Source organism: Ailuropoda melanoleuca, chromosome 5 (genome assembly GCF_002007445.2).
Source record: "Ailuropoda melanoleuca isolate Jingjing chromosome 5, ASM200744v2, whole genome shotgun sequence".
Classification (NCBI taxonomy): Eukaryota; Metazoa; Chordata; class Mammalia; order Carnivora; family Ursidae; genus Ailuropoda; species Ailuropoda melanoleuca.
In genome coordinates, this window is record NC_048222.1 from 18,118,122 (window position 1) to 18,262,300 (window position 144,179).

Below are 144,179 nucleotides of genomic sequence, written 5' to 3' on the forward strand. Positions count from 1 at the left end.
TAAGATACCTAGGGGCAAAACCTGACAAAGTGTTTTACATGGTGCTACATAACAGATTGAGATTTTTTTTTAATATCATGGTACTCTCCATCTTCACCTACCTGTCAGCTCCACATCATTTGTTATTAATTTAACACCAGAGAGCCTGGAAAGAGCTGCAAGCTAGTGAGGCCACACAAATCAGGAGCAAAGACAGCAAAGCCTCCCTGGTGATTCTTGTTCACAAACTTGAAGAGAATTTGAAAAATGCCTCTCAATTTGGAAAATGCTTGATATGAAATCAAAGAAAGTCTAGCAACACAAGTTTCAGTTGCTTAACCTAAATGCAGCAACTGAGAATAAGGTCCAAGCAGCCGGGTCACCTGTGAAATTCCAAGACCACTGTGGGAACACCTATCTGTCCTGATTTTCTTTAGCATCTCCTTCCTTAATCACATGGACTTATTTCCAGCACCAGCTGACTCTAAGCCAGGGATATCTATGTGCACCCCAGCAGGATGAGCTGGAGGAAAAAGCGTGTCTAGTTTGCAGACTGATCTTTACAGCAGCGCTCCCTTGCTAAGAATCACAGTTGGCCTCACACTGAAAAATTACATGAAACCTGCTTGTCTCATGTCAGCTGGAGTCCAGTATCAAGTGAGCGGCGTTCATTCCAATACATGTCTAAATGTTATCCTACTCTCAAAAATGTTTTAAAGCAAAATGACACTTTAGTGTCAAGTATATGGAAAAGACCCTCCTCTACTAAACTTCCTAATAGAATCCCACCCACTTAGGTTGGCATGCATATATATCCATATATGCTAAAAGTCGAGGATAAAGTTTAAAGGTTGGCACTGACCATCATGTGATAGAAACTGACTAAATGTTCAGCAAACCTGTTTCCTCTTCTGCTGTCAGGATTCTTGCAGGAAACAGAACCCAACTCTGATGATTCAAGAAACTTTAATGAAAGAACTATTTACAGAGGTGTGGAAATGATTAAGAAAATCAATAAGGGATGCTGAGGGACCCAGGGAGTAGCAAGAAGAGAAAGCCATTACCACTGCTAAGTTGCCAACTGCTCTCAGATAGCATAGACTGTCTTCCAGTCATCCCATACACACAGGATGGACTCCTCCTCAAGGCTGGCCATCTTGGCTGATGACACTTCTTCAACCACCATGAGAGTTGGAAGGAGGTCTATTACTCACACCCAAGTGACTTCAGGGGAGAGAAGGGTAGGTGCAAGGCTGTCTGGAATAGCAAGAGCAAAGAGCAGAAAGTGGCTTTGGCTTTCATCATGCCTAGGGCATCAGAGAAAAGAAAGGTTCCCATACCCAAACTAGGACTATGAGGTTCAAACTTCCCAGTGATGTCAAGAGCTCAAGGAGGTATGTGGAATTTCCTTATGTAAAGCTCCAGATGTGTGCTGGCGGGGAAGGGTTTTCTGGAAGCCTAAAAGCTGTCAGCCATCAAACATCAAAAATTGAGTCAAACTCTATCAGACAGCAAATAAATGCAAGAAGGGAGCAAGGCATAGAAGCTCCAAACTCTAGCCCTCCAATCTCCTGCCTGTGCCTCCCACACTGAAACTTTCTGGAAGCCAGAGGGTGAGAAATCTTGGGTCATGTCATCCTAGGAGGATGTCAGTCTTCTGGGGCCCAGAGCAGAGCTAAGGAGAGTGGAGAATGGAACCTGGGGGCAAATGCAGAAGAACCAGCAGATACACAGATACCATTACTCAGCATCTCCTCAGTTAAGTGAAGCTTCATGACAAAGTTCTAGGCCAGTGGCACGTGGGCAGAAGGGATGTGTGACATTTTCAGTCCTAGCCCATAGCACTTGACATGGCTTTCAGTGTTCTTCCAGTGTTCCCATCTATAGTTCAGATTGCAAGCATCCAAAGAAGGATTTTGAGGTCTTCAATGATCATGGAGCCACTAGACCAGCTGAGCCTGAGTTTTTAAATGACCATCGATCAGAGACCCACACTCAACAGTGACATGGGTAAGAAATAAATTTGTATGTGTTAAGCTTCTAAGTCCGTGCAATTGTTTTGTAGACAACTGTAACCAATACATACATGAATATTGTTGGGAAAGAAAAAGTCTAAAACGAGCTCAAGTTTGCAAAAGAGACTAAAAATAACTTTTTAAAAATCCATTCTAAAAATTATTAGCAATAAAGGACCATGAAATAATAGGCTACCTACTTGGGGCCAAAATGAGCAAACCTTTGGTTCATTAGTTTTGCCTCTGTACTTTCTGCCACTACTATAGAAGGTGTGCTCTCTTGTATGGAAGGAAAGGAAGGAAAACAGCTTTAGGGTAGGAATCCAATCATATCTGCCATAAATGGGGACAAGTGAGGCCCTTCAACAACAGTATGTAGACTGCTAGTCCCTACACGTGTGTATAGCTTGGACCACTGTAAAGCCCATCCTCTTTCTTCAATGCTATTCTGTCTCTCTAAGATTTCGTTCCTAAGACTGCTATTGATTTGATCTTCACTTGCTCAATCCAGAAACATTTTTGAATGGCAACTCTGTGCCAGCCACCTTCCCAATGACTTAGTATCTACTTGGAAGAGTCCTAGACGTGAAGTGTAGCCAGTGCTTTGTTGGAAGTACTAATAGGGTTCAGCGGGACCCAAAAGGGGGAGTAACCAGCTCTGCCTTGGTCAAGAGCAGGGGTACGGATGGATTAGGAAACTCTTCAGGGAAAAGGTGACCCGGAGCAGGCTGAAAGGTAATAGCTATATGGGCACGTGTGCTTCCAATAGCTTGTCCTCCTCTTACAAGAAGGAAGTAGCCTGTCCCAAGAGATGGGTCAGTGTATGTTGGTCACAGGCTAACTTTTCACTTTAAAGGTAGCACAGAGGATACACTTCGCCTTTGGGCCTTCCTCCAGAGACGCTGGGCAGATACTCTGCTGTTATAAATCCTGTGATTATCTGCCATCGTTGCCCCCCGAGCTGAGGTCGAAGCTGTACCAACAGCACTTCCCTCACACATTGTCAGCTCAGCAGCAATGTTGGCACCAGCAGCAGCTGCTGGCAGGCGGCAAGCCACCACTGCATCAGGCCAAGCTCAAGCTGAGTTCCAATGAAGTGCTGTCCCCAAGAAGAGCCTAGACCTTCCTTGAGTTGCCACTGAGTCTGAGAGGTATGAGGCTCCAAGGAACTCAGCAGGCGTGGGTCTCAAAACCTGGGGGAAATTGGATTCTTTCATTTATCTAAGGTCCTTCCCTCTGTAAATGCTCTGAAAATGCATTTTCTTACCCTCATGTGAGCCTCGACGTTCTCATCTGTAAAATGGGCTTCATAATAGTATTTGCTTCAAAGGCTGTTATGAGGATCCACAGTTAATATGAGTAAAGAGCTTAGCATGGTGTCTGGGCCGCAATAGTGAGTGACAAATGTCTGATAGTTCAATGACGAGGATGACAGTGAGATGATGCTGATGAGATGATAAATGGCCACTTCCTGAGCTCAAAGAAGGTGGTTCAGGTGGGGTGCCTGGGTGGCTCCGTCATTAAGCGTCTGCCTTCACCTCAGGTCCTGATCCCAGGGTCCTGGGATCGAGCCCCGCATCGGGCTCCCTGCTCAGTGGGAAGCCTGCTTCTCCCTCTCCCACTCCCCCTGCTGGTGTTCCCTCTCTTGCTGTCTCTCTCTGTCAAATGAATAAATAAAATTAAAAAAAAAAAAGAGGTGGTTCAGGTGATCAGTAAGCCAGTGATTGGAGGTCATTGAAGGAAATGATTTTTCCTTGAGGAAACTGTTTGCAAACTTCCAATTTGTAGTTTTCTGAATCATCTTATTTGCACTGGCCTACTGATCACATACGGATCTCTTGCTTTTGGGTTTTTAACACTTAGTTAAAGGCAGAACTCTACCATATCCTCACAATTTACATGTTAATCATTTTGACCCATCGGCCTAGCTTTCCACATCATTCTGTATCTTTGCACCTCCATTTTTTTTTATTCAACAAATGAATTTATCAGAGTCCCCACTGCTGTCCTGAGCCTTGTGTCAGGTGTTGATGACTCAGCAATAAACAGGACACATTCTGTGCCCTTGGAAAGTTTCCTGGTGGCAGACAGAGAGACAAGAAAGCGGTTTCAGCGCAGCAGGGTACTTCTTGTGGTGGGAGCATTCCCAAGGCTGCTGTGAGAGCTCAGAGCCCCAGCCCTACATGAGGGCAAGAGCGGAAGGGTGTGAGCATTCCAGGTGGGGACAACCACAGATGCAAAGGCCCAAAGGCAAGAGGGCACAGGGGGACAGGCAGGGCTGGGGAAGACAGCATCAGGCAGCAAGCGTCAAAAGGTGAGTCTGAAGAAGTCAGTGGTGGTCAGGACCTTAGTAGCTGGGCCAAGGAGTCTGGACTAAACTCTCAGTCCTTAGCGGGGGGCTGACAAAATAGACTGGTAGTTTAGATAGATGTCTAGAGCTGCAGGGTGGATGACAGAAGGGAAGAGGACAAAATGGATAATGGGACCCCAGGCAGGAAAAAAGCTCCCCAGGTAGGTAGGAGCTACTCTAGGTAGCTGAAAAATCTCAAATGGCTGATGATGGTGTTCATGATAAAGCATAAGCAAAAACAATGGGGAACAGCAGACACAAAGAGCAGGATTCATGGGACCAGAGGCGACCTGGGCCCAAACACATATCCAGTGTAGACCCTCTTAACCAGGGTGCCTGTGCTGGGAAGGCAGGAGAAGAAAGATTGTCTTGGGTCTTGAATCCAGCCTCTGTTGCCCACATTGGAACATGAAAGAGAGGTAAGAGTCAGCGATGGCACCTGGACTTCCGACTTGGACAAATGTTTTCATGTCATTTAGTGAGACAGAGATAGGAGAGAAGGGGTAGCCCTGGGGAAAGGGCAGGAGAAGTACAGCGAGTTCAGTTAAGACATGCTGAGTTTGAGGCACCTAAGAGACTTTGGAGTAAAGGCTTCTGGGGTGCCTGGGTTGCTCAGTCAATTAAGTGTCTGCCTTCAGCTCAGGTCATGATCCCAGGGTCTTAGGATTGAGTCTTGCATCAGGCTCCTTGCTCAGTAGGGAGCCTGCCTCTCCCTCTCCCTCTGCCTGCCACTCCCCCTGCTTGTGCACTTTCTCTCTGTCAAATAAATAAATAAAATCTTAAAAAAAAAAAAGACTTCTGAATGCAGCTTACAAGTCCCTTCTTTTTTTTTTTTAAGATTTTATTTATTTATTTGACAGAGAGAGACAACAAGAGAGGGAACACAAGCAAGGGGAGTGGAAGAGGGAGAAGCAGGCTTCCTGCTGAGCAGGGAGCCCAATGCAGGGCTCGATCCCAGGACCCTGGGATCATGACGAGAGCTGAAGGCAGACGCTTAATGGCTGAGCCACCCAGTTGCCCCAATTACAAGGCCCTTCTGATCCAGCGTCTCTTACCTGTCCAGCCTCCCTTCCCAGTACTCATACTGGGCAGTTCCTACAAAGAATCATGTTCTCCTCACATAATACAGCCTTTGCACATGCAATTACTACCACCCAGAACTCTCCCCCAAAATGACGCCACCCTACCTCTCTCCCAACCAACCCGTTCATCCTTCAAATCTTGGTTTGGGTACCAGGACCTCCTGGAAACTTCCCTGACCTCCCCCAGTTCCACGTTAAGTGTCCCTCTGTGTGTTCTTGCCATTCTCTCTACATCCCAATCATCATCTACCATAGGGTTGCAATTATCTGTTTTCCAGTCTCTTCCCTCAAGATGACCTAAGCTTGGGGGAGGGGAGGTAGGTGCTCACCAATGTGTCCCTAGTGCTTGGTTCAGTGCCTGGAACATAGTAATGGCTTAACAAACACAGGGGACATCCGTAGATGTGAGAGGTCTCTGTGGCAAAGAGAAACCACCACATGTGGCACACAGATCACCTATTTACCTCACAGTTTATGTCACTTAAACATGTGTTCAAAACTCCAACATGTTCTGAAATAGAACATTACACTCTTCTAAAACTGAAAATTGTCTGATAGGCACCGCTAAGAGCAATCTGATACAGTAACAGTTTCTGGCATATGCAGCTCATTTTAACAGATGCCAATATGACATACTGTAAGTTGTCAGGTCTGCTCCAAAAAGGAAAGTCAGCCAGTTCATGTTCCACTTGCAAATTAATTTCATTTGACGTTCAATTTGTATCCTAAGGTACTGTGGATTTAAAACAGCAGGTTAGAGAAGTGTTCCATATGACAAAATCAAATTCTCAAGTTATTTTTATTGTAAGGCTGTCCTGACAGTGATATCTCCAATCAAATATGTGAATTATCTAAGAAATAAATTCATAGATTATTTTAAATAAAATACTTTTCTCCTCTTTCTTATCCTAGCGCTGAGTGAAGAGCATGCATCAGCTCACCATAATCACAGAGAAAGGAGATAGCAGGAAGTTAGAACTCTGCGGGCTTGAGAACAGAAAGGTGAGTTGAGGGCGCCTGGGTTGCTCAGTCGGTTGAATGTCTGTCTTCTGCTCAAGTCATGATTCCAGGATCCTGGAATCAAGCCCCACTTTGGGCTCCCTGCTCACACATAGTCTGCTTCTCCCTCTTCCTCTGTCCCTCCACCCTGGCAGTTCTAGTTCTCTCTCTCAAATAAATAAATACAATCTTTTAAACAGAAAAAAAAAAAAGAAAGCTGAGTTGAAATCTCAGATCCTCTGTCTATTAAAGGGAGTCTCAACCCCCATTGCACATCAAAATCACCTGGACTTAGGGGCATCTGGGTGGCTCGGATGGTTGTGTCTGACTCTTGACTTCGGTTCAGGTCATGATCTCACAGTTGTGGGGTCGAGCCCCGAGTTGGGCTCTGTGCTCAGTGTGGAGTCTGCTTGAGGTTCTCTCTCTCCCTCTCCCTTTGCCCCTCTCCCTGCTCAAGTGCTCTCTCTCACTCTCTCTCTCTCTCCATCTCTCAAAATAAATAAATAAAATCTTTTTTAAAAATCACCTGGGGTTTGTTTTTCATTTTGTTTTCTTTCAATACCAATACCTGGTCCCAACCCAGACAAAACAAATCAGAATCTCCTGAAGTATGGCATGACATTTGCATTTTCTTAAACTCTAGGTGACTCATGCATGTGTTTTTTAGCTATGTGAATTTGGGCAAGTAATTTAATATCCCTGGTATACAAAATGGACTATAGTAGACATCCACCACTGTCACGGCTGACCACCCAACTTTTTCTTTTAATTTAACTGTTTTTTGCTAGAATTAGGCTTAAGAAAATATCCATACATTGCAGGTAAGGAGTTAAGATGGCAGAGTAGTAGAGGGACCCTATGTTTTCCTTGTCACTTGAACACAGCTAGATAAATATCAAATCATCTGAACACTCAGGAAATCAATCTGAGGACTAAAAGAACAAACTGCATAACAAGAGGGACAAAAGAGGCCACACTGTGGAAGGTAAGATGTGTGAAGAGGTGAATTGGAGGAGAAAAGAATTGCAGGTGCTGTGGTGGGGTGGGAACCCTGATCACAGACAGAAGAGAAAGAGAGAAAGAAAGCAGCATTTGGGGGGATTGCACAAGAAAAACACTCCCCCAAAATCATCGACTGGGAAAATGAGAGGGGCTGATTATCACAAAATTTTACAAGCAACAGAGCTCAAAGTCTGAAGTTTTAGAAATCCATGCTGCTGCCAGGGTAGAGCCTGGTGGGAGTAGTGGCGCTTCTCTGGAGGAAGGCAGAGGCCTGCGAGTGGACAGCCTGGTCTGAGGATTCCCTGGGTTGAACTGGGAGAGATATTTCCCCTTCTTGGCATGCATTTGGGAGAGGTGGCACTGCCTCTCACAGGACAAAAGACCCAGCAGGCGTAACTGAGTTGCTTCATACACCAGCATAGCAGCAGAGGCACCTGCTGAGGAGAGCTAACCTGGAAGGCACCTTTTGGCTGAGCCCCTCCACGGTCATGTGACTGCTTTTCTGGGACAAACCAGCACCAGCCACAGCATGGCAAGACCCTCCCCCAGAGGATCAACGCAGATCCACCCTGTGCCATGTCCCTAAAATATGGAGTTTTGAAACACAGCTACATGTCTGAGATAAAACACAGGAGCACTGTGCCACCAAGTGGGCAGAGGGCTTGAACATACAGAGGGTGAAAACAGGAATCTGACAGAAGCCTGGGACACAAGAGGGGAGACTGTTCACTCTTCTGTGAGGGCTTCCTAAACAGCGGCAGGCACAAACTTCCCTCTCCAGGGAAGAGAGCAGGCCCATGGCATTTTCACCCCTCCCATCACCATGGATGGACTTCAACGAGTGGCACAGCACCCACTGTGGAGGCTCGAGCTGCTTGCACCAAGCCCCACCCCCCTGCATTCTGGAGGTGATTTTTACTAGAGCAAGTATGATGAGAGCCAGAGCTGCAGCAGACCCCTCCCCCAAAAGACCAGCACAACCCCCCCACACACACATACACACACCAGGTCTAGGATCAGAGTGCTGCAAAGCTTCAGCCCTAGTGAAAATAAACCAGGCATAGGCTTTCCTAACACACAAGAGCCAGAGACCTAAGCAAAACGCCAAGACAGAGAAATTCATCCATCCCAAAGGAAAGAACAAGAAGAGGTCATGGCCAGGTAGTGAATCAAAACAGATATAAGCAATATGCCTGTACCAGAATTTAAAACAACAATGATAAGGACACTATCTGGGCTTGAGAAAAGCAATGAAGAAACCAGAAAGACCCTAACTGGAGAGATTAAAGAACTAAAAACGAGTTATGTCAAAATAAAAAAATGCTATAACTGAGATGCAAAACTGACTGGATGTAATGACTACAAGGATGGAAGAAGCAGAGGCACAAATAAGTGATATAGAAAATAAAATTATGGAAAATAATGAAGCTGAAAAGGAGAGGGAAAGAAAAATATTGGCGCACGAATGTAGACTTAGAGAACTCAGCAACTGCGTAAAGTGTAATGACATTCATATCATAGGAGTCCCAGAAAAAGAGAGGGAAAGGGGGCAGGTTTATTTGAGCAAATTATAGCTGAAAACTTCCCTAATCTGGGGAAAGAAACAGACATCCAAATCCAGGAGGCACAGATCAAAATCAACAAAAGCCAACCAACACCAAGACATATCATCACAATATTTGCATAATACAGAGATAAGGAAAACATCCTGAGAGCAGCAAGGGAAAATAAATCCCTATCTTACAAGGGAAGACCCATAAGACAGCTGCAGACTTATCAACAGAAACTGGGCAGGCCAGAAAGAAGTGGCATGATATATTCAATGTGCGGAATGGGGGGAAAATGTGAAGCCAAGAACACTTTATCCAACAAGGCTATCATTCAGAATAGGATAGATAAAAGTTTCCCAGACAAACAAAAACCAAAGGAGTTCATGAACACTAAACCCGCCCTGCAAGAACTATTAAAGGGGACCCTTTGAGTGGGAAAGAAGATCAAAAGCAACAAAGACTAGAAGGAACAGAGAAAATCTCCAGAAACAGTGACTTTACAGGTAATACAATGGCACTAAATTCTTATCTATCAATAATTACTCTGAATGTAAATGAACTAAATGCTCCCATAAAAAGACACAGGGTATCAGAATGGATAAAAAACAAGACTAATATATATGCTGCTTACAAGAAACTCATTTTAGACCTAAGACCACCTTCGGATTGAAAGTGAGGGAATGGAGAACCATCTATCATGCCAGTGGATGTCAAAAGAAAGCTGGGGTAGCCAGCTTATATCAGCCAGCTTATATCAGACAAACTAAATTTTAAACCCAAGACTATAACAAGAGATGAAGTAGGGCACTATATTGTAACAAAGGGGTCTATCCAGCATGAAGATCTAATAATGTAAATATTTATGCCCCCAACTTGGGAGCACCCAAATATATAAAACAATTAATAACAAACATAAGGGAACTCATTGGCAATAATACAATACTAGTAGGGGACTTTAACACCCACTTACAGCAATGAACAGATCATCTAAGCAGAAAGTCAACAAGGAAACAATGGCTTTGAATGACATACAGGACCAAAAGGACTTAACAGATATATTCATAACATTTCATCCTAAAGCAAGAAAATATACATTCTTTTCGAGTGCACATGGGACATTCTCCAGAATAGATTACATACTGGGTTACAAATCAGGTCTCAACCAGTATCAAAAGACTGGGATTATTCGTTGGGTATTTTCAGACCACAATGCTTTGAAACTTGAAGTCAACCACAAGAAAAAAATTGGAAAGACCACAAATACATGGAGGTAAAAGAATATCCTACAAAAGAATGAATGGTTCAACCAGGAAATTAAATTAAATTAAGAAGAAATTAAAAAATACATGGCAACAAATTACAATGAAACCATGATGATCCAAAACCTTTGGGATGCAGTAGGGCAGTCATAAAAGGGAAGTATATAGCAATACAGGCCTATCTCAAGAAGCAAGAAAAATCTCAAATACACAACCTAACCTTATACCTAAAGGAGCTAGAAAAGGAGCAAATAAAGCCTAAAGCCAGCATTAGAGGGGAAATAATAAAGATTAGAGCAGAAATAAATGATAGAGAAACAAACAAACAAAAAACCCAGAAGAATAGATCAATGAAACTAAAAGCCAGTTCTCTGAAAGAATTAATAAAATTGATTAACCCCTAGCCAGACTTATCAAAAAGAAAAGAGAAATAACTCAGGTAAATAAAATCATGAATGAAAGAAAAGTGATAACAACCAACACCAGAGAAATACGAATAATTATAAGAGAATATTATGAAAAATTATATGCCAATAAATTGGGCAATCTGGAAGAAATGTATAAATTCCTAGAAATATACAAACTACTAAAACCGAAACAAGGAGAAATAGAAAATTTGAATAGACCCATAACCAGCAAAGAAATAGAAACAGTAATCAAAAATCTCCCAACAAACAGAAGTCCAGGGCCAGACGTCTTCCCAGGCAAATCCTACCAGACATTTAAAGAAGACTCAATACCTTTTCTTCTCAAACTGTTTCAAATAATAGAAATGGAAGAGAAACTTCCCAACTCATTCTACAAAGCCAGCATGACCTTGATTCCAAAACCGGACAAAGACCCCCCTAGAAAGGAGAATTACAAGTCAATATCCCTGATGAACATGGACGCAAAAATTCTCAACAAGATATTACCAAACCATATCCAAGAGTACATTAAAAGAATTATTCACCACCATCAAGTGGGATTTATTCCTGGGCTGCAGGGGTGGTTCAATATTTGCAATTCAATCAATGTGATTCACCACATTAATAAAAGAAAGGATAAGAACTGTAATGCAGAAATGCATTATGCATTAATGCATTTCTCAATAAATGCAGAAAAAGCATGTGACAGAATACAGTATCCATTCTTGATAAAAATCCTCAACAAGGTAGGGATAGTCGGAACATACTTCCATACCATAAAGGCCACATACAAAAGATCCACAGTTCATATCATCCTCAATGGGGAAAAACTGAGAGCTTTTCCTCTAAAGTCAGGAGCACAACAGCAATGTCCACTCTCACCATTGTTATTTAACATAGTACTAGAAGTCCCAGCCTTGGCAATCAGACAATGAAAAGAAATAAAATGCATTCAAATTGGCAAGGAAAAAGTCATATTTTCATTATGCACAGGCTACATGATACTCCATGTAGAAAACTGGGGCACCTGGGTGGCTCAGTCATCAAGCGTCTGCCTTCGGCTCAGGGTGTGGTCCCGGTGTTCTGGGATCGAGCCCCACATCAGGCTCCTCTGCTGGGAGACTGCTTCTTCCTCTCCCACTCCCCCAGCTTGTGTTACCTTTCTGGCTGTCTCTCTCTGTCAAATAAATAAATAAAATCTTAAAAAAAAAAAAAAGAAAGAAAGAAAATATGAAAGACTCCACCAAAAGAGTGCCAGAACTGATACACGAATTCAGCAAAGTCACAGGATATAAAATCAACATTCAGAAATCTGTTGCATTTCTATATACCAACAAAGAAGAAGCAGAGAGAGAAATCAAAGAATCTATTTCATTTACAATTGCACTGAAAACCATAAGATACCTAGGAATAAACCCAACCAAAGAGGTAAAAGATCTGTGCTCTGAAAACTATAAAACGCTTATGAAAGAAATTGAGGATGACATGAAGAAATGGAAAAACATTCCATGCTCATGGGTTGGAAGAACAAATATTGTTGAAATGTCTATACTACCCAAAGCAATCTGCACTTTGATGCAATCCCTATCAAAATACCACCAGCATTTTTCACACAATCCTAAAATTTGTATGGATCCACAAAAGACCCTGAATAGCCAAAACAACCCTGGAAAAGAAAAGCAAAGCTGGAGGCTTCACAATTCCAAACTTCAAGTTATATCACAAAGCTGTAGTCATCAAGACAGTATGGTACTGGCACAAGAACAGACACATAGATCAATGGAACAGAATAGAGAACCCAGAAATGGACCCACAACTCTGTGATCAACTAACATTCAATAAAGCAGGAAATAATAACCAGTGGAAAAAAGACAGTCTTCAACAAATGGTGCTGGGAAAACTGGACAGCCACATGCAGAAGAATGAAACTGGACTACTTTCTTACATTGTACACAAAAATAAATTTGATAAGGATGAAAGACCTAATTGTGAGACAGGAAACCATCAAAATCCCTAGGGGAACACAGGCAGCAACCTCTTTGACCTTGGCCATAGCAACTTCTTACTAGACACATTTCCCAGAGGCAAGGGAAAGAAAGCAAAAATGAACTACTGGGACTTCATCAAGATAAAAAGCTTCTGCACAGTGAAGGAAACAACGAAACTAAAAGGCAGCCTACGGAATGGGAGAAGTTATTTGCAAATCACATAACTAGTAAAGGGTCAGTATCCAAAATCTATAAAGAACTTATCAAACTCAACACCCCCAAAAAACAAATAATCCAGTTAAGAAACGGGCAGAAGACATGAATAGACATTTATCCAAAGAAGATATTCGAATGGCTAATAGACGTATGAAAAAATGCCCAACATCACTCAGCATCAAGAAAATACAAATCAAAACCATGATGAGATACCATATCACCCCTGTCAGGATGATAAAGATTAACAACACAAGAAACAGCAGGTATTGGCAAGGATACGGAAAAAGAGGAACCCTCTTAACACTGTTGGTGGGAATGCAAACTGGCACAGCCACTATGGAAAACAGTATGAAGTTTCCTCAAAAAGTTAAAAATAGAACTACCCTACAATTCAGCAATTGCGCTACTAGGTATTTACCCAAAGGATACAAAAATATTTGTTCAAAGGGGCATATGGACCCCAATGTTTATCACAGCATTTCAACAATAGCTAAATTGTGGAAAGAGCCTATATGCCCATCAACTGATGAATAGATAAAGAAGATGTGGTATATATGTGTGTACACACACACACACACACACACACACACACACACACACAGGAATATTACTCAGCCTTCAAAAAGAATGAACTCTTGCCATTTGCAATGACATGGATAGAGTTAGAGTGTATAATCCTTCATTAGATGAATGGTAGCATGCTATTAACACTTTTCTCCACCTTGCTTTTTTCACTTAACCATATATTCTGGAGATCATTCTGTACCATTATATAAAGATGGTCTTTATTCCTTTATTCTGTACCCTACTTCTTCAACCTGTCCCCTATTTAAGGACATTTGGGTGTTTATAATTTTTGTTATCATAAAGAGGATGGCATTCAATAGCCTTATACACACATATCTTTTTGTTGCCATGTTTTTGTCAGTATCCCATGGAATCAATCCTAGAGTTGGAATTTCTGGGCCAAAGGCTAAACATGTTTGTAATTTTGCTAGACACCACCCAATTCCCCACATGGGGATTATATCATCATGCTGTAACCTGAAATGTATGAGTTCCCATTTCTTCATATAGCCTACCATAGAGTGTGTTCTCACCCCTTTGGATTATCACAAATATGGTAGACAAGAAATGGTATCAGTGCGGTTATGATTTTCATTCCCCTTATTATAAGTACATTTTTTTGTTATTATGACAACATAGTGTAAGGACAAATTACCCATGTTTTCTTTTGGTACTCATAACCTTTTCTTTTATACATTTAAATGTCTAATATATTTGGAATTCATCTGTGTGTGTGTGGTGGGACCTATTGAACATCATTTATTAAAAAGTCCATCTTTCCCCCATTGATTTGAGATGTTGCCTTTATTGCATATTAACAAATATAGCTGGATCTATATTCTGGATTTTCCATTGGTCTTTCTCTTCAAATGTCAATACCACCTTGTTTTGATTATAAAGGATTTATAATAAAGTTTTAAAGGGCTCTCCCAGCTCCCAACCTCCATTGCTCTTTTTTCACCCACAGAATTTTTTATGTTCTTTCTTGTCTTTCTTCTGAATGAACTCTTTACTTATCCAGTTCCATATTAAAAAAAACACACACACACAACTACCTGTTATTTTTTATTGGAATTTAGGAATTTATAAATTAATGTGGCATGTCTGTCCATTTGTTCAACTGTACTTTTGCAGCTTTGTGTTTTTATATTGCTAGTCATATGACCTTTTATACTTCCATTTTTTAATATTTAATATAAATGGGATCTTCTCTTTAAGTTCTAACTATTGATTTTTATGTTGCTATTCTAATCTGCTGCTTTGATAAATTCTCTTATTATTTGTAGCTTCTCCACTGATTATCTTGAGTTTGCCAGATATAAAATCAAATTCTCTACAGTTTGACCTCTCATTTCCATTTGAATGCCTCTAATTACTTTTTCTTATCTAAGAGCATTGGCTAAAACTCTCTCATACAAGGTTATGAAAAAGTGGAGATGGTGAGGTCTCTTGCTTTTTCCCTGACTTCAACAAGAAAACTTCTAATGTTTTCCCATCAAATAAAAAGTAAACTCTACCTTTGGGATTTTGGCACACACATGTGCATGCACACACACACTCACATACATGTATATATTAATTCCTATTTTATTGAGTGTTCTTAATGTGAATGAGTATTGAATAATGTCAAATGACTTTTCTGAGCCTATAGTGATGAGTATATGATTTTTCTCCTTAGCCACATTAATATGATGCATTATATTAATAGATTTCCTAATGCTGGGCCACTCTAGCATATTTGGAATGAATTCCACATATTTATGATGTATTTTTTATATGTAATTGGATTCTATTTGCTAATATTTTATTTATGATTTTTACACGTATATTTATAACTGAGATTGTTCTGTAGTTTTCCTGTTTAGAGATATCGTTGACAAGTTTAGGGATCAATGCTTTAGTCTCTTCGTAAAATAAATTTCCAAGTTTTTCTTCTTTGCTCTGGCGTAGTTTAACCAGCAATGAGATGATCTGATCTTTAACTTTGGTAGAATCCCACTGTGAACACATCTGGAACTGATACTTTTTTGCAAGGCAGCTCTTTTACTACTTCCTCTCCTCCTTCCATAGTAATTACTATGGAATCTTTAGGATATCTTTCTCACTGGTGTCACTTTTATTACATTGCATTTTTCTAAAAAAATAATTCAAATAATTTTTCTAGGAAACTTCATCTAAGTTTACATTTATTTGCAGAGACTTATACAAAATAAATCTCTTACGATTTTTAAAATTCTGTTATGGTTACTGCCCTTGTCACTTTTAATGTTGTGTATTTATGCTTTCTTCTTTTTATATTTTTCAATACATACTAGCTATTGGTTTGTTAATTTTGTGAATTTTTCAATTTTTGCAATTTCAATTTATTCATAAGTTTTGTTGTTATTGTTGCTTTCTTTTGTTGTTTTCTTTTGTTGTTATTGTCTCTCTTTTGTTGTTATTGTTATTTTCTTACACATTTCTTTTATATTTATCACTTCTTTCCTGGTGCTTTCTTCTGGCTTATTTTTAAATTATTTACATTTCAATTTTATTTTAATTTATTTTTCATTTTTATTCATGTAAATATTTCATAGTATAAATTTTCCTCCATAGCTTCATTCATAGATCCATAGGATTCTGCTATTTTACCCTGTGCTTTCTCATTGACCCAAGAGTTGCTTATTAAAATGTTTTTACATTTCTAAAAGAAGTCTTTTTAAATTTTTTTTTATTAGTTTCTGATTCTACTGCATTGTGGTCAAAAAATCATGTTTTCATTACTTTTATTCTTTAGAATTTATTACTTTTCAAATTTATGTATTTTTTTGTGATCTAAGATGTAATCAATTTTCATGAATATTCATGTGCACTCAAAATGGAGGTATGGGAGGCTGACGATGAACCTCCAAATTTATCAGGTTCTATCCCTAGAACCTGGAAATATATTACTCTGTAAAGGAATATGAAAAAGGGTCTTTGCAGATATGATTAAGTTAAGGATTTACAGACGGGGAAATTATCCTGGATTATCCCATTGGGCCCTCTACGAAACAACAAATGTCTTTACGAGAGAGGGACAGAGGGAAACTTGACAAACACAAAGGAGAAGGGTGTGTGAAAATGGAACAGAAAGAAATCTGAAGATGCTGACCTTGATTGGAATGACGCAGCGTGCCAACACCTTGATTTTGGTGCAATGAAACTAATTTTGGACTTCTAGCATCCAGAATGTGACAAAATGAATTTCTGTTGCTTTAATCCACCAAGATGGTAGGAATTTGTCACAGCAGCCATAGGAAAACTAATATATAAGCTGTTTCCTTTATTTATCAGGTTTCAGAGATTTGTACATATGTATATGTTCTAGATTATTGCTTATCTTTCTGGATTTTCTATATTCTTTTTGATTTTTTTTTTCCCACTTGCTCTGTCTCAGATTGAGAGAGATACACTAAAGGCTCCTATTATTCCTGAGTTTCTACTTCTCCTGCCATCTCCTGTTGTATCTGCTTGGGTGAAAATTTTGTCATGTTTTTGGGCACATAATATTAATCACTATTTTATCTTTATCCCATCTTGTAGCCTTTAGCATTATAAAGTGCCCTTTGTGCTGTTCTGGGTGTGCTCTTATAAACAACATAATGTGAATTTTGCTTTGTTAGCAAATTCTAAAATCCTTTTTGGGGCACCTGGGTGGCTCGGTCAGTTACACGTCTGTCTTTGGCTCAGGTTATGATCTCAGGATCCTGGGATGGAGCCCTGTGTCAGGGGTCAGATTCCTCAGCAGGAAATCTGCTTCTCCCTTTCCCTTTGTCTCCCCTCCTTGCTCATGCACACATTCTCTCCTCTAATAAAGAAATGAAATCTTAAAAAAAATAATTTTCTTTTATAGGTGAATTAAACCTACATATTTATTAATATAATCCATACACTTGGCCTCAGTTCTGTCATATGGGTACAGGCAGACATACAGTCATCCACATACATGGTCTGGTTTATTTGCTTGCATTCTCTCTTTCTTTTGGTGTTTAGGAAAGTTTATGTTTTTGCTCTAAGGTTACCTTTAGAATAATACCTTTACATAATAACCAAATCCTCTCTTTGGGATACTGCCTATCGCTTACCTATTATAAACAATATTGGAATTTGCTAGAAATCTTTTCCTTCTCCTTCCCTCCTGCTCCTTCAGCACCTAATGTGAAATAACAGCTTTTTTCTTCTAATCAACACCAATAGGGCAATCAGCAAGCTAGTGTCATTTCCATATGTTCTTCATCTTATTTCCCCACTTTTGATAGTTATACAAATAGTTCTAGTTTTTGATAATTATACATTTTTACAGTTGTATTGTTCCTACAATGCAGAGCAGATAAGCGTTGTATAATGACCACCTCCTAAGTTAATTCGATCATTTAGTCATGGTACTAGAGATAAAGATATAATCAATTCCCCTTGAATATGGAAGTCAAAATTCAATTTCCAGGATTAATTTACAGGCTGGACACAAGCAAGTGACTAAGTTCTGCCAATCAGAACTTTGAACCAGAAGTAAGGAATGTTAGGAAGCCACTGTGCAAGGACCTGCTGCTTCTGGGGGAAAAGCCGATAGCCCAGGCATCCAGCTTCCACAGGTAATGATGAAAGATAAGTTTCCCAATGATTTGAAGGTCACGTTCCTGAGGCAGAAGTGGCATTGGCGCTGGTAGCAGTAGTAGCTGCAAGAACATCTAATTTCTGGTGTTTATACTTTGTAGCCATGAAACGTAAGTTTGCTAACAGGCCAATTTTCCAACTTGCTTTTGGAACCCTAGGTTTGAGATTATTTCTCTAGCCTCCAGCCTAACATTATTGTGAACTTCCTAAAATCCTTTCCTGTATTTCCTGCCTCTTCTTAAATTAATCAGAGTAGATACTGTTGTTTGCATCCAAATGTCCTGACTCGAATCATACCTGGAGGGTCACACATCTCCTATCATTGTTGTAGAGATTAAATGATATAAATTATGCTAACACACTGAACACACACAATAGTGCTCAGCAAGGATTAGTTTCCCTCTGGGTTCCCTGAGGAAGCAAATAAGGAGGGCATACAGGCAGCTATGCTAGATCATGTCGAAGTTTCTGAAACAGATCTGCATTTATTAAAGATATATTCGAGCACTGGATACGGAATGTCCAAACCTCAAATGCTTCTTGGAACCTTCTTAGTCTATTAAACTCAAAAGCAAAGGTAACAAGCTTTACATGCATGACTGACTATATAAGTCATGGGGCCCACTGCAAAATCAAAATGCTGGGTCCTTTAAAAAAAAGAAAAAACTATACTGGGGGGCGCCTGGGTGGCTCAGTTGGTTAACTATCTGACTCCTGATTTCTGCTCAGGTCATGATCTCAGGGTCGTGAGATCAAATCCTGCATGGAGCTCTGGGCTCATCATGGAGCCTGCTTGGGATTCCCTCTCTCCCTCTCCCTCTGCTCCCGCACCCTGCTTACACAGGCATGCACACGTGCATGCATGCACGCTCTTTCTCTTAAAAAAAAAAAAAGGTGTTATTCACGGGGATTTTTATCGTATGAAATAACTCTCCTCCGCTGGGAGCCTGCTTCTTCCTCTCCCACTCCCCCTGCCTGTGTTCCCTCTCTCGCTGGCTGTCTCTCTCTCTCTGTCAAATAAATAAAATAAAATCTTTTAAAAAAAAATAAAATAAAATAAAACAAGCAAGTCGTGGTATTTATATATCACAATTGGCCACAACAAAAGGCTTTCCAGCCAACCATACAAAATTACTTCAGTGGTGCAGTTACATTTCAAAATTACAAATACAAAATTACATTAGTTGTACAAAAACACATTCACTTTAAGGCAAAAGTATACAAAAATGCATGTTCACTTTAAGGCAAAAAGTGAAATATGTGTGCTCATCTTAAACACTGGAAGATATAATGTCAACACCAAAAGGAACCAGATAGAATCCAAGCCCCATGGGGTTATAGTTGGGAAAACTGAGTCTTAATGGGGCTAATTGCCTGCCTACAGTGACACAACCAGTTAGTGCTGAATAGAATATAGAAACTCTGGTTCCTGGACTCCAGTTTAAATTTGTCTCTCTTTTTTTTTATGATTTTATTTTATTTGACAGAGAGAGAGACAGAGAGGGAACACAAGCAAAAGGAGTGGGAGAGGGAGAAGCAGGCGTCCCGCTGAACAGGGAGTCCAATGCGGGGCTCGATCAGATCCCAGGACCCTGCCTGGGATCATGACCTGAGTGGAAGGCAGACATTTAACAACTGAGCCACCCAGGCGCCCCATAAATTTGCCTCTTTTATGTGGCACCACTTCCCTTCCCTTTCACTTCAGAAGCACTGCAGTGGCTAACCAATTTTCTCCCCCCTCATTTGTGAACATCCACAACAAAAGTAGGAATACCAGAAAATAAAAAGAAATTCAGCATAAAAAAACTTCAAGGCTTGAAAGGAAGAAGCTTCTATCTACATTAAGACAAATTTTCTTTTTTTTTTTTTTAAGATTTTATTTATTTATTTGACAGAGATAGAGACAGCCAGCGAGAGAGGGAACACAAGCAGGGGGAGTGGGAGAGGAAGAAGCAGGCTCATAGCAGAGGAGCCTGATGTGGGGCTCGATCCCATAACGCTGGGATCACGCCCTGAGCCAAAGGCAGACGCTCAACTGCTGTGCCACCCAGGTGCCCCAAGACAAATTTTCTTTTTAATTACAAAAATCTATCTGCAGTAACTTAAACTGCATAAGTTAGAAGGTGATATTCTATCCATTTATCCAATCTTACTCCCCCAAACTATCACTTCTATCATTTAGGGGAACATCCATCCAGTTATTTTTTTTATCCTGGAACTCAAGTCACAGTTTAGGTCAAGTCTTATTTTAAATATACCATCCACTGGAATTACAGAACTATGGAATTTTTAAAAATGTTTTATTATAAGCAGAAATTGAACCTAAACACTGAAAATAGATAGGTGAGTTTTCTCAGGGAACTGGCCTTTTTGAAAGCCAATGAAATAGTGATTCAAGTCTCTATATGGAAAATAGAATATCAATGTGCAACAATCCACTTACACTGGAATTTCCTTTGTATTTTGTTTATGTTGATTTGGCCAAATTTCCTTTTCCTTACATTTAATTCTGCTGCCAGTGTTAACTCTTTATTTGGGAGTAAGGAAGGGACAGTATTTCCCTATGAAACTTCCATATTTCTGAATTAGTGATCAACTACCTTGTAGTACTTCTTTTCCATTTCTCTAAGACTAATACACATTTTGTTTATTTACTTTTTAATGTGGAAAACATTTTTTCCAGAAATCTTCTTGAAGTAGTCCAGGCTTCAACACACACACTACCCATTTTCTACTTTAAAGATGTAAGCATGTAACAGCTCAGAGGAAAAATGTTATGTGCATTGCTTATTTACATGACAAATCTACATAATTTACATCACTACTTTGTGGTATTGCAAATAAAGATCATTAAAACTATTAATGGCCGATTTTCGTGCGGCACAGGAATTGCTTGATGGTATCTAACATACCCAGTGCCCTAAAAATAATCTTTAAATTTTAATGCTACTGCTACTATTGAGCTGTAGATTGAATGAAGAAAAATTTGTTTTTCCAATACGATAAAAAATCCCCATGAATAACACCGTTAGAAATTCCTAATAGATTGTGAATTCTTTGCTATTCAGTTTGATTGTTCAAATTCACAGATTCCCAAGCCAAGCTAAGGTAAATCGCAATTCCAATTATGCATAAAGTCTCTTAGCATGTCAAATCAGCTAACCAGTTAATTCTGCCAGCCAGGAAAACAGCCTGCTGTCTATAAGTTGGCAGACTCCCTCTACTGCAACATCAAAGCCCGTTATGGCAATACGCCCTCAGGAGCTCCAAGAACTCAGAGCCCTTTGCCACCACCTCTCCACCAGTGTCACACCCATCTTTCCGCCTCTTCCCTTACCTTGACCCCGCCTCCTGAGCGCAGGCTCGTTTTCCACGCCCCCTTGAGTTCAGCCAATAGCTGGGGACGCTTGTGGGCGTGGGCCTTCCCTCCCAGCCAATGCAGAAGATCCTTGCTGTCCTGGTCCTTCCCCTGCCAGGATCTACTGCCGGAAGATGGCGGCGGCTGCGGAGTTGACTCTGTTGGAGAAATCCCTGGGGCTGAGTAAAGGGAACAAATACAGCGCTCAGGGCGAGCGCCAGGTGAGAAACGGGGTGACGTGGAGGGGAAGAGGTGGGCAGGAGCGGGCCCTGCTAAGCCCAGGTAAGACGGACTGGTCGGCAGAGGCGGAGGTTGCGGCTCTTCTCCCCACGTGTCTGCGCCGCAGGGCGGGCTGGCTGGCGTCTGTCGGTCTCCTCCTGCGGCCCTGGCTCCTGGAGGATGGACGGGAATCTGCCCGGTTCCGGCTTGGCCTGAACTTTTTCTCCTGGGAAATTGTCATCCTGTTTTGGGAAAGTGAGGAGGGCCTTCAAATAGCCCTTAGACCAATCTGGTGGCCCCGTATTTGCGTTCAGTGACAGCACTTCCTATAACACAACCTTTCATTCAATGTCATGCAGCTACTCTAGAGAGCTAACGGGGTGCCAAGTAGCACTGTGCAGGGACTGGGGAATGCAGCAGTGGTTGAGAAGACGGACACACTCCTTCCTCCTCAGGAAGCTTTAACCTCGGTGGACAAATATTGCTGCTATTTTAATTACAATAAGTGAAAAGAGCTACTTTGAAGCCGAGATGGCTGAGAGCGCACATAAGTGGTCTTGGTCCAATCTGGAATTGAAGGAAGGTTTTTCTGGTTGTTCAAGTTCAGAGACGTGCAGACAATGAAGGGGAAGATTAATACAGTATGAAATTGGTAAGGTATAAGGACTCAGATTTATCAGGGCGATGAAGAACATGTGTGTTTCATTCATAAACATCGTTTGACGTGGATGGAATTCATTAGGAAAGGAGAATGATTGTAGGGAGACCACTTTGAATAGATAACATATTTTGCCCCCTTGAGATTTTTTTCCATGTGACGTTTATTTTTTGTTCTTTCTTTTTCTGTTCTTCATTTGGTTTATGTTAAAACTAGTCCTGGTGTGGTTTTTACACATAAGTTCAACTGAAGCCTAGAAAGGTCTTCGGGCTTGCCTAAGATGAACCCACTGATTGGAGCCAAAGCCCACTGCTTTTGCTTTTTCCTCTGGCCTCATGCTGATTCCTTCCCTTCACCCACTGCTCCCTGGTTTGGTTTCTGTTTTTTAGAGAACATTGCCAAGACACAAGTCTTGCCTTCAGGAAGCTTACGTAGTATGAGAAACAGTCACTGGCAATTAATTTAAGGCAAGACAATATATCCTAAACAGAGGAGATGTTGAGGAATGTGGAGGAGAAAGTTAATTTTGACTGTGCGAATGGATTTGTAAACTTCACAGAAAAGCTGGTGTTAAAACGTATAAGATCAAAATTATGAAAGATTGGGGGAAGTTTGGGGCAAGAAGTAGGCCAATATGAAAAGTGCTGCAATGCAAAGTAAGCCCAAAATTATAGTTTGAGGGCAGTTGTGACGGCTTTTGAGTTCAGAGTGTGGTTTCTTATTTTAATTAAAACTTTCTTTCTTTCTTTCTTTTTTTTTTTTTTTTTTTTTTTTTTTTTTTTTTTTTTTTTTGGTCTTAGCAGAGGGCAGCTATTGAAAATTTCTATTTATATGCTTGGGGAAAGAGATGGGAATATATGAAAAGATTCGGTGTTTTTTTTGGTGGGGCAGGGAGACAACTGACAGCAGTAAGCCAGCAGTGATGTGAAAATGTTGGGGTTCAGGAGCGAATGGTCAAGAAAGAATTCTTGAAGCGTCTTTGGTGCAAAAGGGGTGGTTTTATTAAAGCACAGGGACAGGACCCATGGGCAGAAAGAGCTGCACGGGGGTAGTGAGGAGTGACTGATTATACACGTTCAAGTTGGGAGAGGGTTAAAGATAGCATAAGTCTCTAAGGAATTTGGAAGCAAGGTTTCCAGGACCTTGAAGGGCTAGCTATTGTTAGGAAAAGATCATTTATTACTGTCTAATAAAGCCTGAGTCATGAGACCCTTCAGGTGTATTATCAGGGAGCCATATGCTTGGAGGATGAGTGCTAACATGTATCTTGGGGGGGGGTAGAGATAAAGGCAGTTTCTAAAGGGATTTTTGTACATTAAAGAAGATTTACAGGATCCTGGGGGTCGGGCTGCTGTTAAGCTAAGGTTGCCTTTAGCAAAGTATTAACATCGATGTAGGCAGTTGAGTTCCTAGAGGAGTGTCACTCTACCTGTCTCGAGGACTTGTCATTGGGCTGTAGGTTGTAAGAAAATTTAATTTTTTTCTTTTGCCTTTGTTCTCCACATCAAGCAATAAGATATTCTCTGCAGCATTACCAATTATACAGAGTCACCCGTCTGTGTACCTCCTCCCCATCTATGGTTTTGGTATCTGCGGTTTCAGTTGCCCATGTTTAGCCACGTCCAGAAACAGATAGTGTCAGAAGGTCACGAGTAGCCTAGCACTATGTCACAACGCCTGTGAAATCTTGCATCATCACAAGAAGGGTGAGTACGGTAGAATAGGACGTTTGGAGAGAGACCAACACATTCACATAACTTTTATTTCAGTATATTGGTATAATTTTTCTACTTTATTATTAGTTATTGCTGTTAATCTCATACTACTGTGCCTAATTTATTTCTTCAACTTTATCATAGGTATTTATGTATAGGAAAAGCATAGTATATATAGGGTTTGGTACTATCCATGGTTTCAGACATCCACTGGGGGTATTGGAACATAGTGCCCACAGATAAGGGAAGATTATGTAAGTGAAAACAATCCAGGGTCACCTGACTGGTTCAGTCAGTAGGGGATGCGACTCTTGATCTCTTGGGGTCATGAGTTAAAGCCCCGTTTTGGGTGTAGAGATTATTTAAGGAAATTAAAAAAAAAAATGAAAACAATGCAGAGATCCAGCTTTCAGAGAATGGTGCTTTAAATTATGGTACATCAGCATATTATAATATTACTTACTAGCCGTCAACGGTGATTACTTAGAAAACCATGGCGTCCTAAGATGAATGTGGAAAAGGTATGTGTCCTATAATTGCAACTACATAAGATTTGTGTGCTTTAGGCTGTCTGAAGGGAAGAGAAAGGACTTTCAAGTCAGTCTTGCTTTATCCAAACCCTGATTTTGCCATGACAAAGTGGGTGACCTTGGTTCTTTGTAAGATGATGATGAAATTACTCACCAACTTAGAAGGTGTAATGAGAAGGTAACTGGGAAGTTTTTGAGTTAGCAATGTAGGATTGTAGGTAATTCGTTTTTACAAATAATTCTCTTTAGAATTAAATGTCATTTCCCCCCACATGCTCATTGATTGCAAGTTTTTTCTGTTTTTATTTTGTTTTGTTTTTTAAGTATAATACACCTTCAGAAAAGCGAATAAACCTCAGTGAGTTGGGGCGCCTGGGTGGCTCAGTGGTTAAGCATCTGCCTTCGGCTCAGGGCGTGATCCCAGCATTCTGGGATCAAGCCCCACATCAGGCTCCTCCGCTGGGAGCCTGCTTCTTTCTCTCCCACTCCCCCTGCCTATGTTCCCTCTCTCACTGGCTGTCTCTCTGTCAAATAAATAAATAAAATCTTAAAAAAAAAAAACAAAACACCTCAGTGAGTTACCACAAAGTGAACACAGGTAAGTAAGCACACAAGGAACCAACTAACAAGGAATAAAACAATAGAATCAGCACCGCCAGAGGGTCCTTATTGTTTTCTTTCAGTGCATTTTTTTAAAGGATATTATTGGTGATCTTAGAGGTGTGAAGGCAAAAGTGAAAATTTCAAGGAGCTAAGTAGTGAATGGGAAGTAGATGAGAAGTGGAAAACCAGAGAGTACCTTTTGTTACTTCCTTTGACTTGTGAGCTAACCTTTGAATCTGTACCTGTAAAATGTTAATCTCTCTGTATACTTCAGTGAGTCCTGTTGACCTAGATGTGAGCATGAAAGTGTCCTGCAAAGTGTAAATCACTTTACAGGTACAAGATACTATTTAGTGACTGCAAAAAGTAGCCCTCTTTCCAAGAAAATACTCTTTTTTGGTTTGTTTGGGTCATTTAGACTGTATATTGTTATTTGTAATTGGTCAGTCTCCCCATCATGTGATACCTTCCATTTTCTTTTAAATTTCTCATAGTGCTTTGCTTGGTTGTGCATCAAGAACATTTAAATTAATTGTCAATTTCTTACAGCCTGAACCTTTGTATTGCTGTTTTAATAATGGAAACAGAAACAGGATTATTTTTCAAATGATTACCTGAAGCCCGGAGTATTGTCAGTGGTCCAATTATATTTTGGAATGTTTTTTAAATATGAAATATTGGCCAACAGTGACTTCACTCTAAATGATTCGAAAATTGTATTAGATCACATATCACTAAAACCAGCCCAGATCCCATCTGGTGGTTCTAACTACATCAACATTAAGTCAGTGTTACTTTAACCATATCCTTTTATTTTTACAGAAGTCAGCTTTATTTGAGTATGTTCGTCTTGCTAAAATAGGGTATTGGTAAACTTAAAACTAATGCAGTATTAGTAGGATTTCCATTTTTTCCTCTTGGATACGCACAGTTATGAATTATGTAGAAACATCGACTTCGGCAGTGTTACTACCGGTTTCACTTCAAGTATGTGTTCTCAAATTGTAAATAACATCTTTACTATTTTCCTGGTTTTCATTTGAATATAGTTTAGTATCTTAGAGTAGAATCCTTGGGTGTTTGAAAAAACAGTGAGGGATTTAGCGATTCCTTAGAACTTAAGGTCATGTTGGTATTTGTTTTTAAAATTTATCAGAACTTTTTTTTTCTTTTTAAGATTCCAGTTCTTCAAACAAACAATGGTCCAAGTCTGACAGGACTAACTACCATAGCAGCTCATCTTGTCAAGCAGGCCAACAAAGAATATTTGCTTGGGAGCACTGCAGAAGAAAAAGCAATCGTTCAGCAGTGGTTGGAATACAGGGTAACTCGAGTAGATGGACACTCCAATAAGGACGATATCCGCACTCTGTTGAAGGTATTGTGACTTCTCTTTAGAAGCTAAAAACGCATCAACTATTAGTAGCAGGAAGCGCTCTCCCCTGAGGTTCACTAGCCGAAGCCATTGGCCTTCTTGTTTCCTTCTGCCTCTGGGTAATTTGTACCTGTTATTACCTGTGCTGGACACAGACTCTGCGCGCCCTTCCCCTTCACATCTCAGCTCAGATGCCCCTTCCCCAGAAATGTTCTTGACCACTTCTCTCTAACACATTTAGGTCTTTGTTCTATATGCTTTTTCTTCTTTTATGTTTTTTTTTTTAATGTAAGATTTTAATACTTAGTTTCTCCACTTAGCAGTAAAGTACTTTCTTGAAAACAAGAAGGGAATCAGAATCTTTGGGAACTACTGAAAAAAATGGTTACATTGATCTGAAAAAACCCACATTTTTTTCCTTGAGACTTACTGCTTTAAGATTTGTATTTTCTTTCCAAAGAAGCAAAATCAAAATAAAAGAATCTGTTGGTACAGGGTATATGCTGAATATGGCTCCAGAGTCACCAGCAGTGAAAAACATTCTAAATGATATTTTTTATTAATTATTTACATAAAAATAAAGCAGATCAAAAAAACTTTTGTAGAAGCTTAGAATTTGAAGGAACCTTTGAGATCATATAGGCAACCACATATCACCGCAGGAATACCTTCTGTTTTCTAATTTTATTCCCATTATCATATAAGTTGGTAGTGTAAGTTGTGCAAGAAGGTCTCAGAACTGAAAGCTTTTCATTGATCACTCTGGGAGAGATGGTTTAAACTATATTTTTAATAGATATCATCAAGAGAACTGGTAAAAAGTAAATTTCAGGCCTTGTTCCTTTATAGGTTTATTCTGATCAACTGTTCCTGCTTAATATCCATACTGACCACTCCCACTGGCTTCTGTCACGCGCAGCACCCTTTCCAGAGGGAAGCAAGCATGTCTTTCCTTTAAGTGAATGTGGGATTTCAGGCAAATAAAATATAAATATAACTATGTCTTATAATTTTCCAGAAGAAAGGATAGTAATAAAATACTTCATTCTGAAAGATACGAACAGGATTTCACTGAATTGGGTTTATAAGTTCAAAGTTATATTTAGAGATTGGGTATTAAGAACATGAAAGTAATTCCACCAAAACGTTGTATCTGGGATATGTAAATATTATTTGAAATTCCAATCAAGAGAATCTGACTGGAGCTGTTACCATTTTTGAGTGTACAGGGAACAGGTGATTTAGTTGTCATCCTTGCTCTGCCAGCTTCCTTACCTGTACCTGCACTGATGTGCCTGATGCAGTTCTAAGGGCCAGTGAGACAGTGACCCAGTAGACACAGCCCCTGCCTGTACAGAGCGCAGACCAGTGGGGGAGACAGATGTATGTATAATGGACTACAATGTGATTTTTGGCCATATGAGCATAGATGAGAAAGGGTTGTTTTCTGTTTCGCTTTGCTTTTTGGTGTTTTTATCTTAAAGGCAGTAAATATTTATTATAGAAATTTAGGAAATACAAGAAGGGGAAAAAATTTCAAGCATTAGTAGTCCCACCAAGAGAGAAGTGTTAATAACACCTAGGTTTGGTCATCAAATATTTATTGAACTCCCTTCATGTTCTTTCCATGCTTTTCCTTTCTGTATAGACATGTGTGTTTTATTTTAAAAGTGGGCAGCTGTTGGCCATTGTAACTTGCATTTTTTTTGTTCACTGACTGTTTCTTGAACATCTGTCACGTCCACAAAATACTCATTTATGCTGTCTTCTCAATAACCTGTTAGTATAGGTATACCAGGATTTAAATCATTTAAAAAAATTTCCTTGTATGCAATTCTTGCCCATTTTTAATACTGGACTATTTTCTTACTCTTTTAAGTTCCATTTCAGGCTAAAACCACTATTCTAAGTTTAAATGGCTCGTAATTAAGGTAATATACAACTTCAAAATTGCAGGCATTACAAAACGTTGAATCTAGATAGAGAATATATAGCTGTTTATTATACTGCTTTTTCAATGTTAATAGAAAGTTTAATACTAATTAAAAAAAAAAACCTCAGGGGCGCCTGGGTGGCATGGCGGTTAAGGCGCCTGCCTTCGGCTCAGGGCGTGATCCCAGCGTTGCGGGATCGAGCCCCACATCGGGCTCCTCCACTGTGAGCCTGCTTCTTCCTCTCCCACTCCCCCTGCTTGTGTTCCTTCTCTCGCTGGCTGTCTCTATCTCTNAAAAAAAAAAAAAAAAAATTTAAAAAAAAAAAAAAAAAAAAAAAAAAAAAAAAAAAAACCTCAGGTAGAACTCTATGGGGGAAATATTTGATAAACTGGCAGTGGCATGGGAAAGACTTGTTTAAAACAAAGGAAATGAACAGTGAATATTAGTTCTGTGAATATTCTGAATATGTGAAATTCTGTGATATGGCAGGGAAATTTGTGTTATATCGCTAATCAGAAAAATATTAATTATAAGGACATTTTAAAGATGACAACCTTGAGAGTCTATAACAAACTTACACATGGATTCTGTTTTAAGAATATATATACTCTACAAAGCAGTGTTAAATTATTATTTCAGACCTTTTTAAAAAATACTTCTTAAAATTAAATTGAAGATATATTTATTTTATTCTTAAATTTTATCCGAGTTTTTTCATTTGAAGACACTTGGAGAGAAACCCATCTCCATTCACAGATCACTCTAGAATTTAAGTGGTAGCTCATATACCAGCTGTTTCACCCTCCATACCCAAATTTTATTTTGATTCTCCTGCATTTGTCTCATTTTTGTCCATATTCCTTTAGGCCCTCATCTGTATCACCCCTAGCAGTTGCATGTTTATATAGCATTTTGAAAATTACTGTCTTTAGGTGAAGACATGGGCAGACTCAAAGAGATTAAATTCAATTCAGCAAATATTTACTATATACGGAACTACCATGTGCCAGGCATTTGGGATGTGATTTGAGAAAACAAAATGTTTTCTACAGTTTAAGGAATTTTTCTGGAATAAATGCTGTTGACCACTGAGCAGTGTTAGTGTTCTGTAACTAGTTCCATAGAGGAGCCTGTGAGACTATATGATAATAACTATGTAACTGATGTATGAACTTTTGTCTGTGAACCTTTTGTCTCATTTGATTTGAATGTAATGTAATGAATGCAGCATGAATTCCTGTGCTGTTAAATTACATGTTAATTTTGAGAGGAACCTAAAGTATTCATATGACCTTTTTTTTTAATCTACATTTTTTTTCTTTTCTCAGGGAGGTAATTGATTCATTCCTGCTGTTCTGTCAGACTTTTACTTTTAGGATTTCTTAAGGTTTTTATTTCACTTTTTAACATGTACTTTAATAATTTTTTTCCTTCAAAGGTGCTTATTCACCATTGAGGGAACTCAGTACTTACTAGTATTTTGTTGTTATTGTTGTTAAAGATTTAAATGAATTCTTTTGTGTATTTATTTTAACTAACATTGCATTTTGAAAATTGGTGATTGTGGTCTGGAGAACAAATGGCAAAGAACTTTCTGTAGGTTTAAATGGTGATTAAAACTGGAGTCTTTTAGGGGTGGCTCTGTCAGTTAAGTGCCAGACTCTTGGTTTGGCTCAGGTCATGATCTCATGAGTTGTGAGATGGAGCCCTGTGTGGGGCTGCGCGCTCAGCATGGCATCTCCTTGAAGATTCTCTCCCTCTGCCCCTTCCCCCACAACCACGCCTGCATGCTCCCTCTCTCTCTCTAAAATAAATTAAATATTTTTTTAAAAACTGTGGGGTCTTGCAGGTATTGGAAAAACTAGATCTCCAATTGTAAAAGAATGAAGTTGAAATTGGAATGTTACCTTACATGATATGTAGAAATTAACTCAAAATCGAATGAAGTCCTGAATGTAAAACCTAAAACTATAAAACTCTTAGAAGAAAACCTAGGGGAAGAAATACAACGTTATTTGATTTGGCAGTGATTTCTTGAATATGACACCAAAAGCACAGGCAACAAAAGTAAAAATGGATAAATTGGACTACATCAAAATTTTAAACTTCTGTGCATCACCGGACACAATCAACAGAGTGAAAAGGCAATGCATGGAATGGGAGAAAATACTTGCAAATTATATAATTAATAAAGAGTTAATATTCAAAATATATAAAGAACTCCTATAACTCAGCAAAAAAAAAAAAAAACAACTAAGAACCCAGTTAAAAATGTAAAATGGTGCAGTTGCTATTAAAAACAATATGCTGATTCCTCAAGAGATCAAAATAGAATTATCATATACCCAATAATTCCACTTATGGATATATGCCCAGAATAATTCACAGTGGGCTTAAAAGAGATGTATGTACACCCAAATCCATAGCAATATTACTGATGGTAGCCGAGAGAGGCCCATTGGTGGAGACTAGATAAAATGTGGTATATATAAATAATGGAATATTATTTAGTCCCAAAAGGGAAGAAAATTCTGACTCATGTTAACAACATGGCTAAACCTCGAGGGTGTTTTGCTAAGTAAAGCTAGTCACAAAAAGACGAATGCCTTATGGTTTCATTTACGTGTGGTATCTCAAGTCGTCAGTTCATAGCAATGGAAAGAATGGTGGTTGCCAGGGTCTGGGGTGAGGGGGAAATGGGGAGTTGTTTAATAGGATAGAGTTTCAGTTTTGCAAGGTGAAAAAGTTCTGAAGATTGGTTACATAACAGTGTGAATACTCCTGATGTTTACTGAATTATATGCTTAAAAGTGGCTAAGATGGAAACACGATTGTATTACAATTAAAAATTTTTAAATCTGTATAGATAAACATATAGCAAACCAATAAATTGTAATCCTCTTAAGAGAAATTGTTGAAGAGCTTTTTATATTGTAATGGAAAAAGTATATCTAACATGAACATGATTTACAAATTGATCTCTGCCATCCCCCCCAAAATTGGTATCTTTGAAATGGTCATAGATGGCATTTTGAATAGCATTTTTTAATGTTTTCTTATTTCTTTAAAATAAGACTAATAAGGTTTATCCTATTTTTAAAAATGAGGTGATTGGTATATGATCTGTTCCTTTGAATGAATCTGAATCTATTAATGTCAGATTAAATTTGTCAAATTAAAAGTCAGTATTTTGTTTTCTAATAGTCTTCTAAATGTTTGAAGTCCAATGATATGGTAGTTAACTTTATTATTACTGTTTTTTTTCAAAGATTTTATTTATTTGATAGAGCGTGCACACGAGTGCATGAGTGGGGGGAGGGACAGAGGAAGAGGGAGCATCTCAAGCGGACTCTGCACTGAGTATGGAGCCTGATATGGGTGGGGCTCAGTCTCGCAACCCTGAGATCATGACCTGAGCCGAAGCAAGAGTTGGGTGCTTAACAGGCTAAGCCACCCAGAGGCCCCAATTATTACTGTTTTTAAATTAAAATTTTATTATTATTTATTTTTTTTTTTAGGATCTTAATTCCTATCTTGAAGATAAAGTCTACCTTACAGGATATAACTTTACCTTAGCCGACATCCTATTGTACTACGGACTTCATCGCTTTATAGTGAGTATTTGAATAGTTGTTAGCTTTTTTCTCTGTAACGTTCAGAATGATTTATTTATTTTGAATTTAAATCAAATTTGCATGTTCCCCTTCTCAAATAAAAATTATTTTTATAAAAGGTACCTTATGCACATATTCCTTCCACATTTCCATCAAATATAGTAGCTTCCTGTTCCTTGACCTGTTTGCTGCCTGTTGTTGTTTCTGCTCTTATTTGCACCTGCTTCTCTTGCCACCCTTTGGGCTTGATCGTTGTCATCGCCTGGCCCCCATTGTCACCATCCCACTGTCCTTTTAACATCTTAATTGCAGTACCCCATATTCTGTGCATCCTCTAATACTTCGCTCTTAATCTCTATTCACTAATCCTATCATTATTTGAAGCAACTGATTTCCTTCCATTTTCCAAACCTACATTCTTTTTCCCCATCCAACCTAGATCCCCTTTTGTGTAACTTCCAATACTCTTATTAGTATCTGCAGCTTCTTTACTCCACTGTCCATTGACCACCCTTTGCCTGTAAATCCCCACCTCTTGGTCAGTGCTAATAAATGCCTTCAATCCTATGTCGAGGCTGAACTCTGTTGGAGAAATCCCAGAGCTGCAGATTGGTACCTCCATAAATTTATATTATCCAGTTTCAACCAGGCTCTCCTGCAGATCAGCTCTTTCATTCCTCCCAGACATACTTCCAGAGCTTTAGCACTCTCCTTAACCCCATTTTTTCCCGCCCCATTTATCTTCAGTCATTATCACAGAGCAGTCCTCTCTCTTTCAGCTAGAAATTGGAGACTGTTCGTTTGAATGGCTTCATCTTCTAACCCACTCCATGCTCATTCTCATCTGTCTTGTCTCCTTTCTCTACTCTCTTACCTGAACTACCCTCCTGTCCCGTTTCTGGATCGTGTCCCAAATTTTATATCCTTTCTTTCCCATTTGTGCAACTTCTCCCTTTATCTGGCCAGTCTCTTTTTTTTTTTTTAATTTAATTATATATTTGAGAGAGAAGTATGAGTTGGGGGAGGGGCAGAGGCAGCGAGAACATCCTCAAGCAGACTCCCCACCGAGTGTGGAGCCCAACTTGGGGCTTGATCCTAAGACCCTGAGATCAAGACCTGAGGTGAAATCAAGAGTTGAACGCCCAGCCGACCGAGCTGATTAGTCTCTTTATTTNGCCACCCAGGCGCCCCTGATTAGTCTCTTTAAATTGTATCCCATCTTAAATTTATTTACAAACAATTATATGGCACTCACTGTGTTCTTCATGCTTCATAAATGTTAACTCATTTAATCCTTATAATAGCTCTGTAAGGTACGCATTATTATTGTCATCCCATTTTACAGATGAAGTAAGAGAGGCACAGAGAGGTCAGATATCTTCTTTGAGATTACTCAGTTAGTAGCAAAGACAGCTCTGGAAACCAGGCAGTTTGGCTCCAGATTTTTGTGCTTCCTTAAGTCTATCGGCACCTAAAACATCTTCCCAACACCCAGCTTCTCCCCTGTGGAAAAAAATAACCCGTACGTTTTTCTGTATTCTGCACCTCATGCATCCAATTAACCAGGTTCTTTTGTTTCCACCACCTGGATGCCTCTCTCACGTGTCTTCCTGTGATCCTGGGTGACATTGCCCTAGTTCCATTATCTTCTGTCAGGGCTATTGATGGCCTCCTGCCACCAGTCTCATCTCATGCAGTCCATCTTCGTTGCCACGGGAACAATTTCTCTCATGAATGTGTCTTTCTTTCTCAAAATAAGTAGCTCCTCGCTGCCTGGGATGGGAGCCGCTTCTTCATGTCGACCCTGCCTGCCTCCCCTGCCAGCTTCATTGCCCTTGTTCTCCGCACACACCTCTCTCTCAGCCACAGCATACTCCCTGGTCTCTCACCCTGTGCACCCTCTGCTCAAGGGCCTCACCCTGCTCTTCTCTTCGGCTCTCCGAGCCCAGCCCTTATCTTCCTCCCCAAGATTTGTTCACATTTTACCAAGTGTCACTCAACCGCAGCACTATTTCCTGGTGAAGCCCTCTCAGGCTCCTGAAGCATCCTGAAGTGCCCTTTCCTCTGTTTCTGTCCATGCCTCACAGACTCCCTCAGCTCTGGTTTTCACTTTCTACTGTAATTCTTCTTGGAAAATTTCTCTCTCTCTTAAATCGTAAACTGCTTGAGCCAGAGACTGCAGCAACTCATATGTGTAACACTATCATCTGACGTAATTCCTCCCACATGCATATAGTCTGCACTCCCCTCCATAAACATTGAATAACATAATTAACGGATTCCTCTAGATTTTTCAGTTTTATGTATATTTTCCTCTTGTACCTCATAACTCAAAAGGAGATGGGGCTAGTGGTATTATCTTCCTATTATAGAGAAGGAAACTAGGGCTTGGAACATCGTGTGCTTTGTGCAAAGACACAGCCTGGGTTTTGGAGGGGCCAAGACTAACTTTGTCTTCTGCCACAAGTGTCACAGTGTATGGGGATGCCCTTCATGCACCATCAAATACCATAATGTATGATAATTTTTCTTCATCGCCCCTCAAGCTCTAATTCCTCAGTGGATTACTCGACTTATTAAACATTGTTCCTCTCAAATCCCTAAGGGACTGTGCTCAGCTCTATAACATTATCACTGTAACCATCTAGTATGGTCCTTCAGCCACTCAGTCTCTATTATTACAACTATACGTACTGAGTCCATCATATGTGTCCATAATACTATCCTTGAGAAACATAAAAGAAATATAAAACCCTATTTTCAAGCAACTGTTGATCTCTTCAAAGAGATAAGACTGTTTCACATGAAAAAAATTGAATAAGACAAAGTGCTAATTTCTGGTCAGAATATTATGGAAAAATTAAAGAGGCAAATAGAATAAAGTAAAATATAGAATCATGAAATTGTTAGCAAAATAAATGCAGGATTCGGATGCCTTTGGCTATTTAAGGGAATTTATGTTGTTTTCTAGAAAGCTTATGAGAAGTTTGAATATAAATCTTGCATATAAATAGGATGACCATCTGATTTCTCATCCAAAACAATACTTTTGACAGTGAAAGGAGGGTTATTAATAGTTATTGGTACAAGAGGAATAAAGTAGGACACTCCGAACAGATAAGACTCAGTTTTAAGCAAAATAAGGGGACTGAGGAGGCTCATGTCCTGTTTCTTTCTGTACCTCCAGGCTCTTAGCCCAGTGCATCATACAGCTAGATGCTTATTGACGTCAGCAATAGTTAGCAATCTCTTCCTCTTTGTATTTCCTGTTTTAGGTTGTATAGCTTTATAGTGCGGTCTGTAGTTTATGCTTCAATATGATTAACTCTAAAACCTTATTTGAATGTGAAGAGAGTTTAAGTAGAGCTGAAATAATTTGATCACAGCAGCCTCCTTTTATTTCATTCTAGATTCAAAATATTTTAGTAACTTTTTGAACGTAGAATGGTGACGTGGCACGATTTACCTCATTTCAAAATACAAAAGCCTCTAGCTAAAGAGAGTTTGCTGTTACGGTATCTACCGATCTTTATCCCGGTGACAAATCTACAGTCTTTGAATTAAGAGGGTGTCCATAACTTGACTTGAGGGCGAATCCACTATTAAGAGCATGGCTACTTTCTAGAAGAGCATAAGAATGACTTATGTCTAACAACAACAGCACCCTTGTAGACATTTTTAAAACATTTAAATGTGGCATTACTAAATTTTAAAGCTTAAAATTAGGAGAAATGTCATCTCTAATCCTATGTGTGATGCTGTCAGCAGGCTAGTGAAGGTCTGGCTTCTTGTGGCATCGAGCTCTCGTGAAGAAGGACAGCATTTCTCCCATGTAATAAAGTGTAACCCTTGCAAACCAAGTGTGTATTTACGTTTTTCTCTCTTCTGGCTTATGCAGGTCATGTAGTAGGGAAAGGAAATACTCAGGAGGAGGGAGCTTGTCTGGAATTTCTTGGCCAGCAGAGTGAACAAGGTCATAATTCTATAAAGCAAAATAGTCATAGCACGAACTGCAAAGTTATTTAATTATGAGTCCAGGTGCCCTGGCGGGTATTTGATTTTTAGGCAGGTTCGAAGTGTTTTGTTCAATGCAGCATATTAAAACTTGGGTTACATTAACGGTAGTTAATGGTATGTGCCCATTTATATTTCCTGTTTTGGAATGTATGTCCTCTTTACATGTAGTGACTAGGATATTATGATGAAGGATACCATGCTTATCTTTTTCAAAACAAAAGTGAGTAGAATGATATGTAAATCATTCAGCTCGCCATCCCTTTGGGTGTATGAAATGAGTCCAAAACCAAAACATCTCTCCCACCCTGGTCTGTGTGCAGGCAAAGTACATCAGAGAAATAAACACCTTCTCAAGGAACTCCTCGCAGACTCAAACCTCTACTGTGGTAGAATTGCACGGTGGTGTTAAATGACATCCCTCTTGAGTTAGGCGTAAATCTATCCAGATGAGAAAAAGGTGATTATTCAGTATTAAATTCAGGCAGAGTCGACGTGAAGCTCAGATTGGCTACCTGCTCACGTTCATCAGTTTCTTGTGCTCTGTTTGCTTTGGCAATATATTTATTTTTGCCCTCATGCGTTCTTTCATTTATTTGTTCCCATTATTAATGCTTAATATGTAATCAGCACAGTGTACAAAACAGCAGTCAGGGAACCTTCAAGTCATCAGATAATCCCACAGTATTTTGTTTCATTGTGAGCCCAATTTTAGTTGTGGCTAAGTTACTCTAATTATAAGATCTGGTCTATCTTAATTCCCTTTGAGGAATATTACGTTGTTCTTCCTTTGTGAAACTGCCAGTTAGCGTGGCTGTTTATTATCATACCAGTGACTCATTGCTTTCTTAAAGTGATTTCACTTGTAGATAGCAGTCCCTCTGAACAGACTGTTACTCAAGATTATTGAAATCCTTTGTACCGTTATGTGCTGCTTGACTATGAGATTGTTATCAACTAAAATACATTTGTTTTGAAGTTAGGAACACCAGTGGAGGTATGTCGTTCTTTTAGAAAGAAAGGAAAAGTACAAGAAACAGCTGCAGTGCAGTCCAGGAGCACCAGCCGTAAAGAATGTCCCGAAGGTAGCAAACCAGCCTCTCACCCCGATCTGGAATGGGTCACTTCAAGTGGTGCTCACATGTCTCCATGGGAAATTAGTGACTAATATTATCTCTTTGGCTTTGAAAGTTCAGACTAGGTATAGAGAGCCAATATAAATAAAAAGGGATGATTAGGTAAAGCCAAACATCATCGCTGTAGACACAGTGGCATGTGGGCCAGTAAGAAACAGGAAGTGGTGACTGGAAAGTCACATTGTGTTTCCTGTTGTAAGAAAGGAAAAGAAACTAGCCGACTAGAGAGGGATGCTGGAAGATCAACGATGTACATGAAAGGGCCCAGGGGATCCCATCTAAAAAGTTCTAGAAAATTGTAAGGTTTTTAAAAATGTCTGCCAAAAATGTAGCAGAGATAGCAAATTGACATCAGTCATAATTTTCTCAAATTCATGGGACAAGCTCCAAAGTGTAAACTAAAAGGAGGGTAAGTGGTAACCTGAACCTTTTGGAAAAGTTCTTGTGTAGTTCTGGCAAAATTTTCCGAGGGAAAATGAACTGATTTACATTCTCTGAAGTAGGTCATCTAGTTAAAAATTATTGGAATAAATTGGAAATGTTACAAGAAGCTTTAGAAGCTCTTGGAATAAAAATTATTTTGTACCCGGGGTTCCTGGTTGGCTCAGTCAGTTAAGTGTCCAACTCTTGCTTTTGGCTCAGGTCATGATCTCCGGGTCCTGGGAGTGAGCTCTGTATGGGGCTCCGTGCTCAGTGGGGAGTCTGCTGGAGAGTCTCTCTCTTTCCCTCTCCCCCCCTCACTTGCGCTCTCTCCAAAATAAACCTTAAAAAATATTTATTTTGTATCCCCAAAAAAACAAACAAAAAAATAAATTCTTTTGTGCCGTGGCTCTACTCATAGTCATTACAATAGAGACTCAAATGTGAAATTTTTAAGTTGGAGAATATCGATGTTGCTGTATGTTGTATCTTGTTTTTGCCTAGGCTGAGCAGCAGCATTAACAAGCCTTCTGCAGTAGCAAATACTGCTCTGCCCTTTGTGTTTCAGTCTTGAGTGAACAACTTGTGCATAGATCAAACAAGCATTAGTACTGTGTTGTTTGGAAATGTTTTCTTCTCAGTGTATTTTAATTCATTCAGAAAAATAACATCTCACAAAGTGGCTGAGTGGAGACTTTTAAATGGAAGAGTTTTGAAAAGAATAAATTGTAGAAGGTTGTCAGATTTGAATCCTGTATTTGGGCAACTGACATGAAATCAAGTTGGAGTAAAATTTGTTGTTTGCTTTAACTATCGGGAAAGAGGTTTGCTGAAGTTGATTTCGAATGTATGTCTGTATGTACATGTATACGTGTGTATATGTAGGTATGAATGAAGAAAACTCACCCCCCGTTTCCTGTTAGATTTGTTGCTGTGTTTACTAGTGATGGAGCTTTTTAAAAATCTTATGTCTTCCTTTGAAGTCAGTGGTGAAGTTCACATATGGAAAAGGTTTAGGAAAAAATGAAGTGTCAGCTCTTCTACAAAATGTGTTTACCTTTTGAAATGTAAACTGATATTCAGTTTATTCTGTGTGGTGGTTTATTTGCCTCTGTGTACAGACCGGATAGTTAGGAATAAGATAATTCCCCACATGTGAAGCCTTGAATTCTCTTTGTAATAAAAAGTACCTTTTTTATAAAAAATACATTCTTGGCCAATTTTCTTGACTAATGTGTTAAATTTCTATCTCCATGCCATAGATTAACGATATTGTAGGTGAAATAGTTATAGTAACATATTCCTGATAACTAGATGCAGACTCACACTTCCTTAAACAAGATGAGTATATTTTTATAATTTGTGTAGCAGCTTATAAGTAAGGACCTAAACCTGAAGCTTACATTTTTTTTTAATGTAGCAGAAACAAGAGACTCTCACTGCTAATAATTTAAGTAAACTGAGCCAACAGAGTTGGACATCTGAGGCCACCAAAGACAATGTTGAAAGATGAGACACTGATACAGTAGTATCCTCATATCTAAGGTAAAAAGGAAAGCAGGATGATTTGTATCAATTTTTCTTTTTAAATTGCCTTACAGTAAATATGAAATGGGAATGAGTTCAATGAAACATTTATTGAGAAAATACTATGTGTGTACCTTTTAATTTTATTAATACTGTTTTGTATTCTGCAATACATTTTGCATACTGGAGTGATTTGACCTTCAGTGTTGTTGACTCAGTAACATGGCAGAGTATTTGCCTGTACACACGAGTATATGCTAAATTCTGAACAGCCACAGGACATCTGTCTCACTAGACGTGCCTTCCAACAAGCAGACTGCTAATGGGTTTGAACTACAGGAGGGTTTTTTTTTTTCCCTTGCGTAAATATTCCAGTCAGTTTTACAGAGATTTGTAGTATCTGTTGAATAAATGTTGATATAACAACAGGAAAAGGAGCTGGCTATAAACATAGGTCATAGCTGTTAGTTACTGCTACGCTGGTTCTCTCTTTACCTGACAATTCTTCGTGATTCCAGTCCAAGATTTGTCTCAGAGAAAAGTCTCTGAGTCACCTACTCTGAAATTGGAGCCCAGTGAAATGATCGGCACCAACTGTTTTTATCGCGTCTTTCTCTAACCAAATCTCTGGACATTCTTGTAGCTTGACAGGAAATTGTGTGACCTACTACATCCACTGGAGATAGAGTTCAGCTTTGTAGCAAACCGAATTGAGAAGGTCTGTTGTTCATCTGAGGCATATGCCACTGGAAATAGCCTTCCTTCTTGTATTAGGCACTTGCCCAAAGCTTAATAGAAAGGAAGTAATATATATATATATATAGAAGGGAAGTGTGTGTGTGTGTGTGTGTATTCGAGTTCGAAGTGTGTGTGGGTGTATATTTATATTCAAGTTTATGTGGTATTCCCTTGTTAAGCATGTTAGATCCTAATAAACCTTGCTTTTAGATTTGCTAAAGACTATTGTAGAAAGAATCAACGTCTTAGCCTTTTGGAAGCTATTCTCTTCCTTTCTCCTATTTTCCTTTCCAAAAAGTAAAAAACAAGCTCTTTCTGTTAGGAGTTAGATGGTCAGAGCCAGGGTCCCCAACCAGAAAATACGGAGTCAGAACAGCTAAGATAAAACAGCACTAACATCCTGTTTTGCATCTTAGACAGGACTGCACTGACATTCTGCTTTGCAGCCTTTGCAGAAATGACTTCTGCAAAACGTCCTAAAATAAGACGACCACAAAAGCATTTGTCAATATCACAGGCAAGAGGCAGTTAAGACCCAAGCCCCTAGATCTCAGCAAAAGAAAGATCATCGGCACGTGGACATTAACCTAATAGACCGATACGTGACCAAAGCCCTGATTGGCATGACTCAGCACACCTTGATTTCTTAAGAAAGTTCCACAAAAGAGCTCATAAAAACCGCTAAACTTAGAAACTCTGAGGGCAATGCACTTGGGCCCCTGCTCCCTCTCTAGGGACTTTATACTCTTGCTCAATGAACTTTGCTTTGCTGCCCACCATTCTTCGTCTGGTCCACCTCTTCATTCTTCGAAGCAGCGTGACCAATAATGGGGGCCCTAAGGGGACAGAAGTCCTGTAACATTTGGATCTCCGGATGCTGGATTAATGTAATTTTTGCATTTGTTGAAAATTGGAGACTTCCCTAAAAAGCATGTCTGGTGTTAAACTGAACATAAAAGCATGAAACAAATGGCTCTTTTAAGCAGCTGAAACTTTTTACTCCTATCTAAATATATCGGCTTTTGAGAACTGGAGTTTTTCTCCCCAAGTTTTTTATCTTCTACGCAAATGATATTGATAACTGTTCTTATGCAATGTCTGTGTTGTGTGTGTTTTTAATCTCTATTTAGGTTGACCTGACAGTTCAAGAAAAGGAGAAATATCTTAATGTGTCTCGCTGGTTTTGTCACATTCAGCATTATCCAGGGATCAGGCAACATCTGTCCGTTGTTGTCTTCATCAAGAACAGACTATATACTAATTCCCACTAGAAGCTAACCATGACATACAGAAGCGTGGTCACAAATATTTTAAATGGAATTGTATTCTGGACCAGAGATCTAACGTAAATGGATACTCAGTCATTCTTTATTTGCTAAAGTTGGAATAAAGTTATGTCTGAATGTTTTATTTGTTCTTTAGTTGGAATTTTGCAACTTTTATGTAAAAATTCAACTGTCAAAACTTGAGATGAAGTAATGAAATTTATTTTAGTAAAACTTGCAAATCAGTGGCTTAATCTTAGAGAAAAAATAATCCTTTCAGTGGCTGACATATTTAGCTATTTATCGACCTTCCTCTCATATTTTACAATTCATTTTCCCCTTATGGATATTTACAGTAATTTGTTTAATAAGCACTATAATTAATTGTACCAAGGATACAGAAAGGGAAGACAGATGGATTCTTTTTCAAATATTTATGTGAGCCAGTAAATGTGGTTGACAAAAATCTTTTTTGTTTGTTTCTTTCTTTCCTGTAGTCAGTATCCATTGAGGTGAAACTAACTACTGAACTGCCCTGGAGGGAGCTGGAATAAGATACATTCGGTAGAGTTAATGGTTCTTTTGTTGTTGGGTTTATTGGAATATGCAGTTCCTGCTATCCCACTAACTTTAGACTTGATAACTACTAGATTTTTCTAAACTAAAAGCCAACTCAAGGCTGCTGCTGAAGCACTGTAAAGAACAGAGAAGTGTTATTAACAAATCTGTACCTTTTATAACTTGCTGGCTGAGTAAATAATCCATTATTGCGAGCTAAAGAACTTATATTTCCAAATAATAAGAAAAATAGAGCCTTTGAGGGGCTTCTGGGTGGTTGAGTTGGTTGAGCATCTGCTTTCAGCTCAGGTCATGGTCCTGGGGTCCTGGGATGGAGCCCTGTGTCCAGCTCCCTGCTCAGCGGTGGGTCAGCTTCTCTCTCTCCCTTTGCCCCTCCCCCCAGCTCATGCTTGCTGGCTCCCTTGCTCCCTCTCTCTTTCTCACACACTCTCTCAAATAAATAAAATCTTTTAAAAAAACAAAATAGAGCCTTTGAGCACTTTACTCTTTCATACTACCACTTTGATGCTGATGCTGAATCTAAGTATATACTTCAAAGGTCAAGTGAAAAAAAGCATACAGCCTTTCGATTTGCTTTTATCACTTACTAGCTGTATGACCTTGAGCAAATCAGTTAACCATATTTCCTTAATCTATAAAAATAAAGATAACTCTAAGTTATGAGGATTAAATGAGATAATATATATGGAAAGAAGAAAGACGGTCCACAATTGGTACTAGGCATCCAGCTCCCATCTTTCTGCTTCTCCGTACCGAACGAGTGGTTTCCTTTCTCAAGTTCAATTTAATGCCCAAGTCGTCCCCAGACATCAGGTCCAGTGATCAAGACCCATAGGAGGAGGAAGAGAGGAAGGGCAAAAAGACTTCTCCCAACTGAGTCAACCAAAGGGCCTTTCCTGGAAGCCCTATTCAGCAATATCTTTACATCTCTGGCCATCTGAGCTGGGAGGAAGGCCAGAAACATAGTCCTTCGGCCCACACATTGTCATCCAGAATAAAATCGGTGCTCTGTCAATGATGAAGAAGGAAAAACGGGATACTAGGTAGGCAGCTAGGTATCTCTGTCATAAGAAGTAGTCTTTAAATGGGAAAATACATTCTGAATGCCAAATTATTTGTAAAAAATTTTTATTAGTAAATTGTTGACACCATGGATCATCAATTTGCAAAGAATTAGAATACAGTAAATATTTTTCACTGTCCACAATTTCCATGATTCAGAAGCTATTTTAGAATTCTGCAATACTCATGAGCTACCAGGAAGATTGATTGTGCTTTTTATAACAATAACAGCTATAATTATTGTTATTTAGTATAGTAATAATAGTATAGTAAATAGTATAATAAATTTACTATATAGTAAATATAATTATTTAGTATGTATCAGGCAGCATTCTAAGGACTGTGAGTGAATTCACTCCTTTATTACCCTTTTTTTTTTTTGCAGTTAATGAAACTGAGGCACAGATTGGTTAAGGAATTCATTCAAGATCACACAATCAGGGGTGCCTGGGTGGCAGAGCGGTTAAGCGTCTGCCTTCGGCTCAGGGCGTGATCCCGGCGTTATGGGATCGAGCCCCACATCAGGCTCCTCCGCTATGAGCCTGCTTCTTCCTCTCCCACTCCCCCTGCTTGTGTTCCCTCTCTCGCTGGCTGTCTCTATCTCTGTCAAATAAATAAATAAAATCTTAAAAAAAAAAAAAAAAGATCACACAATCATTATCAAGGAGATGGGATTCAGACAAAAGTTTGACTCAAACTTACTTAACCTGTAAACTACCCGTGTGCCAGTAAGGTTCTGCTTAAGTCACTTTGAGAAATTAGTTTTTACCAACCTTAGGAAAAAAACTGCTCTAAGCATTGGATAAAACAAATGAGTGCGTAACTTCAAGAATAAATGAGATGCTTACACACTGATGCTAAAACCCACTGACTTGTACAATTTAAATGGCTAAACTGTGATATGCGAATTACAGCTAGGTAAAGCTTTTTTTTTTTTTTTTTTTTAAAAGGACTGGAATCCTACATCAGCTTTACCATATATTAGACCTTGAAGAAGTCAGTGCACATGAAATCCCTCTTGTGAAATAGAGATAAAAATTTCTGATCTCATTTAATTTGCAATGAGAACGTATGAAAATTACCTAGTACGATGCCTAGCACACAGAAAGCGATCAGTACAGACAAACTGCCGTGGAAGATCGTAAAATCATGACCTATAATTTTATAAACTCAAATCCTTAAACTAATTCTGAAGTCTTTCCCCTTCTGCTGTCCTGAGGCCCCTGTGCAGTGTGAGCCCATCTGAGATAAGACAGTTGGGCAGAGCATCTTGTGATTTTGGTAAAACATGAATTTGTCTTATGACTTAACAATTTAAAAATCTCTGGTCCTCACATCTTTCAAGCTGTTCAGAAAAGGGACCATACTATTCTTTGTTTTGTTTTCTAAAAGAACAGTGAGACGACTGTAAAAGAAAGCGGCATGATGTTTGTGCATGCTCTTTCTTCCGAAAAGTGAATATGCCTTTATAACCATTTTCTTTCTGTGAGTCTCAGAAGCCTGCATCACTGATATTCAATAATCCCTCAAATATTTATTTAGTACCTACTATGTATCAGAAACTGCTTGTCCCTGAGGATGACCATGACATTATTGCTCCCTTTACAATCCTGTGGTCTGTGACCACATTTCTGAAACAGCACTGTTAAGTTTCTTTGGGAGGCTGCTGTCACTCAACATTGCTTGAAAGTAAATAAAAACAAGCAGATGCCATTTACTGTATATCAGCTGTGTTGCAGGCTCCATACCAAACACTACACATTCAAATTATCTCACTTTAATGGAGGATTTGGGATGGGGGCATAGACCAACCCACATGCTGACCAACACCTCAGTGAAGCCGTGGCTGGAGTGAATGGGAAGTGTACGATTTCAGAGTCATTGGACATAATCTGTCACCGTATTATACACGGGGGTTGATTTGACTGCCCTGAGTACATACGTGGCCCTGTCTCACTTCACATGCAACTTTCAAGAACAGATAAAAAAATTCTAGTAGAGAAGGAACATTCTTCAGTCCAGAATCCATGAGTTAGTCATTCGTTAAAATGAACACTGGTTTTAAAACAAATAGAAAAAAGATAGGGCTGGAGGCAATATCAAAAGGTCATTTGCCTTTAGGCACGGTTATACCCAAAGCATCCAAGATGTCATGAAGTAGTTTATGAAGTTGTGTTTGTAAATCTCAGGTAGCTGCTGTCGCAATACGGTAGAAAAAGTAACACAGCTTCCCGAGTGACATAATCACCCATCCGTGACCTGGCCTTCTGGTTAAAACTCCACTCCCTCCCCATCCAGATTTGGCAAAAAGGTTATTGGACTGGGGTTTTTAACAGATATGTGGGCATTCTCATTTTTACTCCGTGCTAAACACAGGTCCTGCATTGGCTCCACCCAACTAAATCTGAAGCCTAGTTCAATAAGCAGTCAGTGATAATGCACGTGAGGTCTTCTGTAAGGATGAAGGCCGGAAGGTAGGAGCAGAATGAATGGGAACGTGACCTACCGCCAGTGCATCACATGAGAGCCCTGCTGAAAGTCCTTCCAGAAAAGCCTCAGGATGTGTTGATAAAAATTTAAGCAGATCTATCGTTGGGAAAGAATAGAACTCTATTATAATCAGGTACAGGTAGACCACACTAAAAGATCAAATACGCAACGACTGGACAAGGAGTCAAATTAGAATTATTGTGAGGTTTAGCTTTCTCATTTATATATATTTTTTTCATTTGACTTTATTCCTTAAAAAAAAAAAAGTCAGACGTTACATGAACTTTAATATTAATCTAGCTTTGGCAGAGATGTGGTGGTTTAATGGATTAGAGCATTTAGCTTTTTACCCCAGAGAGCAGTATTTCTTCTTTTCTCTCCATAATTAGATAATCTGCTCCTACCCATTACCAGGGCACTAAATTTCAAATTCTCCATACACCTGAGCAGGCTGCTACATATCTGGCCATCTTAATTTTAGTCTTGATTTATTGAAGCTGAATTACATTCCCAACTTCCTGGAGCTCTGGGTGAATTTTATTGCAAAAGCAATGGGGAGAAAGTTACCATCATATATCTCTCTTGCTGGGCAGAGCTTTTAGATACACGAGGGGCTGTATATCCCACTGCTCCATGCCTTGTATGCTGAATTTATAACACTCTGAAGCCCAGCTCTAGGGTTACATACAGGCATATCAGAGATGAGATGGGGAATTTGATTTTGCAATAATGATTACTTGTTGCTGGAGCCCACATTCCTGCAGGCTCTGCCTTTATTCCCAATACTGCTGGTGAATAAAACTAATTCCAACTGCTACCTAATCTAGCAAAACTCATCTTTCACTTACAAGAGAGGCCCAAAGAAGGTAGACAGGAAGTCAGGAGAATTTGAGATCTTGGCTGTTTTTGCTATTATGTCTCAAGGATTTCTGCTTCCATTACCGTGATTCCTTTAGGAATATTTTAATCTTTTAAACTTTCATTTCTTTGTGGTGGAGGATGAAAGCTTTGCATCTTTTCCAGCCTGGTGAGTTAATGTGATGGCTCGCGCGTGCTGTCTCTTCCACCTCAAAGAGACTGGGTCCCTAGGGCTAGCCAATTGTATTATGGATCCTGCAGATTTGGCTTGCCATTCCTGCTGAGTGTCATCTGTCCTAACGGTCTCACAGTGGATAATTTTTGTCCTCCCTAACATCATCTGCTTGAGAAATTTGTGCCTGGCAGGCTTGTCTGTCCAAGTTAAGTTTGAAATACAGTAGCCACACAATTAATTCGACAAAGCATAGCTCTGAACAACAAGGCCAGAGGCTTTCTTTGACCAAGACCACAAACTTCCAGCCATCGGATTATCAATGCCAGTTTTTTTGGTGCAGTCCATGAACCAGTCTGTTCGTGTAACGGTAGCCCATCCTTCCTCTACCATCTCATTGTTCCTAACCTTCTGCAACACACATACACCCTTACCTTAAAGTCACTTAGAGATTTTTAACCCTCTGGTTGGCCTCATGAGCTTTGTAGTTTCTGACTGCTTTCAGCATTTGACCTGAGCCCTGTTCACTTGGATGAAAGAACTCTAGAGCTGACTATCATTGTCAGAAGGTTGGGAAACGAGTAACAGACATCACACTAAAGGAGGGGTTCTCAGACTTCAGCGCGTGTGGTTCATCACCTAACACTTCTCAAAATGCAAGCTGCTGGGCTCTGATTTGAGTTTGTGCGATTCGAGAGGCCTGGTGGGGCGACCACGCCACAAGGACCATTGTATTACACCTGTGCAAAGCTGGGGTGACAGTCAGGCATAGAGAAGCTATAGCACTCAACAGCTGGTCCTTTTGTCACATTTCCTGAAGGTGTGGCCCGTGGGGGGATGGAGCCCTCTGCATGCTGACTGGTCAGCCCCATCACAGGAGCACGGATCCTCTTTGTGTGGCTCTGCAGTTGGGCGCCGCACGTTCTCCAAGTGGTGTAGCTACACCAGAAGCATCCGTAGGGGCAACAATCAGGACTGAGGACAGGACTGTCGAGGGGCTGCCACCTGGAAGATGGCTGATCTCAGAGCACAGCATGCTACTTCTGCCACATGGCCTCTCAAATCTCGTGGCCCGGTGCATTCCCGGAACTTCATGAGATTAACGTGCAGTGATATTTACCATCTTACCCCCAAAGACCCTCTAATCTTTTTATCTCCTTTGCTTTCGTTAGTTTCTTCCATTTTTAATTTTTTTCACCTGCTTCAAAAATAGGTTAGACAAAAGGGGATAAACAGTAATGTCAACAGAAAATGTGCCAGAGGAAATCTCAGGAAGTGGATATGATAAAAAGCAAAATAAATTTAGGAAGTCCCTTCCCCCAGTTATGTTTATCCTTGATAGGCTTATACCAAGGAATGAATTTCAATTTTGTTCTTGGTATGTATATAATTAAGTGCTCATTTTATTTCTGTTTTCTAATTTTCATTAGCTTCAATATGGATGTAGCAACTATTACCCTGAAGTCAGAACTTTACTCCTACAAATTAACATTATTTCCATGATTTAGATGTCTTAACTCTGAAAAAGCACAATAATAAGAAAAATCCTGTTACAATTCCATGGTTTAAAAGCATCTGATATTGAGTCTCTAGAAAACAATCTTGTATGGTGTAATAATGGTGAGAACAGCTATTCTTTTTTTTTTTTTTTAAAGATTTTTATTTATTTATTTGACAGAGATAGAGACAGCCAGCGAGAGAGGGAACACAAGCAGGGGGAGTGGGAGAGGAAGCAGCAGGCTCATAGCAGAGGAGCCTGATGTGGGGCTCGATCCCATAACGCTGGGATCACGCCCTGAGCCGAAGGCAGACACTTAACCGCTATGCCACCCAGGCGCCCCGAGAACAGCTATTCTTAAAAACACAGAAGAAGTTAGTGTATGATTCCATGCATGTAAGGTTGCATGGATTGGGATGGGGGTAAAGAAGAAAGTAGTTGTGATTACAAAAAGGCACCTGGAGGGAATTGTTATGGCTTTGAAACCATTCAGTATGTTGGCTGTGATGATGGCTACATGAGCCTAACATGTGATAAAATGTACAGAGCCAGGGGCGTCAAGGTAGCTCAGTCCATTGAACGTCTGACTCTTGGTTTCAGCTAAGATCATGGTCTCAGGGTGGTGAGATTGAGTCCCACATGGGTCTCTGCACTCAGTTGGGAGTCGGCTTGGGATTCTCTCCCTCTCCCTCTGCCCCCCTCAATAAATAAATAAATAAATAAATAAATCTTTAAAAATTATATAGAGCCAAGCACACACACACAGCATGAATACAAGTAAAATGGGAAAGGCCGATAGGATCTGTGCATTCTATCTATGTCAATATCCTGGTTGTGATATTAATATTTGCAAAATGTTACCATTAGAGGAAAACAAGGTGAAGTGTACAAAGAATCTGTTATTTCTTGCAACTGTGTGAGAATCCATAATTATCTCAAAGTTTCATTTAAGAATACAGAAAAATTTCATCGACCCAGACAACGAGATAACACAAGACCTTCGGCAGGATGACAGAATCCAAGAATATGCTCACAGCAGCCCCAATCCTCGCTAAAGTGCACAGGCAACAGCACTGCTCATATGGTTCTTCTCTGACTCCTTACTATGGACCTAACCATCCCAGAGAACCACATAACTCAGTCATAAGCAGAACAGAACAATCAAACAGCTAGAACATGTATCCGCAGACTAAGCAACAGAATTGCAGAAAAGTAATTGTACAGTGATTTAATATTGTTCCCTCTGGTGGACTGTACCCTCACTGAAAGAAGGAAAAGGCTGAGCAGTCTTGCTCACCACTATATCTCAGCTCCTAGCACTGCTCTTGGCATAGAAAGTGCTCACTACATGCTTGTTAAATGTGTTTGAATGAAAACTATTTACAGCCCATATAGCCTTTTAGAGGTAGAATGTCTTCTCTCTTCCCTCATTCCCAATCCTCCTTCCCCACTCTCTCCTCTCCCACCATCTACACATAAACACACGCACAGGGACCAAGATCGTTTCTGCCCCGTGCACGTCGGAATCGTTTCACCTCTCTGTGCCTCAGCCCCCTCATCTGTAAAATGAGGATAATAATAACAATAATACCCACTTCAAAGGACCAACTTGAGGGTTAAATGAATTAATATGTGTAAAACACGACAGTACCTGGCATATCATGGGCGCCATGTAGGTGTTTGCTCAATTGCAACACAATTCTGACGCTGATTACAGGAGTTAGCTTAGACCCCACAGGTAACGGACACCATCCTCTGCAAGACTGCCTTCACTTCAGACACCGGGCGCAAGCTCCAGGTTCCCAAGCCACCCGCATTTCTGACCAGCTGCCTACAAATTTTGGAGGTTCCCACTCTACCCCCTCGGGTTCAGTAATTCATTAGAATGGTTCATAGAGCCCAGGAAAGTACGGTACTTATGATTATAGTTCTATTGTAAGGGATACAAATCAGGACCAGCCAAAGGAGTACATGCATGGGGTGCGATCTGGGAAGGTCCCAACCATAAAGCTTATGTATCCTCAGTATGCCCCACCCTGTAGATACATCAGTGGGAGCTTACCAACTGGGAAGCTCACTGGAACTTCTGCGTCCAGGAGGTTTTGTTGGGGTTTCATTACTTAGGCATGGATGCTTGAATTGTTGGCCGTGTGACTGAACTCAGTCCCCCTTGCTCCCCAAAGGTCAGACTGTTATTACAGGGCTCATAGCCCCAACCCTCTAATCACAGGTTGGTCGCCAGCTCCCATCCTGAAATCACCTAATGGCCCTTGAGAGTCACCTCATTAGCATACTCAGGCCACCATAAATAACAAAGACACTGCTATCACTTGAGATATGCCAAAGGTTTAGAAGTTATCTCCGAGGAACCAGGAACAAAGATCAGCGCAATTCTTTATTATACAACACAAATAAAGCTATTGAATGGAATAGGTAGATGGGGCAAGAAAGCATTCCAGGAAGGGAGTGCCTAAAGAGAAGCAGCAGAAATATTCCTGGCACAGTCATGGCACAGTGTAAAGCCCCCCTAGCTGATTGGGCTTTGCTACATTGAAATGCACCAGCCTTGTAGCCTAAAGACCTGAGCTATGACTATGGTTCTGCTATTTGATAGCTACGATGCTGTCTTATGGGAGTATATGGATCATTGTAACCCACCGTAAATCCTGTCTAGGAGAGGTGGGCATAATTGAAACACACACCAATTAGTGAATTTATTTATTATTTCTCAAAATTTTACTATTTCTCACCAATGTATTATTTCCTCACACAAAATTCATTATTTCTCACAATACTGTGGTTCCATTGGGCGGTTTTCTGGCTTTGCGTGGTGGTATCAGTTCCGCTGCAGTTCGTGCAATTGCATTCAAAAAGGCTGATGGCTGGGATGAAAAGAGCCAAGAATGGCTCCCTCACACATCCGGGGCCTCACGCTGACTGCTTGGTGGCTCAGTTTTCACGCACACAACCTCTCTCTACATGTGATGTCTCATCTTCCAGTGCTTCTCCACCTGATGGCCTTCCTACAGCCAGACAGTCTGGACTTCCTGACAAGACAGTAAAAGTTGAAACTACCAGGTGTCTCAAGGCCCAACACTAGCACAACATTTTTTTCACCATGTTCTCTTTTGTCCAAGCAAATCACAAAGCCAGTCCAGTTTCAAGTGGAGGGGAAACAAACTCCATCTCTTGATGGGAAGAGCAGCATGTTGCATGTGTACACAGGGAGGGAAGGAGTCACTGCAGTCATCTTTGGATACTCTACCATGTCCTCTGACCCTCAGCGTACTCATCAAGGTGGGTATTTTAATAGCCACCTCAACTAAATTCATGAGAAGATTAAGAGACATGCATATGATATATGATAGCATTTTATAAATTGTAAAGTGCTAAAAAGAAGTACAAGATATTTTAGTGGTGGGTGATAAAGGTGGATTGGAAGAATGAGAACAGATTATACAGGGCTTTAAAAGGAGATAGAGGAGGTTATTGTAGTCATAATAACATTCATTGAGCATTTGCTATGTGTCAAACATTGTACTAAGTGCATTATAGGTATTATCTTCTTTAATCATCACAACCTTATAAATGGATATTTTATTGCCATTTTACATCGAAGGAACTGCAGGCAAGTGGCAGAGCCAGAACTTCAACCCAGTTCTGTCCAGTTCCAAAGTCTTAACTATTACTGCACCTAGAATTCTTCTATCATTTATAATCAATCAGCAGTTGGATAAGAGGAGGTAGCTGCTACCCCATAACTACCGAAACAGAATTTTTTAATGTGGAACCCAGAATCAGCATCCTTAACAGCCACATTAATATGGAAGAAGCATTAACCTCACTGTACTATAGTGAGCCTTTTAGGATTTTCCAGTATTTCGAAGACACCAAGAAGACAAGCTGAAAGGAAATTTAGGCTTGCATGTGCAGAAGAAAACTTGAAAAAGAAAAGTACTTAGAAGTGGGGAGAATAATGAAGTGTTTTAAAAATGATTACATTTTCAAGAGGTTGATGCTAAAGCTAAGGAAATGAAATTGAGACCATAAAGGTTACAAACCAGATTCAGCAACTTGCAATTAACCAAGTGTACATATCATGCGTTAAGTCATCTACTTTATGCCTCTTTGCCTTTGGGCTTGTTATTTCCTCTGCTAGAAAACCCCAAGTTCCATCTTCTTCTCACCCAACCTGACCAACATCTCTTTCGGTTCTGAGGACAAATATGTGCCTCCTCTGGGAAGTCTTTCCTGCCCACCTCCCACCCCCAGGTGTCCCACGTGTGTACTGTACCTTCCTCCATTCTATCATTTATAGGCTTCATATTGTAAATGTTGGCTATGTTCCTTCTTCAGCACTAGACTGCAAGACCCTGGAGGGTAAGGGCTGCTCAGAAAGACAGGGACAAGGGGAGACTAGATGATTCTTAGAAAGAACCGCTGGATGAACACACGAAGTGAAGGAGCCACTGGAAAGCTGCACGTTGCCCGTACTTTGAACAAACATGAAGACTTGTTGCTATTACAAGATCAACTTTATGGAGTTTAACAAACAGCAGCAATTAGATACATGCAGCTCCAAAGTTGACACTTCATGACCACAATTCAAAGCAGCCGAGCAAACCGGTCCCTCCCATAATTACATGTATTTTATCTTAGACCACGTAAGAAACGGTTGAAATTTTCTACATACAAATACCAAGAACAGATTTGTTTTTTCCTCACATGGGCACGAGTGAGCCTACGTGATTTGGGCAAGTTACTTAACCTGTAACCCCGTTTCTTCATTTGTTAGGAAGAAATGATAAAACTGTTTCCCCGAATTGCTATGATGACCAAAAGTGGCAAAGCACTTCAAAATGCTTTATTAAATATTGGTGGCAGGTAATAATAGAGATACTATACTTCTATTACTATTAATATTATTCTGCGACTGTATCCCCTCTCTCCCAGCCTCTTTAAAGCACAATAAATTCCAGCGAGTTTAATGAGAAATAAGAGTTTCACGCTAACTTTCAAATTCCAGCAGCATCTGCCCTAACCCAGCATGGCGGTATCTGCTTCTTGAAGTTCCCATCTCTGCCTACGCTAACACAACTGCCCGCTGTGTAGACTCAGCTTTCCCCACGCCCTTTGATGACGTCCCAAACCCGCGCCCGGAAGGCGGGCAGCGCAGGTCTGAGCAGGCGCAAGGCGGAGGCGGGTGGGCGGAGCAGGTCGCAATGAGTGGCGGAGGGACGGAGACCCCTGTGGGTTGTGAGGCCACCCCGGGCGGCGGCGATAAGAAGAAGGATTCGCTGGGGACCGCGGGCTCGCCAGCGCATTTCATTATCAAGGGTACGGAGTGGTAGGGCTATCGCTGTGGTGGAGCCCGGCGCTACTCCACTTCCCTAGCGGCGCCCTCTGACCCGGGGCCGCTCCCCAGGGCGCCCCCCCTAGCTCCCGGCGGCCTCGCGTTCGTGGGAGGTGCGGGAGTCGTGGCCAGGGCCGGCCCGGTTTCCTACGCCAGGTGCCTTCCAGTAACAACCAACCAACCCAATCCTTCTTTCTTTTTCAAAAAAGCCGCGGACGTGTGTCGTGGGCCCCGCCTCTTCTCCCCTTTCCCTAGCCGGGGACCTTGGAGCGCGGAGCTGCTTTGGACGCTGCCTCATGACCGTGCTATAATGCTTACGGAGGAATCGAGCTTGGGAGTCAGGAAGGGCCTACGCCCCCCTGCAGATTGCTTAGGAGTTGGGTGACTAGGTGGTCCGCTTTACCTACTCTGCCTCTGTCTGCTCCTGGTCCATGCAAGGAGTAAATGAGATAACATATATGAAAGCATTTTAAAACATTAAAGCGCCATACACGTGTACAGATGTCCATTTGTCTGCTTTGCGCTGGGAGAAGGTTACATACCGGATTCTCACAGAACCTGAATACCTGGTTCCCAAAGCTCACAACAGCCCCGTCTTCCTGTAGCAGGATCTTTGCCAGTTAGATGCTGCACTTTCTGATTCTCATCCTTTTTTTTTTTTTTTTAAGTTTTTATCCTTATCCTTTTTTTTTTTTTTTTAAAGATTCTGTTCACTTATTTGACAGAGACAGAGACAGCCAGCGAGAGAGGGTACACAAGCAGGGGGAGTGGGAGAGGAAGAAGCAGGCTCATAGCGGAGGAGCCTGATGTGGGGCTCGATCCCATAATGCCAGGATCACGCCCTGAACCAAAGGCAGATGCTTAACCGCTGTGCCACCCAGGCGCCCCATATCCTTATCCTTTCTTAACCCTATGCTGATCCCATCTGTTCCAATATCTTGCAGCGTTGAAGCCCTTGTAGGATGCCAGAGTCCTTCGGTTGCTGCCTATTTCATTTTACCCTTTTTTGTCGGGATTGTAGACAGCTCCAGCACAGCTGGCTGTGGCTATTTTTAGACTTCAGGTTGTCTCTTAAATCTGGTTAGGAGTGTGGGAGTGGTGCCTGAGTGTTAGGACTAAATTATAAATGTTTATATGTGCTATCGTAAGTGAACTGCTACTTAAAAATGTTTTTAATTGCAGTGAAATACATGTGACATACAATTTATCTTCACCATTTTTAAGTGTACAGTTCAGTGGCATTAATACATCCACATTGTTGTGCAACTATTACCACCACTTAATCTCCATAACTTTTCATCCTCCCATATTGAAACTCATGGTACCAGTGAATCACTAACTCAACATCCCCCCTTCCCTCTTGTCTCTGGCAACCACCATTCTGCTTTCTGTTTCTGTATGTGACTACTCTAGGTAATTCATATTCATGAAATCATACAGTATTTGCCGTTTTGTGACTGGCTTATTTCACTATGCATAATGTCCTGAAGGTTTATCCATGTTGTGGCATGTGTCAGTTTCTTTCCCTTTAAAAGCTAAATAATATTCCACTGTATGTATAAACCACATTTTCCATATCCGTTCATCTTTGAATGGACCCTTGGGTTACTTGCACCTTTTGGTTATTGTGAATAATGCTGCTGTGACCATAGGTATGCAATTATCTGTTTGAGTCGTTGCTTTCAGTTCTTTCCAGCGTATGTATACCCGAGCTGGAATCTCTGGATCAAATGATAATTCTATTTTTAATCTTTAATTGCCTTCAATAATCGCTGCACTGTTTTACGGTCTCACTCACAATGCGCAAGGGCTCCAGTTCTCTATATCCTCACCAACACTTGCTATTTTGTGTCTTTGGCAGTGGCCCTCCTAATGGGTATGAAGTTCTGTCTTGTAGTTTTTTTTTTTTTTTTAAAGATTTTATTTTATTTATTTGACAGAGAATAGAGACAGCCAGTGAGAGAGGGAACACAAGCAGGGGGAGTGGGAGAGGAAGAAGCAGGCTCACAGCGGAGGAACCTGATGTGGGGCTCGATCCCATAACGCCGGGATCACGCCCTGAGCCGAAGGCAGACGCTTAACCGCTGTGCCACCCAGGCGCCCCGTCTTGTTGTTTTAATTTGCATTTTCCTAATGATCAGTGATGTTGAGCATCTTTTTATGTGCTTATTGGCCATTTGTGTATCTTCTTTGGAGAAATGTCTATTCAAGTCCTTTGCCCGTTTTTCAATCAGGTGGTTTTTTGTGTTGCATTGTAGGACTTCTCTATATAGTCTGGATATTAACCCTCTTGCTCATGGATGATTTGCATATATTTTCTCCCATCCCGTGAGTTGCCTTTTCACCCTGTTGATTGTATCCTTTGATGCATAGTTCTATTTTCATGTATTTTTTTTTGAAAAAGATAATTCAAGGAAGGTTTTTCAAGTTAATTGAAAACTGAGTTTTAATTAAAAATATGTCTAGAATTTCCTTGGCTTTTTTTATGGAACCATTCACTCTTCATTCTGAAAATCTGTTTTTAGTTCATCCTTATTTAAAGACCATCGGCTGTGAACAGATCATTGTTGAATTTTATTGCCAGAGTCTCGTGAAAGGGAAACATAAATAAATGATTTCAGTACTTGTGCCCTGGGTTTTTAAGGGTTTCTGGCCCATGGTTTGGGTGTTAGGAGGTAAGGACTGGGAAACAGGAAGGGCTTCTTGGACACCGGAGTCTCTGATCTGAGTCTTGAAGAATCAGGTGTTAACAGTTAAAAGAGGGCAAGGCTCTTTTGGACTGAGTTTGGAACAGCATGAGCAAAGGTGTGGAGGCCTCAAACAGCATGGCATGTTTGGGAAACTACATATATTGCTACAGTATGACTCTGAGAGAGGTGGAGTTTGGTGAAAATCAGACCATAGAAGACTTCTTACTTTTTTAAGGGGATTGGACTTTTTTTTGAATGGCAGGAAACCGTCCAGCAGTAAGTATGAGAATCATGTGGTTTGATTTGTATTTTAAATAAAGCACTCAGGCACATAACCATGTTTGTGAATTTGTCTAATTGCTAAAATGAATTTGTAACTCCAGAGTCAATACTGATAGTGCTTTCATGGTCATTCCCACATGCATAGACTAGAGAAAAATTTGAGTCTCTCTACATGTTCAGTTGAGACTGAACAAGGCAATGCCCTGCTTTTTGTTTTAGCTCTTATACTATAAATAAGTGTCCGTTTTGCTTTTTATTTAGTGCCATATTTTTCACATTTTTGTGCTTTTTGATGGTGATTTTGCTTTTTAAAATGATCCCCAAGGTGTATAGTGCTGAGTTTTCCCTCAGCACAAAAAAGCTGTGGTGTGCCTTACAGAGAAAATAACTGTGTTAAAGTTAGAGTGCTGTTTGGTGCGAGGTAAATGTTGATCAGTCAACAATCCAGAAAAAAGAAGGATATTCACCAGTTTGTGTTAGGCCATTCTGGAATGTGCCAAAGTAACATTTATAGTGTGTGATGAAGTGATGGGAATGCAGCTAACTTTGTGGATTCCTGAGATGGTTGAGAGAGTATAGTGGACAACATTTTTGTGAAGCTGAAAGCCAAAGAAATTCATGGTCAGTTGGGTAAGGACAGGAAAATGTTAAACCCTTCTGGCCTAGGGCTGGCCGCACTTTCAGAGGTGGTGCGGTATGAAAAATGTTCGACTTCACACTCAGGTGAAGTAGGTTATGCGGGTAAAAATAACTGGTAAGTGTTATACGGGAGAAACTGTTACACTGGAAGAGCAGATTTTGGAATGCTGAGACTGGCATGTTTTACAAGGATGTTGGTAAACAAACCTGTGCGATACAAATGGCATTTCGATCTGACAGAAATGTGCGGAGAGGGCTGCAGGAACCTAAGCCTGTATTTCCTCTAGAAGCAATAGCTCAGTACTTCCTAGTTCAGTGTTCGAGGCAACTTTATAAACATTATTGCAAATGACAAGAACTCTGTGGAGTGGGTGACGGAGAGGTGTGACTGTGTTCGAATAGTGCCAGTGAGACAAGCAGGGATGGAAGAGAGGGAATGGATCTAGAAGTAGTGAGGAAGAGTAACATATGTTTGGTGATGGAAGGGATGTTATCAGAAGAAATTGCAGTAAATTGTTCCATATATTACATTAAAAGGCCTGGAAATTCAGGGCCAGAGGAGAAAATTCTTTTATTAGATAAAGAGAGATCTACACTTGACCGTCCCTCCTTGTTCCATAGCCACACGGCATATTGATCTTCCGGTTAAAGTGCTTATCTCTGTCTTTTGTGTGAAAGGATATTTGTCCAGCTCCCACATTAGAGTATGAGCTGTTGGAGGACAAAAGATTATATCAAACCACAAAAGAATGCTTTGCAGGTAGTAAGGTTAGGGTTGAATTTAAGTGAGTATCTGTAGCTTGCATTTACGCTCTCAGACTTGGGGAATTTGTAGTCCTTGGGACTTCTGCATTTTAATGTGCTTGCTTTGTTGTTATAATGTTATAACAAGACTAGTTGCTTAATTTCTGTAGTCATGTGTATTTTCTCCCCAGGTCTTTACTCTTTTAAATTTGGGGGCACAGTCAGGGTTTTAGAAGTAATCATTATCCACTTCTAAACAGAACTGAATTCTCTCCCCAAAGGCCAAGTAAGTTCTCATTATATCAGGCTGCAGAAGACCTCCCCAAATAACAAAGCTTAATGGCTTCTTCATCACATAGAGAAATGCATGTTAACTCATATGTCTTCTGTGGATTAAATAATTTGGTCTCTGGGGCGCCTGGGTGGCACAGCGGTTAAGCGTCTGCCTTCGGCTCAGGGCGTGATCCCGGAGTTGTGGGATCGAGCCCCGCGTCAGGCTCCTCCGCTGTGAGCCTGCTTCTTCCTCTCCCACTCCCCCTGCTTGTGTTCCCTCTCTCGCTGGCTGTCTCTATCTCTGTCGAATAAATAAATAAAATCTTTAAAAAAAAATAATTTGGTCTCTGAGATACTCATTGGAAGAGAGATACAGTTTCAGGACAATATAGTTAGTAGTATGCTAGAAGTAATTGCTCCAGGTGCTTTCGGAACATAAAGTAGGGGCATTCCTTGAAAACTAGGAGGAAGCTGAATAGAAGGAATGAAAATCTCAAGGAAGTGTGATGTCTGAGCAGTTTTGAAGGAAGAGCAGAGATTGGGGAAGGGCTCCAGAGCATGGACTATGGCAAGGACTCATGAGGAGCATGATGTATTTGGAAAACTGCAAGTTCAGAATTGCTAATGAGGGGGAGAGGAGGCTGGAGCCAGACATGGAGGACCGGATATGGCCACTAGGAGGCTTGAACCTCAGCCTGTTAGCCAATTGTGTTTCAGAGACACTGGTGTTTATTGAAATGTGAACAGATACTCTTTGCCACATAGGTTCTCTTATCAAAAAAAATCCATAAATTTCTGCATACTGTAGCCCTCACTTGGGTGTTAATAATTGATATAAGTAAACTATAGGCTCCCAGATAAGGTATTTACCCAGATGAGGTAAAGGAACGTGTCTAACTTGATTTTATCTCATGTTTCCCAAACCTAACTAAGCATAGAACTTTTTTTTTTTTTTAATGAACTCCTATTATTTTCTTACAGAAGTGTTCTGGATAATGAATGAATTATTGAAGGACTTAAATAGAAGTAATACTTTTCTTTTTATATATTTTTACTTAACATTTCCCAATATGTAGCCTATTAAAACTCCTTGAATAGAGAATGGAAACACTGCCCCATTGCATGTCCGCAAAAATAAAAAATTAGAGGAACAGGTTATGTCAGTAAATGAACTTGAATGTTACATGTTCTTATTTGGAGATTTAATTTCCTCCAGGAGTTTTGAGGTTTACCTCTTAAACTATATAGTTGTTACAAAGTAGGATGAATAGGATGGCTTACCAAAAACAGTTTAAAATTCACAACTTTTTCCCTCAATGTTAGCTTTTTCAGACTTAACAAAAAGTACAGAGACCTGTAATGCACACTCACCACCCACCTTAATAAATAAACATTAAAAGCCCACTGGGTACTTTGCTCTAATTGCATTGCTCTCCCTCCTCCCTAAAGGTAAGCACTGTCTTGGTTTTGCTATTTATTGTTCTCATGCATTTCTTTCTAGTTTTATTGCTACTGTATGTGTCCCAACAGGAAGTGTCTTTTTGCATATTTTTTAAGTTTATATAAAATGGCTTTATCCTTCTAAAACTTGCTTTTTTGTTGAGCATTGTATTTGTGGAATTTATCCGTGCTAGCAGATGTAACCCTTGTGTATTCATTTCTACCTGCTGATTTATAGTATTCCATTGTATGAGTATGTTTAGATTGTTTCCTTTTTTTCTTCTTTTGACATTATACTCTTGCTGTCGTAAAACATTTATAAATGTCTTTCATTTGTGTAAGAGTTTTTCTGGAGCAACACATAGGCATGAAATTGCTGGGTATACATGTCTGGAGCTTTTTCAGATATTGCCAAATTGCTCTCAGGAGTACTTATATCAATTTACTGGCCGTGGATGAGATTTCCTCTCAATCCAAGTCTAAACTAGATTTTGACCTACATCTATTCATGGGAATTGGGAAGAGTAAAACAAGCTAGAGATACTAGAGATTGCGCCACCCAGCGTGGATTAACTCTGAATTTCATTTTGTCTTTATAGACCTTGGAGAAATTCATTCAAGGCTTTTAGATCACAGACCAGTTGTTCAAGGAGAAACCCGTTATTTTGTGAAAGAATTTGAAGTGAGTATTTAAAACTTGTTTTGTAAAGATACTGCCCTAATTGTTAGTATGTTAATGTACAGAAGGGGACTTCTCTAGTTTTAAAATCTCTGATTTCCATTCGTGTGTTCATAAAATAGGCAAAGCAAAACTCATTCAGAGGCATTAGCATTCCTGGAAGGAGCATAAGACTAGGCAGCAGGAGACTTGCGCTCAAGTGCTGGGGCCTACTCTGGAGTATTCACTACCTGTTGGTCTCAGTTTTCTTCATCTGTAAAATGAGATATAGTGAAAAAAAGATTTTAAAGACTGATGTGTATAGGTCTTCCAGATCCATTTTCTGTATTTTTTTCTCAGTTGGAGCATGAGCACCCACCCAAAGTCCTCAGGTTAAAACATGAGACTCATCCTTGGCTGTTCTTACCCAGTTGGGTCCCACTTTCAGTGACCATTTCTTTTGGCTGTTACTCATAAATCTCCATCCCTTCTGATTTGTGTGCCTGCTTCACCAGCCCAGTCAAATCTAGTCCTTACCATGCTGCCAGAGTGCTCTTAACGTTATTTCACTTTTTAAAACCCTTTAATGATATTGCTGTCTACGGGATGAAGTCCAGGCATCATCCTTCTGTAGGCCCCTACCTTGCTGGCTTTACTGTCCACCGCTCAGCATTTCATGCTGTCCTCCAGCAATACCGATGCACCAGCCTGGCATCCTGTTTCATATAACTGCTGTTTTACACATGTATCATTGGTTCATTGTGCATTCAACAGTAACGTCCTGAGCTACTGTCAGATAGATGGTAAATGGTGTTGCACAAGACAATTTCATGATTCTCTGTAAGTTGGGGTGCTATTTTCAGATAAGACTCCAACCAAACAGGAAGTCTAAACCTGCCAAAAGGAAAGAACCTTTTCATAAATCCTTTAAAACTACAGAAAGCCTGTAGCCCGGAGCACTCAAGATGAGGGACAGACCTGCAGCATCAGATACATTTCTGAGTTCAACAGACTTTTACTTAAAATCTATGTAATACCTAGTTCACAGCATGGGTGTAAAGATTAAAGGTTACATGTGCACACAATACATGTGTCTGTATGTGTATATCTTAGAATATTACCTGGTATCTAAGAATAAATGTTAGCTGTCTTCATCATCATTACTGTTTGGTGGGATACAGATAATCTGGGACACACAGAATATTATCCAGAGATGATTCCCTTATCATGATATATGAAGATTATTACCAGTTCCTTAGTGAGAATAAAGTCTGGGGGTAGCATGGTTGGGTTCTGTGCTTAAGAGTCTTTCAAGGCTAAAATCAAGGTATTGGTCAGACATTGTTCTTATTTGAAACTCAGAGTCCAGTTCTTTTCCCTGGTACAGTGAAGTTCCCATTTCCTTATTTGCTGTCAGCCAGGGGCCCCTCTGAACTCCTAGAGGCCACTCACATTCCTTGGCAGGTGGCCCCTACCATCTTCAAAGCCATAAATTGGGGGCACCTGGTTGGCTCAGTTGGTAGAGCATGTGACTCTTGATCTCAGGGTTGTAAGTTTTAGCCCCACAGATGTACTTAAAAGAAACCAGAAAAACAAAAACAAAACCGTAAGTCAGTCTCACTGACGTGGAGTCCCTCCCTCTTACGCTTGCTAGGAAGAGTCTGGACTCTGTAAAGGACTCCCCTGATTAAGTCAGGGCCACTGAAGATCATCTCCCTTTCTTAAAGTTAGCTGATTTGGGACCTTAATAAATCTGTGGAATATATATACAGTAGCACTAGGTTAGGGTTTGACTGAATAACTGAGAGGAGGTGTGTGTACACCAGGGGTAGGGGTCTTAAGAGCCATCTTAGATTTTTGCCTACCATAAGCTCTTGTAAATACGTGATATTTTCTTGTTATTTGTTTGTTGCTTGTCTTCATTAGAATAGAGGTACTGTAAGAGTCAGGACTCTTCATTGTATAAAAATGCCTTATTCTCCATTGTATTAAAAATGCCTAAACCAGGGGTGCCTGGGTGGCTCAGTCAATTAAATGTCTGACTCTTGATTTTGGCTCAGGTCATGATCAGGTTGTGAGATCAAGCCCTGTATCATTCTCCACATTCAGTGGGGAGTCTGCTTGTGATTCTCTCTCTGCCCCCTCACATGCATACACACTCTCATAAATAAACAAATCTTTTTTAAAAATGCCTAAACCAATGTCTGATGCATTACAGGTGCCTAATATGATTCAAAAGAACAAGCAGCAGAGCCTTGACTAAAACTGAGTTTCCTGATGTCTGCTGATGTCATAAGTCATCTTTTTCATCAGAGTGAAAAGTTACACATTGCTAATTAGTGGCTGAGTTATCCCTAGAATATGTGTCATTGTACTTACATCAGTGTTCTTTAAATAATGTAGATGGTTTCTGTGAAAGGGCCATCTATACAAGTGAAGCTGAGTGTTGAGTGGCAAATGAAAGAAGTGTTACATTTATGCAGTTGATTATCTTATGTTCAAGAGCTCACTTCCTGTAGGAGCCAACACCTCTTTTAACTGGGATAGAAGATAGTTGCCAAGAGAAGATGGGCTTGTGTTTGAGAGGAAAGGAATTACCTGCGTTCCACATCCTGAAGCCTTCCAAGGTCTTTTTGGAAAGGAAGCTATGTTGAGGAGTGGAAAAAGAACATGGGTCTTGGAGCTTGATGTCTCTGCATTCAAATCCTGCCCCCCTTACCAGCTATAATTACCTGCTTTACTAAAGCTTAAGGTGCCTACGTAATAATGGAGCGATAATATATACTGTGCATTATTTGTGAGGATTGAATGGTATGTTATTTTAAAAAATTCCTGACATATAGGTGTTAGATGAATATTGTTAACTGTTATTATTAATAATGAGAAAGATGGTAGCAAGTATAGTCAAATAAAAATGTTTTCATTCAGAATTTGCAATAATTTGAACTAGATTGGGTTCCATTTTAGGGAAGATAGAGATTTGCTAAGCAAATGACATGATCATTATATTAGAAAAATGTTTACTAGAGAGTAAAATGATCACACCAGGTGTGATAGAAACAAGCTTATTTTGTAAGTGTCTAAAGCAGTTGTTTTGTGTGAGGCATAATGTCAGGAACCAGTGCTGTACTGGTGAAGAAGACAGACACAGACCCACCCTTCATGAAGCACTCTCACATTGTCATTAAAGACTGGCCTCTGAAGGACTCAAAAATATCTTGTCAGCTAAGTGAAAGTGGTTATCTTCAACTAAGTGTAACATAACTCCTTTAAATTTTTTAAAAAATTTATTTGAGAGAACACAAGTGAGCAGGGGGTGGGGGGAACAACAGAGGGTGGGGGGAACAACAGAGGAGGGGGACAAGCAGACTCTGTGCTGAGCGCAGTGCCCCATGCGGGGCCTGACCTCAGGACGTGGAGATCATGACCTGAGCTGAAACTAAGAGTGGCATGCACAACTGTCTGAGCCACCCAGGCGCCCCAACTCCTTTTCTTGTCGCATACCTGATCCAGGCTTTTTCCATGATAACCTCCTTAGTTGGTCTTCCTGAGGGTTTAGAATAGCGTGGAAATTCTGCTGTATCAGGTTCAACTACCTTGTCTGTGTACTGTGTTCTGACATTTCCCCTCAAATTAGAAGAAAAAAGCTGAAAGCATTTTAGAGGCTTTTGATTTGAATATATATCTGCATTATTTACAGCTCTTTTGTATCTTGGTCCAAACAATAACATCCTCTGATTCGTCCCCAGATGGCGTGGTTGGGCAGAGAGGAATGGTGAAGCAGAGTTACTAGGACTTTCTAGAACTTTAAATCTCTCTTGCATTTAAATGTAGTTCACTTAAGAAAGCCTGACTAGTATTTCATACTAAAGTTGTTTATAGTTTCTATATTTCAAAAAGTTAATGCACAGGGGAACAATCATCTTTTTCTTTATAAAATTTTATTTCTAGAAGAGGGGAGTAAATGCCACATGGTGGCAGCATTACTTAAATTATTGAAGTTCTATTATATTTAAGCTCTCTTTTTGTGTTTGTTAGTATTTCTAGACAGTTGACTTTCTTCCGACTTTAGTGTAGATCTTTTATATCATTGATTCCAGTGCACAGAGATCTCAGTGGGACCCTTTCAGTTGCTACAGAGATGTCATGGCCTCTCCATGTGGAACAGTTAGCATTTCTGGAGTGCTTTTGGGGTATATGGTATTGTACAAGTTTCTTATTTCTTTCTTTCCTTTTTTTTTTTTTTTTTTTTTTTTTTTTTTTTTAGTTTCATAAGTCTTTTAATGGAAAAACTTTTGTTATTGAATCCTAGTTGACCCACAATGTTACATTCCTTTCAGGTGTACAACATAGTAATTCAGCAAATCTATATACATTATGTTGTGCTCCCACAAGTGTAGCTACCGTCTGTCACCATACATGCTATTACAATATCATTAATTATATTCCCTGGGCTGTACCTTTTATCCCCATGACCTGTTTATTTATTTCATTAACTGGAAGCTTATGTCTTCCACTGCCCTTCACCCATTTTTCCCATCCCCCCCACCTCTTTCCCTCTCGTTGCTTATTTCATTTTTAGCAAATTTTATTCTTCGAATCCTTTATTGAATAGTCACTGATTACCTAGGTATATCAGTAAGGAATGTGTTTAGTTATTAGTAACAGATACCTGAAAAACAGTGACTTTTTAACAAGTATTTATTTTTCTCTCAATACCCAGAGCCTAGGGCCGGAGTCAGCTTTTTCTTCTAACTTTGCCTTTGCCTCCCTGGAATGTTGCTCCTATCCTTATGCTTACAAGGTAGCTTTGGGAGCTCTAACCATGACATCTGCATTTCATGTAACAAAAAAAGAAGGCAGATGAGAAATAGCAAACAGTCTCTGTACAGGCACATTTACTGCTCCAAATAATACTTGGGGATTGATAGGAAGAAAGGAGAATGGATCCAGAACTAATGCAAGGAGATATATAAAAATAAATAAGAAACAATCTACCTCCAGGAGGTTTATAGTCTAGGGGGAAAAAAGACATATAAACAATAAATTTTAATGGTGGAATTTTTATGATAAAATAAGCGCAAAGCACTTGAGATCTCAAGAGGAAACAACTCCAGAAGGAACTCCCAACAGAGCCGGGAGGAAAATTTTCATGGAGGGGGTGGTAATTTGCACTAAAGAAAGAAAAATGGATGTCAGCCGTAGGAAAAAAAAAAAAGTGGAGAAAATGATTAAAATTAGAGTCCAGGGGCGCCTGGGTAGCGCAGTCGTTGGGAGGCTGCCTTCGGCTCAGGGCGTGATCCTGGCATTCCGGGATCGAGTCCCACATCGGGCTCCTCCGCTGGGAGCCTGCTTCTTCCTCTCCCACTCCCCTGCTGTGTTCCCTCTCTCGCTGGCTGTCTTTCTGTCACATAAATAAATAAAATCTTTAAAAAAAAAAAGATTTAAAATTAGAGTCCAAAAAAGAAAAAATTATTCAAATAAGTACAGTAATTACAGAGTCGCGAGAGATTGTATCCATGAGTTTGAATGTGGGTTGAATTGATGAAGAGAAAATCTCTTAAAAGGCAGGACAAAACTGGAATTTTACTTGACATCCTGATCTCTCCTTTTTGTTTAGATTATTAGAGTAACTGTCAGATTATTAAATATCAGGATAAAGTCTGTCCCATGTAGCATGTAATAGACACACACACAATATCGTTTTAAATCTTTTGGGACTGACTGTGTAGTGATTTAAAGAAAATTTTTAAATTATTGTATTGGTCTTTCATTTCCTTTCTAATGCTGTCAAATTATATCTTAAGTATAAATATTTTAGTAACTGTACTAATATTAATAATTGGTAGCATTTTGTTTAGAGGGAGAAGTGAGTGCAAGTAGGGGGGAAGGGATAGGGGAATCTCAAGCAGGCTCTACGCTCAGTGCAGAGCCCGACAGGGGGCTCAGTCTCAAGACCCTGAGCTGAAATTAAGAGTTGGACACTTAACCAACTGAGCCACCCGGGTGTCCCCATTGGTAGCATATTTAAGCGCATAGTGGCAGGTACTGTTTTAAGTACATTACATGAGCGACTTGTTATTACTTTTAACTTAAAAATTAACTGTATATGTAATTTTATGGGGTGTTACACATCAGAAACCAAACTTCATTAGTGCTAAGAGTTGTTCTGAGAATTTATGCCCCAGAATATATGTGTGTGTGTGTGTGTTTGTATATATATATATGTATATATATATACACACACAAAATTAAATGGAGGAGCTCCTGGGTGGCTCAGTTGGTTAAGCAGCCAACTCTTGGTTTCAGCTGAGGTCATGAGATCAGGGTCCTGGAATCAAGCCCCGTGTCGGGCTTCCCACTCAGTGGAGAGTCTTCTTCTCTCCTCCTCCCTCTCCCTCTGCTCCTCCTGCATGCTGTCTCTCTCTCTCAAATAAATAAGTCTTTTAAAAAAATAAATAAATGGATGTTAATTTACAGTCTTCCTTTTGTAATAAGTGTCATTAGTACACCTGTTGGTCAAAATATCAGCATAAAAACAAGCACATACCAGACGGTAAGTTTAAGGGCAGAGACTGTTTCTAACATCCTGTCTTATATAACTCCATCATTGGGCCTATTTGTTGCTTAAATGAATGAAGCTACAAATTCCCTTTTTACAATGTAAGACAACCAGTTTGCCTGCTAGAAGAAATAACCCTCTAAATAAGTGGTTCTTTCTTAATTTTGTTTTATTGAAGTATAATTGACACACGTTACATTAGTTTCAAGTCTACACATAGTAATTCAACAAGTCTATATGTTATGCTATGCTCACCACAGGTATAGCTACCATTCGTCACCATACAGTGCTTTACAATGCCATTGACTATATTCCCTGTGCTCTTTATCCTTGAGACTTATTCATTCCATAAGTGGAAGCCTGTACTTGTTACCCCCTTCATTCATTTTGCCCATCCCCCCCCACCCTCCCCTTTGGCAGCTATCTCTTTGTTTTCTGTACTCATGGGTTTATTTCTGCTTTTTGTTTGTTTTGTTGTTTTTTTTTTTTTTTTGGTTCTACATACAAGTGAAATCATATGGTATTTGTCCTTTTTTTTTTTTTTTTGAATGATTGATTTGGTGGCAGGGAGGGACAGAGGGAGAAGGAGAGAATCCTCAAGTAGTCTCCCCAGCGAGCATGGAGCCCCATGGGGGGCTCAGTCTCATGACCCTGAGATCATGACGTGAGCCAAAATCAAGAGTCTGATGCTAAACCAACTGAGCCACCCAGGCGCCCCTGTTCTTTTCTGTCTGACTTATTTCACTTAGCATAGTACCTGCTAGGTTCATCCATGTTGTTGCAGATGGCAAGATCTTATCCTATTTTATGGCCGAGTAATATTCCTGTGTGTGTGTGTGTGTGTGTGTGTGTGTGTACACACATCTCATGTCTTCTGTATCCATTCATCTATTAATGGACACTTTGGTTGCTTCCATATCTTAGCTATTGTAAATAATGCTGCAGTAAACATAGGGGTGTGTGTATCTTTTCAAAAATAGTGTTTTCATTTTTTGTGGGTAAATACCCAGTAGTGGAATTACTGAATTGTATGTTATTTCTATTTTCAACTTTTTGAGGAACCTCCGTACTGTTTTCCACAGTGGTTGTACCAATTTGCATTCCCACCAACAGTATGTAAGCTTTCCTTTTTTCCATGTCCTTGCCAACACTTGGTGTTTCTTGTCTTCTTGATTGTAGCCATTCTGACAGGTGTGAGGTGATATCTCATTGTGGTTTTGATTTGCATTTTCCTGTTGATGAGTGATGTTGAGCATTTTTTCATGTGTCTATTGGCTGTATGTCTCAAAAAAAAAAAAGGCTATTTGGGTCCTCTGCCCATGTTTTAATTGGATTATTTGGTTTTTGGTGTTAAATTGTGTAAGTTCTTTATATATTTTGGATATTAATGCCTTATCAGGTATATCATTTGCAAATATCTTCTCCCATTCAGTAGGTTATCTTTTCATTTTGTTGATAGTTCCCTTTGCTGTGCAGAAGCTTTTTACTTTGGTGTAGTCCCATAGCTTATTTTTGCTTTTGTTGCTTTTGCCTAAGGCCAATATTAAAGAGATCACTGCCTGTGTTTTCTGCTAGGTTTTTTAGGTTTCAGGTCTCACATTTAGGTCTTCAATCCATTTTGAGTTTATTTTTGTGTACAGTGTCAGAAAGTGGTCCATTTTTATTCTTTTGCACGTGGCTGTCCAGTTTCCCCAGCACCATTTATTGAAGAGACTATCTTTTTGTCATTGCATATTCTTGCCTCCTTTGTGAAAGCTTAATTGAACATATAAGCGTGGGTTTATTTCTGGGCTCTCTATTCTGTTCCATTGATCTATGTGTGTATTTTTGTACCAGTACCATACTGTTTTGATTACTACAGCTTTGTAGCATATCTTGAAATCTGGGATTATGATACCTACAGCTTAGTTTTTCTTTCTCAAGACTGCTTTGGCTATTCAGGGTCTTTTGTGGTTCCATGTAAATTTTAGTATTATTTGTTCTGTTTCTGAAAAATGCTATTGGTGTTTTGATAGGGATTCTTAACTTTAGTAGGTCATCATCTTCTTGGAGAATTTTTTTTCTCCCAGAAAAATATGTAAAGGACATATATATTCAATTTGAGTACAATTTCAGGGGCATTCTGGAATCCCAATGCCCATCCATGGACCCTAGAGTAAGACCTATACTCTGAATAGAACTGCAGAACTCCCCTCTCTGTTCTTAGTTGTCTTTATATTTGAATTGAGAGACCACTCCTTTGCATCTTGATAAAGAAAAAATGTACCATAAGGAATGCAATAATCTCTTTTGTCTTGATTCATTCAGATTCCAGTGCTGTGGGGGGGAAGGTGGCAGCAGCTATGACATAGTTGGTTTTTTCTCTTCAGTCTGTTTACAGAGATGGAGCAACTAGGGTAGCAAAACCAAGCAACATCAGTAATAAAACCAGGGGACAAGGTATCCCCCAAATACCAAATGACCACATCACCAACAGCTAAAAAGCTTCTGTGGAATCAGAAACTAGAGGAAGATGTGGAAGAACGGCCAAGGGTCTTGTGAAGCCTTGAATGCTAGAAAACCTCAAAATTACCATCAGGAATGCTTGAAGGGCCATTCTGAGGGGAAAGCAGAAGAGGGGACTTCACAGGCTCTAATTTCTGAGTGAGCAGTAGCAGACCATAGGAAAGTCTAAAAGCAAAACACCCTTCTAGAACAAGGCCCTGCACCTTAGAGAAACTAAAGGAGATTGAGTACTTTGTTGAACAGCAGAAAAAGTGAGTTCTAGAACTTTGAAGTTGGAAAGGCTGTCCTGACCACACCTCCCTTCTAAAAATAGAAGAAAACTAATTTCACTTAAAAGTAAGCAGGAGTCAAATCCCATAACAATAATGTCCTTTAAGTCAATGAGTGTAAGTATGACCACAAAAAAGATAAAAACTGTATGTAACCTAATATTTTAAAATGAGCTTGGGAAACATAAGAAAATTATTAGAAGTGAGGAAAGAATGGTATAAATCAGGATCAGAAAAACTCAAAATTGATAGGCTAAAACAGAAATGGAAAAAATGGAAGGTGAAAAATTCAGGAAAAAGAAGTTTTAAAAATTATTTCAGGAATGAAAACTGAAAAGAACTCAAGAGTGAATAAACACAATGGATAGTCCTTATGTAAAATTTAAAGGACATAGCAAAAGAGATGAAAAGAATTCAAGAGAAAGGAGTAGTTATTGATAGTAAATACAGAAGATGTAATACTATATATGCCTGATAATCAGTCTCTAGAGAAGAAAGCCAAAGCAATATAATAGAACAAATGTGAAAACTAAAATTTAAGAAAACTTTCTTGAAATAAAATACTAGTGAAATTTTATGGAATGACACACTGCTGTCAGGGAAAATTAACCCAGAACAGCCTACACTGAGAAATTTTTTAATCTATTGGATTTTATAGGAAAAAAAAAATTCTTTGGGCATTTAGACAAAATGGCTAAGTCTTTTATTAGGGGAAGAAAATCTGATTGTTAACAGATTTATCTGTCTTATGCCAGAAGACAATGGATTTGAACAGCCAGGGATTTTATGTCTAGCCTAACTGACCCCCTGCTATGGGACCACAAATCCACTGTTGCTGGGTCATGCAGGACTCTGCAGATATTGTTCAAATAAGCCTTTCCTGAGGAACCTATTATGTAGTCAACAGAGTGAGTTTCAGATGACCAGAATGATTGGCAAGACTTCTACCTAACAACAGTTGATAAGCATTAAATATATATTTACTTACAGAACTAAGACTGAATGGCAGTTGTAAGGGAGAGAGTGTAACATGCAGCGGCTACTTTCTGACAGTGCAGAGTCGGTCTATCAGAAAGTGGAGGCGGTGGGAAGGATATATGAAAAATAGAATATCATCTCCTGTTGCCTTATAAATACTAACTGGGAGTAAAAGGATACTGTTTCACATTGGATCCTGAAGGAACCCAGAGAAGGAGATGATCCTAATAGTAATATTGCTTATCGTAGGGAACCAGTAGATAGTAACCAAACGGTGGAGACCAAGGGTATTATATAAAGTATTAATATAAACATAGCCATGAGAACACAAATGCCAGATTCTTCTCAGTACTGAAAGAGATAGCAAAAGAGAGAGAACAAATAGACCACATGACTACACGGGAAAAGATTATATGTAGTTGTGTGTGTGCATTTATGAGTTTCCCTCATAAAGTGAAATAAGAATAGTCTGTATATCATGTTTCCATTTAAGAAGGAAGGAATTGGAGATATACTTACACATACATATGAATAAATATGATGGGAGAACAAAGGCAAAGAGAAAAAATTAAATTTCCTTACAACCTATAGCCCATTGACAAATCTTTGAGACAGGCAGAGTGACCTTCTTCTCGGAACTCAACTGCCTCCATGTTAATACTTTGCTAAGAGCAAAAGGCAGCCTTAGCTTTATATTAGCCTGACCTCCAGGATCCTGTAAGTCTCCTTTAACGTATAAAAATTCCTTTGGAAACTTCCTTTTCTCTACCCCTATATCTCTTTATACATTAGCAATCATCCTCCAAGCATGTGGCCCTCTGATAAGTGTCTGAAGGGTCTCATGACTAAGGGTTTACGAGACAGTAGTAAGTGACCTTTTCCTCATAACAGCTAGCCCCTGAAGGTCCTGGAAACCTTGCTTCCAAATTCCTTAGAGGAAGATGTCTGTGGTCATACCACCCTGAACATGCCTGATCTCAAATTCCTTAGAGGCTTAGGCTATCCCTAACCTCCTCCCAACTTAAAAGTATATAATCAATCAATCCTCACAACCCCAGTGCAGCTCTTTCTGCCCACTGGTTCTATCCCCATGATTTAATAAAACCACCTTTTTGCACTGAAGACACTTAATTCTTTCTTGACCATTCACTCCGAATCCCAGCATTTTTGCATTGAGTACATCCACATACACATTTATATATGCTTGTGTATATATAGAGATCTATATATATATACACACACACGTATGTATGTGGATGTATATCCTTCTACTTAAGATAGTGGTAGGATAAAGTTTTAAAATAATTACCTAAAGAGAGAGTTAGGAAGGAATACAATGCAAAGGACATGGATAGAGCTAGACTTTTTTAAATGTATATATATTTTTTATAGATGTAATTTTGGAGACGTAAATATTTTACATAAAAGAAAATTAAGTTTTAAGGAACAATCCCTAAAAATCAAGTAAAATGTAAAAAAGCAAACCTGTGTTTCTGGATGGTGGCATTGCTATGCAGAGAGAAACTGTTCCAAGTAACTTTAAAACACAGCAGTTTGTACATTTCTGGTGGAATATCCCTTCAGAACAGCAGCAGCAACAACAGCAAACAAACCCTTAAGCTGTTTTCAGCAATCATTTTGTTGAAGCTAGTGTCATCATTGTCATTTGAGTGAAGTGGAGATAAAGCAGATGAGTAGTTCTGTTGGTGTTTTGAGAACTACAAAGAAACGGTAATTAAAAACCTTATTCTTAATTTGTGAGTATGAACTTAAAATGTATCTTTTAAAAAGCACATAACCTATTTTGTAGCCTTGTCCACTGAAAGGCCTAGAAATAATGACTGACCCAGTAGCAGTGAATACCCCTAGTGATCATTCTCTAAATACCATTTCTAAATATTAGTGGTGTTTAGAGACCTGTTGATTCCAAGTCTGAGTCCAGAAATGTATGGGGTGAGCCTGGAGCACGCAGTTCTGTCAGAAAGCAAAACGGCTACTTAAAGACATAGAATTTTGTCTGAAACATTGCAGAGCCAACTTGACTGGGCTCCCACTGGACAAAGATAGGACAGTTTGAACACCAGTAAGGAAAAATACTGTAATGGCTTGAAAACTTCAAATATGTTAATTCTCTGAGTCATAGGAATGCGCAGAAACAAACAGAAACCTTTAGAGAATACTAGGGAACCAAATCATTATTTTTAAAACTGTTAAATAAGAGGAAATAATCAAGTGTTTTATTTTGCCTTTCACATGTAAGCATTCCTCAGAGTAACCCAGTAGTTGAGGGGAAATTTCTCTTTACAGAGGTATTCCTGCTGATAAACAAAGGCGGAATGCTACCAACATCCTGCTGAAAGTACAGAGCTCACCTCTGAAATATCCTTGCAAACAAAAAAACAAAACCCTGAATCTGATGAAGCCTCTAGTTCTAACTACTAATTTACAGGAAAGAGAACAGACAAAGGGATATGTTAAATTACACCACGGGGATTTATTCAGCCAAATAACAGACTGTGGGAAACTACAGAACAGATGACTCACTTTTTTTCAACAAATTGCAAAGAAAAAAGTGATGGAGGGGAAATCTATAGATTAAAAAAGATTTATGAAACATATTAACCATTTTCAGTATATAAGTTTTACTTCAATTTTGGTTTAAACAGGGATTAAAAAGAACATTAATGGGACGTTTGAGGAATGGGAATACTACCTTGATATTTAATAGTATTAAAGAATTATTATTGAGTGAGTGTGTGTGTGTGTGTGTGTATGTGTGTAGAGAAGGGGACAGAGAGGTGGTCTTACTGTATTTTTTTTTTTTTTATAAGAGGAGTCTTTGTTTTTTAAATATGTTGAAATGATGTGCTGTTTGGGATTTGCTTTAAAAGAATCTAGGATTGTGGGCAGGAGAACGTATGCAGTATTACAGAGGGAACAAAATAAGCCGGGAGAGTTGAGAATTGTTGATTGGTGATAAGTACGGGACTCACTTTTGATTCTTTCTCAACCTTTGTATAACTTTTTCATTTTTACTACGGAAAGAATTACGGTAAAAATCTGGCCATAGTGATGTAGGAAAGACATTAGGGTTCGAAGCCAACGGCCAAGAAGGAATTCTTGAGATGTCTTTGGTGCAAAAAGGTGATTTTATGAAAGCACAGGGACAGGACCTGTGGGCAGAAAGAGCTGCACCGGGGTCATGAGGAGTGGCCCATTATATACTTTCAAGTTGGGAAGGGGGTTAAGAACAGCGTAAGTCTCTAAGGAATTTTGGAAGCAAAGTTTCCAGGACCGTGAGAGGGCTAGCTATTGTTGGGAAAAGGTCATTTATTACCATCTAATAGAACCTTAGTCATGAGACCCTTCAGATGTATATTGGTGGGCCATGTGGTTGGGGGATGATTGCCAACATGTATCTTGGGGGTTTAGAGATAAAGGAAATTTCTGAAGGAATTTTTCGCTTTAAAGTAGACTTAGAGGATCCTGGTGGGGTTGGGGGGAGTGTCAGGCTAGGATTGCCTTTTGCCCTTAGCAAAGTATTAATGTTGAGGCAGTTGAGTCCCTAGAGGAATGTCACTCTGCCTGTTTCAAGGACTTGTCAGTGGGCTCTAGGTAGTAAGGAAATTTAATAATTTTTATTCTGCCTTTGTTTCCCACATCAATAGCTGCTCCATAAGAATGGCTCAGAACGAAATAAAAACCTCAGTAATACAACTAACTTATTATTACCCTACAACCAAGTTTACCACCCTTCTTTTTTAAATAAACTTTTTATTTTGTATCAATTTTAGACTGACAGTAAAGTTGTTAAGGTAGTATAAATAGTTTTCGTGTACCCCTCACTCAATCTTTCTCCCTATTGATGTCTTATATAATAGGTAAAAACTAAGAAACTACCATTGATACATTACTATTGATGAATACCAGACTTTATTTGGGTTTCACCAGTTTTTCCATTATGGTCCTCTTTTTGTTCTGGGACCTAATCCAGGGTACCACACTGCATTTACTTGACTGTCTTTCCGGTCTTCTTTGGCATGTGACAGTTCTCTTTCTTTGTTTTTCATGACCTTTACGGTCTTGAATACTGGCCAGTAGCCTGTAGAATGTCCCCCAGTCTGGGTTTGTCTGATGTTTTTCTTAAGATTAGGCTGGGGTTATGGGTTTTGGGGAAGTGCCCTTGTCACATTACATCAGAGGGTACATGTTATCACTATGACATCACTGATGATGTCAACCTTCATTGTCTTCACTGTGAAGTCAATGTTTTTTGCTTTCCCTACTCTGTTCTTTGGAAGCAAGTCACTAAATCTGGCCTACCCTCAAGTGTAGTTTGTGGGGGCGGGGTAGTGTTAAAGTCCGCTTTCTGAAGGGGGAGTGTGTGTCAGGGGTCCTCAAGACCACATCCAGGGTCAGTGATTGACTAATAGATATTAGCATATGGTCATACTGATTGGTAGGCTTTATTACAGCAGAAGGATACGGAGCAAAATCAGCAAAGGGAACAGGAGCATGACGAAGATTTTTGAGGAAACCAGGCTGAAGCTTCCAAGAATCTTTAGTGGAGTCACACAGGATGTACAACATTTCCCTAGCAATGAGCTGTTAAAACACAGGTGAAATGCCTGCTGGAGAAGCTCACCTGAGTCTAGGAGTTCAGGGATTTTATTGGCAGTTGGTCAGGTAGGCAGTCTGTGCCTGGCTTGTATCAAAATTCCAGACTCCCAGAAGAAAAGATGTGTCTTATCATTTATAGAAAGTTTTATACCAGTGTAGGAAACTATTTACTGGGTAAGTTCCCAGCCCCTGGCCAAAGGCCAACCTTGCAAGCAGGCCTTTCTCAGGAGAGTGGGCAGTGTAAACTCTTTTCTGTATAGGGAAGTATCTACATGTTGTTACCTTTACTGCACATTTTTGAGAAAATGGAATTAGATTTAAAAACAGCATAATAATGGGAGTTATTATTATGTGTTTGATGTAACAACACATCCTAAAAATTAAAATTAGATCAAGGGTGTCTAATTTCCTTGCTGTACAGAATGAAATACGTGGCAATCTAGGCCTCTTTTTGTTCGTTTAGTGTTTCTCATGCCCACTTAAACATTGCTATAAAAATATTACTCATATTGCAACTTTTGAAGCATTTCATAATAAAAAAAATGCCTCCAGGTTGTGACCTCATTTATTGCCAAATAATTGGAAGAAAGCTGTGTAAATTTCATTAATAAGCAATAACATAACAACCGAAACCTGGCTGGAAATCCCAGAAAGTAATTACTGAGATTTAAGACACAGTATGTATTAGTAATTTACTTTCTTTTAATAGGAAAAACGTGGTCTTCGAGAAATGCGAGTTCTTGAAAATTTGAAGAATATGATCCACGAAACAAATGAACATACTCTTCCCAAATGTAGAGAAATCATGCAGGACAACTTAAACCAAGTTCTCCAGAGATGTAAGCCAGCGTTGGTTTTTATATATGTGTGTGTGTGTGTGTGTATATATATATATATACTGTTTTATTTCAGACGAGATCAGGCGCATTCAGGGTGGTATGGCCATAGACTTGTTTTATTTCAAATGAATGCTATTCCAAAATGTATTTCCTTCAGTATTTTGCTAGTAGGTGGAGAGAGAATTCTTAACTGAAACACATAAATTGGAAGCCCCGCCACAGAGAACATTGACTGTTTCGTGATTAATGTACGTTGCCGTTGATGGTGAGAGCATTAATCTCCAAAGTGAGCTGTGTGCATCTGGGGAGCACAAGACAATCAGTCCTTTTAAGATGTGAGAAAATTGCAGCATTTTTTACCTTTTTTGTTCTTTTAATTATCCGTAAGAAGTTTGTTAACTAGGAGTTAGGATACGAAATGAAGCTTCTTTTTCAAACAGGATACTAGAGTTTTTAAGTGTTTTAAAAAATAATCCTGTCATAAATGTTTGTATCTTATAACTGGTTTTACTCAGGGCTTTTCCTTAGATCTATATTGACAGTATTTAGCTTATCCAAAGATAGATAATGCTGGTAACTGAAAAAATATCTTTCGGGGGCAAAAAGAGAAAACAAAACTAGCCAGTAATATAATGATCTGTGAAGGAAAGCAGCCTGGAGATTTGGTTAATAACTGAATTAAGCAAGTCTTTGTATTCAAGTCCAAGTTAGTCTTGTGTACTCTAATACCTTTAGGAGCTTGGAGAGAATGAATGCCCGAAGATTATGTTTGTTTCTTTGAGTGGAATAGTTTTAGAAAGTCTAAAATTGACTGTAGGCTTTTGCATTTTACTACAGACATCCCTTGTTTGTTTGTACCATCACTTCCTTAACCCTGACAAACATTCTAGATCATACGAAAAGTAAAACTTGAATTATTATTAATGAGAATACTTATGAATGCATTTGAGATGTACCTATAACTTTCCTTTTCTACACTTTCAGTATATAAAAATAAATTGGTAAAAATCTATGAATGGTTATTTTGACTGACTTCATTCTTGGGCTAATGTTACTTCTCATTTGAGGACTAGCCTCTTAAAAGTAGAGTCTTCACAATGAAATAGAAAAGTATTACTGCTAAAATGGGATTCAGGCTATACATGTATCCCGAAAGGAAGAACGGAAACACGTAAAATACAAAATTGATAGTTAAGGTTTAAGATGTCTGGACTTACCCTGCATGTAATTAGCTCCATGAACCTAAGAAACGGCTTTTGGAAGTGTTTTCCTGCCAGAAGCAGGAAAGGCTTCTTCAGTAGGCTTCTGCCCAGGTATTTTCTGCTAAGTATTATGAGCATGGGTAGAATGGAGATGATTATCTGCTTTAGTTTTAAAGATTTGCCTGGGCCCAACTGTCGTTCCTGGGGAATTTCACATTTAAAACTCTGCCATTTTAAGTCCGAGTGCTGGCTTGTTTATTTTCAATGCTAATTGATCAGGAAGTTGTACAAAATCATGCAAGCAAGCTTATAGGGAAGATACTGGAATATATTCTGACCTAAGCATTTTACAAGCCTAGGGATGAGTTGGGTTTTGTTTTGTGCCTCTTAGCACCATGGCCACATTTATCTCTTCCTGAGCATGGTGGAGAGCTGTGTGTTCAGAACTCTGCAGGTGTGGCCCTAAGCTGGTGGTCCCACATGTTGCACAGAACTAAGTAACTGTGGAGCAGTAAGGTGCGGACGTCTTGAATTACTGGAATGTAGAACTATGACGGAATCCTCAGCTTGGAACTATTTCCGCTTTGGGCTGGGTAGCCACCCACCTTGCAGAGTGTCTCTGGATTTGGTGACCAGAAGCTTTAGAACAAAAACTGACCGGGGGCTTCTTAAAAATCACAAAAAGTAAATGAGAGCTCTAGGAGGATATGGAAAAAACAGCCCATAAACTCATCAAGATGCAGCCTTTATTTATTTTCATCCTGAAAACAATAATAGTGTCTGTGCCCTGCTTATGAATTATTTCACAGACTCATGGGCTTCACCAACTTTGTTGTCTGGAGATCTTGCTGTAGTATTGAGGACCACGACCTTGATTTGAGAGTAAGAAGGGCAGAGCCTCTCTGGGTTATTCCTTACTTGCATTAACTAGCATGTTCATAGGAAAATAGTTTTTTCTCCTTTCCTGCCTCACTCGCTCTTTTTGAGAACATAACTTTATTTTTTTTTATTACTTAAACAGAAGGATATATGTTTAAGTAATAAGAAAGAAAAGAAAGCAATAAATCACCTTAGTAACACCTGAAGATAACCATTGCTTTTTAACTTCGGGGAACATCATTTCAGACATCTCTGTGTATCTCCAAATAGAAGAACGGATAGAGAAATGATGGCTGAATGAATAACTGGGAAGGTACGAGGGGGACAGAGAGTGTTTGATAAGAATGGGGTCATACACTTTTTAAGCTTAGGTATTGATTTTAAATTTTATTTGAATTTAACAGAACAAACATTTAAAACTGAAGGGAATACCTTAAAATAAGTGTTTCTTTACTATAAAAGATAGTAGGAACTGGAAGATCATTCAAAGACAAATAGAAAAACAAAAAAAATTGTAAAAAACATTCAGAAGTTAAAGTCATGTTGTTATCATTTCTGCATTAATTAATGCCTTGAGAGTTGGAGGCAACTCTCCCCTCCTGCGTCTCTTCCCCAACCTCTCACTTGAAAATTTTACTTAATCAAAGTTTGCAGTATTTGCTTTCTGTCCTGCAGTTCTAATGCTGCCAATTGTTTATTTAGTCTTAGACTATTCAGTTCCTTCTGATTTATTCATTAGCTCTATAATGATATTGTCGTAGTTCTCAGGTTTTTTTCCTTAGTGCTGCAATTTCATTTTTCATTTCATGCAATGTGTTTGCTCTCTTTTAATAAGTTCATATTGTTATTTTGTATGACAAAATACCTATGGAAATTTGTATTAGGTTTTCTTTCAGAATAGGTGCTTTGTCTGTCTTATCTGTCTCTCACATGTTATGTGCTTTCTCCACCCCCCAAATCTGTTTCTGTACAAATTTAAGCATATTAGAGTTCTAAGAATTTTGTCAACTTGTTTTCTTTTTCTAACTTTTGGGGGATGAAGTAATTACAGTGGGGTTAGGAGCCTCAGTTCTTGGCTGCCAGATTTCAACGTTCATAATACACAACTGTAATTTGTCCTTTTTCAATAAATGATGGAATTTATTACCTTTTGTTTTTCTTAACTTTTTATTTTGTGAGTTATTAGGGGACTAAGTTTGCCTGGTTTTGCTTCCCTCTGTCTCTAGAAATCTTTAGGAATTCAACAATTTAAAACACTAACCAACTTTTTATGGCACTTTACAGTTAGAATTTTCACCAGCATTTTCTTCTTCACTGACTGCCTCTTCCTCTCCCTCCTCCTCCCTTTTCCGTGCTCCCCGTGCTCCTTCCCTCACATGGATCTTATTTAACAGATTTTCTTGACAACACTTTGAGACTGCGACCAGAGTCTGACCACCTTCACCACGCCCCTAACTGCCACCACCCTGGTCTAAGCCACAATGACCTCTCACCTAAATTGTTCTAGTAGCCCTAACATAACTCATGTCTTTCCTCCCTGTAGTTTGTCCTCCACAGAGAAGCCTGAATGAGCTTTTTTGAAATGTGACTTGGCTCTTGTCATTACCATATCGGGATCTCCTCATCTTGCTTAGAGAAAAGCCAAAATCCTCACAGTGGCCTGGACATTCCTACATGATGGCCCCCACTCTGACTTTTATTTTCTTCTATTTTTTTTTTCCCACATTTCATTCTAGCTACTCTGGCCTCCTTATTCTTCTTCTAGTATGTGCCAAACGTGCACTTCAGGGTTCCCTCTGGAATGCTCTTTTGTCAGGTTTTTGTACATTCTCGTTTCCTATAGATCTCTGCTCAAGTGTCCACAGTGAGACCCTCCTAGCCACTCTGTAATCACCGCCCCTCACTCTGGCATTCTCTGGCCTCTTTACCTTGCTTTGTTTTTTTCCGGAATATCCACCACCATCTGACATGCTCAATATTTATCTATATCTTGTCTGTCTCCCCAGCTAAAACATAAGTTCCATGAGGTCGGGGACTCTGATTGTTCTCTGCAGTACCCCTGACACCTAAAACAGTGAAACCTTGTAGTCACAAAGTAATTATGTGTTCGTTGAAATAAATGAATGAGAATTCAGCCAACATCTTCTGCTACTGAACCAAAATTATTCGCTTATGTGTGTATTTGAGGTTTACATATACACACCATGATAGAATGTATTGCTTCTCTTGTGTGAGGACAGTCAGGATGTTGACAGCTGTCGTCTGTGGCACAATTTCTGTATGTGGTGCTAATTTCAAAAAATCTTTTGGTTGAGAGAAAATATTTTGACAGATTCTTGATGCTTTAAAATCAGTGCAGTCCCCTAAAACACTGAGACAACAGGGGAATTGGCTTCGTACTGAATTAGGTGTAACCAGTAAGTGATGTGGAAGTGGTGGGAAGGTTTGCATAATGGGCCTTTTCCCCTTGGGGTCTCTAATCATGAAGAAGGAATGTTTGCTATAGTCACATGATTTTCCTTGTATTTTAGAAAAGTAGATTTCATGAAATTTAGAAAGTAAGCCTTTATTCTTGTGTGGCTAAAGAATTAAAAAATCGGTTACTTCTAAGAAGGGACTGAAATTAAAAAATCGGCTACTTCTAAGGGACTGAAATTTCTAAAAATGGTCATTCTGTCTGAGCACAAGACAATCCCTACAAGGAACAAAAGTTTGCCCCTGTCAGATGTGTTCTAATTAAAAATCTAAAGGACATAACAAATGACAAAATAATGTCATAGTCTATAACTCTTCTTTTAGATTAAGCCCAGAATGATTTGAAAATGAAGAAGCACCCAAAGACCACAAAATGGATTTTTTAAAAGTTAGGTTTGGAGTCAGGGGGAAAAAATCCAATCAGGAAATGATAGAACCACTGCTTGGGAAAAATGATGTAATATTAATATGCCACAGAAGGAAGGCAGATCTAATCAGCTCCCATTTTGTCTTGTTTTCATCTTTTCTGTTAGAAGAAACAATGATTGGGAACATAATTTTCAGTCCTAAAATATTATCTTTGATATAACTAAAATAAGTGGTTACAGATAAAAACATTACTTTTGAAAAGCAGAATCCTACTCTTTTACCATATTCTCACTGGGAGGGACCTAACATTTTTCTGAAAGGGAAATCACAGTCCCTGCCCTGTTATGGAACTTGTGAGCTATTTGGGGCTAGGTTTGGGTAGGATAGGAAAGCAGAACTGTAAAACACCGGACAAACCTCTGTTTAAGCAGTTGCAAGATAAAGTGGTGAGATACACACCTACCTGATAAAGGAATTTCAAGTAAGAGAAAATCCTTAGAGAGAAAGGATTAATCTGGGAGGGCTTTATTATGAAGGCAGTCAACCTTGAACTGTTCTTTGAAGACAAGTAAAACATTTTCATTAGAAGAAAGGAAACAAGGAAAGCACTTTCAGTAGGGATAGTACAGTAAGAAGAATAATAGTAATAATAACACTCCTTGACTGCTTACACTGTGTGAAGAATTGTTCTCAGTGGCGTTAATATTGCAGTTATTTATAAGCGTAGTAGCTACTGTCATATCTCATTTGATGTCAATTCTGAAGTCCTCTTATTAGTTGTTCGGGTCATTTTACAGGTGGGGACTAAGGTGCTGAGGCATTAGGAACAGCAGCAGCACCGTGCCTGGCACCTAGTAAATGCTCATTCAGTATTAGACAAGTGAATGAGTGAGTAAGCAAACATGCCAAGTTACGCAGCTAAGTGCTCAACTCTGGACTTGACTATGGCTCACTGTTAACCTTCATGTGAAACAATAAATAAGTGAAAACATTTGTGTACAGAAATACGATGGATCCAGTAAATGAAGAGCTCTGGAAAACTGAAGGATGAAGACCAGTTTCATTGATGAGATCATAAGAGGAGTAAAGTGTTGAGGGTGTGAGCCAAGTCCTTGGAGGCAGGGGTCTGATTTTAAATCCTGCTTTCTGTACTTACTAGTCGTATTATCTCCTCTTTGTACCCCAGTTTTTTATAGATGCCAAAAATCTATAAAATGGGAAGGTGATCCTCTAATAGGAAAGTGGGATTAAGAGGAATAATACATGGGAAGTACTTAGCACGGGTCTGGGCACGTAGTAATAATAAATAACTCTAATAATTATTACTAGTAGTTGTGGTTCATTAGAAAGGGAACTTACTCAATGAAAACAGTTCAGAGAAATTTGAATCTGGCAGTGGCAGCCAGGATGAATTAGCAGATAAGAGAAGAGAAGCAAGAATAGAAAGTTGTGGAAGCATTGTAGGTATCAAGTACTGCCTGCAAGAGAGAAGTTCGTATGAATGAGAAAAGGAGGGGAGGAGGGGCGAATGAATCAAAGAGGCACTGTAAAGACATAATCAGAATGTAAAGATAAATTTATCAGGCATTTTATATCTTTTTAGAGAATTCTGAAGTAATTGTTGACAACTTGTCCTTGGAATTAGTACTTAAAATGCCCTTGGCTTGTACCTCAAGGCTCAAGAATGACGGTGGTTCTAATTACGGCATCCTGAATATACTGGCAAAACTTCTTTTTCCCTTCTAGCCACCTCACCATGACCAAAATAGTAACAATTCTTTTGCATAGTTTCTTGAGATCTAAAACAATCCACGTTTTGATTTTTTTGTTTTGTTTTGTTCGGTTTTTTTCAGGTAAGTCTTGAACAAGGGCTGAGGACTGAAACCCATTGTCTGTTTTCTTTCAGTGCAAGCAGCTTCTGACTCAATTTGTAGACTCCAGCAGAGGGAGCAGGAACAAAAGAAGGTAAAAAGATCATTTGGCTAGTGGGGCCTATCACTCTTATTATCATCATCATATTGTTAGCAGTTGCTTTTGATTAAAAAAAATCTCTGAACTTGTTTTCTTTATGCAGTGATTTAAAAAGATTTAAAAATGGCTGATTCATTGACGATATGTTAAGGAGGTATGAGCACATGAGATTACACCATCCGTATTTTTATAATTCAAATTGCAGACCTTTTTTTTTTTCTTTTTCAACATTTCCATCTTTTCCCTGAAAGTGGTATTTGTCTGATTTAGAACAGAGAATAAGACTTTTACAGGCAACAAAAAAATACCCACCAGATTGGAAATATAAATCTTTTCTTTGAGCTTGAAGCATTGATGAGTATATTATGTATATTTCTTCTAGAAAAGGAAGCATTCATTCCTGTGGGTGAGTTATTTAATGAATAGTCCTAAGAGTATGTGAATCACTTGCTGGATGGTGGTTTGCTTATTGAAAGTATATCTTAAGTAAATTCAGAGGTGGAAAAACAGCATAAGAATTTAAGTTCCTGTGATAATTTGTTGTTTTCACTTATAATTTCCATAATGTATTTTTATAACTTAATCATTGTTCTAAACTAATAAAGGTACACTTTTTAAGAAATGTTGAAAATACTAAATCACTCTGAATATAATGGCTTTTAGGTGTCAGCAAGTGTTACTATCTCTGTTTCTCTGGAATGTGTTGTGGTTAATCCACAATGATAGTCCAGATCTGCACTGTATAAAAATACAGTGGAATAAACCTTGCCAGGGTTTAAGTTTCTACACCCTCTGTTCAACTCTAAATACTGATACAAAGTTTAAAAATTCAGTAATTTGGTGAATTGAGTCTTAGTGAAAGGACTTGACATTTCAGGTAGAAGTAGGGTCCTAGCAGGCTGGGTCAGGAAGCAGGGCCCCTGCGCATGTTGATAAAATGGCAAAACAAAGCCATGGCTGGGAAGTCTCTCAGGCTGTAGTGCTTGCACAGTGTCCAGAGAGCTTTGTAAACAGACCGGCATAGGAGCTCATGTGGGCCACGCCAGGCTGGGCAGCAGATATTTTTTAGTTCTCTACTTCACGAGGTGCCACTGGGGATGAGATTTTTAAGTTTAAGACAATTCATACACTCAAGAACTAACAGTCCAGTAGAGGAGTCCCAAACCATTAACACTGGTATCGTGTAGGATAAAGTAAGAGCTGTGGTCAAGTTACAAAGAACTTTGTAGGATCTTGGCAAAAGGAGTAATGTGTTAGGAAGATGGTGGCATTCAAGCCCAGCCTTGATCAATGAGTAGGGATGGGAAGAGATATTGTAGGGTGAGGGATACGGTGTAAGCAAAGACAAAAGACGTGAGAAGTCAGTAGTCTCACGCAGCTGCTATGTAGAGTATCTGAAAGGATATTTCTGGAGATGATTGTGGAGAATCTTGAATGCTATATTAAACAATTTGTGGTTGGGGGCACCAGGAGCATTTCTGGTTTTGAGAAACAGAAACGCTATTTGATAGAATACTGGCTGTACTGGCTGTTACTGTAAATAAGCAATTCTCCTGGTTTTCAAAATAAAAATTAAAAAAGTGTTCTGTGTAGCATGTTACTATGTGATTTAAGCAGATTCACATGATTATGCACTCACACGTGATTGGTCTTTCTTCCTAAGACATTGTCAGAACAGTTATGGTTGTGATAAAATGTCAATTCTTGTCACTCTTGGAGCAGAACTAACAACCTAAAATTAAATTGTAATTGGAATGGTTCCTCTTGTCACTTAGAACTTTTTCACATTTGGTGTATTAACTGCATATAAGTAGGAAAATGACCGGCTTAGGTGAAAAAAATACCTGGAGCCTTCTACTTCTGGTAGTTCCCTTTGTTGGCTTGCTGTACGCCTTACACAAGCCCTTGAGCGTCAGGCTCCTCATCTGCAAAATAAATACCAGTTATACTTAGCTGGTAGATTGATTTTTCTACTTACCAGGTAAATTGTATTCTGTCATCTATGTGAAACAGCTTTGCAAATTGTATCCCACTCCAAGTGGAAGGCACCATTTTCCCCTGCCAGCTCGATTATTGTTTAAGCTGTAGGCAGTCACTGTGTGGGGTAAGAGCCATGCTGTAGTCTCCTAGAGTTGCTGAAGCACTTGAGAATCCCACCCATTCACGATTTCCTAAATTAAAAGATATTAAGATACTCTACCATGGTTTGAATAAAAATGGCCTCAAGAAATAATAAAGTCCTTAGGTTATGTTAGTCTTAAATATATTTCTTATAGGTATTATGTAAGAGAATGTTACTGAACTATTTTTTAATGTGGAACACACATAAAATTAGTATTTTAGAAGGTACTGAAATGTTTCACTAAGAATTAGTATAGCATTTATGAAGCCTACATGTATAAGAATCCACTCTGATTATTTTCTTTTCTCAAGATAGTTTAATAAATTCACCAGCTGAATGTTATACAAAGATACATTTCTCAGACAGTACTCAGAAAAAAGTAAAAATTCTTTATATTCCACAGGTCAATAAACCTTTAGCCTTTGTTTCTTTTTTAGTGCTTGTCTAGTTAACAGAACATTTGAAATATGCATCTTTAAGGGCTTTTTTATACTGCTGTATCTGATTTTTGCTGAAACTGACATGGCAGAGGTTCCAGATTACATATATATAAAAGGTATAGACATAAAGTTTAGATTTTCATCTAGCAAATGTGTATAAAGCAAAATTGACCTCTCGCTGGGTTTTATAGTCTCATGTTAATTGTTCCCCTTGGCTATACTGTTGGCTACATTTTATAATTTGAATGGCTCTCAGAACAAAGAAAGATGGGAGTAGTAAATGAAGTAAAATAGACTATTGCCATTAATCTTTAATTCTTTTATGTCAAGACAATATGTGGAATTCTGTGGGAAGTAAATTATGATAAACGTCATTCATCTAAATTACACTTCCCACAATTGATACCTAAAAGTACGTTCAGAAGAACAATAAATGCACATTCCCCAGTTATTTGACATATGTCTTGAAAACTACCCTCTAGTACAAAGTTGCAGTTTTGGAAGCTAGCATTAAAAGAAGTGAAATGAAAATACAACTAGTTTAGAAAATTCACTGACTTAAAAATATACCATCAAGGGAAACGAGCTCTTAATACCTGTCAGTAGTTTAAACCTAGGTTCATGTACATATCAGCTTTTGAAGCCATATTCTGACCAGACTAGAGATAATAATCAATACGAATCCTTTGATTCATGTTGTCTGCAGATATTTACTAGATTTAGTTACACCCCTGCATGATTTTTTTCATGAAAGCAGTGAAATAGCATATACATTGTTATAGAGTTTGAAAATACAAAGGAATAGATCAGTATAGTAGTCTGTTTAAGATCATTACTGATGGCTGTTATTCTGACACTTGCTACTGAAGTAAATTCTTTTTTATTTTTTGATATAAGGCCCAGGTAAAATTAATGACAGTGTATTACTGACAGATGTTTGATGTTTAGGCCTTGGTTGGCTTATTCAGAGTTTTCCCGGAGGCCAGGGTGTCTCAACCTCTGCCCTGTGGACATTTTGGAACAGATAATTCTTTGTCATGGCAGCTTGGCCTGTGCTTGTAGGATGTTTAGAAGCATCTTTGGCTTTTACCCACTAGATGCCAGTAGCTCTTCCCCCAACCTGTGCTGTGATAACCAAAAATTTGAGGGACAAGAGGGTGTTAAAATCCAGCCCCCCCCCCAGTTAAGAATCACTGGCTTAGACTGCAATATATGCAAAATTTTGGTTTTATAATGTATCCCAGAGTTTATTTATAGACCTGTTCCTAGACATAGTTTGGCCTCAGGATTGGCTTCTCTTTAAATTTATCTCTAATGAGATATATGTAAGCCAGTGTTTTATTACTGTTTCTCTCTTGTAGAAAAAGACAAAGTCATCACAGCTAAATACTCTATGCACAGTTGTAGTTCATTTATAAACTTTCTCTTCATTTTCTTTTAAAGTTGGCATTTTCTAATTTTATCTTAAGAAAAACAAATTTATCAGCTCATTTAAGAATGCAACTGATTTCATTTAGAAAGAACCCTCTGAAACCTGATGTGAGAATTTTTTTGTTGTGATAAAATACGTATAACATAAAACTTACCATTCTAACTCTTTTTAAGTGTGCAGTTCTGTGGCATTAAGTACATTCGTGTTGCTCTACAACCATCATCACCATCTTCCCCAACTGACACTCCGTACCCGTTAAACACTAACTCCCCACTCCCCCTTCCTTTATTCCTGGCAACCACCACTCCACTTTCTGTCTCTGTAATTTGACTAGTCTAGGTACCTGTGCTAAGTGGAACCATACAACATTTATCTTTTTGTCACTGGCTTATTTCTTTAATATAGTGTTCATCTTTGTTGTAGCCAGTATCAGAATTTCATTCCTTTTTAAGGATGACTGGTATTCCATTATATGTATATTCTGTGTTTTGTGTATTCATTAGTCTGTGGATACTTGGGTTGCTTCCACATTTTCATTGTTGTGAATAATACTGCTATTAACGAGCATACACCTGTTTGTTCAAAACTCTGCCTTCAGTTCTTTTGGGTATATACTCAGAAGTGGAATTACTGGATGAAATGGCAATTAATTTTTAATTTTCTGAGAAACCACCATCCTGTTTTCCACAGTCGCACCATTCTGTAGTCCCATCCACAGTGCATAAGTGTTCCATTTTCTCTACATCCTTGTCAACACTTGTTATTTTCTGTTTCTTTGGTAGCAGCAGCTCTAATGGGTGTGAGATATAGTATCTTATTGTGGTTTTGATTTGCATTTCTTTAATGATTAGTGATGGTGAGTATCTTTTCCTTTGTTTATTGGCTATTTGTATATCTTTGTAGAAATATTCATTCAAGCCCTTTGCCCATTTTTTAATCAGGTTATTTGGTTTTGTTGTTGTTGAGTTATAGGAGTTCTTTCTGTATTTTGGATATTAATCCCTTATCATATATATGATTTGCAAATACTTTCTCCTATTCTGTGGATTGACTCTCACTCTGTTGATAGTGTCCTTTGATGCACAAAAGTTTTTAATTTTGATGAAGTTCAGTTTATCTACTTTTACTTTTGTTGCCTATGCTTTTGGTGTGTTAGCCAAGAAATTATTGCCAAATCCAATGTCATAAAGCTTTCCCCCTGTTGTCTTGTAAGAATTTTACAGTTTTAGATCTTACATTTAGATCTTTGACCTATTTTGAGTTTATTTTTGTATATGATGCAAGGTGTAAAGGTCCATTTTCATTTTATATTTGCATGTGAATATCCAGTTTCCCAGCACCATTTGTTGAAAGGATTGCCCTTTCCCTATTGAATGATTTTGACACCATTATCAAAAATCCCTTGACCATATATGCACGGGTTTATTTCTGAGTTCTTCTATTGCGGTGGTCTCTGTGTTCTTCTGTATGCCACTACCGCACTGTTTTGACATCAACCCAGTAGCTTTGTGGTAAGTTTTGAAATCAAGAAATGTATTTTATCAAATGTAGGTTTTATTATTAGATATGGTAAGACCAACCAATAAGGGGATACCTGCCATGGAAAGATTGTCTATTAGTCATAGTTCCCAGGAGGAGGATGCATGCTGTGCCACACAGGACCATATGAGGACACACCAAGGTTAGTCAGGAGGCAGAGAGAGGGGGGAAAACAGGTTATTATGGTTTCAGCAGGAAGGAATGTGTGAGACAGTGTTAGCAGATTTAGGATTGGCTAATTTCAGCAGGCTCTGAGGGATAGGGGCTGTCCCTAGCTGTCTGGCCTTGTATGATTAGGGCAGGTCGATAGTGGCCCAGAGTGAGAGCCCAGTAGAGGTAGTTGGGGTATGGGCTTTCGTTTGGTTGGCTTGCATATAAAAGGTACACTCGCAGGGGAGTCATGAGTCCTATCTCTAGGAATAGGCTAGCCCTGGAAGGGACAGTCTTTCCAGGGTAAGTAAAGTCCCATTTGTCAAAGCCTTATGAACACATGGTTAATACAGTGCTAGACCCCCAATTTCATTTTTTTTTTCAAGGATTGTTTTGGCTACTTGGTGTCACTTAAGATTTCATATGACTTTTAGGATGTATTCTTCTGTTTCTGTGAAAAACATCATTGGGATTTTGATAAGGATTCCATTGACCCTGCAGATCACTTTGGATAGTACTGACATCTTAACTATACTAAGTCTTCCAATCCATGAACAGGAGGTGACTTTCCATTGACTTATGTCTTTAATTTCTTTTTTAGGAATGTTTTCTAGTTATTGGTGTACAAGTCTTTTTCCTTCTTGGTTAAATTCGTTCCCAAATATTCTTTTCAATGCTATTGTAAATGGAATTTTCTTAATATCCTTTTTGGATTGTTCAGTGTTAGTATGTAGAAAACCAACTGATTTTTGAGTTTTGCTTATGTATCTGGCAAATTCGCTGAATTTATTCATTCTAGTAGGTTTTTTTGTGGAACCTTATGGTTTTCTACATGTAAGACCATGGGTCTTATCTGTAGGGACAGATACTTTTACTTCTTCTTTTCCAATTTGGATACCTTCTTTTTTTCTCTTCTAACTGCCTTGGCTAGGACTTCTAATACTGTGTTGAGTAGAAGTGGCAAAAGCAAAATTTCTGATATTAGAGGGAGAGCTTTCAGTTTTTTGCCGTCGAATACAATGCTAGCTGCAAGTTTTTCACATACTGGCCTTTATTGTGTTGAGATAGTTTCCTTCTATTACTAGCTTGTGGGGTTTTTTTTTTGTTTTTTTTTTTTTTTTTTTTTTTTTTTTTTTTTACCATATAAGGGTCTTGAACTTTGACAAATACATTTTCTGCATTAGAGTAAGATGATCAATGTGGTTGTTTCCCCTTCATTCTGTTGATGTATATTTTATTCATTGATTCTCATGTGTTTTGAACCATCCTTACATTCCAAGAACAAAATACTGTATGACCCTTTTAATATGCTGTTGAACTCAGTTGCTAGTAATTTATTGAGGATTTTATATCAGTATTCATCAGGAATATTAATCTGCACTTATTTTTTCTTATAGTATCTTCATCTGGCTTTGGTGTTGGGACATTGCTGGCCTCATAGAATGAGTTGGGAAGTCTTCCCTCCTCTTCAAATTTTTTGAAGAGTTTGAGGAGGATTAGTATTAATTCTTCTTTAAGTGTTTAGCAGAATTCACCAGTAAACTCATCTGGTTCTGGCGTGACTTGATTTTTAATATCACATGCTCTCATAAACTCTTGCTAGAAAAAGAAAAACTATTTCAAAGTTAGTTGCACTTTTGTTTTGAAAATTAGCAGGAGCCCCACATGTAAATCCCTGAGTGGTTCACAGTGTGTGCCTATAGATTTTTTTCTGCCCTTTCAGGCATATTCAGTCAGTTTTTTTTAAAGCTCTTAATTACTTTTGAAATTGGAATGTGAAATATTGTTAGTTTCTGTCATTTTTTAAAACATTGCCAATCCTGAGACTAATAGTTTAATATATTTGGTTTAAACAACATTATATAGCAAAAAGAGTAGAAAACTGGATTTTTTACTCTTGATTCTACCTTGTTCTCAGTGTGTGGCCTTGAAAATATGTCTACATAGGAGCAGCATACATACCATATTTGACCCCTAGAATAGACCGTTTTTTAACACTCCTCCCAACAAAATTATGTTTAATAATAAACCTGATGTTAAAGAATAATGTCAAGAACAAAAATGCAGGTGGTATTGTTTTTAACTTCATGTATGTAGTCATACCAGTAAAAAAATAAAAAACTCAAAAAGTAATATAACACCAAAGAAAAAAATTAAGAGATTAGTAAATATAAGTACATTAATTTTTGGGGGGGGGGAAACAAGAAAAAAACTGTTACCTACATATTAGTCTGTTATGGTAATGAATAATAATATTATAATAAGCAGATTTGTTAATGACCTCATTGAATTTGATCTTTGACTATTCAAATTAAATAGTATAGACAGATTTATTAATCTGTTTGGATTCACAATTGATTAAAAATGCTTTTTTACTATAATTTTGAAAAATTTCTTTCACATGAAGCAATAGATGTATAGTTCAGAAAACTTTTAAACATAAAAGTAAGTCTGGAAGAGCTTCATAAAAGTCACATGCATGTCACAGTAAATTCCAGAAATTGCAATACTGTCCTTTTTCTTTGGCATTCTAATGGCTCCCAATGCCCCCACAGTATAAAAATTTTAGATATAAATGAAAACATACACAAATTTAAGTACAAAAAATGGTAATATAGAATAATGGATTTGAACTGATTCAGATTTTATCTGCATTTGCTCTACTATCATTGTTTAAGTGGAATAATATTTAATTACCCAGGGATTGGATGGTCTAAGTGTCTGAAGAAAGCTGAAGTGATTCTGTACTATTTGGAATTTACTTTGGAAATAAACATGTATAGCCGACTTCATCTTTGTCTGGGACTGGTTATGTAACTGGAAGTCCTCTGAATTAACTTCAGTGTAAAATGCAAAATTTATTAAAGGATAAACAATAAAAATGTGTTAATTTGAAACATATTATTAAAATTCAACAATAACCTCATTAATTGTTTATAGCTTTAGACCAAAAAAAGATTTTTGGTTTAAGAGTATTATCACTCTTTTTCAGTATTGTCAGTGCCTGGTGATGATGAAAAGCAGTCTTTCATTTGTTTGTGTCATTGATGTAAATTCTCTACAGACAATACACTGTCTTATTGCTTGCACCCAGGGCAGAGCCCTCCCACCCTCCTGCTGTTGCTGTGCCCCAGTACATATTATATCATTACTGAAAAGGGAAAGCTGCAGACCATCATATGTAATGTGACTTCATTTTGTTGTTATTAAAGAAATATGTTTGTACGAACATCAGGAAATAATCTTTAGTACTCATTGTACTATTAATAATACCGGGAAAAAGGATACTAGAGAAAGGATCTAGTATGTATGTAGGGGAACTATCATTTCCTATCAGACTTGTATGAAGCTGTTTGACTATAACTATAGTGAGATAGGACCATTGTTTTTCAAATGTGTTTTAATTAAAGGAACACTTATTTCAGACTAAATCTCAGTAGAACCCCATTTCTTGAACATAAAAGCAGAATTGGCTGTTTCTGAAAGTGATGTGCAGGGGTGATGATGGTCTGCAGTTAGCTTATTAGTATTTATTAAAGATTTTTCCTTATTTCTGACCGTTCTTTGTAGTTGTGAACAGATTTGTTGGCAGGTCGGGCTAAGTCCTTGGCTTCTGTAACTTCCTCATGTATGAACTGGGGTGCGCGCTGACGTTAGAACGGCTTCAGTGGAGTTGAGGAAGTGTTGTGGCGGTCTGTCGGATGGGGCTTATGTGCTGCTTCCGATTAAGCAGCTGGCCAGCTTGCATTTCCGTACATTTTGAATAGCTATACCCTAGGACAACCTTCACTCTTGTTGTAGAATACTTTTTAACTTTTTGCCCAAGTGATATGTAAGATACAGTTAATTAGGAATTTTGCTGCTGTTACATACAATAAAACTTTATCTAAGAATCTTAGAAAATGAAACCTTCCCTCTAACCAAGTTTACCACAAAGCAGAGGTTTTATCTCCTTAAGCACACACTTTTATAACTTTATTTTTGGGAGAAATCTTTGAAAATATATTTCATACTTTTGTGGTTTTCATTAAAAATTATTACATGTTATGGGCTAAATTTCTTTATGAATTAGGAATTATTGAGAATAGGCAGTTTTACATTATGGTGCTTGTGGGGGTGTCCTCAGGGAATTAAGGAGAGTTCCTCTATAACAAATGCCCTCAAATATTGTGTGTTCTAAGTTTCTGTATCTCTGTTTTCCTTCCCCATAAGGCTGATGCCTATCATTTCTTTCTATCTCATTTACCAGCATTTTTTCCCTAATTTGTGACCTTTAATATGTTGTACTTTTGGAAGCCAGTTAATTAACATGGCTAGAATTGTGTATAAAGTAAGGTATGTTGATTCAGAATCAAAAGAGCTTTTTATGAATACCTCAGTATTTGTAATTGGACTTTTTGGTATCTTTTTTGAGGTATCTTTTTTTCCTTTGGTGGATTAAAAGTTTTACCATATTGTTCTCAACTAAATTTCAGATAGATGTTATTTCCAGGTAGTCAAATTTTATTTATTTATGTAAAGAATATGGTATTGTCAGTACATGAATGTATGAACTGCCCTTTCCTTTTCTTTACTGATTGTTAAGAAGAATGCAAGATTACATAGCACTTACTTTTCATAAAGGTGGGAGGCCAAAATAAAATAAGAGTGATTTCAAGAACTTCTTGATAAGAAAGCAAGACTAGATTTTCAACTGGATTAGAGAGTAGTCAGCATTCAGCTTCTTTTCACCCTGAACTCTGAGGCCAAGAAGTGATCTATCTTACGTGAAAAAGCTAGTTGGATATTTTTAGTCATAATATTCTGAAATTACAAAATAGACGTACTGATATTTAGTGACATCTTAGAGTCTTTTCTTAGAGCCAGATGGTAAATAGTAGAATCCTCAAGGAGGATTGAATTGAGTATAGGAATGGGAAGGGGAAACTCACTTTTATTTGAGTTGCCTGTATTGTTCAAATTATTATAAGAATCTGTTGCTGAAAATAAATTATTAAAACTGGGAGTGCCTGGGTAGCTCAGTCGGTTAAGCAGAGGGCTCAGGTCATCTCAGGGTCCTGAGATCTAGCCCTGGGTTGGGCTCCCTGCCCAGTGGGGAGCCTGCTTCTCCCTCTCCCTCTACCCCTCCCCCACTCATGCACACATGCATGTGTGTGCTTGCTCTCAAATAAAGTCTTAAAAAAATAAATTATTAAAATTAAAGGACAAAAAATGGGGAGGATAAAAGTAATTTGATCTTCTAGATGTTTTGCTTATAATTTGTGTAATAGTGATATTAATTTTCATTAAGTTCCACAGGCACTGAGCTAGGAACTTCACATGTATTACCTCTGGTCTTCATAAATATTTATTTATGAGTGTAAAGTATTATTTTCCTCATTTTAAATTTAAAGAAACTTTAACTTGCTCAGGGTCATGCAGCTGGTAGCAAGTGAACCAGAATTTGAAGTGAGGTTTATATGCTTCCCAAATCATCATTTTTCCGTTGAGTTTCACTGGAAAAAGTGCTCTCTGATGGGAAGTGGAATCAAGGCTGTTGCCTTGTGGTCCAAATCACAGGGTCAGCTGAACCAATTATGGTGCATATCTTAAAAGAATAAAAAGAAAAGAAAAATCTGTTAAACAACATCTGAGTGTACGTGTTTAGTATTTTCTGTATTTATTAAAAAATAATTTACAGCTAAAGCAGGATCCCATTTTGAGAAAGTTTATTTGCATTTTCTTCTCTCTTTAGTCTGACTGTGGCTTTTCTCTTAGAATGTAGTAGTTTTTGCCAAAGTTCCATGAAAAGAGTTTAATGACCTCCTCATGTTTTATTCATCTTTTGGAGAATTACAATCCATGAGGCTGAGAAGTTAAAAAGTAAAGTTTTGAATTTTGTTTAACCTGTTTCCCAAATTTATTGCATCAGCAAACCCCTCCCTAACCCTCTCTCCCCACCACTGTAGTGCCTGTGCAGATCCCAGGAGTCCATGGCACGTATTTTGGGTGAATGTTTGACTTCTATGCAAACTTAAGACACCTCCAACCTCTTTTCAGTTGAAAAGCCTCCTTGCAAAGGAAAGTCAGATTGGTAGGAAAAAGCTCTTATAATAGTTGTTTTTGTCTTGTAAAAGAGACTCTTCAATACCTGTGTAAACCTTCCTCTGAAAAGGTCCAATTCACACTTTGGATAAAAAAGGCATAGGTTGGTGTAACAGAGATCTAAATTTGAATCTACAACTTAATAGCTGAGTGACCATGGAGAAATACATTTACTGTCCTTGAACTTTGATTTCTTCATCTGAAAAGTGAAAATAATGTAATTTTATAAGAGCAGTTTTTAGGAATAGATAAGATATGCAAAACAGGTAGCAAAAACATGTGTTTCATAGATACTTAGAGAGTGATGGGTTATCCACCTGTCATCCTGCTTATCATCTCAGAAGAGAGAGAATGGAGCAGCCAAGGACATGATGACAGCATGAAAACACAGTTCCCATCTTTTTCCTCTTAGCTATCTTTTTGGTGTGACCAAGCATCTGGGCACCAGTATACGAGTATACCAGGTGTCCTGTTTTCATTAGAGTGCTGGGATTTATCATGACTTTAGGGGCTTTATAACTTTTTATGGTTTGTATCTGTCACAGTTTTGTTTGTTTAATAGGACTTAGTCTGTATCCAAACTTCTGAAGCCATGTATGTAGAACATTTAAGACAGGAATATAAAGTTATTTTTCATATTCTCTTTTTCTGTTTAGCTTTTCTTTGTTGTACATATTCAGAGATAATTGAAATTGTACTAAAGTTATGCCTTTATCACTTATACATTGTTTTAACTTATTGTTTTGGTAGTCAAAAGAAAATTTTTTCATCTTCATGTAGAAATATTAAGGAACATCTCAAGAAGAGCTTAAGATATTTGCACAGATGCTTTTGGTGTTTATTTACTTTAAGGAGTGGAACTGAACCAGAAGAGATGTCTTGAGTTCTCTTCCAGTGATTAATAATCTATGTATCCAAATTTTCTTTAGATTTAAAAGCTTTTTTAAATTTAAATCTTTTTTAATGTGTCTAAAAAGTGTTTTATGTAAGATATGCACCTTGATTTCTCATCATAATGATTCTTTTGGCATATATTCTTTACAGTTGATTTAAAAATTATATACAGTTAAGTGGAATTTGAGAAGAAATAGAGGCATGAAAATTTACTTGGATTGTATTTGATTTCATCATTTAAAGATACTAGATATTATTGAAATTTCAGAAATATGATTACCTGTCCATGTTCAGTCATAGTAGAGAAGCCTTAGATGTTTCTGATTTGTCATGTTCTTGTTGGATATTAAAACTGTAATGCAATTTTAGCATTGTGACTTTCAAGCCGCTTGCAGTAGGAGTTAAATGTCAAGAGGTAAAGTTATGTTTGTCTCTACTGCATAGAAGAATAATTGTCTGGAAAATGTCATGTGACTTTCAAATTTCTTTTCTCAGATTCTTAATGACCATTTAATAGCTAGTGAAAAACAGCATATAACCCAGTGGGAAGATTTCATGAAAGAACAACACAGCAGACAGGCTGAAGTGGATGAAGAACACAGAAAAGCCATGGAAAGGCTTAAAGAACAATATGCCGAGATGGAGAAGGACCTAGCAAAATTTTCAACCTTTTAAGAACTTTAACCACAACAGTGACAATTTAATAAGAGAACATTGACTTCCCCCCAAAGAACTGTTCCCACTAAACCATTTAGCCTCTGCTTCAAGCTTAGCAATATACTCAATGGCACTCTTATATCGGAAGAAAGAAAGTTCTACAGGAGTCTTAATTAAGTGTTTAATAGAAGAAGAGTGCTACATCTTTCCAGTTTTAAGTGCCTATATATGATTATTTGAATGGGGAGGATAGGAGGAAAAATGGGATAAATTTGCTTTTCGTTAATCAGAATTGGGTGTCTTTTCCATTGATTATCTCAGAGGACCGTAAGTATAGACTTCTTAGAAAAATTTAATTCATTCTCATACTGGGTGAATATTAGTTATTGTGGCTTAGAAGGCAGATAGAATAGCTATCTCATAACATCCTTGGCTATTGGAAGAATGTATACAGTATTATTCCATGAGGAATGTGGACAAAAACAACTGTCTTTGGAGCTGAGATCATATTTAAGAGAGGTGAGAGGCAAAACCTTTTCTCAATCCTGAGGCAAAGATGGCCACGTTGGTCTTTGAACCGCCCACTGGGAAAGGTTACAGATTTTGCAGTACGGCATAATGCCATGTGTTTCACTGAATGACAAAACACACTTGTTAAGTGTTGTGGCCTCCCAGCACTTAATATTTTCAGCTTTTAAAACATACTTAGAAGGAAAAGCTTACCAAAAATACATTTGACGTTTAGCCTTTCCAAGAACCATAATCTTGTCCATAGTATTTACCTCATTTTTGTGTCTCTTTTGCTGTGGGTAAGCTTTGTAAGATAAATAATGTCTATACATGTTTCAACTGTTTAATGAGTAATCAGCAAAATCTGCCAAGGAGTCCCTCTGGAACCATATAAAGATTCTGGCTCTGAGTAAACCAGAAGTGTTTGCCCACATGGCAAATGATCCATGTTAAATGTAAATCCTTTTTTAGTGTTTAACGTCTGTTCTCATAAGCAGGTGTATTATGATGAAACATGTACCAATTCTGTCATCACTGTGATCTTTTAAAAATCTGCATTTAATAGTCTAATTGAGAAACTCAGTTGATTTTTTTATTTGCCATAAACCAAGCAAAATTAAATGCAATAATTTCTTAGATTTATGGCAAATGAATTCGAGGTATGGATAAATCCTTCGAATATTTTTTATTGCTCTCCAGTAAAGAAAGGCACAAGAAAGAAAATACCCAACTCTCTTGTGTTATCTCAGTGTTGCTACTGCAGAAAAGTGACAATGCTTGCTTGTGTAAATTTATGGCTTACTGTCAAAGCTTCGTTCTTGGCTGCATGTTGAAAATGTGATTAAAGTTAATAGAGGAGATGAAATAAGTATTTGAGATTTCTTTCAATAACACTGAACTTCTGCCAACTTTCTCTTTCGGCTACTGGAGGCTTGACAGGTTCATCAATCATTCTCTGGTACCTGGACTAAAAAGAGCACTTGCTGACACTAAGGCATGTTGGAATTTTCTTAATTCTCTTTCAGTGGATGGAAAAAAATAAAACCATACTTCCAAAAATAGCCCACACATGAAAAGGGAGGGGAACCTTAAATGAAAATTCCCTTTGTACTGTAGGCAGTTTTCGGAATGCTATTAATTGCCAGCGCACCATTTGAACAGATGCTGTGACCAAGAAGTCAGGACTGTGTGTGTGAGAGCAAATGTGCTCTTAACTGTGGTTACACCACTTGTGGAGCAAAGGTTTCTGATAGTGTTTGTTCCTCTCCTATGAATAATAAATACTATCTAAGTTTGTATATTTTATGTAAGGATCTAAAGGACTTCTTAAACCAAAATCAATTGGTAAGCTTTTTGAACTGTAAACGTTAAGATAGTAAATTCTTTCTTTGTAACTTTGTTAGCGAATCAACATACTGTGTAAAAGAGACAGTTGGTTTGCCTTCCCCTTAATATTTTCACTTATAGTTCCCATTTTCCAAATCACTTTTGATAGATATTTTAATTTACATGTAAACATTAACTTTAGTGATTACATAGTTTACAACATTTCTGTTTATGCTGTTGAGCGGAGATAATATGGGTTCTGTGTAGCTTACAGGATTATTTTGTAATGATCAGGTGAAGTAACGTTCTGCCTTTTGAAAGTATTATAAAAATATTTGTTTTTAAGGTCTAAGTATTTTCTATTTTTCATTATGATTTCTTTTTTTGATTTACATATTTGTTGGATGTTTTTCATTTTTTTAACCTGTAGATTTTTTAATTGTTCTTGATTTATGCTTTAATTGGATTGTGGTTAGAGCATAGGTTGGTATAAGACTGACATGTTGAAATTTGTTATTTGCCTTATGACCTAAAATATTGTTAGTTTTTGGGTTTCATTAGCACTTGAACATATGCTGTTTTCCAGTTGTTGGATATCCATTAGACCAAACATACTGTGTTGTTCAAGTTATCTGTTTTACTGTTGTTTTCTCTCTCTCTAATCCCTCAGATTCTGAGATGTGTTCACATTTCGTACTTTAGTGAGTTTTCTAATTCTTCCTATAATGCTATCAATTTTTGTTGTCTATATTTTGAAGCTTTGTTGTTAGGTACATACAGTTTCAGAATTTTTTATCTTCCAAGCTTAGAATCGAATCTTGTTGTTATAGCCTCTGTTTCTAGTAGTGTTTTTATTTCATTTTTTATTGCTTTACATCTGTTTTTTTTGGTTTTAATTTATATAGGCTACATACATCAGCTGGTTAGTATTTGTAACTTAAAAATTGTAACTGGATTTTTTTTCTATCTAATCTATTTAAATTTGTTGAAGTTATTAATGTATTAGGATTCATTTTTTTGTTTTATTTTTTATTTTTATTTTTTTAATAATTTTTTGTTGTGTTATGTTAGTCACCATACAGTACATCCTTAGTTTTTGACGTAGTGTTCCATGATTCATTACTTGCGTATAACATCCAGTGCACCATGCAATACGTGCCCTCCTTAATACCCATCACTGGCCTATCCCAATCCCCCACCTCCCTTCCCTCTGAAGCCTTCAGTTTGTTTCCCAGAGTCTGTAGTCTTTCGTGGTTCATTCCCCCTTCTGTTTACCCCCCCTTCATTCTTCCCTTCCTTCTCCTACCGATCTCCCTGCTATTTCTTATGTTCCATAAATGAATGAAACCATATGATAATTGTCTTTCTCTGCTTGACTTATTTCACTTAGCATAATCTCCTCCAGTCCCGTCCGTGGTCCATGTTGCTGCATCTTTTGTGCCTTTGTCCTACCTTTTTGGTTTCCTCACTGCCCATTGTTTTGTTTTGTTTTGTTTTCTTTCTTATAATTTTCATTTTGTTTCCCCGTTTGTTCTCCCTCTACTAGTTGAGAAGGTAAAACTCAATTTTTAACTTTTAGTGCTTACCAAGAAATTTAATCTGCATAGTTAACAAAATCCAAAGTTATTCTTTACTGTCTTCCTAAACAACAGAGACTTTTGAACAAAGTTTGATTCCTTATTTAGTATCTAGAATTTTAATTTATATCAGTTTAACTCCAAAAATAGCTATTTATTTTATACAGTCAGTATTTATTTAGACCTACCCACAGTTTATCATTTTACTGTCCTTGAAAGGTAGCTGGCTCTACAATTCTAGATTGATGGATTGATGGTTGTTGTCTCTCAGTATTTAGTGATATTCTTTCATTGTCTTCTTCCTTCCACTGTTAAGTCTGAAATCATAGTTGTAGACTGATCAGTATTCCTTTGAAGCTACCTGTCTCTTCTCTCACATTGTTTACAGTTTCTATCTTTGGTGTTTTATAATTAAAGTCATTGTAATATAATGTGTCTAGCTGTGGGTTTCTTTTTTTAAAATTTTAATTCCAGTATTTTTTATTTTTTTAAATTTATTATCCTGTACACATTCATTGAGCTTCCTAAACCTGAAAATTAGCGCTTTTCATAATTCTGAAAAATTTTCAACCATCATCTCTTTTAAGTATTGCATATTGCTCATTCTCTCTGTTCTCTCCTTTAGGAAATCTTCACACTCTGTTCTTTGTATCTCTTTTATATCTCTTTCATATTTTCCGTCTCTTTTTCTTCAGTGTGTTGAATTCTGGATAAGTCTGTTTTCCATTTCCCTAATTTTTGTATTCTCACCATCTCTAATGTATTTAATATAACCTATTGAGTTTTTAATTACAGTTGTTTTTTTCAATTCCAAAGTATTGTTTCTTTCTTTCTCAAACATTCCTGGTCATTCAGGATAGTCCGTTATTTCCTCTTTTTCTTTTCTTAAAACATATTACATGTACTTATGCTCTATATATGATAATTTCATATTTTTCTCCTTTTCTATGGCTCTAAATCTACAATTTGTTGTATGTTGTTTTGTCTGAAACAACTATGGTGATTTGTTTTCTAATAAGATCAGTGATTCTGATTGAGTTGGTATTCTTCTAAACTTTATTTTGGTGAATTTCTATTTAAAATATGTTCCCATAGAGAAGATACTGTTTTTCTTTTTCTTGAACTACCGTTTGTTTCTTGGGGCATGACCAACCCTGGATCACTTCGGTTTTCATCTTGGGCTTCCTCCCTCTGTCTCCCCTGTCTTTCAGTGCGTGCACACACACATGCACACACACTTACTCACAAGTAGTGTGAACTCCATCCTCAAACCTATGTGAGTGTTCACATTCCTAGAGGAGACTTTTTTCCCCTTCACAGATCTACTTGGAGTAAAGAAGGGCACAATGAGGTATTTTCTAGTCTTCTCATTGTGAGGGATACCCTTTGGGGGTTCATCAGTCCTACTGTTCATCCAGCTCAGTCCCTGTTATGAACTGAATCGTGTCCCACCAGATTAATATGTTGAAGCCCAAACCCCCAATGTGATTGCATTTGGAGATAGCACCTTTAAGGAGGTAATTAAGATTAAATGCAGTGGGGCCCTAATTCCATGACACCGTATCTTTATAAAAAGAGGAGACAACAGCACTCTCTCTCCACTTGCACACAGAGAAAAGTTCATATGAGGACACAGCAAGAATTGGCCATCTGCAAGCCTCACCAGAAATTGAAATTTCCGGAATTATGATTGTGGACTCACTGCCTCCAGAACTGTGAGATAACAGATCTCTTTTGTTGAAGCTACCCCATCTGTAGTATTTTGTTACGGCAGTCAGAGGAGACTAATACATCTCAAACTGTGTAATTCCTGTCCCCCATGTAGACATGGCTCCTTAAAACTGGGGCCCTTGTAGGCTTTCAGGGATGGGGAAATGTCTTCAGGACAGTTAACAATTCCCAGTCTAAATTATGGTGTGGAATTTCACTATTTGCCTTCAGTTGTTTCCATTTATTTACCACTACTCAGCCGTGAATTAAAAAAAATAGTTAAATTTTTTCCCAGTGTTTTTGATATTCAGTAGCTAGTGAGATTTCTCTGTGTAGAAATAGCATGTTAGACAGTTATGTGTTGATTTTATTATATTAAAATTTACCTCCAAAAGAAATGTCCATACTCTGGTATAAAAAGTGATACCTTTCCTTTTCATTATTGTGCCAAATATTGTCCAGTTGATTATTTATTACCTCTGAACTAATTTGATTATTTCTATTACTTCCATTGGATTCTTTCTTTTTACTGCTTGTGAGCTACTGAAGACAAATAAGAATATAGTAGTCTTATTCTGAACCTATATCACTTTTATCTGAATACTTCATTTTGAATTCTTTTCTTTTTAGTACATTACTGTGGTGTTTGAATATGTAAATAAATACTATGGATATGTAGATAGAGGTACTAGATCTGTGGTATTAAACCAGAAGTGCCATAAAAACCTGTAGGAGTCACAAATGCTTGCCAGATACATTGTAGATTCTCTTCTTTGCTTCTGGAGCACATAGGCTTTCCATCTGAACACTTCCATTCACTCTCTGAACTGTTTCTTAATGTATGTGCATTTTGATATTAGCTTCTGGTTGCCATTGCAAATTAAAAGTAGAGGGTTTTATTGCTTTGGAATTTAGCATAATGACTGCCTCTCCTGAAACTCTACCCTAGAGGCTCTTTTTTTTGCCATTTGGTGCTGTAAGTGTATCTCAGGATGAAAAATACCAGAAAAATATTTTAAACATTCATTCATTTAAAATATTTGAAGCTACCATTATAAGAAAATGTATTTTCTAGTAGTTTATTCTTAGTCCTTCAGAAGAGTTTTATAATCATTAATTTTCAACTCCAATAAATACAGATATTAGTATTTTATTGACTTAATGTGCAACTCAAGGTCACAGAATGAATGGAGGGTCAAAATCGATCCTATCACTACCTGCTCTTCCTTCTTCTCATTTTTAAAATTTAACTGCTAAAAACAGTGCTTTCTTGTGATTGATCTGGCAAAATGAACACAGCAGTATTTCCTCCGATATTTTCATATTTATGTTCCATAAAAAGAAAAGAAACTGACATTTTCACATGTGACGCACTGCACAGAGCAATAAATTAATAAGTACACTAAGATCTGATCCTCACAAAAATTCAAGATTCAAATGATCTCTGCAGAAATAATCAAAATCGATTTAAGGTAAGTAACCAATACTCACATTTGTATAACACAGCTTATAGCTTACAGTTTACATTGTACTTTTAAGTGCCTTATATGTAATTTAATCTTACTTCATCCTTGGAATCAAGACTGACACATTTGTTCTTTGGAAAAAAGTAAAGTGGTAGACATACAGGGAATATAGCGTTTTGCTCAACTAACATTGAGCCAGCAGCATTAGAATAATTCTTTTATGTTTTTTTCAAAGTCCATAAATAATATCATGAAAATCCACAGTATAGATGTGTCCCTCAATTTTTCTTTATTGTTGCATAGTTTTTTTTTTAAAGAATGCTTCATGTACTATAAAGATTAATAAGTCAACATGTGAAATTTCAGTGTTCTAAAATATTCTGAATTACTAAAGGTATTTACTACTGTTTCAGACTGTACCGCAGGATAGAAAATAATATGAGTGTGGCCAAGGTTAAAAGGCAGATGAGTGGCACTATGGAACAGACCCTGTATGATTTGAGGTCGCTGAGAACAGGCAACACACACACCAGGCCCAAGTGGTCCAGCCTTTACTTAAAGGAGAAAGAGAACACAAGAACCTTTGCAGTGCATTTAGCCCTCCTGGCCAGCAAATCTACTCCACAGTCAACATGGGCAGTATTATACATTTTAAAAATGGAAGCGAATACAGAATATGTGGTTCCCATTATTCCTTTGGAATAATTGTTTTCCTCCCTTAAATGTAAAAAAAGAAAATCAAGTTTGAGTGAGGCAGGCCTGGAGAAGTCTAGCCATCATAGCAAATAATTTATCCACCATGTATGGGTGAAAAATTGACTATAAAAGAAGTCAGTGTCATCTGCAAATACATAGTTTAATTTCTTTCATGAGAAAATCCCTGAAGACTTCACCAAAAAACTGTTAGAACTAATCAGCAAATTCAGTAAAGTTACAGGATACAAAATCACAAAAATCAGTTGTGTTTCTAGACACTAACAAATAAGAGAAATAAGAAAGTGAAATTAAAACAATCCCATTTAAAACTGCGTCAAAAAAGAATAAAATACCTAGGAATAAATTTAACCAGATGTAAAAGATTTGTACACTGAAAACTACCAGACGTTGATGGAAGAAATTGAAGACGACATAAAGAAATGGAAAGATAATCTGTGCTGAAGGATTGGAAGACTTACACAATTTATAAAAATGTCTGTCCTACCCAAATTCGATACGATTACTACAGATTTAGTATAGTCCCTAACAAAATTCCAACGCATTTTTTCACAGAAATAGAATAATCCCAAAATTAATAAGGAACCACAAAAGACCCTGAGTAGCTAAAGCAATCTTGAGAAAGAAGAACAAGGCTGGAAGCATCACACTTCATTATTTCAAAGTATGTTACAAAGCTATAGTAATCAAAACAGTATGGTATTGGCATAAAAACAGACACATCAGTGGAACAGAATTGAGCCCAGACATAAACCTGTATGTATATGGTAATTTACTTTATGACCAAAGAATCAGAAATATACAATGGGGGAAGGATAGTCTCTTAAGTAAATGGTGTTGGGAAAACTGGACAGCCACATGCAAAAAAGAATGAAACTGGATCAGTATTTTATACCATACACAAAAATTAAAATGGATTAAAGACTAGAATGTATCACCTGTTGCCATAAAGCCCCTGGAAGATGGCACAGGAGTAAGCTCTTTGACATTGGATGATTTTTTGTATTTGATACCAAAAGCAAAGAGTGAGACTACTTTAAAAAGCTTCTGTACATCAGTAAAATGAAAATTATGGAATGGGAGAAAATATTTATAAATCGTATCTGGCAAGAGGTTGATATTCAAAATATATGAAGAACTATAAACTCAATAGCATAAAAGCAAAAATTCAATAAAAAATGGTCAAAGGAACTGAATAGACAACTTTCGAAAAAAGTCATACAGATGGCCCACAGGTGCATAAAGAGGTGTTCAGCATCACTAATTATCAGGGAAATGCAAATCAAAACCACAGTGAGACATTACCTCATACCTGTCAGAGTGGCTACTATCAAAAAGCCAAGAAATAGTAAATTTAGCAAAGATAGGAAGAAAAGGGAACCCTCATGTACTCTTGGTGGGAATGTAAATTGGTGCAGCCACTGTGGAAAACAGTATGGAGGTTCCTCCAAAAATTAAAACTTGAACTACCAGAGGATCCGGTGGTTCCGCATCTGGGTATATATTTAAAGGAAATCTTATCACTGTCTGGAAGAGATATCTGCACCTCTGTGTTCATTTCAGTATTTACAACAAGCAAGATGTGGAAATGACCTAAATCCATCAGTGGTTGAATAGAAAAAGAGAATGTGACTATGTATACACGATGGAATATTAAGCAGCCATAGAGAAGAAGGTAATCTTGTCATTTGTGAAAACGTGGACGGGCCTTAAGAGCATTATAAGTAAAATAAGTTAGAGAAAGACAAATACTGTATGATCACACCTATACATAGCATCTAACAAAAATCAGACTCACAGAAACTGAGCAGATCGGTGGTTGCCGGAGGTGGGAGTGGGGAGCGAGTGAAATGGGCAGAGGGTCAAAAGGTACAAACCTTCCGTGGTAAAATAAATTAGGTCTTGAGATGTACAGCATGGTGACTGTAATCAACAGTACTATGTTGCGTATTTGTAAGTTGCTAAGAGAATAGATCTTAAAAGATCTCATCTCAAGAAAAGAATTTTATAACCAAAGTGGTGGATGGTAACTTATTGTGGTGGCCATTTTGCAATATATACACATATCACATCACATTGTACACCTTAAACTAATGTAATATGTCAGTTATATCTCAATAAAGCTGAGAGAAGAAAGTCAATGTATGAGGTTAGCTAGATTGTGTTTAAAAGTTTCCCTGTGGCATAGATGTCATTCTCAACTTTTATGAAATTGCTTATGTTGCAAAAATTACAATTCTACAAAGAAAATATCTTGTAAATGTTAAGGTTTAATATACTGCATTCCCTTAAAACATATCTGTAGAGAATTTGAAAAGAAAGCCACAAGTCAAATCACTTTTTAAAAAACTTCATGTACTCTGAAAGACTTAAACAGGTTTTTTGGAAATGTATCTTTTTAAAGAAAATAGGTTATAAAGTTACACTGAGATCATTGTCACAAAATTTTTAAAAATGTCATTTGTATATTAAATTGGTTTTAAAAATTAATTATAGGGGCGCCTGGGTGGCACAGCGGTTAAGCGTCTGCCTTCGGCTCAGGGCGTGATCCCGGCGTTATGGGATCGAGCCCCACATCAGGCTCCTCTGCTATGAGCCTGCTTCTTCCTCTCCCACTCCCCCTGCTTGTGTTCCCTCTCTCGCTGGCTGTCTCTATCTCTGTCAAATAAAATAAAAAATCTTTAAAAAAAAATTAATTATACATCAAATAAGTAATTTATTAAGAGGGAAAACATTANTGCTTGTGTTCCCTCTCTCGCTGGCTGTCTCTATCTCTGTCAAATAAAATAAAAAATCTTTAAAAAAAAAAATTAATTATACATCAAATAAGTAATTTATTAAGAGGGAAAACATTGATGTTTAATTATACTAAGCAAAATTTTGATGATGAGTATCTGTCCTTCACTTGTAATCTAAAATTTATAACTAAAACCAGCAGGTGTCACTGTGATAACAGATTCCTGCCCTCCGTCTAAGCAGCTCTGTTGGATGGGTGTATAGGATTTATGAACAAAGATGTGTAAGAGATAATTTAAGTTACATCACCGAACAAAAATATTAGAATGTGGGAAAGTATGTACAGGATTTCAGGAGGGTTAGAAGTACTTCTGAGAATTATATTTTTTCCTTTCTTCATATCTCAAACATACAGATTTTTTCATTATATTATTGATGTGAGGGCTTTATTAGCAGTAAAAGTATATAGTAAAAACCCCAGGTGATGTTTTGGACTTTCTACTGAAGTATAGACTGGTGCACAGATGATTAGGTCACAGCTGTGTAACCAAAACCAAATCAAGAAACCGCATTCCCAGGAATGTTTTCAAATGAATTTTGAAAGCCCTTGGTCCTTCCTCCAAAGTAAGGTAGAGTTATAATTTCTAAATGAACGTTTAGAGACCAAAATATGTAATCGGTGGAATATAATAGGAATTGAAGAGCTGGTTGTCAGGGCATTTTTCCCCCCACCTGGTATGGAAGCCAAAGTAGAATTTAATGAGCATTTATTCACTGGAGCATTGTACAGTGTCTGGATTTTATTCAAAGAGAAATACAGTCAACATAGTACCCAGTCTTAAAGGAATTTATAATCAAGTTGTGCATATGTAATAATAAAATAGAAAAATCAAGACAATAATATATCAAGAACCATAATATTGATATATTGAAGACCATTTTTTGTATATATATCTGTATATATGTATACACACACACACCCCATATATACAAGCAAGTAGTTTATGACAAAAATAAGTGAATTCCAGGTAGAAACTATCTTTGCGAATTGTAATTAGAGAGTTGTTTTATTATTAATACAGTTAAAACTTGAATTGATTAGGATTTAGAGAATGAAAAGAATGGCAAAATATTTCTGGTTCAGTTTAGTTCAGTAAACATTTATGGAACACTTATGTTCCTGCCACTCTATTCCTCAATAGATAACAGGGATAAAGAAGTGAATGAAGCTTGGTTTCTACCCTTGTTTACCAAAAATATAAATGGAAATACTCCGGGCAAATTCAAGTGATAATTTATAGACTCTTCAATGTTGAAGGGAGTGATAGGGAAGACTAGGAATTGGAAAGCACACTGGTTTGAGAGCCAAAAGACTTCCGTTTTAGTCATGCTTCCATCACTAAATTTATACAGGGACTTAAACACATCACTTAGAAAATTTTCATGTCATTTCCAACTTGAGTATTTTGTGTTTATCCTGTAGGTAATGAGACATCAGAGTAAGTGGCACTATGAAAGTTACAGGAAGGTTACTCTGTAGACTCAGACGTATGACTGATTGATAGAGGAAATTACTAAACTGCTCATGGATTTTGAGAGCACAGCTGAACACAGCAATGCCTAGTCTAGACAGGGCAGGGATAGAGATGAAGATCTTGGTTTGGAAATTAAGGTAGTGGGAATTCTTAACATCCATATATATGTTTATGTGCTGTTTATATTACGCCAATTACTGGCACAGTTTCGGATTTAGATATTTCCTTTTCATATACATTCTTAATTGTTATCCCAAGTGACCGAGGTTTACTTTTGAGAATATCATCATTATACATTAGGAAAGTAAAAAAGATATTGAAGGGTCTTCTCTTCACCTTTTAGATATTTTGCTTTTATATAATTAGAGAGAAAATATGATGGGATTTTATTAAGCAGCCACCCCCCCTCTTTAAGGATTTCCTGTTTCCTTTCCCAGAAGACTAAATTGTTCAAGGACAAAGAATGTTTTATATCCCATGCTGAGAACATGTGCTGACTGTGTATTAAACAAGGGAAACTCCATATTACAGAGCTAGTTATGGGTTTGGTTAAGGAAGATTTGAATTATCCTCGCTGTTTACATTTGTGATTTACCAGTGATTGACTATGAAGAAATATATAGGCTAGATTGACATGTTCCCTTATTTTTACTCTACACCATCAGGTTTCTGGTCATTCGTCACCTAATTTATAATATTTGCTATTTCTCTTAGGAAAGCTTTCAAGGTGAGCTATAAACTGCAAAAGTAGAAACTTGAAATCTTACGTTTTGAAACACACCCACATAATTACTCCCAATTAACCCATATGTATATTTTTCTAAAATGTAGATCATCTGTTTGGAGCTTGGGATGAATCTGTAGATGGAAACAATGATGTACATAGTGATTAGGCTCTTAGCCCACAAAAAGTATTATGTCTCAAAATATCATGGTACCAGTGGTAGTACCAGTAGTATGTAATGCTATAAGCCACTGTATTTTTTTTTTTTTTTTGAGAAATGTATCCAGAGTTTCAACTTGAGAGACCTGGAATGAACTCTTCTTGCTGTAGCTCTGAAAATCATGTTCCCTGGTAGGACCAGAGGAAAGAGGAGTCCCTTAGTTCCTGAAGAGAGTCTAATACAGTTTAGGCCAAATCCTTCTTTATCCCCAGGCCTGGCTCCCACCGGTCAGCTTGCCTTTCCATTGTTATACTTACTGTCTCAAAACAGAATGGTATCCATCTCATTTCCAAATGAAGGCACAGTTTCTCTCTTATCTGGTCCTGAGGAGATTTTAGAATTTTAATAGGATTTGTTGAGAATAAGAAGCAGACAAGAGAAGCACCCTTCCCTACCACCACCAATGTGCACTCAACACACATGTAAATGTACTCAGGTGACAATGATAGTGTTTTAAACCCACCGCTGGATAAAGGTATCTTATTTTGCAGATTCAGTGAGCTTCATACATTTTGTCTGAGGTTCTCCAAGTGGTGTGGGGCGTTCTGTGAGATGACTGAGTTGGCTGTGAGGTTGCTGCCTACGGGCTTGCATTGGGGCTTGAGAAATGACACATGGCTGTAGAGAGCAGCCCCCAAGGATTTGTTTTCATTTCTTTTCCCTTCTTTCTTGCGAGGACTGGCCCTGCCATCAGAGACCTGGGTCACCATGAAGTGAGTTAAGGAGGTGGAGGTGGTGGAGATCCCAGGTCCCAGTGGTCAGTGGTGTCTACAATTATAAGATGATAACAAAACACCTTCCTGTACCTGATATATGTGTATCTCTTGTGTCGATCTTGGATTTATTGTCTTATAATCTCATGTAGGTATCTTCGTAAGGACACAGAGTGAGACTGTACTTGAGTCCTGGAACGTGTGGACATTACTGTCAATCACCTGAGAAAGCGGTGATTCTTAGGACCAGGTGGGTTGAGAACCTCTCCTTCTCCTCTCCCCCCTCATCTGGACTTTCAGAAATCTAGGCACACTTGATAGCATTCCTGGTGGGTTGGGGTTACAGATAATGCCTGCCACATGGAGCTATTCAGGGAGTCATCTTGATAGGACTGTTTGAGCCAAAGATGAGTGGGTTATGTTTTTATAAACCAGATTATCTAGGTATAATTTATGACCGTTTCCATTTTGTAGCCCCCAAATCCTCGGTGAAACCTTTTTTGAATGTTCCAGTATGATCAGTTGTGTGGAGGGAATTCGGGAAGGAGGTGTCCCTTGGCATAAAGTATGTGGTGGTGACAGTAGGGAGAGATCTCCAACGAGAAGGTGGGCATTTTACCCAGGAGGCCTGGATGCTCTCCAGTGGAGATTTCATCTCCAGTGCCTACCTAGGACCATCTAGATTTTGATTTTAGCAAAGAAAAAGGGAAGTTTCTTTTTTGAGTGTTAGGAAAAGGAAAACAATGATAGTAACTGAAAAGTAAGAGGCAATACTCAAAGTTGCTGTGGCCAACTGACTGGCTGACCCACGTCTAGATGCCCATTTGTATGCCACCTTGTATCTCAAACAAGCAACAAAACAAAACCTTGATTAAATGTACAGGGAAAAAATGCATGTTTCAAGCATTAGTTATTATAAATTAATTAAATTTTCTTTCATTTCTGTTTTTTTCAGATGAAAAGATAAAAATTTAGAGATCATGCAAAATCATTCATTTAACATATTACAAATGTGTTATAACTACCATCTAGACCCAAGATGCCCTCCAGAGGCTCCACATTTACCCTTAGCTACCGTTCCGTTTATCTGCTCCCATTTATAGTAAAATGCTGAAAATTTGCTGCTGTCTCCACTTACCTTACCTCGTATTCTCCTTGAGACATTTCCAGCCTGCTTTTCAGTACCACTCCTCCACTGAAACCCCTTTTGTCAAGGTCACCAGCAGTGTCTATCAAGCCAAATCCAATCACTGGCCCTGAGTTCAAAGTATTCTCCCACAGCAGCTGACACAGTTAATTACTCCCTCCTAGAAACACTGTCTTCGCTTGGCCCTCTGATCGCCATATATTCCCAGTGTGCCTTCCACCTCTGTGGGTATAACTCTTCTTTCCAGCCTCTAATTTTACATGTGCCTCAGGGTCAGACCTTCAACCTGTTCTCTTCCCAACAGCCATGACTTTAGCCCCAATTTCTATCTCTGACTGTTCCCCTCACACATTCAAAAATCTGGCCGATTAGCATCTCTACTTAGATAGCTAACAGGTATCAAACTTTAGTGTCTAAACAGAACTCTTGATGCCCCTTCCTCCCAAACTGTTCCTCCCACAGTGTTCTAAATCTGAGTATGAGGCCCCACTGTTTATCCAGTTGCTTGGATAGAAATCTAGTCATTGTGCTTGATTCTTGTGCCACACACCATATCTGTCACACACCACATCCAGTATTATCAGTTAGCCAAGTTGGCTCTGATTTCATAATATATCCCAAATCTAACCACCAGTTTTTACCAACACTGCTGCAATTCTAGTCTAAGCCCCTATCAGGTTTTTCACGTAGACTCCTGCTTTTTTTTTTTTTAAAGATTTTATTTATTTGACAGAGACAGCCAGCAAGAGAGGGAACACAAGCAGGGGGAGTGGGAGAGGAAGAAGCAGGCTCCCAGCGTAGGAGCCTGATGTGGCTCGATCCCAGAACGCAGGGATCACGCCCTGAGCCAAAGGCAGATGCTTAACGACTGAGCCACCCAGGCGCCCCCACACGTAGACTCCTGCTTCTTAACCAGTCTCCTTGTGTTTGCTCTTGCTCCCCACCTATTCATTTCCCTCACTGCAGCCATGTGTCTTTTAGAAAGCATGGACCAGATCATTGTCATTTACCTGCTTACAACTATTGACAGCCTCTCCCACTCAACAAAATCCATACTCCTTGGCATGGCCTGTGAGGGCCTGTCTATGTCACATTCATCTCCTGCCCTTGTGCACATTGCTTAGTTTCATCTAGTTACTCTGGCTTTCTTGCTGATCTTCAAACATACCCAAGCTCATTTCTACCTAGGAGGCTCTGTCTGACATGCTTTTTCCCATATCCAATCAAGACTCCCTCCCTCACTTTCTTAAGCTCTCTGTTCAAACATCACCCCCTCAGAGAGGCTTTTCCTGACCACTCAACCTAAAATAGCACCCTCACATTTGTATTTAATATCCCCTGACTAAAATATAAGCTCCATGAGGACAGGACCCTTGTCTGTCTTACCCATTCTATATTCTCAGTGCCTGGCCTATAGGAACTTATTGAATGGGTGCAGGGATGGACATACAGACGGATGGATAGATGGCTGGCTGGGTGGATAGCTGGGTGGGTGGGTGGGTGGATGGATGGATAGATGGGTGGGTAGATGGATGGATGGGAGGATATGCTGTGGTCTAACATTTAACCCAGATTTCTTCATACCTGATTTTTTTAAAAGTATAATGTGAAAGAACTGAGAGATTTCTTCATAGCTTAATTCTACATTTGGTAATGGATTTTTTAAACACCTTTTAACACCTTAAACTTTTGAATGACAATACCAGGCATAAATACTTCATAGAAATGGCTTTCTCTGTATTAACATATCCTATACTATTCAAGGGGAAAATGAATTTTGCACAGCAACTATTGGAAACTAATGTTGAATCATAATAGAGACTCTAACTAGAAAATTTTCGGTACTACTTATTTCATTAACAAACCATCCGAATAATAACCTCTATTAAGAGGAGATACGACCATCATAACAAAGGTAACTGAATCAGAGAGAAGTGTCTGAGAACCACGGGAGACGGGATTGCTGAGGCAGGGAGAGTATTCACTGTGAGTTCTGTTCCACACCCGCTACTGATTAATTAGGTGACCATGGGCAATTACTTAGTTGCTCTGTGCCTCAGTTTCCTCATCTGTAAAATAGGGGTGGTAAAAGTACCGAAACTTACCTCATAAGTTTGTTCTGAAGATTCAATGAGCTAACTTATGTAACATATTTATAACATAGCCTGACGTATAAGTACCATATTTAATGTTTTTTTAAACATCATCATCATCATAGATTCTAGATGTCCATTTGGGAATTTATTCTCTGCAACCCATCCATAAAAAGTTGATAGGTCCTGATTGTAAATAGTTTAAGTTTCTTAAAGTGAAGTCCATAGCAGTTCCCCTTGGAGCACTTAGCTGGATTAGACTGCTTTCTATGATCTTAAAATACATATTAAAGCCAAAGAAATACTAGTTTTGTAAATCCTTAGATGGCACACCCATACAGCTGGTACCACAAATGATGTCACATTTCAGGAAGATCGGCTAATATATTCCATGGAATCAAAGGTACTTCTCAGGATGAAATGTTTTACTTCTAGTTCCCAGGCTGGTCTTTGATTCAGACCCAAATTAGAAAAAAAACTAGCCTTTCAAACAGGTCTTTGCTGAACTAATTTTGACAGCACTTAATTGACCAGAGTTATTTATTACCACATTTAGTAATTTTGGTGAAATTTCTCATTTCTCAAAACAAGTTTTGCTTACACCCTTTCAAAAGAATGTTTTTGGTATGTGGGTAGGTTGTCTGGGGCCAGCCTCTTATCTGGAGCCCAGATTCAAAAAGTCTGAGTTCAGCGAAGTGACTTAGACTGCATGCTTTTGTTTTGTTTTGTTTTGTTTTGTTTAATAAGCAGTATGGGTCTTGCTAAAACACAGTGCTACCCCCATCCAAGAACAATGCCGCACACATCATTTCCTGAAATAATGGAGTTGGAAGGCAATTATCTACTCACAAAACAGGCTGAAACAACAGTTCCTGATATTCTTCTCAAATACTTTAACTTCCCAAGGAATCCGGAAAAAATAATTCCATGAGCCGGTGTTGTGAATGAAGGTATGACATTTCAGTTTCCTCCACTGGAATCCAGTGACCAGCAGTAATGAATTACTACCCACTTGGCGTTACTAAGAGGGTCCCTGGCCGGGTAAGTTGTTTGTCTTTGCTTTGGGAACACTGCTTATTGCCTTATAGCCTCTTGTGTGATGGTGGCCTTGGGTCCTTTTTTGTCCATTTCTGGGAACCATACCAGAGATTACCTGCAGCTTCTGGAACTATACTTATTTATGACATTGTTTTTCTTTTACTCCTGAAGAGAATCTGGGGCTTCTGTTTCAGGCTTTCCGATAAGAAACATACACTTTCTAGAGAGCGTGAATATCCATTTCAGGAAAACATGTTTTCGAGTAGCGTGAGAGCTTTTTTTGAACCCTGTGGATCCTTTATCTTCAGTGCGGCTTGGTAGATATCCATAGTAAGAGCTGTCTTCTCTGTGATCCTTAACAACCTGGACATCACCGAGGTAGCCTAATCATTCATGGCAAACAAGAGAAATGAAGACTTCTAAAATTTAGACATTGCCTTCTGGAATTCTCATCTGGAGGAAAACTGGCACAATAAATGATTTCATCATGGGTTTTCTTCTTTGTGTCCTGAGAAAAAACTGGGGACAGTCATGGACTTTGAGCCTATATAGTTTGGACTATGCCAACTATATATCTTTGGAAACTTCCAGAAGATTGCCTGTTTGAAATTTCATCTGAATATTGGACTTTGTGTTGACATATCCTCCCTACGACATAAGAGGTATAACATTACCGTGTGTAAGTGTAGCAGGGAGTGACATTTAGCAGCGCGAAGAGACACTCGAGACACTGTCACATTACTTAGGGAGGTTGCACAAGCTGTCTCCGGAAGTTTTTCACAGTAGGGTAGACTATTTTCAGTCTGGCTTGTTTGGGTATTCATAAATCTTCTCCCCATCTGGAAGCGTGGCTATTGATTTAGTGTCTTTTCGTTATGATCCATCAGAATCAAATCGTTGGTCATGTTCTGTAGTGAAATATATAACTTTTAGAAGTGTGGTGTGAAATTTTGCCTTTAAAATTACTTATTTCTGATTGTATTAGATATTGACCAATTCTTCTGAAATAGTGGAAATAGCTATATTGAGGTTTTCTTCCTTTAAGATATCATTCCATTTAGCCTAGCCCTTACTTGGCCAGCCAGTGTAGTTGGCAGCCTTCATCTCGCTCCTCCTGATGCCCATATGTCCACATTAGAGAATTCCTTACCACTTGACATTGTCTCTCGACTCCCACTGACCCTTTTCAAGCCAAGAGACTCAAATTGAGAAACTGTATATGGAAATCATCATTTTTTTTTTTAATTAAAAAGGTAATAGATGAAATTAACACCATCCAGAGAAGAGTCCATGACAACAGCACAAAGCAAAAGTAGGGCCTGTGCCATCACACAGGACTGGATGGAAAGCAACCCATGTGTGGTTCTGGGATTGTGGTTAAAGTAGTCTTTCTGGGTGGAAGAGGGCCAGGCGTGAGGTCTTGGCACTTTGTTCCTGTGGAGTTTGCCGGGGTCAGCTTTTGGTGGTCTTCAGTCTAATTTAAGGACTTAGAATGAACTGTGTCTGGATACTTAAATCAGTTGTCTTTGTTGTTTTGGCTGTGGTATGTATCAGTGGAATCATTTTTGGCTTCTTATCTTGGCTCACTCCCAGGACTGGCTTAACACAATAGCTAGCCAGTTCTGCAAATTCCAGTTACTTTAATAGTCTTTATAATGACTTCAGAGGGAAATCACCAGCTATGAATAATTAACACGTCTACGAAGCACTTAAATCCTAATTGCTGCATACATATTTAAGGATGGGTGCTATCAATGTTTCCTAGCACCAACATTGTTTCCTCGGTAATACAGCGATTCAGTAAGATAGAGTATAGCTTTTCAGATACCAAGAGTTTTCTTAGCCTTTAACAACCAGGTGCATAACAGGCTGTAAACAAAGAAGGAAAGTTAAAGTAGAGTTTGTTCCTCATTTTCAACTCAATGTTACCCAGGCTGGGTAAATGATAAATTATGAATCTGTGTTTACCGTAATACCTTTTTGTAAGCATTTGCTAAGATAAAATGCAGTTGTTCTAAAGCAAGATCTATCCTAAACTGTATCCAGGGGGCTGCATTGCTGATCCAGCCAACATTTATCTGGTTCCTATGGTGTATTTTGCAAAGTACAGGGGGTATAAATGAAGTTTAATATGTAGCTACTGCCTATATAATATTTTAGGTGGAGAAGCAAAGGCTAACCTAAATGAAACAGTTGGAACACAATTTAAAACTAAATTTTAGAACTCTTGGATTGTACAGGAGGAAGAAATCACTGTAGGCTGAAATAGTTCATTCTTTCTTCCAAGGAAGCTTCATGTAAGAGGCAGAATGTGAAAGACGAGTGGAATATAATTGGACAGAAATGAAAAGGGACAGAAACATTTTTGTGGCCTCTTGAATGTCAGACTCTTTGATGGCTGCTTCATATACATAATCTATATTAATCCAGCAGGGCAGACATTTATATCCCTGTTTGTAGGGAGAGTATTAAGGACTGGGCAGGTCAAGGAACCTGCTCGGGCTTGTATAGCTAGTGAGTTGCTCATCAGTAATGGTTAAGACCGAGGGCTCTGAGTTGCAGGCACTTTGGGATTTGAATCCCAGGTCCTCTCCTAACTGGCTGTGCTTAATTTCTTTGTGCTTCAGTTTTTTCACCTATAAGCCGGGGGGCAATAAGAATAGTTGCCTCTTCAAAATCATTAGCCATCAGGGAAATTCAAATCAAAACCACACTGAGATACCACCTTACGCCAGTTAGAATGGCAAAAGATAGACAAGGCAAGAAACAACAATTGTTGGAGAGGATGTGGAGAAAGGGGATCCCTCCTACATTGTTGGTGGGAATGCAAGTTGGTACAGCCACTCTGGAAAACAGTGTGGAGGTCCCTTAAAAAGTTAAAAATTGAACTACCCTATGACCCAGCCATTGCACTACTGGGTGTTTACCCCAAAGATACAGACGTAGTAAAGAGAAGGGCCATATGCACCCCAATGTTCATAGCTGCATTGTCCACAATAGCCAAATCATGGAAGGAGCCGAGATGCCCTTCAACAGATGACTGGATTAAGAAGCTGTGGTCCATATATACAATGGAATATTACTCAGCTATCAGAAAGAACGAATTCTCAACATTTGCTGCAACATGGACGGCACTGGAGGAGATAATGCTAAGTGAAATAAGTCAAGCAGAGAAAGACAATTATCATATGATTTCTCTCATCTATGGAACATAAGAACTAGGATGATCGGTAGGGGAAGAAAGGGATAAAGAAAAGGGGGGTAATCAGAAGGGGGAATGAAACATGAGAGACTATGGACTATGAGAAACAAACTGAAGACTTCAGAGGGGAGGGGGTGGGGGAATGGGATAGACTGGTGATGGGTAGTAAGGAGGGCACGTATTGCATGGTGCACTGGGTGTTATACGCAACTAATGAAGCATCAAACTTTACATCAGAATCTGGGGATGTACTGTATGGTGATTAACATAATAAAAAAAAAAGAATAGTTGCCTCATAGGTTTAATGTGATGAATAAACTATTTAACGAGACAAAGAATTTACCCATTTCTGAGGGAGAGTTTGAGAGTCTCACCTCCGTCTTGTCTGACTCTGACGTCTACACTCATATCACCTTGCAGACGAAGCAGGTAGAAAATGCCACACAGAATAAGAGTAAGCATTTTATCTGCTAGAGAAAAGTGAAGTCCCCTTAATGCCTGAAGCAGGGTTGGGGCATTGAAGGAATGAAAAAGTGATTGATAAATCCTATGGAAGTGAATTACATAGGACCTTAGGAGCTAGATGCCATAGGGACCAGAAGAGCCAGCTTGTTTACGGAGGGAGAGTGGCATGGTGAAAGTGTTGCTTTAAACAGTGTATGGTGTAGTGGGGGCGGGCAGTTCTGGAAGTCTGCTTGGGAAGCTGCCAAGTAAAGTATGAGGTAATGTGGTCCTGCTTGGGGGGAAAGGATACCTATGGGAGCTGCTGGTCCTGGTGACACCACCTGACTCAGGTGACAGCAGGACTGCTGGGCTCTCAGTGCGGTCCTTGCTGCTCGTTGGCCCCACCCATTACTCATGCTTCCCTGCCAGGGTTTCCCGGCTCTAGACTTTAAACTACCAAAGCTGCGGTCAACTTTAACCAAAGATGATCCTGTCTTGAGCAAAAGAGAAAAATCAATGATGTTTTATTCTAGATAAATCACAAAATAAAATGAATAAGAGGCACCCCTGGGTGGCTCAGTTGGTTAAGCATGTGACTCCTGATTTTGTCTCAGGTCACGATCTCAGGGTCCTGGGATGGAGCCCCATGTGGGGCTCTGAGCTTGTCTTCTTGGTGTTCTCTCTCTCCCTCTCCCCCTCCTACAGCTCGTGCTTGCACTCTAAATAAATAAGTAAATAAAACGAGAAAAACAGTTTACTACAGAGTTTCTTAATGGTTCTTTGGCTTCGGCAAGACTCACATACTATTTTAATGCCTACCTATCATTTACTAAAGATTTAGTAAATGGAATCCAACTTCTCAAGCTGACTTCACAGTTTGAATTTCATATCCCGGTACTCCCTGTTTTTTACATTTCTACCCAGGGACATAGGTCCAATGTAATAATGCAATCTTCTTTCTCAGCAGTATAGGCTGGTGGTTACACCGGCTCGGTCTTACAGCTAGCTATGAAGGTTGATATCTGAAGATTAAAATAAAAGGGACATGTATTAGCTGAATGGTTCCCTGAGCCAATCCTTTGTCATGAAACTAAAAGCTGTCATCTGTAGGTGTTGCAGACTCACCAGAGGAGCCTGAGTCTGGCAAACGATTAGTAATTAGCGGGTGTTCAGCCAGAAGCTGGAATTAAAACCTACAAGAATTGTAATAATAATAATAAGAAGAAGGATATGATTAGTTAGAAGAGAGTGTGTAGTAATGATTAAGAATATGGAATTAGAACCAGGCAGCCCGGGGGTCAAGTCCTGACCTTACTCCTCATCAGCTGAATAAACCTCACACATTACTTTTTCCTCTCAGCCTCGGCTTCCCTCATCTGGTGCCTATGAGGGCTAGATGGGGTAATATTCGTATAAAACAATATCTGGCCCATCAGGGGCACTTGGGCAGCTCAGTTGGTTAATTAGCGTCTGACTCTTGGTTTCAGCTCAGGTCATGATCTCAGGGTCGTGGGATCGAACCCTGCATCACGGTCTGTGCTCAGAACAGGCTCTGCTTGAGATCCTCTCCCTCTGCCTGCACCCCCCCCTCAAATAAATAATAAATCTTAAAAAACAAAAACCAATATCTGGCACTTTAACAATACTCGGTAAATGTTTCTTTGTTTTTTTATTTTGTTTTGTTTTTGCTCAGTAAATGTTTGTACTTAAAGTGGATCCCACATTATACTTTACAGAAGAAACCTTGCTCACCTATTTATTTTATTTGAACCTGTCAGTCCTGTGCAGTAGTAGGAAAGGTGTTGCTATTCTCATGGGATGTCCGGAACTGAAATTCAAAGAGAGATGAAGTAACTAAAGTTCATTCATGGCAAACCCAGGACTCGGATTTTGGTGCTCGCTCCTCTGGGTTTTCAGCTGTGCAAGGAGCCCTGGCCTTCACAGATTTAAGAGCCAGTGTCTGATAGCAGCAGTTTCCAAGTGCCAGTCCAAGGACAGTGAGAACATGTGACAGAGTTTTCCTGTCCGCCCCATTCAGATTCCTGGGCCAGATGATTGAAATGAGAAAATGAGGGTCAATGGAGGGAGTTTTAAATAGAGTTAACTGTATTCAACTTAAAGGCCTCTGCCTTTTACTCTAAGGCTACATCTTTCCTCCTTTTTGATGTTAAAATATTCTTACAAAATGATGGCAAAATGTGAGTTAATTTTTTTGTTAACCTCTCTGCCTGATGTCACAGAACTTAGACAAAACCACCTTGGGCCACAAATTTTGTTTTTGAAATGTTTTCTAGTATGTGGAATTTAAGAAACAAAACATGAACATAGGAGAAGGGAAGGAAAAATAAGATAAAAACAGAGAGGGAGACAAACTGTGAGAGACTCTTAGTTCTAGGAAACACTGAGGGCTGCTGGAGGGGAAGTGGGTGAAGAGATGGGGTAATTGGTGATGGGCATTAAGGAGGGCACGTGATGGAATGAGCACTGGGTGTTATATGCAACCAATGAATCCCTGAATTCTACACCTGAAACCAATAATACACTATATGTTAACTAAATCGAATTTAAATAAAAATTTAAAAAAACTAATCCAAAATTTGAGAAGTGATTCTAACTCTAATGTGATTTCATTATTTTATATCTTAATAGTTTTAAGTTTACAGTGTTATTTAGTATATCCACATTAGGCTGTAAAATCAGGCCCTTGGATTTGTATGCAGTTTTACTTCTATATAGGTCTTTCTCTTTTTTTTTTTAGTATCTAGGTAACTGATTGTTAGCCTTTTTGGCAGAAGTTGGGCATTTTGGGAATCTATTGAAAATTATGGATTCCTCTCTCCACCTCCACCCCTAAAAAGCACATACACGATTGCTGGTACAAATTGAGCAGTTGACGAACTTGGTGGTACTGAAGCCCAGGAACCTCTAGGTGGCTCTAGTTGTTTGTTCATATAACCCATTTTGTTTGTTGGTTTCATCTTACTTCCTTTTCTCTGTCAGGTATTAGGGCTTGCACGGGTGAGACTGGTCTTACAAGGGTAGAAGGTTCAGTGTGAGGACTTAGTGTTTATTTGAGGCTTAAACTGTGTGTGGTTTTTCAGGTAGAACTAGCATTTGATGGAAGATTGTGGGAAACAAGGACTCTTACGTAGGGTTGGTAAGAATAGAAATTAAAATTACATCTTTGGAGGACAGTCTGGGAATATCTATCAACGTTTAAAATACAGATACTTGTCTTTGTATGTTAAGGCATGTATACAGAGATCTTTGTTGGGGCTTTTCATATATGAGCAAATTATTGGAAACATAAATATCCATCAGTTTGGAACTAGTTAAAGAAATTATGGTGTAGTCATATTAGTGTACTATGCAGCCATGAAAAAGGATGAAGGAGCACTATGACAAAATGGAATGCTCCCCAAGAAATGTGAAAATGCATTTTTAAAAAAAGGAAAAGCACACATCTGTGAGTTTGGGTATCTCTGGAGTATACTGTAGCAGCTGGTGATAATACTGCCTTGGAAGTGGGGACTGGGAAGCCAAGGGTCTGCAATGGGAGAGATACTTGCTTTTTTCATTTATTGCAGTGCCTAAATGATTTTATTTTTTATTTTTTTATTTTTCTCTGCCTAAATGATTTTAATTATGTCCTCGTATTACTTACTCGGTTTTTTTAAAGGTAGCTTAAAAAATTAATTCCTTCTTTTAAGGTACCTTTAAAAATGTGAATTAATTTTTAAAATTACTAAGCAGTATGAGAAAAACAGGTTAGGGTATATTTAGGTTAAATTGCCTAAATGAAAAGGGTTGAGGGGCGCCTGGGTGCCTCAGCTGGGTAAGCGTCCAACTCTTGGTTTTGGCTTGGGTCACGATCTCATCCCAGGATGGTGACATTGAGCCCCACATTGCGTCATTGCGTCTGTCATGCTCCCCGCTAGCAGGGAGTCTGCTGGAGAGCCTCTCCCTCTGCCCCTCCCCACACCCCTGTGTTCTCCCTCTCAAATACAGATGTCAATCTTAAAAAAAAAAAGAAAAGAAAGAAAAAGAAAAGGGATGATGCAAAATAAACAGACTTCTCTTTTGGCCACATCCTCTAATGTGGGAACAAGGGGCACCTGATAGCATTAAGAACTGGTCAATGAATAAATCAAAGGAAATAGCTGTTCACACAGCATGTGGCCAGGCTAAGGAATTTACCACCACAGGCAGTCATGGAGTCAAATATTGTGGCTGGAGCTTTTTTTTTTTTTTTTTTTTTTTGGAAGTCTGGTCACTTCTGGCCAGTCATAACATTTGTAGTTATGCAAGAAAAGATAAGGGTAATCAAATCTGATGGTGCAGGATGTAAGCTGATCGTTGGAAAGGAAGGAATTTCTCCCCATGCTCCCTTCTTTTTTGGCTTCTCCCAACGCGTCAGAATAACATTACACAATTAGCTAACTTCACTTTGAAGAATTGACAGTACTTCCTCTGAATCACTAGGTATTATCCATGGCCAAGGGAAGGATTCCAGACCTGTCAGAGCAGCAAAGCTCATAACTTTTTTTTTTTTTTTTTGCACCCAGAGTGATGGCCCCTTAAGTTCAGAGGTAAGTAAGCATTTTGGCAGGGCAGCCCCCTGCCCCCTGCTGTGCTGCTCCTGCCATTCCCGGGGAAAGAGCATGCTCAAAGGGAAAGACGGGGTTTGGGTTCTTCTCCGGTGGAGCTAGCCATCTCCTATAAACAAAAACACTAGATTACTGAGGGAGGGACTGAATAGATATTCAGGAAAGAATTCATGCCTTTTTTCTCTTTCTCTTTCCTTCTTCGGCTACAACTTGTAATGAATCCCTCCACCAGGGGGTAGACAGAAGACACAAACTAGTGTTTACCAATCTCATTTCGCCCCAGCTACAGGTCTGACATTGTTACTGCTCATGTTTATCCACGTGACTCAACAGACACAGCACCCTTCTGTGTACCTTTGTCTTACGTTTTAAGATGAAGAGTAGAATGGATCCAATGGACTTGGTTTTGAGCAAGTAAATGGAGTGTAGAAACGCATAGTATGTCAGTGGGAGCAAGAGAAGTTACACTTAACAAGATCCATTGAAGAATGACTCCATTCTGTCCCTCTCATGTGAGCAGGTCAAGGGCAAACCTTTAAGTGTCTAATCCCATGAATAAGAGGACCCACTTATTAAATGGGATTTCTCTCATATTATGGAACCCAGTACTCGGCAGACAGGGTGTTTGTTACATGTTCAGGACGAATGTGCTTCCTTATTTCAGTGCTTTGCTTTGATAGGACTTTTCCATGAACCAGCAGCTGGTTGAGCTGGAGACAACAGAGTTAGTGACCCCTGCCCATCTGGTAGCTGGACTCACGGGCGCAGTGTCTTGAATATCCCACAGACAAGCTTTGAACAGTGGGTCATCCAAACATCCCAAGCCAGGAGAAAGTGTGTCTCCGTCATTATTGTGTGATTTAATTACACACTAGAAAGTTCTAACTGAACTTTAAAATAAAACCTCTCATTACATGTAATTATAGTTCCTTTTTTTTTTTTTTTTTTTTTGCTATCCAGATCCATTGGCACTTGCAACCTTTTCAGGAGACCCATTGCATTTACTTTCCGAGGCGATGGAAACATGATATTATCTCTGCTGTCCAGTGGGGTGGCCATTAGCTACACAGAACTCTTGAGCACTTAGGATGTGGCTAGTGAGACCAAGGAACTGAATGTTTAATACAGTTTGACTTTAATTAACTTGTGAACAATAATGCCATCTGAATGTTAGCACTCCTTACATCCCCCTCCCATTTTGACATTAGTGTCCCAGCAAGTGACATAGCATTTCCTTCCTTCCTGGGTAAAGCATTGGCTCCCTTTTCTGTCATTAGGATTTAAAAGCAATACTAAGTTGTCATTTTGCTGTTTTCACACAGTTTTAGCCAAAGCGATACAGTCTCGTCACTGTGGGAAGGCTCCAGGACTCAGAGTCCATCATGAGGCCTGCCCTTATGCCTAATGGCGATCTCAGTGAACAACCTCAGTGAGGCCTTTTTTTTCTAAATGGAATAACCATGAGTGAAAAATCTAGGAATCTAATGTTTGCATAACCAAGAGCAACATGGGGTACTAGGAAATTCCATCAGTAAGCCAAGCAACTTCTTGGCAGCAGGGACTGTGTCTTTTATCTGTTTCCTTAGTTCCTAGCATACATTTCAATAAGTGTTTCTCAGATGAGTGAAGCAGTATATGAAGGGATAAATTAACGTGGCTCAGAAGCGATGCTGGTAACAGGACATTGAAGAAGGTATCTTTATTAGCAGACAGGTTATGGAAACACCCAAGACTACTAATAATAATCTGGACTTAGGGAAAAACTAACGTAAAGACACTGCAAACCCATCTATGACTAGTGTGAGTTCTGTACAGAATAAATGGTATACCACATTTATAAAATCTGTGAATCCAGAAAAAAATTTCCAGTTTCCACAACATTTTTACTTCTGTACGGATTTAGTTTGTATGATGGCCTTTATCCCCTCCTGGCCATTTCTTTCCACCTTGGCTTGCTTTCCATCTTTGCACTGACAGACGCAGCATAGTCAGCCGCCTCTCCTCCCTGACTCCTGCCTCATTTTACCACCATCACCATCCCGTGTGTGAAAATACTTTGTAAACTAAAGCACTAAAGAGAACAAGAGCCTCACTTTTCTATTTTGAGATGCTTTCATAGGATAACCTCAACTTTTCCTAGTCCCATGTCTGCTCTCTTCATTGTTTTCATGAACACAACCCATCGGTTTCTTTTTTTTCCTTTTTTTTTTTTTTAAGATTTTATTTATTTATTTGACAGAGAGAGAGAGAGCCAGAGAGAGAGGGAACACAAGTAGGGGGAGTGGGAGAGGAAGAAGCAGGCTCCCAGCAGAGCAGGGAGCCCTATGTGGGGCTCCATCACAGGACTCCAAGATCACGCCCTGAGCTGAAGGCAGGCACGTAATGACTGAGCCATCCAGGTGCCCCAATCCATCAGTTTCTTTCTTTGATAATTCATTCCTGCTGTTAAGGCTTTTTTTTTTTTTTTTAAGTTGTGTCTGGTGACTTGTATGTCCTACCATCTCAATAGCTCTAGCCTCATCTTCTTTGTATCAACCTCAGTTCGTGAGGCCTCTGGGTGGCTCAGCTGGTTAAGTGTCTGCCTTCGGCTCGGGTCATGATCCCAGGGTCCTAAGATGGGGTGGGAGTCTACTTCTCTCCCTCTGTCTCCTACCCTGCCCCCTGATTGTGCTCTCTCTTTCTCTCTCTCTCTCTCTCAAATGAATAAATAAAATCTTTGAAAAAATTTTTTAAAAAATACAGAAAGATTTTTTTAGACTCTCAGCAACAATCAGGAGGGGTATAAATGAAATTATTCCAAAGTCCCTTGCATTTAGAAGTAAAAATGTTAACTATATTATCTTTTCTTTTTAAGATTGATTGATTGATTGATTGATTGATTGATTGATTGATTTATGTAAACTCTTCTCCCAGTGTGGGGCTCAAACTCACAACCCTGAGATTAAGAGTCTCATGCTCTACCAAATGAGCCAGCCAGGCACTGTAATATTAGTTTTTGACATTCAATAATGCACGTTTGGTAGTCTTTCCTACTAAAATAGTAAAAGATTGAAAACTGCCAAGTTAAGGGAAGAAAATATCTTAAAATATTGAGTCAATTCTAAAGAAGGCAAAAAAGAAGGGGGAAAAAAGGGAAAAAATGACCTACAATAGGCAAGATGAGCATAAAACTGATAGGAAGACTGTAGATTTCAAAACAAATATATCTTAAGAAATACATTAAATGTATATAGTGACAAAAGGCTTTTCTTAAAATGTAAACATTGATAGCTGAGTTTATTTTTTAAAATGGTGCTTTTACAAGAGACAAATTATGAGAACACAGAAAAGATTGAAAGCAAACAAATATGTAGAGATATAGATAGAAAAAGACAAGAAAAGGTATATTGTGGAAACACTAACCAAAAGAAAACTAGTAACTATAGTAATATCAGAAAGGATACTGAGCAAAATATAGTCCAAGAGATAAGGGAGAAATACTTTGGAATGATAAAATATTTCATTCACCAACAAAATATAAAAATTCTAAATTTGCAGCAAATAATGTAACTGCCTTAATAATTGACAAAAAGGCACTGAAAAATCAGTAAAACAATAGAAAATTTGAACAGGACAATTAACAAGCTTGATCAAATTGGCATCCATAGAACAGGGTACCTATTGCCACACAATATGCAGAATATATATTATTCTTAAGTACACGGGAGCATCTATGAAAAGTGGCCCCATGCTGGGCCATAAAACAAGTTTCAACAGATTTCAGAATATGAAGATCATACACACTGTGTTCTGACAACTTAGAATAAAGCTACAAATTAATAATGAAAATATTACTAGAAATAAATATTATGTCTAAATAAGCCCTGGGTCAAAGGGGAAATCACAATGGAAGTCAGAAAATATTGTAAAGTGAGGGGCATCTGGGTGGCTCAGTCAATTAAGTAACTGCCTTCAGCTCAGGTCATGATCCCAGGGTCCTGGAATGGAGTCCCACATCAGGCTCCCTGCTCAGTGGGGAGCCTGCTTCTTTCTCTCCCTCTGCTGCTCCCCCTGCCAGTGCTCTCCTGCTCTCTCTCTCTGTCAAATAAATAAATAAATAAATAAAATATTTAAAAAAATATATTATAAACTGAAAGAGAATTTGTGACATTGAAGCTTTGGGGATGCAACTGAAGCCACGCTTAAAGGAAAAGTCATAGTTCAAAAAAAATTTTTTTTAAGATTTTTATTTATTTATTTGACAGAAAGAGAGACAGCCAGCGAGAGAGGGAACACAAGCAGGTAGAGTGGGAGAGGAAGAAGCAGGCTCCCAGCACAGCAGGAAGCCCAATGCGGGGCTCGATCCCAGGACTCTGGGATCACACCCTGAGTTGAAGGCAGACGCTTAACAACTGAGCCACCCAGGTGCCCCAATATAGTTTAAAATTTTTAAACTATGAATTTAAATTTACAGAAAAATAGTATATGGGAAGGAAATATTAATCAGTTTTCTAATTACTTATCTCTAGAACTTTGAGAAAAACAGCATATTAAACCTAAAGAAAGTAGAAAGAGGGGGTGCCTGGGTGGCTCAGTCCGTTAGGTGGCCAGCTCTAGATTTTGGCCCAAGTCATGACTTCAGGGTCCTGGGGTGAGTCCTGCATCAGGCTCCCTGCTCAGTGGGGAGTCTGTTTGTCTCCCTCTCCCTCTGCCTCTATTTGGCTCTTTCTCATTCTCACTCTCAAATAAATAAATAAATAAATAAATAAATCCTTCAAAAAAAGTAGAAATAAGGAATAAATAGATGAGAGGAATTAATAAAATGGAAAATAAGAATAGAGAGGACCTACACAACTAAAAGTTGTGTATTTGACAAGACTAAAGAAATGATGCAAACCCAGTTATAAGAGCATGATTTGTAAGAGTCCCAAGTTGCAAAGAACCCAAATATCTATCAGCAGCAGAATGGATAAATAAAGTGTGGTGTGTTCATACAATGCAATACTCTACAGATGCCCGAAGTGAACCAATGCAGCCACAGACCATATTATGCATGAATCTCACGAATGTAATGTTAAGTGAAATCAGCCAGATGCAAAGTTATATATGCTATATGATTCCATTTATATAATATTCAAAATAATACAACCAATATCTGGTTATCCTTGGAGAGGTGGGAGAATGTAGTGATTGGGAGGGGGCTCAAGGAGGGACTTCTTGATGCCAGTAACTTTCTCCTTCTTGACCTAGGTGACAGTCCCCCAGGAGTATTCTCTGGATGATTCCTTGAGTTGTACACTCTTTTTTAAAGATACAAACCTATGATGATGTTTATTCAAAATAGGATATATTATTTAATTGAACCCGGGGCTAAATGCCAGAATTGGAAAGGTGAATCAGAGGTAATGTCTGGCTTCCAGGAATTCAGTATCACTGTGGACAATGACTTAGAGACAAATTGCTGTGACATAATAATGTGCTAAGTGCCATCAAGGATCAATATACAGAATAAGACCAGTCTTGCCTTATGGAATCAGGATAGGTTTCCTAAGGAGTCAACATGTGAATTGGGTCTTAAAGTATGATTGGCCTCAGAACAAATGAAGAAGGGGTTAGGGATGTTCAGGTAGAAAATTCATGAACACAGATCAAGTTTAAAAGTGCAGCCATGTTCACTGAGCCACTAAAAAAAAAAAAAGTGATTAGAAAAACCAGTACTTATTAAATTTTGCATTAGTGCTGAAGGCTGATAATAAAAGAGAGAATGGTCTGCTGCCAGGAGGCCTGAGTAAAAATAGAATCGAAGGAGAATTCTTCTTTGTTAGTGTAAAACTCCATGCATGGATCTTAGCTTCTGTAGAGCAGATTTATTTTATATATTTGGTGGTAGCCAAGCATTGATAGGAGTAAATATTGAAATTAAAAATTAAATTAAAAATTAAATATTGAAATTAAAAATTAAAAGTGTCTTAGGGAAAATGTGAGTGCTTTTGTGCTCCTGTTTGCACTCTGCTCTCCAGATGCTGATAGTGCTTCCAGAAGCACAGCAAGAACATGTCTGCTCCATGGGCTTCTGGTTTTCTGTCTGCTCACACTGCTCATGCCGCCACTGCCATCCCCACTTGCAAGCCAGCACGTACCCTACATACTTTTCTAAGTGGGCAGGCAGCTCTTCGCTAAATGGACATTTTGAAGACACCCTGCCGTCCTATTTTGTATGTGCATTTGCTGTGCATTTAACGCAGGGCCCTGTAGTCATCTACCCATGAGTCTGTCTCTCGTATGCGTGCTGTTGTCCCCTTTGCCTACCACAGTGGCTGGCACCCCATGGGTGCTGAGCAAATGTTTGCTGAAACCACGTTAAATAAAAGCCCAGATGGTGAGTGCCCCTCATAGTGCAGCTGTGGCATGGGGAGTGCTTATCTTAGCCCCATGAGGGTGTGGACTGACAAGGGGACCTGTTTTATCATGCCAATGAAGACACTTTTGAGTGTGAAAAAAGTGAGGTGCTGGTCATTTTCTACTTCTTGTAGAAAGCTGGTAACTTCCTACTTCACCTTGAAAAAGGGTGTTATTAATACATATGCCAGCGGAGGGACGCCTGGTGGCTCTGTCAGTTAAGTGACTGCCTTCAGCTCAGGTCATGATCTCAGGGTCCTGATCAGGATCGAGCCCCACGTCAGACTCCCTGCTCAGCGGGGACTCTGCTTCTCCCTCTGCCTCTGGCCCTCCCCTCTCCTGGCTTGTGTTCCCTCTCTCTCAAATAAATAAACAAATAATCTTAATTTAAAAAAATACATATGCCAGGGTAAACCCAGGATCTTCTGGAGGAAATCAAGAGATACAGTCACCCTTTTAGGACTCTCTTACCACAGGATTATTGCAAGATGTGCCTGTGTCACCCCAGGGACTCCCATCTCACCTGTGGTCCCAACCCCAGGGGACCTTAGAGAGTCTGGTACAGGAAGCACCACTCTTGTCCATTCTAGATCACTGAGAGGAAGGTGGTCCTGGGGACTGGAGCAGCCCTGCTCTGCCCATGTGTCCTCAACAGTCCCAGTGGGAACACACCACACTTTTAAGGTTGCCTTCCTGTCTCCTGTGGGCCCTCTGGGTTCCTGCTGAATCACTGAAGCCTGTGTTTGGCCCACACGTGATGCAGGCAGACACTGAGGGGGGTACTTGGGCCCCGCGGCCTGCGCTGAGTTGCCAGCATCAGGCCCTGTTTGCTGGGCAAGCCTGGGGTGAGAGCTGTTCCCTGCTCTTCCTCTGCCCTGCACTACTGCCTCAGAGACAGAGCCTCCCGGGAGCAGGGTTGCAGCGCTGGGGAGAAAGTTCTCCATTCTCCTCCCCCTGCAGGCACCTGCAAGGCCACCCACCGTCAGGACGGTATCCCTGGTGGCTGGGGAATAAGTTCAGGAGACAACACCAGTCGCGGGAGCCTGGGGACTTCCTAGAATACGGAGTCTGATGGAAGGGGAGATGAATGACAACGATATAAGTTTGCAATCAAGGAAAACAGTACCCCACTCCCCCCAGCACCAAAAAATACTTTCCAGGCTATGTAAGGAGTCCGTAAACATTACAGACGATGAACATTTGATAAACTACTAACTTCCCCGTTTCTTTGATAGGAAGGCTGCGAAGGGAGATAAAGCAGGGGCGCGCTACGAGGACAAACAGCTCAGCATCCAACAAACCTCAAAATGTTTCTTTTTTTGTTTTCAAGACTGGTTGCTATTTCCTCCGCGACGCTTGTTTATTGACGCGCTGACTCATCTCGAGGCCAGCGCCCCGCTTCCCCAGCCCAGAGATGGGCCTGCACACCTGCCAAGTGCTGTCGGGGCTGGAGATAACAGCCAGCGACAACAATAGTCTTCCTCAGTGCGCCGGCCAAGAGCACTTTTGGCACCGGGGGCTGAGAATAACTTATCATCAGTGCCCCTAAGCTCTGAAGTTCTGGAAGCCCGGCGTGGTGGTTTGCCAGACAGAGATAACAGGCAGGATGCGACGGAGAGCCAGAGGCACTTGGGAAGTCAGGGCTACACCTGGCAGCCGCTGAAAAGGAAAAAAAAAAAGCAGCCAGTGAGCACGTGGTTTCCTGGTTGCCTGGTCCTGGCTGTCAACACCAGCCAACGGTCTCAGGTTAGCCCAAAGGACTGACTTGATTGCTGAGCCTGACTAAAAAAAAAAAAAAAAAAAAAAAAAAAAAAAAATTTAATGGGTTATGTTGCAAGGAGGAATTTCCAGAGATGTGATTTAAAAAAATAATAATAATGCAAGCAATTCATCTTGGAGAGAGAATCTGTTCATTGGCAGCTGCTCTGGTTAAAAAACACATGATTGTGTGGCGAGGTGAGGGTTTGGTTGTCTTATAAATTGTCCTCTCAATGGGTGACCCATCCTTCATTCTTTTTATTTTTTAAATTCAATTAGCCAACACATAGTACAGCATTAGTTTCAGATGTAGTGTTCAGTGATTCCTCAGTTACTTATAACACCCAGTGCTCATCCCATCATGTGCCCTCTTTAATGCCCATCACCCAGTGACCCCATCCCCCCATTCACCTCCCCTCCAGCAACCTTCAGTTTGTTTCCCATAGTTAAGAGTCTCTCATGGTTTGTCTCCCTCTCTGATTTCTTCCCATTCAGTTTTCCCTCCCTTCCCTTATGATCCTTTGCACTGTTTCTTATATTCCACATATGAGTGAAACCATATGATAATTGTCTTTCCCTGATTGAGTTATTTTTTTCAGCATAATACTCTCCAGTTACATTCAGGCCAATGTAAATGGTAACTATTCATCCTTTCTGATGGCTGAGTAGTATTCCATTGTGTGTGTGTGTGTGTGTGTGTGTGTGTGTGTGTATCACATCTTCTTTATCCATTCATATGTCAATGGACATCTGGGCTCTTTCCATAGTTTGGCTATTGTGGACATTGTTGCTATAAACATTGGGGTGCAGGTGCCCCTTCGGATCACTACACCTGTATCTTTGGGGTAAATACCCAGTAGTACAATTGCTGGGTTGTAGGGTAGCTCTATTTTCAACTTAAGGAACCTCCATACTGTTTCCCAGAGTGGCTGCACCAGCTTGCATCCCCACCAACAGTCACATCCTTCATTCTTAAGGCACAGTTCTGATAACCTAGAGAGGCAGTTGAAGATAGCTCAGAGCTTGGACCTGCTTGTTCTGAGCTGTCCCGAGAGCATCTGAAACTAGTATTAACTGCTCCACTCACCAAACATGCCTTCATATACAGGGACGATGCATAATGCTCTGCAGGCTTCGGCTCAAGTCATTAGATGCCCCAGGTAGGCATCGCCCTTCACAGTTTCTGCTGGAGATTTGTGATGGAAATTTCCTTCGTTGTCTCACAGAACCTTTTAGGGTAATAACAAAAAACAAAAACAGCAATAAAGGAATGATAGTTCAGTGCTCTAGTACAATCAAGCTACAAAGGGCTACCCAAGTCCCGGGCAGTGTGTCGGTACTAATAACCATTATTAATTTGAGGGCAGTGGGGAGCACGGAATCTGAGGTTCTGTTCCATCAGTATTCAAAGCCACAGAACTTATTCTTCAACAGTGACTCAAAGCAAATGTCAGAGCCTGCTGAATTATTGGAATTTTGATACATAATTGATATTTACATAGTGATTTAAGATTCCGGCATGAAAGCTCCCATGTCAGTGCTAAGTAACTTAATTACATTGTGTGTAAATACAGTATATTCTTTCCCCTGGCCTCCCACTGCCTAGCACCAACTCCTCTTACACAGGTTATTATAAACTAATCAGCACCATCTTCAGGAGTATTTAACAGGCATCTAACATGGTATTGTGCTAGATTACCTAAAAAAAAAAAAAAATCCCTCCAGATTTTATAGCACTCCTTTCTTTTAGTATATGGATAGGCTTGTTTTTATATGTTGGTTATTTAAATCCCTTGAAGAGAGGAAGCTCATCAGTGTGAGTCTTACCTCAATAAAAGCCATCTTTTTTATTGGCTGTCATACAACATATTTTCAGTAAGATTTTGGCAGGTGAAGACTAGATTTAGCTATAGATAGCTGAGGGGAGGATAAGGACCACACAGTGTTGGCAGCATTTTATCCTTAGTCTCTTGGTCTAATTAAGATTGTGATTAGCCATCTGATCTCAGTAGTAGCTAGTTTCTTACACTGGGTGGTTCATTAATTTAATATAGATAACTCAGATTTCAAGGTCAAGAAGGCATAAAATTGACTTACTTGTTATGAAGGGATTTTAATGCACAGACCCTAAAAATAGAATTCTGGATTTTGTGTTATCTGCCTCCCTTGGGCTGGCCATCTGGAGGGCAGGTGGGAAACGATATAGCGATCCAGAAGCCCTAGGGTTGACTTCTGAATCATCTTCTCCATATAGAAAAGTAGGACCTACAGGGGGAGAATACCTGCCCGCTCCATGGAAGGCTTGCAGTTGGTACGTATGTATGAGACCAAGCTCGTTTCTGTCAGTATACAATGTATTGTGTGAGTAGTGAAGAATTATTTTCCAAAATTCAGTTAATATGGAAAATAAAGTATTTTTTTATTTTCAGAATTCTTATCATGGAAAGAAGTAGACCCCTGTCTTAGCCACATCACCCCCAATCTAGACATTTTATTAAAACAATTATGCTTTGAGACAATAATATTTTAAAATAGAAAATCGATTAAGGATAAAGCGATTACATTGAACACGTATAGGGCAGATCATCTGATAGTTAAAGTGAAGCAAAGGAGATCATGATGATATCATGTTTTCTCAAATCTAAGATGTACTTTATTATTTTTACATGTTACTAATTCTGCAGTGGATAATATCTTACAGTGGATATCCATACTTAATGTGGTAGTTTTACTTTCCTTCCCCTTCTCCCCTCAAAATCTGTCATCAACTCATCCTCTTAAAAATCAGTGGCATCTTAGAGTTCTTTAAAAAATAAAGAAGCCAAGAATTAAGCAGAGATAAATTTTCCTACATTTCTGCAGAGGCTGTAATTTTACATATTAAAGTTTAAAGATGAAGTATTTTCCTATTTGATTAAGTGGGTGTCCTTAAAGGAGGGTCCCAAATGAAGGTGATCCATCTACACTGTATTTCTTTGATAAAAATCATCACCCATCATAACACTTAGAATTCTTTAATTATTGTCAGTTAGCAACTAAGACTAGTGAGAAATAAAAGATTAAATTCCTTCAAAATGTTTCCACTTGGAGCTAGCCCTCTAAAAATCCCTGCCTACCTTAGCAACTGTTGTATGACACACGTGTGCACACTACAGGCATTGAGACATGTAAATGCTGTTTCCACCGCGTGTGGGTGTCCTACAGCACAGTTCCCACTTCAGCTACCCGGTTAGCATCACACTGCACAGGCTTAGGGTTTCTGTCCTACAAGAATGCCCTCACTTCAGACTCCAGCTGACAGTCTCAGGGCCACTCGTGCTTCTGACTGACCAGCTATAAATGTAAGAGGTTCCCATGATCCCATCAGGTTCAGTAACTCACTGGGATAACATAGAACTCAGGAAAGCACTATATGTATGATTATAGTTTTATCTCCATGGACACAAATCATGATGAGCCAAATGGAGACATGCCCATGCAAGGTCTGGGAGGGTCCCAAGCGTCCCTGCCTCTCCTTGTGGAGTCTGAGTGCACCACCCTCCTGGCACATCAATGGGTTCACCAACCAGGAAGCTCCACTCAACCTGCATCCGGAGTTTTTACTGGGGTTTCATTACGTAGGCAGGTTTGATTAAATCATTGGCTACATGATTGAACTTAATCTCAAGTCCCTCTTCCTGGGGGTTGAGCTGGTCCAAATTCCAACTCTCCAGTGACATGGTTGGTCTTTCATGGGGACCAGCTTGTTCCAAATTCCCCATAATGGTTAATACAAACCACTTTCCTCCTGGACATTAAATCTCCAAATTTCAGATTCATCCTTGACTTTCTCCTGTTATTAAGATTCCTGCAAATCTTCTCTGATCACATTATTTGGATCACTTCCAACCTTTTTGAACCTCGGCCCCCTGATAGTAAATGTTAAAAATCCAAAGGCAAACACTGCATTATTAAATTCCACACTCTCCACTGTGTCCTTTATCCCAGAGATTCTGGCACGTCCACTCTGGTTGAGAGTTTCCAGGCTGGATGAAAGTTGCATCACAAATAGACTTTTCATTTTCAGCCCTTCCAAATCAAAGATCATCAGTAACATTTCAAGGGAATGTGGCTCCCTGCACCCTTGAACACACTGCCACTAGATATCAACTGATAGTAGTACAATAATAGTAGGGGACTTTATTGCACTTCATCAATAGATAGATAATCCAGACAGAAAAATCAATAAGGAGACAATGTCTTTGATGCCCGTTGGGCGAGATGGACAGAACAGACATATACAGTACATACCATCGTACAGAGCAATTTTTCGGATTTAAATAAGGGTAGGGCTGGGTAGCTTGAGAGTGACTCCATGAGTGGCAGACAGTGGGTGGTTGCAGATTGCAAAGAAACTAATCTCATTTTTCATTTTCTTTCCTCTTCCTTGTAATTCTAGTTTATACATGCCACAAATCAACATTTCCTGACCCACTTTTTTGGTGCATCCACTCAGCCATTTGATCCTTCATTTATTCATTCATTCAATATCTCTTGAGCACCTCCAGGCCGGGCACTGTTCTAGTAGCAGGATAGAGCAGTGTTTAACAGTCCCCAGCCCCTGGCCTCTGGGAGATCTCAGTCTCCTGGCAAGGGGCAACAGGGGGGTAGACCGATATACAGAATAACTTCAGAATGTAATAAGTGCTATGAGAACAATATTAAAATAGGCTAGGATGATAGAGATTGATGGGGGGGTGGTGTGTAACTTATGCTGGGTATTCAAAGAAGGCTTTTCGGAGGGAGCAGCATCTGAGCCAAAACCTGAATGACCTAGATCTTGTCCCTTGGCCCCTGTTTCCCAGAGGCAGCCCTATGTAAAGGGGAGGGGAAGGAGCATTCTAGGATCCTGCTGCATGGGAACCAGGGTCTGTGGTAGTTGAGAACGTGGCTTTTGGAGAACAACAGACCTGCCTTAGGATCACAACGGGCTTTTTGATCTTAACTCAGAAATTAGAGAAATTGGGCCCAAATTTGTTTAGCTTGAGTCTGCTCTTAGTTCACGTCTGGGAAACTCTGTGCTCTGAGAGAGCCCCAGCATTCTTTCCTGGAAGCTCCGTGTGATAAAGCCACAAGATCAAGCTGCTGCGTCCTCCTACACTGCTTCCCTTAGTGTCCCCAAAAGAGCCTCGAGGGGTGCATATGGGTTTCCTACTGAAGCCAGAGCTCAGGAATGCAGCGCTCTGCTTCTGCTCTTTTAGATTCCCTGGCTCTCCCTCTCCCACTCCCCGCTCCTCTCTCCATAAATAAACCTTCCTTCTGTTTATTTAGGGTGGTGAGCGAGTCTCTACGTCCATGGCACACAAGGTCACAGTCAGCCTCAGGGCCCTCCTTGAGGTATGCTGCATTCAGGAATCTTGGGGGGGGGGCACACCTCTGGGGATTAATAGGAACAGGCAGGGCAGTGACAGTGAAATGTGAAGAATGTTTGGGGGGCGGGGAGCACTCTGCAGGTATATGGGGCTTTTTCAGAGGCTGGCAGCCCTGAGGTGACTGAATGCCTTATTATTAAGTCATGCAGAGGGGGGAAGAAAGTCACTTTTGGACTGAAACCAATATGGGAACTTTCAACACCAAAGGCAACTTTCTCCAAATATTTTATAAGGACCTCTGTTTCATGCTTCAAGTCAATATAAGATGGGGCTAAAAGATAATGCTTTTTTCACAGTCCTGAATTATAACTCATTTGAAATACAGGCACATCGATTTGCATCTGCTTGAATGCATCCGGAAACACTATGTTTAATCAAATGAACGTAACAGATTATAAAATACTTTTTGTACATGCGTGTGGCTCGAAGGTCTGGAAATTCATTCTGGCTTCCTATTCCTTTCCCTCTACCCAGCTCATGCTGACTCCGCTTCCACACCACAGTGGACCATCACCCTCTATGGCCTGGTGGGAATCCCTCTCCCTTTCTCCCTATCTCATTCTGTTCTTGGAGAAACAAATGGAAAGAAACAAATTCAAAGAGCTTTCTCACTGGTGTTTCCTAGGGATAAGCTGGATCTCTTTTCAGGGGTCTTCCCTGCTCTACTTCCTGCTAAATGATACTTGCACCCAGTGTGAATCCACAGAGAAAGAGAAAGTCGAGAGGAATCAAATCCAAAGTAGAACACCAGCCCTAGCTAAACTGCAGCTGATTGTGTAAAGACTACATTAAATGTCAGGCATAGGCTGCTCATGGCGAATTGCATTAAAAGTTGCCCATAGAGAGCAGATTACATTTAAGAGAATAAGTCGTGGCAATGCTAGAAGGAGAAGCAAGACCTCTCCATCCACACTGCCTCAAGCCCCCGAGAACCTGGGGGCCTCTGGGGTTCATTAGCTCCTGATGCTCTGTTCCAGTATTGGCCAGCTNTAGCTAAACTGCAGCTGATTGTGTAAAGACTACATTAAATGTCAGGCATAGGCTGCTCATGGCGAATTGCATTAAAAGTTGCCCATAGAGAGCAGATTACATTTAAGAGAATAAGTCGTGGCAATGCTAGAAGGAGAAGCAAGACCTCTCCATCCACACTGCCTCAAGCCCCCGAGAACCTGGGGGCCTCTGGGGTTCATTAGCTCCTGACGCTCTGTTCCAGTATTGGCCAGCTCCGACNCAGTACAAGGCAACTTCCTCCCCTCCATGTCCATCATAGACAGAAAACATGGCTGTCTCACTGTCCAACTCAGGAATACAGTTGTGAGCATCCTCCATGGAGGATTTAGACTATTATTGAGCTGAAATTTCTCTCTACTCCCTGGAAATAGCTCTGTGTCTGTTTGGGGGGTGAGGGGCGGGGGGTGGCATACAGAATAGGCCCAGTTTTTCCTTTGGTTGAGAACACTGTCTTGTCTTTATCTCTAGGTTAAACACATTTGATTTAAGTGAATAATTTTCATATGATGTTTTTTCAAGTCCCCTCAACAGGCTGCTTTTTCTTCCCAATTCTTTCTAATTAGTCTCTCTCCCTCTTAGACTGTCGTGTTGTAAGCCTCTTCTTTCAGTGACCTCTCACTTCACCTTTTTGGCCTCCTTTTCCTCTGATGAAACACGGGGATGGTATCCACTGCTGCTACCCCCACCTTTGACGTTTGTTTTTATGGCTCTACCCCTTTTATAAAAACAACCACTTAAAAACTTTGATGATGTGTGCCAATAGGGATATATATTCTTGGTGGGATGGGTAGTTCAGATGTATTTCTCTCTGTGTTTGTTATGCCTGGGAGAGGCAGACCATAGGAGAATCTGTCTTTCCAGATAGAACTCATCCAAATGGCCTAGGATACTGAAAATAACACTTTCTTTTGTATTGCGGGCTATTTGATAACAACCACTGTTCTGAGAGCTTTCCATTGGTATTCTCATATAATTTAATTCTCAAAAAATCGTAAGGTAGACGAAGGTAAGGCTTAGAAGGGTTTCATGGCTTGCACGTGGCTCTGCAGCTAACGTGGTGGGGTCAGGATTATAACGCACCTTCACAACCAGTGTGATATCCTGCAGCCACGTCTGTGGTCTTTGTCAGAGTGTCTCATATAAATGCTTGTTGATTTACTAATGATCGAGTGAATCAAAACCTAACCTTGTCTTCCAATTTTGCCCATCTGGAGTGTTCATCTGATTAGTTTTAAGAAACACTCAGAATATTTTTTTTAAGATTTTATTTATTTATTTGTCAGAGAGAGAGAGAGAGAGAGAGCACAAGCAGGAGAAGCAACAGAGGCAGAGGGAGAATCAGGCTACCCACTGAGCAGGGAGCTGGGTGCGGTACTCTATCCCAGGACCCTGGGATCCTGACCTGAGCCAAAGTCAGACGCTTAACCAACTGAGCCACCCAGGCATCACAAAAAATACAGTATTTTTGAAGTCCATTCCCTGGATAACAATGGGAAGATTTGGCTCTTTTAGGACATGGGTTTATTTCCTCATGTTTGTTCTCTTAAGAAGGTTTGCAGCACAATCCTATCACAAACACATCGAAGTGATGTCTTTCCTATTAGATCAACTGTAACCAAATGACTCCTTTTTTGTGTTTTTATTGAGGTGTACTTACATACAATAAAATGTGTACACTTAACAGTTCGATGAGTATTGACAAATACATAAATCCATGTGATACCACCCAAATCAAGGTACAGAACGTTACCATTAATCCAGAAAGTTGCCCTGTGCAATTGGTCTTCCCTCCACCCACCCAAAGGCAACCAGTCATCTCATCTTATCACTAGATCTGATTTCTATCACTGAACCATCACAAAGTACAATCATGCATACCTAGAAGGGATCTTTATTCCTGGCCTCTTTCACTCTGAAGTTTTGAGAACCATTTGTGTTGTTCTATGTGTGATGTGTGGTAGTTCATTCCTTTGTATTGGTGAGTGGCTTTGTGTATTGTATGAACATCCCACCATGTTCATCCATTTGCTCATTTGAATTGTTTCTACTTTGTGGCTGAGATGAATAAAGCTGCTATAAACGTCGACAGCTCTCATGTGGGCATATAATTTCATTACGCTTTTGTAAAAACCTAGGTTGTAAGTGACGTGTGTGCTTAACTCCAGAATGGTTGTATCATTTTACGTTCTCACTGGCAGGGTACGAGAGTTTCAGTTGTTCAGTTGTTTCAGTTGTTGCCAACTCTTGGTGTTGGTAGAGGTTTTTTTTATTTTTAGCTTTTGGAGGGGGTAAGTAGTGGTATGTCTCTGTGGTTTTAAGTTGCATTTCCCAGGTGGCTAAATAAATTGAGTTATCTTTTCATGTTATTTTTGGCCATCTGGTTATTTTTGGTCATTTTTGGTTATTTTTGTACATCTTTTTTGGGAAGTACCTGTTCCTTTAGTTTTAGCTTGTTGTTTTGGTGGAGTTTATCTTATTAGTGAGTAATAAGAGATCTTTACATATCCTAGACACAAGTCCTTTGTCAGATTCATTTATTACAATTATTTTCTCTTAGTTTGTGGCTTGCCTTTCTTTGCTCATTTCAAATTTTTATTCAAATTCTAGGTAATTAACATATAATGTAATACTGGTTTCAGGAGTAGAATTTAGCAATTCATCACTTACATATAACACCCAGTGCTCAACGTGACAAGTACCTGGCTTGCTTTTTTATCTTCTCAACAGCATATTTTATTTTTAATTTAATTTTTGCATTAACATATTTTTATTTGAATTGAAAAACAAAGTCAGACTTTTATTTTTTTAATTTTTTTATTAAATTATGTTAATCACCATACAGTACATCCCTAGTTTTTGATGTAAAGCTCCATGATTCATTACTTGCATATAACACCCAGTGCACCCACGCAATACGTGCCCTCCTTACTACCCATCACCAGCCTATCCCATTCCCCCACCCCCCTCCCCTCTGAAGCCCTCAGTTTGTTTCCCAGAGTCCATAGTCTCTCATGGTTCATCCTCCCTTCTGTTTGCCCTCCCCTTTCTTCTTCCCTTTCTTCTCCTACCGATCTTCCTACTTCTTATGTTCCATGAATGAGTGAAACTGTATGATAGTTGTCTTTCTCTGCTTGACTTATTTTGCTTAGCATTATCTCCTCCAGTCCCATCCATGTTGCAGCAAATGTTGAGAAATTGTTCTTTTTGATGGCTGAGTAATATTCCATTGTATATATGAACCACATCTTCTTAATCCAGTCATCTGTTGAAGGGCATCTCAGCTCCTTCCACAATTTAGCTATTATGGGCAAAAATTGACAAGGCAGGAAACAACAAATGTTGGAGATGATGTGGAGAAAGGAGATCCCTCCTACATCGTTGGTGGGAATGCAAGTTGGTACAGCCACTTTGGAAAACAGTGTGGAGGTCCCTTAAAAAGTTAAAAACTGAGCTACCCTATGATCCAGCAATTGCATTACTGGGTATTTACCCCAAAGATACAGACATAGTGAAGAGAAGGGCCATATGCACCCCAATGTTCATAGCAGCATTGTCCACAATAGCAAAATCAGACTTTTAAAAACAAAGTAAGCCTCATTGGCAATCCTTTTTTTCTTTTTTTAAATAAATAGAACTGATTCTGTTGATTGGATTATATAGTGGGCATTTTCCATAAATTCAATGAACTTAAATCAGCAGCTTAAGAGTTTTTTTTTTCCCAGCTTTAGGATATAATTAACACATAATATATATAAATTTAAGGCGGACAGCGTGCTGATTTGATACATTTATAAATTGTAAAATGATTATCACTATAGTATTACTTCTGTCCTGTCACATAACAACTAACCATTTTTGAAGGGCAAGAAGAACATTTAAGATTTTCTGTCTTAGCAACAGTATTTGTCTTTTTCTGTCTGACTTACTTCACTTAGCATGATGTCCCCAAGTTCTATCCAAGTTGTTGCAAACTGCAGGATTCCCTTCTTTCTCATGGCTGAATAATTCCATTGTGTGTGTGTGTATATATATATATATATATATATATATATATATATATAATATCTTCATTATCCAGTCATGTGTTGATAGGCACTTAGGTTGTTTCCGTATCTCGGCTATTGTGAATAATGTTACAATAAACATGGGAGTGCAGGAATCTCTATGAGATCATGATTTCACTTCCTTTGGATATATACCAAAGAGTGGGACTGCTGGACCATATGGTAGTTTTATTTTTAATTGTTTTTGAGGGACCCCCATGCTATTTTCCACAGTGGCTGCACCAATTTACATTCACTAACAGTGCATGAAGTTTCCCTTTTCTCCATATCTTTGCCATCACTTGTTATCTCTTGGGGTTTTTTTGTTTTGTTTTTTTGTTTTTTGGGTTTTGTTTTTGTTTTTTGGGTTTTTTTGGTAATAGCCATTCTAACAGGTGTGAGGTGATATCTCATTGTGGTTTTGATTGGCATTTTCCTGATGACTGGCGATGTTGAACATCTTTTCATGTGCCCGATGGTCTTCTGTATCTTCTTTGTGAAACTCTATTCAGTTCCTCTGCCCACTTTTAAAAAGAATTGTTAGGCGCCCCTGGGTGGCTCAGTCAGTTAAACCTCTGACTCTTGTTTTCAGCTCAGGTCATGATCTCATGACTCATGGGATCAAACCCCACTGTGCCTGGCTCTTCCCTCAGGGAGGGGGGGTCTGCTTGAGATTCTCTCCCTCTGCTTCTTCCTCTACTCATGCTCACTCACTTGTGCACTCTCTCTCTCTAAAATAAATGAATATTTTTAAAAATTAAAAAAATAAAAAGAATCGTTAGTTTGTTTTCTACTGAGTTGTATGAATTGTTTTTCTTTTTTGGATATTAATCCCCTACCAGATACATGATTTGCAAATATTATAAAGTTATACAGTTTCAGGTCCTAAACTTAAGTCTTTAATCCATTTTGAGTTCATTTTTGTGAGTGATATAAGATAGGGATTGAAGTATAATTGATGTTAAATAAATCATGTATGTTTAAACTGTACAATTTGATGAGTTTTGACATATATACATCATTGAAACCATCATCACAATCAAAATAGTGAACATTTCCATCAGCCCCTAAAAGAACAGTTTCTTTTGAAGAACAAAAAATTTTAATTTTGTAGTTCAGTTTATCAAATATTTCTTTTATAGTGACTTTTATTTTTATGTTTAAATTTTATTTTAGGAAATCTGTGAATATTTTTGCCTAAGAGAACAAAAGTTCTATCCCATGGTTTCTTCTAGAAATTTGTATTTTTAGCCCATACACTTAGGTCAAAGAACCACCTTAAATTAATTTTTGTTAATAGAGAAATAGGATCCAAGGTTCATTTTTCCCTGTGTGGATATCTAATGGTTCAAATACACCCATTTGTTGAAAATGCTATCTTTTCCCCCATTGAACTACCTTTGTGACCTTGTCAAAGTTGACTATATATGTGTGGATATATTTCTGGACTCTCTATTTTATTCCATTGATCTACATGTCTACCCTTATAACAATACCACACTGTCTTAACTATGATAGCTTTATAGTAAGTCTTGAGATCGGATAGTGTAAATTCTCCAACTTTTTCACAATTATTTTAGCTCTTCGTTCTTCCATTTCTACATAAATTTTAGAATTAGCCCATCAATTTTGCAAAAAAACAGTCTGCCAGAATTTTATTTGGTATTATCTTGACTGTATAGATAAATTTGGGGAAGATCAGCATTTTAACAACAGCTTATGAGCACGGGAGATTTACTTAAACTTTCTCATTTATTTATTTAAATCTTTTATTTCTCTTAGTAGTGTTTTTTGGATTTCAGAGGCCTTGCATACCTTTTGTTAAATTTATTCCTAACTATTTTTGTGGTTTTCATGCAATTTTAAATGGTAGTTTAAAAAGTCAGTTTCTAATTATTTTTTGCTAGTGTATAGAAAGATAATTCATGTTTATATATTGACCTTGTATTCTGTGACCTTGCTAAATTTACTTATTAATTCTACTATTTTTTTAGATTTGTTAGGATTTAAAAAATTTTATCTTCTGCAAATACAGATAGTTTTACTTATTCCTGTCCAATCTGTATGCTTCCTATTTATTTATTTATTTATTTAGCTTTCTACTGGCTAGGACCTCCTATACAATATTGAGAAGAAGTGGTGATATTGGGCATCCTTGCTGAGTAACTGATATTTGGAGAAATGTATTCAATATTTCACCATTAAATATGATGCGTGCTATAGGTTTCTCCCCATACCCTTTATAAAAATGAGGAATTTTTTTCAATTCATTGTTTGCTTAGAGTTTGTGTGTGTTGTTTTAATCATTAATGGATGTTGACTTTTGTAAATAACTTTTCTGTGTATCTTGAGATCATAGATTTTTCCCCTTTATTTTATAATATGTTGAATTTCATTGACTGGTTTTTTGGATGTAAAATTTTGCATCCTTTTTGGTTTGGAAAAACCCTCACTTCATCATGATCCATTACCCTTTTTATATATTTCTGGATTTTATTTGTTAATTTTTGAGAGAATGTTTGCATCTGTTTATGAGAGATAGTGTGTATTATCTTTGTATGTATTAGGAAACTTTTCCCTTTTTGTGTTTCCTGGAAGAATTTGTTTAAAATTATAATAATTTCTCCTTTAATTCTTTGCTAGAATCCACCAGTGATACATCTAGGCCTCAAGTTGTCTTTATGGGATGGTGATGGTGGTGATGATTAAATTTCTTTGACAGAAATAGGACTATTTAGAGTTTCTATTTTTCCTTGAGTCAGTTTTGGTAAATTGTGTTGTTCAACCGTATAACAGCTATTCTCTGCTAAGTCCTATGTAGTATAACCCTATACATGCGCAGCGCAGCATTTGGCAAAGGACTTGAAGGGAACTTTCATACAGATTTTTGCCCACATCCATCCCTCAACTCCTAAGCAGCTCCCTCTTCTCTAGAACTCTTTCCCTGTATATTCCAGCAACTTTAACATCTCTAAACTCTGATCTCTGCCCCCTCAGCTCAAGGGACTGACTTGCACTGTTGGGGCTTCAGCTCCCTGCACCATGACCAGGAAATTGTCCCTGGAAAACAGCCAGAGCAATCAAAAGACACACTCCATGAGTTTTCCTTCTTTCAGGGCTCACAGTCTTGTACTACCTTGTGTCCAAAACCAGAAAACATTTGCTTCATACAGTTTGTCCAATTTTACAATTGTTTATAATGGGGAAGCTAGTCTGGTACTAGACATTCTATTATGGCTACAAATAGAAATCACTTTTTGTGTTTATAAAAACAAAAATTATTAGTGAGGAAGTCCAAACTTCTATATGTAAACTATGTGGCCTCTTGTGACCTAGCTTGTCTACCCTGCCTATCCATCTAATCTTTTCTGTTGCCACACTGCCGAGCACTTTGTGCTTCAGAAAAAAACTGTGCTACTCAGCATAACTCTTTGCCACACATACGCACCATGAGGCTGGTATGATGTGGTTGTTGCTCTGGATTCTTGGGTGCTTGGTATATGCTGTCTTTTTTGCCTTAAATGTTTCCTTCCCCTTCTCCCACCTAACTTATGTTTTTCCTTCAGAATTTATTCTGACCCGTATAGCTGGATCACAGGGTCCTCTTTTTTCTTCTCTATGTTTACTACTATCCTAGCACTCAGCATAGCAAATTAGACTTGCCTGTTCATCTTGTTTCTGCCCCTTCCCCTTGTGGACAGCAACTATTTCTTATTTGTCTCTAGAAGAATAAATACCCAGAAGGTCTTTAATAAATATTTGCAGAATGACTAATGTAATACCATTAATATGTACTTTAACTTAAGACATGTGTTTTAGTGTTTCACTGCTTAAAATAATCAACTTTATTAACCTATCTTAGTGTGCCAAATTAGAAATAAATTACAGTCTTTCAAGCCCAGCTCCTGCCCTTCAACCTTTCTTTAGGAAGCAGGG

The 144,179-nt window shown here is 38.9% G+C and overlaps 2 protein-coding genes across 5 annotated transcripts; both read left to right on the top strand.

Moving 5' to 3' along the window:
- Positions 1-21,470: 21,470 nt before the first annotated feature.
- On the top strand, positions 21,471-43,645 carry EEF1E1 (eukaryotic translation elongation factor 1 epsilon 1). Of its 4 annotated transcripts, none has more exons than XM_034660345.1 (5): positions 21,471-21,628; positions 26,310-26,510; positions 31,960-32,055; positions 43,182-43,224; positions 43,442-43,645. In XM_034660345.1, the coding sequence occupies exons 1-5, from the start codon at positions 21,542-21,544 to the stop codon at positions 43,507-43,509; spliced, it is 495 nt and encodes a 164-aa protein (XP_034516236.1). In that variant the 5' UTR covers positions 21,471-21,541; the 3' UTR covers positions 43,510-43,645. The 4 variants fall into 4 exon arrangements, with proteins under 4 accessions (XP_034516236.1, XP_019650569.2, XP_019650568.2 ...); XM_019795010.2 differs by lacking the exon at positions 43,442-43,645 and adding an exon at positions 41,653-41,719 and having other exon boundaries at positions 43,182-43,241; XM_019795009.2 differs by lacking the exons at positions 43,182-43,224; positions 43,442-43,645 and adding exons at positions 39,046-39,170; positions 41,021-41,157.
- A 9,356-nt stretch (positions 43,646-53,001) lies between these two features.
- Positions 53,002-97,255, top strand: BLOC1S5 (biogenesis of lysosomal organelles complex 1 subunit 5). Its single transcript, XM_002915027.4, has 5 exons — positions 53,002-53,151; positions 59,835-59,917; positions 75,537-75,666; positions 82,498-82,556; positions 95,719-97,255. Exons 1-5 carry the CDS (start codon positions 53,037-53,039, stop codon positions 95,896-95,898), a joined length of 567 nt encoding a protein of 188 aa, XP_002915073.1. The 5' UTR covers positions 53,002-53,036; the 3' UTR covers positions 95,899-97,255.
- Positions 97,256-144,179: the final 46,924 nt, after the last annotated feature.

What these genes read in the sequence shown, in the direction of transcription:
- EEF1E1 (XM_002915026.4), top strand. Translation starts at nt 21,542, where the DNA reads ATGGCGGCGGCTGCGGAGTTGACTCTGTTGGAGAAATCCCTGGGGCTG. An exon ending in GCGCTCAGGGCGAGCGCCAG is followed by an intron (nt 21,629 to 26,309) that starts GTGAGAAACGGG and finishes TTTCTTTTTAAG; the next exon opens with ATTCCAGTTCTTCAAACAAA. An exon ending in ACGGACTTCATCGCTTTATA is followed by an intron (nt 32,056 to 41,020) that starts GTGAGTATTTGA and finishes ATCTCTATTTAG; the next exon opens with GTTGACCTGACAGTTCAAGA.
- BLOC1S5 (XM_002915027.4), top strand. Translation starts at nt 53,037, where the DNA reads ATGAGTGGCGGAGGGACGGAGACCCCTGTGGGTTGTGAGGCCACCCCG. An exon ending in AGCGCATTTCATTATCAAGG is followed by an intron (nt 53,152 to 59,834) that starts GTACGGAGTGGT and finishes TTGTCTTTATAG; the next exon opens with ACCTTGGAGAAATTCATTCA. An exon ending in AAACCAAGTTCTCCAGAGAT is followed by an intron (nt 75,667 to 82,497) that starts GTAAGCCAGCGT and finishes GTTTTCTTTCAG; the next exon opens with TGCAAGCAGCTTCTGACTCA.